The sequence below is a fragment of the Quercus robur genome, chromosome 6, assembly GCF_932294415.1.
Source record: "Quercus robur chromosome 6, dhQueRobu3.1, whole genome shotgun sequence".
NCBI lineage: Eukaryota > Viridiplantae > Streptophyta > Magnoliopsida > Fagales > Fagaceae > Quercus > Quercus robur.
The window spans coordinates 25770495-25909388 of NC_065539.1; the positions used below are offsets into that span (position 1 = coordinate 25770495).

Below are 138894 nucleotides of genomic sequence, written 5' to 3' on the forward strand. Positions count from 1 at the left end.
ATAATCTAATATAATCCTTTACATACTTTGGTCATCCTCATGCCATACTCCATTATCATCAGTGAGGCCATTGATAAAGTTTCTTTACTTATGGTTAGAGGCTTTTTGGTGAAAGAAAGAGGTGTTCCGGTCACCATTAGTGATCCGCATGTGCTTTGCTTGTTGGTGCCACATGGTGTTTTTAGCATCGAGCCAACAATTAAAAGCTTTACGGACCTCCTGTATATGCTCAAAATTATGCAGTGGATTTTGTTCAAGGTCTTGGAGCTCTTTTTCCAACCGTGCTATTTGGCGTCCAACATGGCCAAACTCATTTTTGTTCCAGGAGGATAGTCATGCTTTGCAACTATCAAGACAGTTTGTGATTTGGGAGCCATTTGGTTTGTATAATCCTTCCAACCATGCTTCCTAGACCATTTCAGCACATCTTGGATCCTGGAGCCACATTGCTTCAAAGTGAAAAGGACGGCGATGTGGAGAATGATGTGGTCTGATTGTGGGTAGATACACCGCAAGCATGGAGTGGTCGGAAGTGGACATGGATATATGATGGATAGAAGCTCCTCGAAACAATGATTTCCATGTAGGGGTGGCAAGTGCTCGATCTAACCGAATATGAATACATCATTAATAGTAGGGGTGTCCAGATCCGATCGTGACCCACCGGACTGACCAACCCGCCCGATCTCCACTTGAGTTCAGCCCGAATCGACGCTCCCGTCGGTCTGTTTCGGGTTTCCGCACCCAAGGCCCAACGCGGTGGGTCGAGTGGCGGGTTTTCTTCTCCAAAACCCGAGCCACCCGACCCGATGAAGGTTATATACAAATCCAGAGAAATCACACTCAAATTCGAGGAGATCCAGCGAGTTCTCAACCATTTTTGGTAAGATTTAGCTAGATCCGGCCATTCCCAGTAGATTTTAGCGATTTTGGTGCAGATTTCGGCAATTTTGATGCAAATATGGTGAGTTTTTACATTTTCCGGAGATGATTTGTAGATTTTGGCGATATTTTGTAGCTCTGGCAATAACCCGATCTCCACTCGAACAGACCCGATCTCCACCCGAACCCAAAACTGACCCGACCGATTGACGCTGGCAGTCGGTTTCGGGTCACTCTTCTGTCCACCCGACTCTGGCTGGTCAGGTTCGGGCTGGGTCGAAAATCGACCCTGCCCGACTCGTGGACACCCCTAATTAGTAGGGTGGTTTCGAGACCAGGTGAAAGGTGATCCAATGTAGCCCAAGTCAACAAAGCCACAATGATGAATTATAGTGCGAAAGCGGTCCATCTGGCGAGTTGGTCTCAAACTTCCTCCGCTTCGTTATAGTCCCTTATGCACAGCAATGGGAGATTGTTGGAGTGTTTAAGTGACTCAAGCAGCTTCCATGTTTCCTTTCACTTGCTTATATTGGGATGACCATAGAAGCCGATGAGCTGCCACTTCGTACCTGTGTTAGTACAAACCACATTGGCGTCAATGAACCAACGAGAAAAGTTTTTGATGTGAACCTAGGTTTTGGGTTTCCACAGGAGTGCTAAACCACCGCTAAGACCCTCACTTGAAACCACAAGGCCTTGGTTGTAATCCCAATTCTGCTTCTTGTTGTGGAGTTGTTAGGTGGTGAGTTTGGTCTCCATTAAGAAGACACCGATGGAAGCTTTTTTATTCATGACTCTCTTAAGTGCGTTAACTGTTTAGAGGTTCCCAAGCCCCCGACATTTCCAACTCAAGATACTCATTGCTCCCGACAGTGTTGCAAAGCAGCTATCGTTGATCCCAAATTGTCTGCCATGAGCTTGCCCAAGGTTTTTGTTTCTTCATCCAGTAAACGTTGCTTCTTGTCAATGAAGACACCACCCTGTGTTTCATACATATGTGCTTTACGTTTTGGGCCCAAAATTGGTCCAATAGCTTTAGTAATATCCATTGTATGGCTTGGTGGCCCAAGTCTTTTCCACGTGCCAAGTTTTGGGCCCACCTGGCTATTTGTATTGGAGTGTGTGGAGTTGCTGGCCTTGATGTGTATATCTAACATGTGTGGCTCAGTTTAGGTATGGGGAATATTCTGTTGAAGTGTTACCAAAGCATCTGAGACTTCCTTTTGTGAAGTGGATGACATTGGGGGTCGTTAAAGGAAATATTCTGAGTATCAGTGATGATTGATTATGCCAGTTGTATGTGTTGAGGTTGGGAGTTTGACTTTAGAAAGTTTTTCAAACTATGGTCAATATCCACGATATGCGTATGGAAAAGATTTGGGTCTAACAAAATTTCCCTATTTGTCGGTGTGGGTTTGTGGGCAGTTACTAGAGTCACGACTAACTTTGATGATGATGTTGGTGGCGTTGTGGTTGGCGGAGAAGTCGGTTTTGTGGACAGTGAAGGTGTTGGGCGGCGGTTCGGGGGTGGTGCCGAAGTTGGTGTAGACTTAGTTTTCACAGACTATGGCTATTGAAGGTTGGTTGTGCTGGCCTGCAACCAAGGACCATATTGTTGCTCATCCTTGTTCAGAGTGCACCCATTGTTTGTCCATAGTTTGCAGTCTTTCTTGTCATGATTTATGAGCCCACACCAATAGCAAAAAATGGGCATTCGTTCGTATTGGAAAGAGATCCAAAGTGGGTTTAAGTCACCCATGTTTATGAATTGGCTGCAACAAAGAGGTTGGTTGATATCAATATTAGCCCGAACTCTGATATATTGTCCATGGCATTCTCTATTTGGTGGGGCGTCAACTTGCTTAACATTGCCCAATGATTGTCCTATAGCTTCAACATTTGCTTTGTTCATACAGTTGATAGGAAGGTTGTGAATCTATATCCAGAAGAAGGCTCTATCGAACTTGGCATTGTCTATAGACTTCTTGATAGTGGGTTTATATAGATGAATTAGATATTTGTCAAATGACCAAGGTTGTTGGGAAAGGATTTTATGTGTGTCGGCCTCCTCGAAGAAGATGATCAAAACTGTGTTGGAGTCGAGATCATGGATTTCGAAATCTTGTACTAAGCGCCACATGCTCTTGAGGGTTCTTGATAGGGCTTCAGTGTTAACTTTACATTTGGTGAAGAGTTTTGCTACAAGAACTTTGCTATTGTTCTTGACATCAGGAGCCAAGGTGACCATTTGACTCTCTTTTGTATTGAGCGATAAATGGGCACATTTTCCAGTAAGGTCATTCGTGGAGCACAGTGTGGGGGAGGGAAGGAGGAAGGATGAAGTGGGGTAAGAAGAGAAGGACAGAGGTCCACTGATGTGGGGGAAAGGTGGCTTATACTAGGATAGGCATTTGGGCTTTCATCGTTGCAAGCTTTCTACGAGAGAGAGCTAACAAGAGAAAAAAAGTTATGTTTGTTGTAGAATGATATTTTATAACCCACTTGATACACCTATATAGATAATGTCTACTGTTTTAGAGTAATGATGCAAATAGTCCTATTTATAGACTCATAGGGCCTACTCAAGATTAATAAGAATTATAAATTTATAACCCATTTATTTACGTAAATATTATACCTATTATGTCATGGTGGGAGTCTCTAGAATTAAATATTAGAGTTAGATGTAAGACACTAATCTAGGAATGAAAAATGTTTCTCTCTAGGAATGAAAAAGGTTTCTCTCTCCAAACTAGTTTGGAGAAAAACCCTTCAAACTTCGCCGATATGTTTTTATTAGGGGTAAATTTTGAAAATCTAACCGTTGGATTGCATATTCTTATTATATCCTTCATGCTTGCAAAATTTTAAGAAGAACAAAGATCAATAGCTATGTTATCTATCAAATGTTTATATTTCAAATTTTTGTAATCTAAAATTATGTACAAAAAAAAAAGGTTAATGAATGAATAGTAAATAATATTTGATTTGAATGAAATTTGACATGCGTGTTAAAAACATAAATTATATAAAATCTAACGGTTAGATTTTCAAAAATTTACATCTAATAAAAATATATAGGAAGAGTTTGAAAAGTTTTTTTCCAAACTAGTTTGAAGAGACACCTTGTCCTTTAGGAATGACAATGGGGCGAGGTGGGGCTGAAAAATGGAAGTCTTCTCCCTCACTTTGCATGGTTTTATCTTGCTCTATCCTCACCCCTCCTCACATGACAGTTTAAATTGTCTTACTCGATCCCCACCTCTTGGGGCCTCAATTTGCAAAAATCTACTTTGTGTTAATTCGTCTTACACCATTTTTTCTGTTCCTTTTCCCTCTTCCACCCATTTTTCTATCATATGTGCCATAGACGCCGCTATCGTTAAACGTAGCGAGGCGCAATTTAGGTCACGGCAGACAGATTCAGTAGCTCCTCCCTCCCGTTTGGCTCCATCCCAATTTGCTCCATCCACATTCGCTCCCTCCTCTTCTTCGAGCAATGTGTCACTAGGGGACATCATGGCGTAGCTGCAACACATGGACGCTCGCCTTGATACACTCTCTACAAAGCTGTATCAGGTGAACGACCATGTCGGTCGTATCGCACGGCGGTAGGCGACTATGGGCGGTTTTGCTCCTGAGGCTTCTCCTCCACCTCCTCCATGGCTTCTGATTCTGATTCTGAGGATAAGGATGAGGATGATGATGGTGGTGATGACGATGATGCTTCTGATGATAATGATGAAGATGTTAACTCTACCGATAAGATGTCTACTTGACACTCTTACCCTTTGTTACTCGTGACAAAAAGGGGGAGTAGTTTTGGTATATAAGAGTAGTCATACTTAGGGGGAGAGTTAGTATAGGATATTTTTGTTAGGGGGAGTATTGATATCTTGAGGGATGTAATGAGGATTTTATGTATCTTTTCTTTTCTTTCTTTTATAGATACATTGTTCTTGTACTTTAGGTCTTGTGACCATTATTGACATACATTGTACTTTTTCTTCTTTTTATGTGGATGTATATTTTTCTTTCACCTACCCCTTACATGTGTTGTTTCTTTTCTCTGTTTATGCACATGCTTCTTATTACTTGTATGCAATCTATTATTTCTATTTCACACAAAGATGCCTTAATGAGTTTTGTTTAAAGTGTTTCAGAAATACAAGTTGTCAAAGTCTACTTACCATAAACTCTCTTCTTGCAAAGTTTTTCAAGAGTTTGTGTTAGGATATATTTTATTGTAGGCAAAAGTGCACTTTTAGTCCCTACATTTTGGGTCTATTCTCAATTTGGTCTCTAAATTGATTTAGCTCCTAGGTCAGTCCCTGATTTTTAAAAATCGTTTAAAATAGTCCTTGCCATCAACACAGTGACAGAAAATGCTGAGGTGGCAAACGGAATGCACTGTTTGCTGACATGGCTAATAAAATAATAATAAAAAAATATTTAACATTTTTTAAATGCCATGTCAGCATTTTCTGAATTAAAAAAAGCCATGTCAGTTTAATTAAAAAAATAAAAATAATTTATATTTTTCAATTTCAATTTAATTCAAACTAAATTAAAAAAAAAAAAAAAACTTTTAAATTTGATTTTATTATTATTGTAGGTACCAAGAATTTTTGCCTTTGGCTTTGGCTATTTGGCTTGATTGCCTTGCCTTTGCCTTGGCTTGAATTCTTAATCCCACATTAGAAAGATGACTTCCCTCTTTCTACCTTATAAGGCATGAACCAATGAGAAAGAGTACCACTAGTTTGGTTAAGAGAATTCAAGCCAAGGCAAAGGCAAGACAATCAAGCCAAATAGCCAAAGCCAAAGGCAAAAATTCTTAGTACCTACAATTATTATTATTATTATAGCTTTCATTATTTTTTAGCTAAGAACACAAGAACTTGTTCTTCATGTTATTCCCAAATCCAAGAACAATCAAACCTAGAACAATGCAATATTTCATACAAAATCCCTATCCTCCACCGAAACCTCCAAAACATGAAAAATTCATCAAACCCAAACCAAAACCAACATGAGAAAACCAACCCAGAAAAATCATCAAACCTGCAACCCAGAACTTCATCAAACAACACGCCATTGATCAACAACACCAAATCCGCCATCAACAACACCAAATCCGCCGTCAACAAACCCAAATCCACCATCAACAACACCGAATCCACCTAGTCGAAGCCCAGTCCGAGTCACGGTCCACTAAATAGTACAAAAACAACCACCGATCTCCACTTCGATCAAACCCAGAAAAACCCAGCCCTCTCCAACAAAAATGACCACCCCGAACAAACCTAGAAAAACCCAGCCCTCTCCAACCAAACCCAGCCATCTCCATCTCCATCTCCAACCAAACCCATAATCCAAGACCTATAGATTACCGATCTCCACCTCCATTACCGACCAACCCACGAAAAACTAGAAAAACCTGAAGATTAGAGAGTCAAGTTTAGAGAGAGAAAGAGGGATTGAAAGCTTGAACAAAGAAAGATACAAACACATATACGCACCAAGAGACAGAGAAAGAGAGGATCTGGAAAAAAAAAAAGAAGAAGATATAGACACAATCACTCAAACACTCACCATATTTATTTATTAAGTTATTTTTATTTTGATTTTGATTTTTTTGGTTTATCTTAAAAGAAAGAAGAAAATGAAATAGATACAAACACAACACAGACACGCCAGCCTAAAATGAGAAGGGGTGTTAACTTAATGTTTGTTTGTTAAGAAAGTTCAAGAAAAATTGAAACTATAAATTGTTTTCTCAATATTTAAAATTGAAAAAAGGTTTTTCTTTTTTTTGAATTTTTTCAGTTTAATTTTTTTTTATTAATTAAAATGCTGACTTGTCATTTTGAAAAGCAAAATAAATTTTTTAATATTATTTTATTTGCCACGTCAGCGATTAACATGCCATGTATGCACTCCGTTTGCCACCTTAGCATCTTCTGTCATTGGGTTGATGGCAGAGACTATTTTAAAAACGATTTTTAAAAATCAAGGACTGATCTAGGAGCTAAATCAATTTATGGACAAAATTGAGAATAGGCCCAAAATGTAGGGACCAAAATTGCATTTTCGCCTATATTGTATTCAACAAGTGAATATGAGTTGAGTGATTTATGACTTCTCTCATATGTTCATTTGTTTGATATGGTTTTGTCACGGATTGCCAAATGGGGAGATTGTTAGGACATATGTGATTCACTTTTTAGGAACATATGTCACTATTTTATGTAATTGACTAATTCTTAGACAAAACGCATTTTACTTGTATTTGGATAGATCTAGAATGTGTTTAATACTTCAAGAAACTGTGTTTCAAGATCAAGTGTCGAAGACATGCAAGTCTATCCAAGATTCAAGCTAAAGAAGTGTTGTTCATTAAAGCTCGACAGCTAGCTATCTATCGAGCTTAAAGAGTTGTTCCAACCCCATGACTCGACAGTTGCTCGATAGCATCTCGACAGACAGGTATCTGTTAAGCTTTATGAAAAACAGAATTCCAATTCTATTTTGAATCAAATCTGGTTGTATGTGTTTGGACTTTCTTTTCTCACAACCCTAGACATATAAAAGGATTATTTTTAGAGTCGTCAAAGTATTCACAAGTTGCACAAGTGTTGAGCAAAGTTTTTTCAAGCAAATTGTGACCGGAGACAAAGTTTTTCCCTAGTTCATCTCTTCTGAAGAAGTTGCTATGTATGTGCACCGTAGGGTTTTGTGATCAAGCATCTTCTTGATCTTCATCGTGTGGATGAATTAAAGAACTTTGCAACTAACAACCTTCTCTAGTTGGTGATTAAAGTCGTGTACTGGGATCCGCGCAATTGGTTAGTCACGTACTTGGGAGCCGTGCATCAAAAGGAGAAATTGTCATTACAGAACAAGTCCAATTGGGTATTGGGATAAGGGTTCAACTGTAGGTTGGTATAAGGTATTGGGATTCCTTTACTTGAAACCGTTTGTTGTGATAATAGTGGAATTTCGAGAGTGGTGACCTGAAAATCACCCGATGAGGTTTTTGCAGTTAGGTTTTCCCCATTTGTAAATATATCACCGTGTCAAATTTATTTTCCGTTGCATACTTAGTTTATTGGTGATTTGTTTGTGTTACCACGCGTTTGCATGTTAATTAACTTAATTAATTCACTTGGTTAAATTAATTGGTTAATTTATCACAAGAGGTCAATTCGTTTTTGGCCTATCAAAGATAGTTTATGATCTGGGAGCCATTTGGTTTGTATAATCCTTCCAACCATGCTTCCTAGACCATTTCAGCACATCTTGGATCTCGGAGCCACATTGCTTCAAAGCGAAAAGGACGACGATGTGGAGACTGATGTGGTCTGATTGTGGGTAGATACACCGCAAGCATGGAGTGGTCGGAAGTGGACATGGAGTGGTGTTTTCAGCATCGAGCCAACAATTAAGAGCTTTACGGACCTCCTATATATGCTTAAAATTATGCAATGGATTTTGTTCAAGGACTTGGAGCTCTTTTTCCAACCATGCTATTTGGCGTCCAACATGGCCAAACTCATTTATGTTCTAGGAAGATAGTCGTGCTTTGCAACTGTCAAAACAGTTTGTGATCTGGGAGCCATTTGGTTTGTATTATCCTTCCAACCATGCTTCCTAGACCATTTCAGCACATCTTGGATCTCGGAGCCACATTGCTTCAAAGTGAAAAGGACGGCGATGTGGAGAATGATGTGGTTTGATTGTGGGTAGATTCACCGCAAGCATGGACTGGTCGGAAGTGGACATGGATATATGGTGGATAGAAGCTCCTTGAAACAATGATTTCTATGCAGGGGTGGCAAGTGCTCAGTCTAATCGAATATGAATACGGCCATTAGTAGGGTGGTTTCGAGACTAGGTGAAAGGTGATCCAGTGTAGCCTAAGTCAACAAAGCCATAGTGATGAATTATAGTGTGAAAGCGGTCCATTTGGCGAGTTGGTCTCAAACTTCCTCCGCTTTTCTCGGACCGGTTGATAATTTCGTTATAGTCCCCTATACACAGCCATGGTAGATTGTTGGAGTGTCTAAGTGACTCAAGCAGCTTCCATGTTTCTTTTCACTTGCTTGTATTGGGATGACCATAGAAGCTAGTGAGCCACCACTTTGTACTTGTGTTAGTACAAACTACATTGGCATCAATGAACCAACGAGAAATTTTTTTGATGTGTACCTAGGTTTTGGGTTTCCACAGGAGTGCTAAACCACTGCTAAGACCTTCACTTGAAATCACAAGGCCTTGGTTGTAATCCCAATTCTGCTTCATGTTGTTAAGTTGTTCGATGTTGAGTTTGGTCTCCATTAAGAAGACACCAATGGAAGCTTTTTTATTCATGACTCTCTTAAGAGCATTAACTGTTTAGAGGTTCCCAAGCCCCCGACAGTTCCAACTCAAGATACTCATTGCTCCCGACGGTGCTGCAAAGCAGCTTCCGCCGATCCCAAATTGTCTGCCATGAGCTTGCCCAAGGTTTTTATTTCTTCATCCAGTAAACGTTGCTTCTTGTCAATGAAGACACCACCCTGTGTTTCATACACATGTGCTTTACGTTTTGGGCCCAAAATTGGTCCACTAGCTTTAGTAATATCCATTGCATGGTTTGGTGGCCAAGTCTTTTCCACGTGCCAAGCTTTGGGCCCACTTGGCTGTCTTTATTGGAGTGTGTGGAGTTGCTGGCCTTGATGTGTATATCTAACAGGTGTGGCTCAGTTTAGGTATGGGGAATATTCTGCTGAAGTGTTGCCAAAGAATCTAAGGTTTCCTTTTGTGAAGTGGTTGACATTGGGGGGCTGTTAAAGGAAATATTCTAAGTATCAGTGATGATTGATTGTGCTAGCTGTATGTGTTGAGGTTGGGAGTCTGAGTTTGGAAAGTTTTTCAAACTATGGTTAATATTTGCGATAAGTGTACGAAAAAGATTTGGGTCTAACAAAATTTCCTTATTTGTCGATATGGGTTTGTGGCCAGTTGTTGGAGTCATGGCTAACTTTGATGATGATGTTGGCGGCATTGTGGTTAGCGGAGAAGTCGGTTTTGTGGACGGTGAGGGTGTTGGGCAGCAGTTCGAGGGTGGTGCCGAAGTTGGTGTAGACTTAGTTTTCACAACCTGTGGCTGTTAAAGGTTGGTTGTGCTGGCTCGCAACCAAGGACCATATTGTTGCTCACCCTTGTTCAGAGTGCATCCACTGTTTGTCCATAGTTTTCAGTCTTTCTTGTCATGATTTATGAGCCCACACCAATAGCAAAAAATGGGCATTCGTTCGTATTGGAAAGAGATCCAAAGTGGGTCTAAGTCACCCATGTTTATGAATTGGCTGCGACAAAGAGGTTGGTTGATATCAATATTAGCCCAAACTCTGATATATCGTCCGCGGCATTCTCCGTTTGGTGGGGTGTCAACTTGCTTAACATTGCCCAACGATTGTCCTATAGCTTCAACATTTGCTTTGTTCATACGGTTGATGGGAAGGTTGTGAATCTATATCCAGAAGGAGGCTCTATCGAACTTGGCATCATCTATAGACTCCTCCACAATGGGTTTATATAGACGAATCAGATATTTGTCAAATGATCAAGGTTGCTGGGAAAGGATTTTATGTGTGTCGGCCTCCTTGGAGAAGATGATCAGAATCGTGTTGGAGTCGAGATCACGAATTTTGAAATCTTGTACTAAGCGCCACATGCTCTTGAGGGTTCTTGATAGGGCTTCAACGTTAACTCTACATTTGGTGAAGAGTTTTGCTACAAGAACTTTGCTATTGTTCTTGACATCAGAAGCCAAGGTGACCATTTGACTCTCTTTTGTATTGGGCGATAAACGGGCACATTTTCCAATATGGTTATCCATGGAGCACATTGTGGGAGAGGGGAGGAGGAAGGATGAAGTGGGGTAAGAAGAGAAGGACAGAGTTCCACCGGTGTAGGGTAAAGGTGGCCTATACTAGGATAGGCGTTTGGGTTTTCATCGTCACAAGCTTTCTACAAGAGAGAGCTAACGAGAGAAAAAAAAAGCTATGTTTATTGTAGAATGATGTTTTATAACCCACTTGATACATCTATAGATAATGTATATTGTTTTAGAGTAATGATGTAAATAGTCCTATTTATAGACTCATAGGGCCTACTCAAGATTTATGAGAATTATAAATTTATAACCCATTTATTTACGTAAATATTATACCTATTATGTCATGGTGGGAGTCTCTATTAGAGTTAGATGTAAGACACTAATCTAGGAATGGAAAAGGTTTCTCTCTCCAAACTAGTTTGGAGAGAAATCCTTCAAACTTCGCCGATATGTTTTTATTAGGGGTAAATTTTGAAAATCTAACTGTTGGATTGCATATTCTTATTATATCCTTCATGCTTGCAAAATTTTAAGAAGATAAAAAATCAATAGCTATGTTATCTATCAAATGTTTATATTTCAAATTTTTGTAATCTAAAATTATGTACAAAAAATAAATTTATTGATTGAATAGTAAATAACATTTGATTTGAATGAAATTTGACATGTGTGTTAAAGACATAAATTATATAAAATCTAACGGTTAGATTTTCAAAAATTTACATCTAATAAAACTATATAGGAAGAGTTTGAAGAGTTTTTTTTCCAAACTAATTTGAAGAGAAACCTTGTCCTTTAGGAATGGCAATGGGGCGAGGTGGGGCTGAAAAATGGAAGTCTTCACCCTCACTTCGCATGGTTTTGTCTTGCCCTATCCTCACCCCTCCTCACATGACAGTTTAAATTGTCTTACCCGATCGCCACCTCTTGGGGCCTCACTTTGCAAAAATCTACTTTGTGTTAATTCGCCTTGCCCCACACATGTGTTAATATATATATATATATATATATATATATATTATAAAATTTGTTTCAATAATATAACTATACTTAAAATTATAAATAAATTTATCACATCAAATGGAACTAATTTTTAACAACGATTGAATTGCCCAAAGTGTTGAACAAACAATATTACAACAAAAACAAAAAGTCTTAATATCCATGCATTTAGATACTTAGTAATACCACACAAAAAATATTAATACAAAACAAGTCTTTAACATTAATATTCTAATACATAACAATATAATCCAAACATCAAATGTATAACATAATAAAAAATTAGTGTGAAGCGGGGAGGGGTGAGGTGGGGCTAAAAAGCCTAAATTCACCCTTGTCCTGCCCTGGAATGTGGGGAAAAATCTTACTCCACTATCTTGTTTGGAGAGGGGGGGGGGTGTTTGGGCGAAATTGCCATCCTTGACTAATTATCCATTAAAAATTTGAAACTCCTACCTGTCATTTAGAAGCAAAATTTAATACAAATAAATTGCATAATAATAAGTAACAATTTATTTAAAATTAATATTAAAATACACCAACAATTTATTATTCAACTTAATTATTTTTGTTGGAATATTATTTAACTAAACTAGTATGTAGCCCCGTGCTACCGCACGAAAATGGATATATTATTAATCATGAGTTTATTCATGTTTAAAAGGTTCAGTTAAGTCTAAATTCATATTATTAACCAGAAAATTTCATTAACAAAACTTAGCAGTATATATATTTTACACAGAAAGATGAACCTTAGTGACAATGTTTAGCCAAAAGATCCATTTACGCTTTTGAATCTTCAATCTCTATTGGTGATTGAAATTTTCGCAACTTAAAAAATTTAAAAAAAAAAAAACCCTCAGAGTTTCTCATTTTATAGTTTTACGATGGGTCATTTTGTAACATGATGGACATTTGTGTGAAGAAAAAACCTCTGAAGTTCCATGGCTGATAAAAGAAATTCTCTCCAATCTCTTTTTATAGAGAGAGGGGTTTGTGCGTGTTTTTATACATCCTTCATAGTCGTATTATCACGAAGCAGGTCCAATGGATTTAGATTGGTACTACCGATTCCCAAAGTATGAGTGTTTAATGTGTTATTAATTTCATCTCATTGGTTTCTGCACATGACAGCAAAATTAAAAATAATTAGATTGTACACGTGTATAGTAAAATTGGACTCCAATTTTAGATTCTAATTGAACAATTGGAATGATAATATAAGATAGTAACAACAATAGGAAAATTCAAATAAAATTTCGAATTAAATTGTAACAATCTAAATAAAAAATTACAGTAGAAAGACAGGGTGGAGTGATCCACTCCAAGAAGGCGACCAAACTTGCGTAAATATAGAATAATAAATCTCTCTCCGAAAAATTTATATTGTTTATAACCTTTACATTCACTGAACATTTTAAAAACATAGTGACTCACATCTGCCATCCAGACATCTACAGCTGGGTCCTCTCCAATTTGCGTGAGATTCCATTGATCACTAAGTTCATTTGCAGCCTGTAAAAAGTATCATCCATCAGTCCACAACAGTGCTTTCTTCATTGTTATAGGTGCCAAACCTGAATAAAAAGCTAAATATAAGAATAGTGAATTTTAGGCATAATGTGCATCTAATAACATATTAGTAATTTATAACAAATGTAAAGATGCAAACTTTGTAAGTGAATAGTAAACAAAACTCAGTGTCAGAACCAAGAAGAAAGCACTTTAATCCGAAACTCAGTGCAAATGTAAAGATGCAAACTTTGTAAGTAATTTATAACAAAGATGCAAACTCTGGCTTTGCTATCTTTTTGGAAATTATGCAATGTACCCAAACCAAGTTCTTATCACCGATATTAATCTCTTTGGTTTTCACGTTTGACTACAAAATCAAGAAAAAACTTAATTAGCACAGTAACTCACTTGACCCGATACATAGAAGTGGTTTTAATGAGAATGAGCCCACATACATTTAGCCACATGATGCAAAATTCAACTTCAATTTCAGATTCTAGACACATGGTACAAAATTAGAGTTCTAATTTGGAATTCAATTTCATACTCTCTCTGCTTCACCTATTATTTTATATATAGACTAAATGAAGTTATAGATTTGAGTGACTCTAAAAAAAATATGAAAAAAAGGTTATGGAATGAAAGGATAGTAGTTTATTATGGCTTGAACACGAGGTTGTGAGTCATGCATATTGAAGGCGATTCTTATTCCATTATTGACAATGGGTAAAATTAATATATCTTGAATGCCAGCTACTGTAATTTATGATAGTTATTAATGGCAGTGTTAGTGGTCGTGACATGATATGGGTGGACAACGGATGTATATAGTTTTTTTTTTTAAGGAAATGCATATATATATATATGTATATATTTATATATTAATCTTCTCCATACTAAGTAAAAAAAAAAAAAAAAATCTTCTCCATACATTTTAGGGTTAATTTATCATGTAGTTAAAACTTTTATACCATAATAAATTTGTTTAATTTATTGAGGAAAACAAAAAAATTAGAAGAAAAAGAAGATAAGTATTGAGGGGGGGAGGGAGACAGAAAGTAAAGCAGAGGTAGTTGGTAGTAGTGGGATGGGTTAGGTAGAAAGCAGTAGGTCATCAAGTTGACTTCAGAATCCAACGCTACGCTACCTTCTTCTTCTTCCTTCGTCAATTCCACGTGGGTCCTCCTCTCTCTCTCTCTCTCTCCTACGCCGTTTGAAATTTGAAAATTGAAAATTGAAAATTGTTACCCGGACCTAGTCCAAATACAATCCCATGCCATGAGTGACTCACACACTACTCCCTACTACGGTACTATTTATTTATTGAATGAAGGAATATATAATAACAATACATACAAATGCTTAATAGTAATATTATATTTAATTTAATTACTCCTACTAGTATTATTATTATTGAGAGAGATTTTTGTATCTCTTCTACTTTCTTTTTCTTTCTTCCAGGAAACTTCCTTTGAAAAACGAAAACCTATTTAAACCTCTCTCTCTCTCTCTCTCTCTCTCTCTCTCTCTCTTAATTAATAAACTCTACTACCCGCTCACGTTTCTTCCAATTATATATATATTTATACAAATAACGCCAGTAGTAGTGTCCAGTTTTTTTTATTTGATTTGATTTGATTTTATTATTATTATTATTATTATTATTTATTGGTTAGGTCAAAGAAAGCATGCATGAAGAATTGAAGATGGACCATGTTGAAAGTTTCTTTCTGTTCAACAGTATTATTTATAAACGCAAAGGTTGTTTTTCAGAGCTTTTGATTTGAGATAGCAGAGATGAAGGCGGAGGAGAAGAAGGAAGGGGTAGAAGTAGAAGTAGAAGTGGGCATTGAGATGAAGGCGATGGAGGCTTTGGGTAAAGGGTTCGATTTAACGAGTGATTTTAGGCTTAAGTTTGCCAAAGGGACTCAAAGGTTGGTAGTGGTGGATGAGTTTAACAACAGAGACATTCTCATTCCTGCTGGTCCCACCATTCCTGCTGTTCCTCTCGATATTCGTTGTGATAAAGGGGATCGACTTCGCTTCAAGTCCGATGTTCTTCAATTCAATCAGGTTCCCCCTTTTCTTATTCTTCATTTTTTTACTTTACTATCAAACCCCCCCCCCCCTTTTTTTATTTATTTTTTCTTAATTCTATATTTTCTGTAGGAGCCTTTTATGATTTTTATTTTTTTATATACACCCTTATATTTATACACTTTGCCTATTGATGAATCAAAGCTTCTTAATGTAATGATGTCAAATAGAATGTGATACGGAAAAGAGATTTAGCAGTAGATTTTGGTAGATGATGTTGAGTAGGCAGTCTAAAATGGTGTCAAGTAACAAGTAGTATCCAATCCTAAGAATTCTTGATTTGTCAAGCTATTATGGACTTTATCTGCAGTGAAATTTCTGGACTTCCTCTTTCAAATTGAACCTAAAGATATGAAATTCAGGTTTCATACAAATGGAAGCTTTTAATAGGACTTGATGAACTAGGTTGTAGATACTTCTAGGGATTTTCTGGTTTGATGCAATATACTGCAAACTGAAGAAGTTGTGGTAAAGGTTTTTGCTGAAGATAAAAATGTTTTCATGTGCTCGTAATAAGAAAGATACATGAAGCCATCTTTGGTGCACAGATATCGACCTCAGGTGGAACTTATTGTAGAAGATTAAATGTTTTGAACAAATTACAGACTGTGATTAATCATAGGAGCTTCTAATGAACTTTCAGCTGCAGAATAGAAAGTTGGATGAAATCCAAATCCCCAATAACTTTTTCAACAAATATGGGTATTAGGTATGTGTTATTAGTAGTCGTTTTATGGAGAATTGCCTGGGATTGTAAGATTTGGTAAAATGAGGAAAGCTTCATTCTTCACAATCATGGTTTGGGTTTGACTTTGATAGGAAAAGAGATTTTTATCCGAAGCATGTAGGGAGGTAATGACTAATGTGGTTGCATTTCTAATATCTTTACAAGTCTCATGCTTCCAAACGGGTTATTTGGAGATATTGTAGGCTTGTAGTAAGATGTGACATTGGTAAGGTGATGGTGGGAAGGAAATTCATTGGGTAAGTTGACAGCAAAAACCTTACAGGGAGAGAATATAAGATTTTTATTGCTTTATTCTAGTGCTTCCAGTTAAACACGAATGGAGGCTTCTTTCATTGATAGAATCTATAAAAATTTGAAATGCTTGTTTCCTGGTGAAGAATGCTAATGGAAGAGCTAAACCAGTGGTCTGGCAATGTCCATTGTTATTGGTACATCATAACTCCTAGCTTTTGATTAAAATCTAATGACTAATGAAAGTGAGAAAGATAATAACCTTACAAATTTGCAGAAGTTGGATTTAATAAGGATGATCTCTAATTATTGTGAAGCTTAAAGACATACCTACATTAGAGCCCAGAAAAACCTGCAATTTTCCTTTTGGTTTCTAACCACTTCTAGCCATCAAGATTCAATCTTTTTAAGCCCAATAAGCCCTTGCAACCTCTAAAACCTAATCCCTCATACCTTTTCGATCCTTTGGCCACTAAAATCTATCAAGAGAAGAAAGTAACCTAAAAGCCCTGTTGGTGCTGTCCTAGGTCATAAGGTCTCGATAAAACAACTTGACCCAAACTAAGTAGGCTATGTTTCTTGTAAAATTGAAAGAAAGAAGAGATTTTCCATGTGTACAGTACATGTCGATAGATGCTGGAAATTGTAGAGATGCCCGACAGTTAAAACTTATTAAACCTAATCTAATGCCAATAAACATAAATTTAAGACTTCCTGCTAACTGAAAAAGCCAACAGACTGCATTTATTAGATTGGACAAAAAAATTTTGTACCCTATTTTAAAGATGATTTGAAGTCAACCAATGAGCCTCTTGTATTCTGTGTCACTAAAAGCTGAAAGATATTGTATAAAGAACAATAAAAGAGTTAACTGCCTCTAGTTTTGAATTAGTATTGAAATGATTTCTCTGATTTTTTTTTTCTTTTAATAAGCGAAGGGTTTAAAATTGATTTTTTATTATCCAACAATAGGCAGGCTGTGATGTCTATTGTATTGCATCATTTATTGTATGACACAGTCAGTATGAAATGTCTGTGATATTTGTGTACATGATATATATCATTTTCCATGTGTTATCTTACCTTGAATCCAATGCAAATTGATATTATTTTATCATGACATCAGGCACAAATCTCAATATATGAATAACTTCATAATTTAAACATAAATTTGTATGGTAAGATGAAGGGTCCAGAAAACATTTCCTTGGTTTAAGATTTTCTTAAGAGAATGTTATAACCGGAGGCTACAAAGTAAAGAGTGAAAATGATAGTGCTAGATATATTTGGCTAATTTTGTACAAACTAAAATGATAATGCTAGAAAGATATGGCCGCTGTTTTTCAAATCAACCTGTCTTGCTGTTTGCTCATTTATTTATTTGACTTTGAAGCTGTGCCATTTTAAATTTGATATGACTGATCATATACATTTGGTTGCAAAATGTTATCACAGTAGTTACTGGCTGCTTATGGCATTTAATGTGAATATAATCTCTGGATCTAATGTGTCTTAGATTTTGATTAATTTTATAATTTGCTTGTAACTTTAAAAATATGACGAGATTTTGGGTGCCAGTGAGTTTTAATTTATATGATTTCGTGAAAATAATCTGAATTTTAAGCCTTATTTATGGCTAAGTTTCTACATGTTTCATTTCATTCTTTTTTTTTTGCAGATGTCTGAGTTGCTTAATCAGAAATCTTCAATACAAGGGAAAATTCCCTCAGGCTATCTTAATGCTATTTTTGAGTTAAGTGGCGACTGGTATCATGATGCTGCAGATACCAAATATCTTGCCTTTGATGGCTACTTCATCTCATTGTATTATCTGCATCTAACAGCATCTCCATTACTACTGCAAGATGACGTAAAGAAGTCTGTTCCATCTCGTTGGGATCCAGCTTCATTGTCTAGGTGGTTTTTCCAATCTTCAGTTCTATATAATTATCATTTGACACTAAAAACCTCTCATTTTGTATTAGAAATTGCACATATGATATGATGAAAAGCATTCACACACATGCATATGCACAAACTCTCTCTCTCTCTCTCTCGCGCGCGCACACACACACACACAGGTTTCTTTCATAAATGCTGAAGGTCAGGGTTGTAACTAGATTATCCCTTTAAGGATCCCACTTCAGTAGGACTGGCTTTGGGCAATTCCATTCTGATACCTGGGAACTCAGTAATATCATCTGACATAGGAAAAATTTAAGAAAATCTTGTCTACTTTTATTTGTGGTGGGCCTAGGGTTAGGGGAATTTGTTGATTTAAGGTTTAGGAATCCTTTTTATTATAAGTAATTTAAGGTGTTAGATATAGAAGAAACGCTGAGGCTTTGTAGAATTAATTAGAGTTTGAAGGGTTTGTGGCTATTTTGTAGGAGAATATGTGGTGTTAGGGTTTGATAAGAGGAAGGAAAAAGTTTAAATTTGGGTTGCAAAGGAGGAGGAAAACAGTGAATTTCTTTTAAATTTAATTTTTTTTAGGGACTGAACATTACCTTGAAAAGTACCTGTGAAAGAAGAAAAAGATCAAATGCTAAGGATACAAGTCTTTCATAAACCAAAAGACCCAATTTTCTATTCATTAACTCTCTTAATTGTTTTAATATTGTTGGAATAATGGTTAAATGATGAAATTCATTATTTGCCAAAGACTTAAGTTTTTGGGACATATGGGAGTTTATTATGGTATCATGGTCCATTGTCTTGAGTACCTTATTTCCACTCTACCTCCCATTTAAAAATTAAAAAATAGCCATGTGTTGGGCCCACACTTATTGAGGGATAGTTTGGCCCTCACATGAGGTGGAGTATTTGCATAATAGTTATTAAATTTATTATTTCCTAACAACTTAATTTTTGGACAAGCGGCAATTTATCAAGTATATTGAGACTCTTTCTTGTACTAGTAACATAAGATTCCTAATTTGATTACTAAACTTAAAACCTAATAAGGTAAATATTTTAGATGCACTTCAATTTCCAAAATACCTTTAATTCACTGAAATTGCATGTATTAGTTACTAAAATAAAAACCTAATAAGGTAAATATTTTAGACGCAAGCCAATGACCAAAATACCCTTAATTTGCAAGAATTGCAGAAATTATAGTTATGCCCATAATTATTAAAATAACAGTAACTTCTAAGTAAAAACACGAATTAAATTTTTTTTTTTTACCTCGAACATATATAACTAGATCTTTAAAATCATATGATGCATGCTTCAATTGAATTTCATACATTGATTTCATAAAATAAATCTTTAATGGACAAACTTGCAAAGTGGGGAAAAATTAATCTTCATTGGTATCATTCTCCCTCAGTTGGGAAAAAACTTGACCTCGAGTTTGAAGTTGTTTTAAGTATAGGAATTCTTGAGCTTGAGACTTACACCACCTCTTCGATCATTGTTAGAAGCATTATGCACAAAGAATCTTTCGTTTCTGTCATATCATTAAATTTATATGTAATCACAAATCAATGATTACAAGAGTCTTGAAAATAAGTCCATCCTTCATTTTGACTTGTATATTCAACTGTGTACTCATCTTGTCTCCAAGTTGAAGTAGGTTGAATTCTCGGATCTTCATTCAAGATAAAATTTGATACATGTAAAACTAATAATTATGGGATGTAGAAGAGTCTAGGAAGAAGAATATATTGATCCTCTTTTTTTGGTAGCTGAATACATTTTAGAAACATTTTCTTGATGCAGTTTGTTGCTCCTAAAGAATGAAAATCCTGATCACATTGGTTTTGACTGCCTAAGAAAACCACTGCATACTTGAAATCCTTTACTTATTTTGAATCGTGATTCTTTTTTAGCCCTCCTTTTGGTTTTTCAGGGCATCTTTTATGTCTGTAAGTTAAAGTTATGAAAAGTTATCATTTTGTTGAAATAACTAGTGCTTACATGTGGCAAATTCTATTTTTATTTTTGGTAAATTTGTTTAATGATTATGTTTTGTTGCCAACATACGGAAAACCCATGATTTTAGTTATAAATACTCTTTATTAATACTAAATATGCCACTTGAGGGAAAAAAAAAAGGTAAGAATCTTTAAACCTGTTTTTTAGCAGTAAAGGTTAAGGGGACTACACTCCCAGTGGATTGAACCTGTACTCTCCCTGTTGGGGAGAAATGAATGTACCATTAGAACAACATGGTTTGGTGTCAATTCAACAACTCTTAGAGATGGCATTGCAAAATCTATTGTTGGACTGGATTTCTATAGGAAAAAACTGCTTGGCAATCATAGCATAGTAGTGTCAGTGAAACCTCCTCAAGCTAACTTTGACTACTTCTTGCGTTCTCGAGATCTCATATTTCCTATTTCCCTAGAATTTTTATTTTTATTTTTTAAAATATCAGACACCTGATCTGCATATTTGACCCTAGAGAGCTCTTCCTAAACCCAAGCTGACTTTTGTGAAATTTATGGTTCTATAGGAAAACCAAACAAAGAAGAAATTAAGAACATATATATTGATAAATTTCCATTAATTGCAAAAGTAAAAGCTGATAGGAAATGGTGAATTTAATTACTTAATTATTATTCTAATACTCCCCCAAATGTGTGGCTTAGACTCTCCTTCAATAACTAGAGCTCAATATGTGGAGTTTTTAATTTTTTAATGGGAGGTAGAGTGAAGACAGAGTTCAAACTCAAGACCACCTGCTCTGATATCATGGTAAATTACCACTTGTCCCATAGAACATAAGCTAATAGGAAAAGGTGAATATATTGACTTAACCATTATTCAAAAAGTTATAATTTCATTGGCCATAGGATGTACTTCATCTCCAAATATGGGAGTTCACAAATGGCATGTATTTTAATGAAACAAAATATACGTAAAAATCTTCCTAAAATTCCCTAAGGTGGACTACGAAAGGTCATTTTTTTTTTTTAAGTGGGTTCAAATTCAAGAGTAATATGAGAAGTTAAATTGATAAATGCTTCAATTTTAAGAAACTTCCATATGTTTTGGGATAGCCTGAAAAGGAAACAACCCCATCTATTTTATTAGGACAGTGGGAGTATTTTTATATCTCATCAAGATTCCTTTGAACAAATTCTAGTACTTAAGATTTCCATGCTCCTGCTTAGCTATAAATATTTCCTCATACTATTCAAGAAGTCAGATGTTTTCCTTCATAAAAATTTTCATGTTGTGTATCCTCAAATCTTCTTTATTATATGTGAAATCATGACAGTAGCACAAGCACAAATGAGGGGTTCTATGCATTAACCAAAGTCATGGCGGTGAAGATATTATTGTTCCAGTTCCACTGTTCAAACTCTTTATGTTTCTCAAATGAGGGGACTTACATGATAAACTTTTACATATTCTTAGCACAATCACATTTTGTTTGGAGCTAAATGGTCGTACTTAGGGCACAAAACTCCAACTTTTACGGGTTTGGTAGAGGTGATTAGTAGGCAGCCTTACAACCAATTTTATTTTGAAAAGGCTGATTCCCATACTCGAACTTGCAACCTGTTGCTTTTGGTGCATTTGTCATCACACCAAAGCTCAACCTCTAATTTGACCTAATTGGTAAAAAAGGAAAATTAAAGGTAATAAAAAACTAAGGATCCCCCTCTCCCTTGTTTTAGGAAGAAGCCATTTTTTTGTTGTCCTCTAATTTGGGAAAATGTGTTAAGTTGAGCTGAAGGGGAAAAACTGGAAAACAGAATATGATAAAGACGTTTTAGCCCAGCTTTCAGTGTTAGTTGGACTTTACCTGTTTGGATATTCTTTTCTTTCTATTACTTTTACCTGTTTTTGTATCTGTGTTGGGGAAAGGTGGAGGTGTGGGGGAGAGAATGGAATCTGAGTATTCCAAATGTCAGGCTGACTAGTCTGTGAGATATTTTTGTTGGTCCTCAAATCATGTGGGACATTGGGTCATGCTTGACCTTGGGTTGCTGTCTTATATGGACACTGATCAATTTTATTAGGCAGATTCATCCAGACATATGGGACACACATAATAGTAGGAATGGCTGTTGGAGGTCAAGATTTAGTTTGTGTTAAGCAGAAGCCTTCATCAACAATTCCTCCTGCTGATCTAAGAAGACATTTGGAAGATCTTGGAGATTTTCTATTTTCAGATGGAAGCCCTTCACTAATGCAGATGAAAACAAGAGATGGCAAACAGAAAGTATTGTGCTTCATCTTGTTATTTCATGTTGTAAATTTATAGAATATACTGTATATGATTAATGAATGTGAATTAATGCTCTAGGTTCCTGAGCTTTTTAATCGTGTATTACAATCAAACACAATGCAGTTGACCAGTATTTCAGAAACATCAAGCAAGGATGTAAGCCAACAACTCAAGAAAATCTAGTATATATTATGGATAAAAATTATGGGCAATGGATATATTATATTTTTTATTTTAAACTTGGAACAGGGCCTCAGTATTGTTTGTTCGAAAAGGGGAGGGGATGTGTTCGTGCACGGTCACTCCAATTGGCTCCAGACTGTGCCTGCTAAACCTGAAGCAATCCTGTTCAAGTTTGTTCCTATTACTTCTCTTCTGACTGGGATTTCAGGCAGTGGTTATCTTAGTCATGCAATCAACTTGTATCTTCGCTGTAAGTGCTCTAGTTCAAGCCAATGGAATAGAAATAAATATTAAGTTCCATGGATTTTCACCATCCATTGCCCACTTAAAATTGTTACATAACTCACTTGTGATTGTTTCTAGTTGAAATTTCTGTTTCAATAGTTAAAAATGTATATTGGCTGGGTGATGCAGGATCTTTTAGAATTCAGCACTATACTAGGTTTTTTAATGAGTTTTGGGTAAGGATTGATGTTTAATGGTTTTAGGTTAGAAAAGAATGAATATTGATGGCTGTTTTGGGGCTGAAACAGAGAATAAAACAGTAAATAAGAAAGATAAAACACTGGGCAATCACACCTAGGTCTTCCTAAGTCATCACACTTAGGAAGGAGAAGGCAATCACACTGTCAAGGCTTAAATAAGCTGCTGGAATTTTATTAATCAATCACTAATGAATTAACATTGACTACAATGGAGCATAGAGGCTATTGTTAATCCCTTAGAAGGACAATTAATAAAAAAGACTTAATAGCTCCCAAACCAAAAAGGAGGACTCGAAACATAAAGTAAGACTCATGGGCCTTTGGTACAGCCAAGGACAGCATGTTCCAGATTTCTATAAATTACCAAATTACCCTTATTCTAAAATTAGAGTAAGCAAGGTCCCAAGAGAGTGCCCCATCATCCGAAACATCCCAAATTAAGGCTTGAGCACTAGAACCAGCTTTTCCTCGCCTCTTAAAGGTCTTCAAAGTGGGCTGCCACTTATGTTCCCCATCACTGGTACTGCCAGAGAATGTATACAAAATTTGAGAACTTCTATAACATCTTGATGGGAAGATAGAAACTCAACCGTACTGGCAAAAGGGAAAGAAGGAAAAAAAATGTTATTAGCTTATATTGTTATGTCAAAGAATATTGACAAGAGATTGTTACAATGATAAGAGACAAGATTGGCTTGTCTTCCCCAGAGGACTGACTTTTGGTTGATGTCTAAAATCCACCTGGATATTATGAATGAGTAGAATTCATTCCAGTATGGCTTTGTAAAGTGTCATAGTACCTTTTCTTTGTTGAGTTCCTAATTACATTTTTCCATCTCCTCACTATCTTTGTATTGAAATATTATGTAATAGTAGAGCTTTGACTTGTTGTAAATCATTAAGTGGAGCTTTGATTCACTCATTCTCTTTTCAGACAAGCCCTCTCCAGAGGATTTACAGCACTTCTTGGAGTTTCAAGTTCCCAGGCAATGGGCACCTATGTTTTGTGAGCTGCCTCTTGGGCATCAACGGAGAAAGGCTTCTTGCCCTCTCCTGCAGTTTAGTTTCCTGGGTCCTAAGATTTATGTCAGCTCTACCCAGGTACTGTCTCTCACCCTATATATATGTTTGTCCATCAGCACATGTGCCCTTGTTCTGTCAGACTCTTTTTCCGACATTTATATGGGTTAGTCAGTTATTAGGTCTTGAATTTTTCTTAAAATTAATCCACATAATGTTCAATACAATTTGGAAACAAAGGAGATACATAGAGCTTAAAAGCAAAACTTTTTCTTTTTCTAGATGAAATTTTTGTTCATTCTTATTTTACAAATTATAGGTTTTTATTAGAGTAAGAGAGATGCATACACACACGCACACGCACACGCACACGCACACGCACACGGTTTTGATGTTGCTAATGAGTCATAGATTTCTTGTGCTGCATAATATCTAGAGATGACCTAGGGGTCATATGGATGCAAAACCTCTTTAAATATCATGTATTTCAATTTTGGGCTGTTGCTGATGAGATTAGTTATAGACTTCTTTCATTTCCTAATTTTCCTGTAACAAGTCCTAGCCTGGCTATAGCTTTTTGATGAGTGACTTTCTTGTCATTAATCCCTTCCTTTCATTTATTTTTTATAAGTAAAATAACTTCATCAGAAAAAAGGAGACATGAAAGATGGAAATTACCATAAAAAATCCTAAAATATATACTCTCTCTCTCTCTCCAAATTGTCCATATTACAAACAAAGGAAGAACCTTCCAAATTTTTTATATTCTCATGACAACCAAAGTTTTTGAGTCAACTTTCTAGCAGCTGAATCAGAATCTATGGCATCACTCAAGAGATGCCAAATATGGAAAACTCAAACAACCAAATTTTTCTTGCCATTTAACAATGTGGTAAAAGATGATCAGCATTTTATGTTCTTTTGTTTAAATAAAATTGATGTGAGTACAAACCACATGCTTCTTGGATTGTAGTTAGTAAATTAAATTCTAGGGTTTGCACGGACTTGGGTATGCACATCAGATGCAGTTTATGTCCGACTATGGGATTCGTTTATATTTAAGAGATATTTAGCATGTTCTTGAAAGCCATAACCTTACTCATGTCTTGTTGTGTAGATATAGATAGGTGAAGCAGAGGGTCTAAGTAAATAAAGGCCTTATAAGTTAATTGAGCTTGACTCTCTTCCATGAATTGTTATAATGCCACCAGCCCTTATGGTAATTCTTTTATAATTAAAATTTTGAACAATGTATTAGTGATTTGTCCCATGAGTTAGCTATGAGTTATGCATGTTTCCTGAATACTACCTCAACATTTTGGTTTATTCATAGCTGAAAAAAAAAAAAAACAAAAAATGTTGAAGGACAGGACCATAACCAAGCTATCCCTCCCTGGACCCAAATTTGGTGGGACCAGCACTTGGTACTGATCCTATACTTGTGAGAACAAATAGGGTTGCCCACTATGGGCCAGGCTTGGGAGCAAGCAACTAGCCTCAAGACCTAGTGTAGAGAACAGAGGATCTCCTGTTAGTGTTACTGACAATAGGATGTCTAAATTCTTTAGGTCTCTAATGAGGTTCACTTTTACGCTACTTCTATTCTACTGTGGCTCATTAACAGTGGGATTACTATTTGTATGAGCTGAGCAATATAAAATTGCATTTGTTTTGGTACATTATAAGTGGGGGAGGGGGAATTCAAACTAGGATGTCTCCATGGGAAAATATTAGGAAATGTCATTTGACCTAAAAGTCATTGGCATAAAATAGTGGTCGTTAATTATGGTGTTTTTAAGTTTATAGGTATATTTTCAATACCATTTCAGGTTTCAACTGGAAAAAAACCGGTGGTTGGCCTGCGCTTGTACTTAGAAGGAAAGAAAAGCAACCAGTTGGCATTACATTTGCAGCATCTCTCAAGCCTTCCAAATACGATGACCCTTTCATCGGATACGATAACCACAAACAAGCCATTTCTGTGGCGAGGCTCTGATGATCATGAGCTTAGTGACCAATTCCTAGAACCAGTCAAATGGAAGAGATTCTCAAATGTGTGCACAGCAGTGGTTAAGTATGATCCAAACTGGCTGCAGGGAGATTTAAGTGGTGTTTATATTGTGACTGGTGCTCAGCTTCTTAGTAAAGGGCAGTGGCCCAAAACAGTACTTCACCTACGTCTTCTTTATATGCACTTACCTAATTGCTCCATCCGCAAGACAGAGTGGGCTGCTGCACCTGAAGGTTCTCGCAAGTCAAATTTCCTCACGAATCTGAGCACAACATTTACATTCACTCAGCGGACCGTTACTAATACACAACAGCAGACTCCTAATGCACTTAACTCTGGTGTATATCCGAATGGCCCACCAATACCAGTTCATTCTACAAAGCTACTTAAATATGTGGAAACAGCTGAGGTGGTGCGAGGACCCCATGATGCTCCAGGGCATTGGTTGGTAACAGCTGCTAAGCTAGTGACCCAGGGTGGGAAGATTGGTTTGCATGTAAAGTTTGCTCTATTAGACTATTGGTGAATTATAGTTATCATTGTACAGATAGAGGGAAAGTTGAATTGTCATTGGTTTTATTGGTTGATTTGTCGATCAAAGAAATTTTGGAACTGAATATAACAGTTAGAATTGCTATAACATGTCATTGTACAGAAAGTTACACCAGAGTGGCTATTATGTTGGTTGATTTCGACGATTTTGTATTCTATTAGTCAGTTCAGCTTTTGATTTTTATAGTTGTATCGGCATTGTAAATTTGTAATGTTGGCATCTTCCAGATAGTCATGCGCGTGCATGGATATTTTACTTGCTATATTTTTGGAGGCTCCTTTATTTTGAAATAAATGGATTGAGTTTTATTATGTGATCAATAATTTACATAAATGTAAATGGTTATAATTAAGATTTTTTTTAATCGCAGATGACATGACAAAATCTGATCATTTTCATTTGATAATGAATATATAAAATAAAATGTTAAGATAATTATGATAAAATCAAACAACATTGAAGTGGCAACAGCTCTCGAATGCCAAACAAGCTATACGCCTTGTTCAGGTCCTTGGGGGTTTTGTTTTTGTTTTTGTTTTTTCAGGTCAATAGGTCATGTGAAGTGAAGGTGGGCATTGTGGAACTGTATGGCATGCTTTTAGTACGTCAGAGTATGTCATGCAAGAAAGAAAAACTTGTATTCAACATCGTCTTTGATCCTTGATTAGGACACTAATACAAGCTCCTTTAAATGTTTGACATCACAATCTAAAGCTTGTTGCCTTCCCTAAAAAGTGAATATTAAAATGCTAGAGGGTATTTTTAAGTAACCCCTTAGCTCTGGCTTGTTTTAGAAAAAAAAGTATCTTATGAGATTGATTTATAGAGGACTCCTCGATCCTCTCATACACACTTGTAGGACCCACTATTGTGAGAGATAGTTCATAAACCACTCTCATACGATAAATTTTTTTTCTCCATCTCTCTCTGTAATTGTTACTTTTTTATATATAACTAGCTTGTAACTTCATGCATATGTATGGATACACTTAAAGATATACAATAAAATGCATATTATAATTCTTATATATATATATATATATATATATGTGGGGGCTATGGCCCAAAGTAACGAGTTGGGCATTGGGCCTGTCCGAGAACGCTAGCCCGTCCGAGGAGGCAACGTGGCTTAGGTGATCCATGTTAAGCCTTATCACAGGAAACAAAGAGAAAAGGTCCGAGGAGGAATTCCTCCTCGAACACTGAAAATCCAAAGTGGAGGTATGTCCAAGCCATTGAAGTGCATCCCCTAAATAAGTGAAAAGGAAGAAAACACAAAATATCTAAGCAAAAGTTGCCACCACCACATTAAATGCACTACAACTACTTTTCTGGCCGCATTAATGTGGAGAAGACCCCTGAACAGTGTTACCTTGGCTACCACAACTCACAAAAGACTGAAAGAGGTGTGTGATGGGATAGGTGCTCAAGTAGAGGCTTGGATGATCAACAAGTGTAAAGCCCAGATGATAAGGAAGAGCGTATATAACGTATAGAAGCCCCCATAAGGAAAGAGGGAGAGAGGGAGGAGAGAATACTATAGCGTGTAAAAGAATCCTAAAGTAGTGATCTATATTCATAAATGAAATTCTGTGTCTTCTCGGACCGGAGGTTATTTCATCATAACAGCTTTTGTTCTTGTTTGTGTGTTACTTAATCTCATGCTAACCTCTACTTAACTTATCCAAATCTAGTTCTTTGACCCCTACTCTACAAATTTCATTGCTTTTTGAGCCAGGATTCCATACAGTGCGGGCCTGGGTTCCAAATTTTTGTCCTTACAATTGGCGTCGTCTGTGGGAAGAACTTGAGTATTAGTAAGTACGACGGTTAAGCATGGCAGGATCAAGTCCAGACCAAGAAAATCCACGCCAAGCTGACCCTCAGCAGACAGAACCTATTGGGCCTCAGTGGCAAAATAATCCTCCCTACCCTGAGCAAAATCTAGGCAATGGAAGGAACCGAGAAGGAAGCGTACATACTACTCAGACGAGCCAAAGCCACTCCCAAGTAGACAGTTGCATATCCCAAAGGCGAAACAACTATCAGGCCATGCAGCGAGAGATAGACGACTTGAAAAAGAAGTTGCACCGTGCACAGCAAAAGCGGTCCCCTTCTAGCTCAGACACATCCTCTAATGAGGAAGAGGATGTCAGTTACAGGCGGAGATCAAGAACTCCCCCAAGTGAAACCTTTTCCTATGAGAATGAGCAGCGCCCTGAACGAAGACATCAGAGCCCATCTAGTAAGGGTTTGGGTAATGATGCCATGAACAAAGTACTGGATCAGATCTCTAGATCACACTTCGCGCATAGAATAGAAGGGGCTAAACTACCACGGCGTTTCCATCAACTTACGTTTACCATTCACAATGGCCGAACAGACCCTGTGGAGCATGTGAACCAGTTTAACCAAAGAATGGCTATCCATTCTCGAAATGAGGGTCTGATGTGCAAAGTTTTTCCATCTAGCCTGAGACCCGTGGCGATGAGATGGTTTAACAGCTTGAAGACGAACTCCATAGATTCCTATAAGCAGCTCACTCAAGTTTTTTGCTCTTGCTTTATTATGAACAGCAGGGTCCCTCGGCCCCTGAGTTCGTTATTATCATTGTCTATACACGAAGGGAAAAACTTAAAGGCGTATTCGGATAGGTATTGGGAGATGTATAACGAGATGGATGAAAACCATGATGAAGTCGCCATCAGCACGTTTAAAAGTGGTCTCCCCACTGAGCACAGTTTAAGGAAGTCTCTAACTGGTAAACCCGTTACCAGCGTTCGCCAACTGATAGACAGGATTGACAAATACAAAAGGGTGGAAGAGGACCAGCTACAAGGGAAAGGAAATGAGAAGATCATCCCTCATAAAGGGAATGATTACAGGTCGGAACGATATAACAGTAACTAGCCGAGAAGGGATTTTTCGAGACAAGTTGGACAAACCAACATGCAAGTGGTTAATGCCATATTCAGAGAGCCGGTGCAACAGGTTCTGGAGAAAGTAAAAAATGAGCCTTTCTTCAAATGGCTGAGTAAAATGGCCGGAGACTCCTTAAAGCGCAATCAGAACCTGTATTGTCATTATCATCAAGACCACGGGCATACCACTGAGGATTGTAGGAATCTATTGAATCACCTGGATCAGTTAGTCCGAGAAGGAAAATTACGCCACCTCCTACACCCTTCCAGCGGTCATCTGGGCCAGGCAGTTCAAGAGACCTCCCATAGGGACGATACATGTCACGATACATGTCATCCTCGCCGCTCCGGGAAGGACCGGCTCTTTTCTTTCCAAGGTGCTGTCTGTAGCTCGGCTCTCCCCTGAGGATGGTGAGAAGGAGTCCAAAAGATCCAAAAAGGGAAACTCACCTGTGCTGGGGTTCTCGATCGAGGATAAGATTGGAACCATCCAACCTCATGACGATGCTTCAATAGTTATGCTAAGGATTGGAGGGTTCGACGTGAAGAGAGTACTGGTAAACCCGGGCAGTGTTGTGGAAGTGATGTACCCTGATCTGTACAAGGGGCTAAACCTAAAGCTCGAGGACTTAGTGACTCTCCTCTTGTAAGTTTCGAAGGGAAGACTATCATACCAAAAGGGCAGATCAGATTACCCATACAGAACAGATCAGAGGTGGTGGAGGTGGATTTTATCGTGGTCAACGCCTACTCACCCTACACGGCCATAGTAGCCAGACCTTGGCTCCATGCCCTGGGAGCCGTTTCTTCTACACTTCACCAAAAGGTAAAATACCCGTTGGGGGGCTAAGTGGAAGAGATTGGGGGAGATCAAGCCATGGCTAGGCAATGCATGGTGGCCGCCATCTCACGCCAGTCCAGTGCAGAATCCTCGGCATCTGTGAAAAAGGACTTATAGCAATCAACCACCTCGACAGCACCAGTCGGTGAATTAGCCGAGGAGATAAAATGTGAGAGTTTAGAAAGGTTTGCTGTTGATAATAATCCAGAAAGATTTTTCCAAGTCGGCTCAGAATTACCTCTTCAAGAAAAAGGGGAACTGATCGGGTTTCTAAGAAGGAATGTTGACATATTTGCATGGGACGCCTACGATGCCCTGGGGGTTGACCCTAACCTCATTTGCCACTACCTAAATGTTAACCCATCTTCTGTTCCAAAGAAGCAGCCACCCCGGCGCCTGTCGAAAGAGCATGTCGACGCTGTTAGGGATGAAGTGATGAAGCTGAAAAAGGCAGGGGTTATCAAAGAAGTCCTTTACCCCGAGTGGTTGGCAAATACAGTGGTGGTAAGAAAGAAGACGGTGAAGTGGCGAGTATGCGTAGACTTCATAGACTTAAACAAGGCCTACCCGAAAGACCCGTTCCCGTTGCCTCGGATAGATCAGTTGGTAGATGCAACTGTAGGCCACCCCCGAATGAGCTTCCTGGATGCCTTCCAGGGTTATCATCAAATACCACTGGCTCTAGAAGATCAAGAGAAAACAACGTTCATGACACCTGTCGGAAACTACCACTATAAGGTGATGCCTTTCGGTTTAAAGAATGTAGGGTCAACCTACCAAAGGTTGATGATCAGAATGTTCGAACCACAACTAGGCAAGGCTATTGAAGTCTACATAGACGATATGGTAGTAAAAAGTAAAGTGGTGTCCGAGCACCTAAGAAACCTTGAAGTCATTTTTGGCATCTTAAGAGAGCACAAGCTGCGCCTCAATGTTTCTAAGTGTTCATTTGACGTCGGGTCTGGTAAATTTCTGGGCTATATGGTAACTCTCAAGGGAATAGAGGTAAGCCTGGACCACATCAGAGCGATTAATAGCTTACAAGCTCATCGGAACCTAAAAAAAGTACAGAAACTCACTAGAATGATCGCAGCATTAAATTGGTTCATTTCCCGATTTGCAGACCGATGCCAACCTTTCTACCTCTTGATGAACAAGTGAAAAGGATTTGAATGGTCCGAAGATTGTGCCTTGGCCTTTCTGCAACTTAAAGAATACCTATCACGGCCACCTATCATGTCTAGCCGTGAGGCCGACGAAGTTCTGTTCGCATACATAGCAGTGGCCTCTCACACTGTAAGCTTGGTATTAATACGGGTTGATAATGGCATACAGCGACCAGTGTACTATGTAAGTAGATCATTACATGAAGTTGAAGTGCACTACTTACCATTGGAAAAGGCAATTCTTGCGGTAGTGCATGCCACGCGAAAACTTCCCCACTACTTTCAGGCACACACGGTCATTGTCCTGACTCAACTTCCCCTCCGGTTGGTGCTCCGGAGCGCCGATTACATAGGAAGAATCACCATGTGGAGCAAGCTTCTAAGGGCTTTCGATATTAAGTACATGCCTCGGACCTCTGTCAAGGGCCAAGTCCTCGTGAATCTAGTTGCTGAATTTGCTGAACCGTCTATAGAAGCAGTAGCGGAGGAGGAAAACATGGATGAAAAATCGGTTGGCACAATCTCTGCACAAGGAGCCTCGTGATGGAAGGTCTACGTTGATGGCGCGGCAAACCAAAAAGGATCTGGGGTAGGGCTAGTTCTAATATCGCCCGAGAGGATTACCATTGAAAAGTCATTAAGACTAAGGTTCTCGACTACAAACAATGAAGTCGAGTATGAGGCTTTGCTGCAAGGAATGGTCATGGTCATGGTGCAAAAAATGGTCGGAAAGGCAATAGAAGTGTTCTCGGACTCCAGACTGGTCGTAGGCCAGGTGAGGGGTGAGTTGGAGGCTAGAGATGCGAGAATGCAGGAATACCTTGGTCAAGTTAAACGCCTGCAATCAGACTTTGAATTTTTCAACTTGACGCATGTCTCTAGAAGCGGGAACACACATGCGGATTCGTTGGCCACTCTTGCCACGTCCTCGACGCAAGATCTACCACAAATGATCCTTGTTGAGGATGTATGCAAGACAGATACAATCAAAAAGGATATAGTTCGGATCTATCAAGTCATAGTGAATCCGAGCTGGATGGATCCCATAGTGAGTTTCCTCAAAGATGATGTGTTGCTCGAAGAAAAATTGGAGGCCGAGAAGATACGGAGGAAGGCTCCTCGATTTTGGTTGTCAGAGGACCACAAGCTATACAAGCGCTTTTACTCGGGGCCATATTTATTATGCGTACACCCAGAGGCATCAGAATCATTGCTCGAAGAATTGCATGAGGGAAATTGTGGGAGCCACACGGGAGGAAGATCGCTAGCACACAGAGCACTCACCCAAGGGTACTGGTGGCCGAGCATGCAGAAAGAGGCCCAAGAATATGCAAAGAAATGCGATCAATGCCAGAGATTCGCCCCAAATATCCACCAACCGGGGGGAGTCCTTAACCCGCTCTCCAGTCCTTGGCCGTTCGCTCAATGGGGTTTGGATATTGTCAGCTCTTTCCCGAAAGCAGCAGGGAACAAGCGATACTTAATAGTCGGCACAGATTACTTCACCAAATGGGTTGAGGCTGAGCCTTTAACCAACATCAGAGACATGGATGCAAAGAAGTTCATTTGGAAAAACATCATCACACACTTCGGAACTCCTCGCACCCTCATCTCGGACAACGACCTTCAATTTGATAGTAAAGCCTTCAGGAAATACTGCTGTGACTTTGGAATCACAAACCGATATTCCACTCCAGCCTACACCCAAGGAAACGGACAAGCCAAAGCTGTGAATAAGGTCATAGTGAACGGGCTGAAGAAGAGATTGGATGATGCAAAAGGAAGATGGGTGGAAGAACTACCACACGTCCTATGGACCTACTGAACCACGCCGCGATGGTCAACGAGAGAAACTCCTTTTTCGATGACTTATGGGGCCGAGGCTGTGCTCCTCCTAGAAACTAGCTTCCCAACGTTGAAATCCGGCACTTTTACCCCCAAGAAATAATGACGAGTTACTAGGGAGAAGTCTAGACTTAGCCGGGGAGAAAAGAGAAAAAGCAATGATCCAATTGGCCTATTACCACCAAAAGTTAAAGCAGGGGTACGATACGAATGTAAAACTAAGGCCACTAGGGTGATGAGAAAAATCTTTGGCAACGCCAAGAACCCTTCCTGGGGTAAGTTGGGACCCAACTGGGAAGGACCATATCGCATCACCTCAGTGGCAGGAATAGGTGCTTATTATCTAGAAGACCTAGACAAGAAAACTGTACTTCGCCCATGGAATGTAAATAATCTAAGAAGATATTATTATTAATGAAAACAGCTATGCTTGTATTATATCCCGTGATCATCGCGCATTTGTCGGCTCACTTCTCTCTATCAAAGTTTTAAACAGAATCCAAGTCTTGCATGGCTCCTCGGACCACAGACTTAGGGGAAATTAACAACTTATGGCATCTATCCAAGTTTTAAACAGAACCTAAGTCCTGCATGGCTCCTCGGACCATAGACTTAGGGGAAATTAACAACTTATGACACCTATCCAAGTTTTAAACAGAACCTAAGTCCTGCATGACTCCTCGAACCACAGACTTAGGGGAAATTAACAACTTATGGCACCTATCCAAGTTTTAAACAGAACCTAAGTCCTGCATGGCTCCTCGGACCACAGACTTAGGGGAAATTAACAACTTATGGCATCTATCCAAGTTTCAAACAGAACTTAAGTCCTGCATGGCTCCTCGGACCACAAACTTAGGGGAAATTAACAACTTATGGCACCTATTCAAGTTTTAAACAGAACCTAAGTCTTGCATGGCTCCTCGGACCACAGACTTAGGAGAAAATTAACAACTTAGGACTTCTATGCAGTTCTAAGGTATGTTCACAGTCTTGCATAATAGCATTTATTGTTCAAAGTTCATTACACAGTTCTGTTTCTTCTCATTTGTTAATATTGGTAGGGTTGTTGCAAACATCAACTAAAAAAGAAAAACAGTCACCTTGACTCGGAACAATATAATAAAATTCCATCAACATCAATCATAAAGATAAAAAAATGAGAGAAAATGCATTTGTATTGATAACCAAGAATAATACAATAAGAGGTCTTTGCAAAAGAACAAAATGCAATACAACTTCCGTCCGAAATTAAAAAAAAAAAAATAATAATAATAACAATAATAAGAACCCTAGGAGCTAAGCCTCAGCAAGAGGATTTTCTTTTTGCTCTGGCTGAGGAGGTGGAACATCCTTGACTTTAGGACCTGCCCCATGATCCTCAGCCTTAGTGATTGTCTCCTTAGTGAGATCCTTGGCCCTGGAGGAGGTTTTCTTTCCCTTACCCTTGCCTTTACCTTTCTCTTCCTCCACATCCTCAACCTGGACGGCGACCTGATCAGAGCCCCCGGTAATTTCAGTTAAGGGGATGGCATCAGGAACAACCGTAGGCTGCTCGGAAGCTTCAGTGGCATCGACGAGGATCTCCTAGATCTCTGGAGGGAAGAAGACATTCTCTGACAATCTCAAGGCAGAGTCTGCAGGGATCCCTGCAGCATTAAGAGCCTGAGCCCATGAAATACTGCAGTAATCTCTGCATACTTCTGGCAGCTCCTCAGAAAGCCTTGCCTTAGTCTCCTCCACTCCAAGCTGGTAAGCAGCCCTTTTTTCGGCCTCGGCTGCTTCCTTGACTAGCTGAGCTTCTTCCTTGGCAACCTGGGCCTCTTCTTTGTCTTTCTGCAACACGGCTTTGAGATCCAATACGGCTTGCTTTTCAGTAGCAAGGTTGGTCTCAGTCACGTACAGTTTCTAGCGTTGATCTTCAGCTTGTTTTTCGACAGTCTTCAAGCCAGCCTCAACACTCTTACGACCTGACTCAGCCTCCTTGAGCTTCTCAGATAGCTCATAGTGCTCCTGCTTGAGGACTCTTAGAGCCTTCTCCACCTCAGCACGAGAGAAGGCTTCAACATCAGCTAACTTACGATTGTCGCGGCACCACTCGTCGGCCACAAATACTTGCTGAGTAATCTGCCCAAGAAGTGACAATATGACAAGTTAAAATATGATATGATCTAATGATCTTACCGATGAAAGGATAAATTGCCTTACCATCGCAAGATCCCTCTTCAGGGATAGGAAGAGTTCAGGTTATGAGAATCGCCTGTAAGCCTCCATGTCCTTGGGAAGGAGCACGGGCTGCTCTAGGGCTTCAGCAATATAACCCGCCCGGCCCCTATTGTACTCTCGAATTGAAGCATTATAGGGAATGGCTGCTCCGTCCACTTCGAGTCGGGGGCTCCAAGTGCGCGGAGGCATGCGCACTTCAGCCCGTTCCGTCTCTTCCGAGTCATTTTTTGTTGTTTACCGCCCTGGTGAGGACCCACCTCGCCTTCCTCGAGGGACTCAACCGGCCTTTTCTTCTTCAGATTGGGATTAACTTTCAAGCCGAGATCGGCAGGGATTTGCGGAGCAGCAGGAGGAAGGACAGAGGTCTGGGACTTGGTAGGCACCTTCGATGATTGCCCCTTGCCTTGGGAGGCCATCAGCTCTCGCAAACTTTTTCCTTTGTTGGAGGCCATGTTGTCCACCTCCTCGTCTAAAGAGTCGTCTGAGCAGGCAATAACAAGAGGGGCGCCAATCACGGAGTTCCTATCCTGTTCTCCCTCAACGTCTGAAAGCTTGATCAGTGGAGCTTTTGGAATATCCTCCTCAAAGTAAAACTCGTCTATCTCCTCCTCAAGAGAAAGACGGGATGATTCGGTCTCTTCTCCAACACGCGCTGCAACTTCGGGATTATCTTGTGGAAGTGGTTGTGCAGTTGGCTAAGGATTCTGAATTCCAGGCAAAACAACCGGCTTAAGATCGTCCCGAGCCAAAAACTTTGGTTTCGACACGTCGATCCTAGCCAACCTTGGACTACCAGCTCTTATGGATTGGCCGATGTCTAGGAAAGCGCGGGACAAGGGTTAATAACTCAAAATCAGATGAGCCGCACGAAATTGTCCGTCCTCGTTAACGTAGATCTCTGACCTCAAAAGATAGTTCAAGGCCTGAATGTTTACGTGGCTCAACCGAGGAGCGACGTGTGCTCTATCTGCAAAACAGCCGAGAAGGAAATTGTAGTTAACTTACAAATTTTGAATCTTCAATCAAAGGAAAATAAAACTAAAGGGCTAAACTCCCTTCCCAGGGGATTGATCCTAAAGGCACCGCACCTGGATCTCCTACCCGAGGTGGACAATGAAGACCATCGCTCCACTCTCCCGAGGCAATAAGGAAGTCATCCTTCATACTCTTATTGGATTTAGGAAGACAGGAGATTAGCCTAACGATCTCGGACCGAGATTTAAGGTAGTACCCCGCTTTGTCAAGATGGTGGCACTCGTATATGTGAACTACGTCATGCCATGTAAGACCTAAACCCATCCGCTCGTTCAAAACATCTATGCTGCTCAAGACCCTAAACAGGTTGGGAGCGCACTAATGCGGTGTCAACCTATGGTTACGCAAATAATCCCGGGTAATCCTACGCATGGGAAGCGTCATTCCTCCTTCTATAAAAGCAATCATGGGAATGTCGACTTGACCCACTTCCCTATTGGTCAGAACTCGTTCTGGAGGACAGTACTCCAAAACCACCCCTTGCGGAATGCAGTACTTTGGCCTAAAGGCCTCCATGGCAGCCGGAGTATCTACTAGACACTTGAATCTACCCATCTAGGCGAACTTGTGGGCTGAGGAGGAAGGCCGAGGTGAAAATTGGGGTTATGAGGAGGAAGGAGAACTTACGAGTATCCTTACAACAATCTCTGAAGCTCTCAAAGATTTCCTCAGGAAAAGGTTTTTCACTGAGGTAGTCGCGGAAATTCGAGGGCCTGGAACGTTAATGAGGAATTGGGCGTTGGAATTCTCTGGCGTTCTTGAGTGTTAATAGAAAAGAAAAGCGGAAAGAGTTTCCTCAAGGCCTTATATAGCAAGAGAGAAAAGGGAAGGTTACTCCCACTTAAAATTCTAGAAAGAATGCTAGTCGTTAGATCTGAGTTTCGCCGCTGGATGGAGGAGACACAAAGCCGCCTGGAGTAATAAGTCGTGCCTCGTAACTTATAACGCATCAAAAGCAACTGTCTCCACACGTGCGAACCGGAAACTAATTGGTCTTATCCCTTAAAAAGTCAAAACCTCGCTTTTCTCCTCGGAAGGAGACAAAAACCGGAGTTTTGAGGGGCTATTGTGGGGGCTATGGCCCAAAGTAACGAGTTAGGCCTTGGGCCCATCCGAGACTGCCAGCCCGTCCGAGGAGGCAACGTGGCTTAGGCGATCCATGTTAAGCCTTATCACGGGAAACAAAGAGAAAAGGTCCGAGGAGAAATTCCTCCTCGAACACTGAAAATCCGAAGCGGAGGTATGTCCAAGCCACTGAAGCGCATCCTTTAAATACGTGAAAAGGAAGAAAACACAAAATATCTAAGCAAAAGCTGCCACCACCACATTAAATGCACTACAACTACTTTCCTAGCCGTATTAATGTGGAGAAGACCCCTGAACAGTGATACCTTGGCTACTACAACTCACAAAGGACTAAAAGAGGTGTGTGATGGGATAGGTGCTCAAGTGGAAGCTTGGATGATTAACAAGTGTAAAGCTCAGATGATAAGGAAGAGCCTCTATAACGTATAGAAGCCCCCATAAGGAAAGAGGGAGAGAGGGAGGAGAGAATACTGTAGCGTGCAAAAGAATCCTAAAGTAGTGATCTATATTCATAAATGAAATTCTGTGTCTCCTCGGACCAGAGTTTATTTCATCATAACAGCTTTTGTTCTTGTCTGTGTGTTACTTAATCTCATGCTAACCTCTACTTAACTTATCCAAATCTAGTTCTTTGACCCCTACTCTACAAATTTCATTGCTTTGAGCTTTTTGAGCCAGGATTCCATACAGTGCGGGCCTGGGTTCCAAATTTTTGTCCTTACAATCAATATATATATATATATATAATTTAAATACTATTGATAGTAATTTTTATATTTTGTTAACACTTTAAAAAATTTTGTAAGGATATTATTAGATATAAAATGTAAATTGTTTATTTTAAAAAAAAATTATTGTGAAGTACTTTTTTTTTTTTTTTTTTTTTTTTTTAGGATTAATTTATTGTAAACTCTTTGATTTTTGTATTTAATAACTCATTTGGATGAATATTTATGATGTAGTCCCATTTGATTCTAAAACTAAAAAATAAAACTCTTTAAGAATAAATAATTTATGACACACAAATTTGGAACTCTAATTTGGAATTCTAATTTGAGTTTCTCTCTGCTTCACCTATTATATATATATATATATATATATATATATATATATATATATATCAATTAATATATCACCATTGGAGTATGTCACTGACATCTCCTTGAAGGGATGTTGATCCACTGGGTTTTACACCAGAAGATGCGCCCTCATGCATTTTAAAAGGTCGTCCCGCTGGGAACCTTTTGCTTTGGGAATAGTCCTGTGCAAGAGCTTTTCCCTTGTTTTTCTTTTCCATGATAATCCACTTACTAGTGGTATAAATATGAATATTATTATTATCCCACTTATTAGTGGTATTTATCCACGCCTCATTATCCGATTCCTGCAAAGAATCATTAATATTGTTAGGATAATGGATAGTTTTTAACATTTTGGTGTTATGAAAACTACCTTTAAAATCATCAGAATTCATTATCAGTTCTTGAACAAGGTCATTCATGGGAGAGTCTTTCTTATAAGATAGATTATCAATATCAATTTCAAACTTTGAAGCAAATTTGAATTTTACTTTCTGTCCAAATGGATCAGTAGTAATTCCATCATGTTCAACAAGAAAGGGATACAAAGAGTTAATAAATGGCAAACCAAGAATCACTTTATCAGTCATATTTTTGACAAGAACAGAAGGAATCTTGAAACAAACATTATCATGGCACACCTGAGCATTATTCAATTCATACTTAATTTTCATTTGAGAACCATTAGCAGAAACCAATCTTTCAGTAGATTTCTCAAAATATTTTGAGGGAATTAATCCTTCTTGGATACAGTTCATATCTGCACCAGAATCAATCATAGCAATAACAGTGAAATGATAATCAGGAGAAACAACAATTTTAACTTTTGTAAACCATTTTGGAGGAAATAATTTATTAACAAAAGCAAGTTGGGGATTAGTGAAAGTATCAGGAGTACCTTTATCAGAAAGAAGAGTCTGTTGACTGGAATCATTTCCATCACTGTGCTCATTTTGTTCGTTACTGGATTTATTAAGATCTTTATCAAGTTTTAGCATTGTCAATTCTTGTTTGAGATTATGGTTATCACTTTTCATGCTTTTAAATTCATGTTTTAATTCATTTATCTCTTGTTTAACAATATGAATTTCATTTTGGAGATCATTAACAGTTAGTTCTTTAGATTTCTTTTTATTAAATCTTTCCAAAGTTTCTTCAAAACTTATGGTTGATTTTGGTTTTTTACCAATTTCATCTCTTATCAAGTTTTTCTTAAACCTATCCAAATATTCTTTCTGGAGTTCAAGGTTTTGAATTTGATTTATTAGCTGGATTATCAATTTTTCATCTTCTTCACTCTTGGTGAGAGCATTAATAACATTGCAACAGGAATCTCTACAACCAATTTTAATATTAGGAGAATCAGAAGAATCATCAGCAGATTGATAGCAAGAATCAGATGAAGAAGAAAAATCATCTTCCAAAGAATCAGACGGGGTGTTTGATTCAAGGATTCTGAATAATTCTTCTTGCACATTATCATCAATGTTTAACATGTTGAACTTGTTTTTTAACTTACCAGGTTTTTCTTTACAGTCTTTACTAAAGTGTCCAGGTTTACCACAGTTAAAGCATTTACCTTTACTTGGTCTTTGTTTAACATGTTTTTTAGAAACATTTTTCTTCTTAGCATAGAAATCATTAGGTTTAATAAAGTTATTTCTGTATTTTTTATGGCTTTTATCATGTTTTTTACTTTTTTGCCTAGAATGAGCAATAGGAGGCAGACCATATTGTTCACAGAAATTTCCCATTTCATATTTAGCTTTTCTTTTATTCTTTAATTGGTGTTTTAAGAATTTTTCATCATTGCACATATTAATACCAAGTTTTTTAATAGTACTAAAAATATCACCATAAGTTAAATTATCATAATCAATAGAATCATTTTTTCCCATTAATTCTTGTTTTACCTTATGAGCAAAGATAGGAGGCAGACCGTCAATAAACTTTTCTTTCCAATAAGGCTTATGGCAATCTTTCCGGAGCATCACCCTGGAAGTAAAAACATCTTGATACCATCTGTAATCAGACATAGTTGGACAACTCAAATTATTTAGATAATCAGAAACACGGGATGAAATATTGGATGGAGTACCAACAAAATGTTTGAGAATGGTATAGATCAAGGTATTAATACCATCAGGAATACCACGACCAATACTTTCATCAAAAATAGGCAAACCTTCTTCATTCTTTTTAACAGCATGTTTAATAGACTCTTTGGATTCTTCAGTGATGTATGAATCCCACCATCCACGAAGAGTACCAGAAAAACCAGTAAGAAGCAAGTTAACAATTTCAGGTTGATCAAGATCATGGTTGTTTTGATAAGCAATACCAACCATAGACATGTGACTCATTTTATTAATGATTTCCTGTTCAGACAAACCATCAATATTCCATTCATAGAGCTTATCAGCAGAGACAGAAAACTGTGTTTGAAAAGATATTTCTTCAAACTGCATATCAGGAGGAGTAGGTTTTGGATACCAATTTTTTGTAAAAGACACGGGTTTGGAGTTCCCAACAAATCTTTTAATTTCTGGGAAATCATCATCAAAGATTCTTTTTGCAGGAACAGAAGAAACAGAAGAAACAGTATCAGAATCTGTATTTTCTTCAGAAACAATTTCTTTTTTGGAAATAGTTCAAGCAATTGGAGTACTTGTAGAAGTACTAGTACCCTCAGTTTTAATCTTTAGATTAGAAAGCATTTTGTCAACAATTTCAAGAGTCTTAGACTGAGAAGTTTTAAACATAACTTTTTCTCTTTGACTGGGTAAATCAATCAAAGGTTTCTCAGTTTTAACAGGAACAGGTTTTTCAGATACAGAAACAGATTTTTCAACAAATTTTTCTTCAATACGGTCAAGCTGTTGACCAATAATATGCAAAGATTGATTAGTAAAATTGTTTTGTTCAATAAGGCAAACAATAGGAGTTTGATCATCAGCAATTTTGAAAGGAGAGGCCTTCACAAAATATATTACTACCTCAGCAGCGTGTCCACTTACCCGAAAGGGTATTAATGCTTCTGTTCTCATGTGTTTAAGAGATGCTAGATTTAAGATTTTTAAAGATAGCATTCTTGGAATGATCACTGCTTCTTTGTATGATGGTCCTGTTTATTTTAACTGTTATCCTGATCTTACTCTTGCTTTGGATGATCCTAATATTGTTAAAGCTTTAACTTTGAATATTGCTTCATCTGGATATCACATGGAAGAGGGTAGTAAGCCTTTTGCTTTGATCTATCGCATTTATTACAAACTAATGGGTACTCAAATGAATCCTTGTGCTATAGTGCCTAGAGAACCTTCAGGTAAAACCATGTTAATTCAATGTTCAACTCCTGATGCTAAAATCCAAGTTCCAAAAATGATTTAATGGCAAGATGTTAAACTTCCTAAGGATTGGTTGTTAGAACAAGAAACCCCTCCTGCTAAACCCATTTTTGATGAGCTTGATCTCACCCATATTCAACAATATCTTGATGGTACTGTTAAAATAAGTTTTCAAAACAATCCACCTTTGAGGATCAACGAAGGAAGACATTCCTTTGCTGGATCTGAAAGTATTTCAAAAAGAGATCGCGAGATCAATGAATTTTTGAAAAAGAATTTGGAAACATCCTCTGATTTAAAGCTAAAAGGTATTTCAAGTGGTAAATCCCAATTTAGCTCTGTTTACTATTCAACTAAACCTGAAACTTCCACTCCATTTAGTAAAACTGCTAATGAAGATGAGGAAGATACTGTTTCTGTTACTCCATCTGATTTTGATTCTCCTATTGAAACTCCTCCTGTTTACCAAAATCAATTAAGAGTTTTGACTGTTTTAAATGATGATTTTGAAATTGATTGGGATTCTTTGTACAATGAGTTTATGCTTTCTTCAAACAAAACCAAGAGAAAATATTTCCAAGATAATTTTGCTCAGGCTGATAAAGACCGTGTTAAAAGAAAATGGTTGGAAATGATGAATCAATTGAAAAAACATATTTTGTTTTTTGATTTTCTTGAAAACCATTATGTTCCAAATAATGAGGTTTCAAAACAACATTTGAATGTGATAAAGAAATCAAATTTTGTTAAGATTGATAAAACCATTGTTAGGTCTAGTCATCCTCCTCTTGATTCAATTTTGATAACTACAAAAAAAGATGAAGTGACAAAAGAGGAAGTGAAGGCCTCTCCTTTCAAAATTGCTGATGATCAAACTCCTATTGTTAGCCTTATTGAACAAAACAATTTTACTAATCAATCTTTGCATATTATTGGTCAACAGCTTGACCGTATTGAAGAAAAATTTGTTGAAAAATCTGTTTCTGTTTCTGAAAAACCTGTTCCTGTTAAAACTGAGAAACCTTTGATTGATTTACCCAGTCAAAGAGAAAAAGTTATGTTTAAAACTTCTCAGTCTAAGACTCTTGAAATTGTTGACAAAATGCTTTCTAATCTAAAGATTAAAACTGAGGGTACTAGTACTTCTACAAGTACTCCAATTGCTCGAACTATTTCCAAAAAAGAAATTGTTTCTGAAGAAAATACAGATTCTGATATTGTTTCTTCTGTTTCTTCTGTTCCTGCAAAAAGAATCTTTGATGATGATTTCCTAGAAATTAAAAGATTTGTTGGGAACTCCAAACCCGTGTCTTTTACAAAAAATTGGTATCCAAAACCTACTCCTCCTGATATGCAGTTTGAAGAAAGATATTTTCAAACACAGTTTTCTGTCTCTGCTGATAAGCTCTATGAATGGAATATTGATGGTTTGTCTGAACAGGAAATCATTAATAAAATGAGTCACATGTCTATGGTTGGTATTGCTTATCAAAACAACCATGATCTTGATCAACCTGAAATTGTTAACTTGCTTCTTACTGGTTTTTCTGGTACTCTTCGTGGATGGTGGGATTCATACATCACTGAAGAATCCAAAGAGTCTATTAAACATGCTGTTAAAAAGAATGAAGAAGGTTTGCCTATTTTTGATGAAAGTATTGGTCGTGGTATTCCTGATGGTGTTAATACCTTGATCTATACCATTCTCAAACATTTTGTTGGTACTCCATCCAATATTTCATCCCGTGTTTTTGATTATCTAAATAATTTGAGTTGTCCAACTATGTCTGATTACAGATGGTATCAAGATGTTTTTACTTCCAGGGTGATGCTCCGGAAAGATTGCCATAAGCCTTATTGGAAAGAAAAGTTTGGACACGCTGCTGAAGAGAAGGAGACAGAAGCACAGTAATATTGTAAATGGAAATAATGTAAAGAACTTGAATGTAAATAGCTTGAAAATAAATAACTTGAATGTAAGAACAATAATAAGGCGGTAGAACCAGCCAAGCAGTATATATCAAAATAATTCAAAGTAAATAAGAACAATAGTTCAAAATAAATGAAAGCAATTTAAAACCATCCGGTATAACGGTAATCCGTCCAAGGTGGTGGTAGCAACAAGTAAAGTAATGAACATAGAACTGAAAATACTTCTTATTGAAAGTAGGATAAACACTTACAGTAGTAGTGGTGAATACAAGATTTCAACAGTTACAAAGCTTGAACTAGTCCTAGTTACAAGGTTTGTAGGATTACAAGGCTTGTAGTGAACAAGGATGAACAAGGTTGTAAACAAGGTAGTAGTAGTAGGGTGAGTTCTCTCTCTAAGAAGGCTAGTTCTAAGGGAAGAGAAATAAGAAGTAAACTTGACTTGAGAAGCCCTGAAATATAAGGGACAACCCCCCTTAAATAGGCAGAATTTCAGAGTGAACAATGTCATGAACAGTAAAAGTGAACAGTAATCTATGAACAGTGATCTGTGAACAGTAATCTGTGAACAGTAATCAGTGAACAGTAATCTGTGAATAGTTTTTTTTCCACTTTTTGAAATAAAAACTTCTGAACTTTTGTCATTTATTTGGTCAACATGTCAGGAGAAGCATGGCAAAAGGCAAAAGGAGAAGCATGCATGCCACCACCAAGTACGTAGATGCTCCTTTCTTTTCTAAAAAGACTTCAAAGGTGACATCTTGTGTTGGTAAAAAGGAAGCCTTTGTCAGAGCACCATCAGAGCACCATCTCATCTCTACCATCATGGCCTGTGCCTTTCAAACTATTTTGAATATTGAAATAGATCTGGCCGTTGTGCAGGCTAGACAAATAGTGGCCGTTGTGCAGGCTAGACAAATAGGGGAATCAAAATCTTCCGCAAAATCTGGAGTATCATGAATTAGTTCCGGATTTTCCGCAACATATTTGTGAAGGACAATAAAATATTTTGGCTGTTGTACTTACGAGTTACGAGCCGTTTGAGAGAACAATTTTAGCTTTGAAAAACTGCTTACTTCTCTAGGAATTGCCAACTAGATGCATGCCCTCCAAAAGTGAAAAGGAAAGCATAACCATGCACGCGGTGAGGCATGCAACTGGATGCCCCGGACATAATGATATGTGATGATGCAATTCAGAAAGCACCAATGGCTTCATGAAATAATTCAGCTACTTGCCAAGTGCTAACCATAATAATGTCTGGTCAAGGGTCACTAAGAAAATGAGCAAAAAGATAGAATATTTTGAGAAGCTGATGAAAGAAAAGAACATGCATGTGGGGGCTCTGGGAAACCAAACTTAAGCAAATAATTGTTTAGATTCTCTCCCAAAGCTTTGGCTAATGACGAAGGTTGTGGTACCAAATGTGTTCAACCTGTTATGTCCCAAGGCCACATGGAAGATAATTATGCAGCTGCCAGTAGTTGATGAAGTTTGAATTTGATTGAATTTGAATAATAAATTAGCAGAAGTAGATTGGGTTGTTTTTGTTTCAAATTTGTACTTGATAGGAGTTAGTTCCTAATTATTAGTGTAGTTATCTCATTATGTGTATTATTTATGTATTGTGAAGGAATGAATGGAACTAAAGTAGAAAATTAACCAAAAATTATTAGTCATCTTGAACTGAATCAGTGTACTGAGCTTTAATTGGACTAATTGTATAGAAATCTGAGTCACTATAGCATTATACTAATCCAAAACCTAGCACGACCCCAGCCTCTTATTATATGTATGCCATAGTGCTTATAATCCAAAAGCTAATTAGTGTTGCATATTTTGAGTTATATACTGCCGCCTATACACTTCAACTAAAATTGTGTTTTAAAAATGCAATTTTAGTTATAATCATGAAAACACGATTTCAATAGTTGTCCCATACATACAATATGTAACTATTACCACTCAAGTCTAAAAGATCCCGTTTAAAGTTCATTTTACTGAGTGTAAAAAAAGGAGAGAAAACTCATGATCCATGGAATAGAAAATGTTGGAAAACCTTTAACAAAAAGTCAGAAAGGAAAAACCATGTGGAAAAAATGGCCAAGTTAGAGGCACCATGTGGAAAAATGGCCAACTCAGAGGCAACTCCGCCTAAGATAATAACTTTGGTAAACAATGGTGGGATAATATTTTCCAGAAAATATATTATCACTATATATATAAATAATATGTGGATGGGTATATCATGTTCATGGCATGTACAATTAATTTTCAAGAGATCTTGCTGATAAAATGGTAGACATGCAAGTGTCAAAATCTCATGCTTAAAAAGCAACCAGAGAGCAGAGATCGTTTGGTGCTCCGTCCTCAAGAGTCAAGACATATCATTCATTCAGAATTTTCATTGAATGAGCAAATCCAATTAGGATCATATCAGTTTATAACGGCAATGGTCAACGATGCAGCACTAGCATTATTTAATGGTAAAATTGTATATCCTGGATTTAATATAACAAGATTTTATCAATTTCACTTAAAAAGAGAATTTTTCACTGTTAAAATTTTAGTTTTTGAATATGTAATTACACCATATATATTTTTAGATTTGAAATATTATTTAACGTGAACAATGAAATTGATCCATTTTAAATGAAGAAGCATTAAGATCTAGGGTAAAAAATGCCACTTAAATTAAAAATATAAATGACGTGACGCTGCACACCTTAAATAATATTTGAAATATGAAATGGATAATTTTCAAATAAAGTATATCTTTTTTGCATAATGCTTGATTCTTTTTTGCATAATGCTTGATAGTGTTCTGTAGTGTAAACATCAATTCAACTTGTTGAGTAATTCACCCTCAAAAAAACTTGTTAGAGTAATAATTAAAGCAAACTATAAATTAGTTATATAATTTCACACGTAGATGCGATACCAAAATCATATTGAATTAATTAGTAAATATTTCGTCACTGACCGCCACAGCTGCCATATATTCCATACTACCAAACACACTCATGCTCTTTAACTACCATGATGATTTTGATGATTAGTTTTGCCAACAACTAATTGAAGCCCCAGTGGCAGTGTTTGATTGGAATTGGATGGTTTAACGGATTGGTAATTTCTGGTTTAGACCAAGATTTCTGTTGACAGAACAACTATGAATTATTAAGTGACCAACGGTCTAACTAAAAACCATCCTGTCCATCTCATTCATCATAAACCAGAGGGGTCATATTGCTAGACTAATGATTATCACACCGTTCATGTACACAGATCGAAAATACGATTTTACAATTTCACAGTTATTATAACTGAAATCAGATTTTCTTAGAATATGTGCAACAATAATTAACCAAATTGCTACTTGTGAGATAGAATTTATTACAAATTAAAAAAATAACTGGTATGTAAGTTTCAGTTAATTTTTTTTTTTTTTTTGAAAAACAAGTTCAATTAATTTAATCGATAAAGTCTTTAATAATTCTAAAAAATGTCATTAGATTTCAGGGACATTAGTCTATTCAATACATAACGAGGAAAAGACCATATATGGTCCCATCTGATAACATCTTTTCTCTACACCTTCTTTTCGTGTTCTGAGTCGATTGGGTCATATTAAAACCGTTTGGACCACCAGCAAATTGACCTGCCTTTTGGCACTTTGCTTTAGAAAGCGTAAAAGCAGAAGTTAAAAGTTAGATCTATTGGATTCGGATTACACCCCCTAATAAATATTTGTTAGATTAAAATTTTGAACATTTTTTTTTAAATATTTTATCTTTATTCTTATATCAAATTTTGTCACAATAAATGTTATTTACCATTTGATTTAAAAATTTTATTTTACATAGTATTTTTTTTTTTTTTTGAAACTCAATAGTGTTTTTTTAAAACAATAAAATTTAAACATTTAATAGATGACAATGTAATTAATATATAATTATTATCTTAAAATTTTGTAAAAATCTAATGATTAGATTTTCAAATATTAAAAATGCTTAATAAAAAAGTTATGTAATTCAATGAAAATATGTAATAAAAAGTTATAGATTGATGTAACATTGAAAGAGTTACACTATGTATAACTTGACGGTCCATTTAAAAAAGACATCTACTATATTTGAGACAAATGGAATTGAAATCAGACTCCTACTACAGAAAAATCCCAAAAAAAAAAAAAAAAAAAGTAAAAATAATAGAGAGGAGAAGATAAGCAGAACACGACGATAAGGATGAGCAGGAAGAGGAAGCATGACATGTACAGTGGTATAGTTCAATGGAAGTAAGACATGGATGCCCCATTTGCCATTTGTACAAGATACAACATACCAGACGAAGAAAATCACTCTAAACTAAAGTGATCACTTGAAGCACTACCAAGCCAATGCCAGTAAAATATCAGATTAGACCTTAAGAGGGTTTTGGCCAATTCTTTTGAATTTCGAAGTAGTAACACACGTCCAAATAGCATTTTCCATCGTCATCAACAAACTGAGACAAAATCAACAGAGCTAAATTAATGCAGAGTATTTTTTTTATTTGTTCTTAATTTTTAATTCTGAAATTAGTTTGTTTACTTTGATTACCTTGGTTCTTGCAGAATAAGTGCCTCTTGCAAAAATGCCAGAAGGGGTGGTTTCTTCTTCCATTTCACACGTATAAGGCTCCTGCTGAGGACTAAAAGTTCCCAACATTCTCTTTGAATTGTCCACTGTAAATGAATTTCATGACTAACATATGTAAGAGAATGGATGCAAAAGTTTTAGAGTGTCAAATGATGTGAATGGTAATTAATGAAAAACTTTGCTTGTATACCTTTCATACCGGTCTTCCACACAACGTTAGTGTATTTGAGGCCCAAGACAATATTGTTGGAGACGGTGAAGCTAAATTTGAGGCGGTACTGACTTCCTTCCTTGAGGGTGAAGAGAACCCTTTTAGAATTGTTACCAAATGGAATTGGCAAAATGAGATCTGGTCGCCCCGGGCATAGTATTGTGAGGCTTTGCATCTTCACTTCTGGTTCTTTACTCTCTGATTCAATAATAGAAAGCAGATATCTTAGTTTCAAAACATTTGAGAGCTGAAATGAGTATGCAGAATGGCTAACAATTTAAGCTGCTTAGTAAAACGTTTGGAAGAAAGAAATATGGCAGTTAACATGAGTAGCTTAGCCTGAACTTACTCTAAAATTTACCCAAAAGGCTAAAAGGAAAGCTGGTTTGAAATAATAAGAGTCTTAATTAATTTATGTTAACCCAAGACAGAGATATACCTCCGACAGCAGAGAGATCAACACTTCCAAGAAGTTTTTCCTTCCATTTCCTCAAACTTTCGTCATCCTTCAGAAGACAAAAAAATAAGAGCAATTAAACAACACACGCATAAAAAAAAAAAAGACAAAAACCAAACTTAAAAAAGAAAAAAGGAAAATCATATATACTTTATCTTTTTCTAGCTGCTCCTTGAGAGAAAATTGAGGACCAAGGTCCAATTCCTTGTTAGATTTCAACTTTGCATCTTCCTCTTCCTCTGGCTCATCATCATCTTCGTGATCATTTCCATGGCCATCATCACTATGTGGGAGCCGGCTTGGTTCACCACCAACCTTGTTGTTCTTGTTATTCCTGAGCTCTTCTTCTTCCATTTGAGGATTGAAGGTAACGTCCTTGGTTGCAGAAATAGCAGCTCCCACAGCAGCCGACATATTTTTTTCCTCAAATAAACTTTCCCCAAAAGACAAAATGGGTAAGAGTTCGTGGTGAAGAAGAAGAAGAACGGAGCTTTTGTTGAAAGTTGTTTTGTAGCACTTCCAACTTTGTGCCAAATTTAGAGGACCAAATAATACTAAAATTGGGTGCTTTTTTCTATATCCTTGGGAAGAGCTGGAGGTTGACAGGAATTATGGTTGACGTTGGATTTGAGAGAGAGAGAACCTTAAAGTAAAGAAAATTAAAAGCAGTTGGAATACATGGGGTTGATATTATAAAGTAGGAGAAAAGAAACCGCTAAAGTTGGAGCAGGTGCAGGTGAGTGATCTGTCAGGTTTTTCAATTTCGCGGTTCATCCAGCTTTTTCTTTGCCAATTCTTCCATGAGACATATAACTTGTACATTTATGAATTACATCACTTATTATACTACATGAGAACACAAGTAGTATTCGGTGAAAAGTAATTCAATTCCCACCAGATACGTGCTTTAGCTGTGGGCCTCTTGTGATTCCCTGTCTAATGACTTGCATGTGCATGTAGACTTTTTTTTATTTTTTTTACCTCTTGGTAAGTAATGTTTTTGACAAAGGTTGTGCAAAAGATCCTCTTCTTCCTCGTAAAGTATCAAAATAAAATTTAGCTATCACATTGTGATGCGATTGGAACGTCACATTTATACATCATATTCAGGTTATAAAAGTTCATAAATAGACTGTAAATAAAGGATAAACGGTAGAAGTGGATTTTAGTTATCTCAAATTCTCAATTGGTTAAATTCCTTATCATCAAATAAGTGGCTTAGATTTAAATCTTGTCTATATCAAAATCTAATTGGTGTCTTGGTTTGATGAAAAAGAGCATCTATCATAAAGCAAATGTCATATTTTCAAATCTATTGTGTGTTAAGTATGTTAGAATTGTTACAAAGTAACGCTGGGCACAAAATAATTTTCACATTTTTTACAATTGCTGACATAACATGTTGTGCTTGGAGTAACATCATTTTCACATGATTCTACTATTTACATCACTTTTATTATGTACCAATTATAACAAGCCACGTCAACAATATATTATGAAAAAAAAAATTTGAAAAATATCTTGTGCCTATATTTATTGCATCCCATAAAAACAATTATACGTCTAGATCGATACACAAAAAATTTCTTAAGTGGTGGGTTATGATTTGTGTATAACAAAAGTAACGTCGGTAGCGACCTCCTGTGAAAGTGATATTGCAATTAAGGCTGTGTTTGGCAACATGTAAAATAATTTCCGATTGTAGAAAATATTTTACGAAAAGGAAAATATTTTCATTTGTTTGGTTGTGTTCTAGGAAATATGCCGGAAAAGTATTTTTGGTGTTTGGTTCTCCAATGTAAAACATTTTCTAGAGAAAATGTCAAAAAATACCTATAATACAATTGGATTATAATTTTCAATGGTTTGATTGATCAAATCAATGGATCAATTATAATTTTCAATTTTTGACATACAAAAACATATCAATTGCAACCAAGAACAAATCATTGTTATTACCTCAACCAAATCATGAAAAAAAAAAATAGTACTACACTATAAATGGGAACAACCCTATAAAAACCTAGATCACTATTAGAGAATGTGGGTCTTGAGTGAAAAGAAAGGAGGAAAATGGGTTGGTAGAGGAAAATGGGTTGGTAGAGGAAAATGGATGGGTCAGTAGAGGTAGGTCTGGGAGAAGGATGGATCGGTGGAGGTGGAAGAAAATTGATGGGTGGTGGAGGTGGGTCGGGGGAGGAAGAGGGATGGATCAATGGTGTGGAGGTGGATCAGTGGAGGAAAATGGATGGGTCGGTGGATGACGATCTGCCCAAACTACCTTCATTGGTGGCGGGGCTTGCATGCACGACGGCGGGGCTGTGGGTCGGGGACGACGATCTGAGCTTCACTGATGGGGTTGTGGGTCGCAGATGATGATCTAGTCTTCACCGAAGGCCAATCTCTCCATCCTTCGGGTTGGGCTTGGTGTGACTCGTGTGTGATAGAGAGTGAGAGTGAGGAGAACAAAAATTTTTAGGAGGAGTGTAAATGGTTTGAAGGTAAAATCAGTCAGTAAAATATTTTACATGTGTGGGTGGGTTATTTTACGGTCAAATACATTAATTTTCAATTTGACTTTATTTTCTTGAGTTGCCAATCACCATCACTGGTGTAAAACGTTTTCCAATTTTTCTTTACACCCAAAACAAACATAGCCTAAGCTAATCACAAGTTGCCACCTCCGAGAAGAAGGTTGAGAAAATTGCTATATATGTAGCATTGTTGTAAAGCAATCCACATATCTCTTTTTAGATGTCCCAGTTTGTTAAGTTATGATTTTTTACATAACATTTGTGTTGGCTTTATTCCATGACAATAAGTGTTGTATTTGCATTAATTTATTTCCTTGTATTTTGTGAGATTTATTGTAATGGGTTTAGTATTAAGTTGGTGAAGATTCAAGAAGTTGATCTCATGAGTTGTCTCACTAGTGGTTCAACCCGCAAAAGTCATATGAGAAGCACATGTTGGAAGTTGAAGAGTCAAGTGTCAGGCTGTATTTCGTGAGTCACTTCGCGACTTAGGTCAAGTCGTGAGTGACCTGCGAAACTCTCTGCATGGAGGATTTTAAGTGTGACCTTTCATCTTCTTTACCCTACTATATATACCCTCATTACCCACAAAATTATAAGGAGGCTATTCAATAGAAAACCCTAAAGAGGTTCCTACAACACACCCACCATTATAGAGAGAGCTACTCATCCTTAAGTGAGAATTCCTTTGTAGTCTCTTCTCTTTTTCCTCTCCCATTGTTATACTTTGAGAGGAGATTTGTACCCAAACACAACCCACACTTATTCAGAGTGTAGAGAGTGTTTTAAAGGTTGGGAAGCATTTAGGATTTTCCATAAGAAGTCGGTGAGGCTTGACGGATACAATCGGACGGTATTGCGGGACCCGAATAACTAATGAAGACAAGACTCCGAGAAGTCCGTTGGTAGCTAGAGCTTGGAGGGCTCAAGTACATTAGGTAGATTAGGCTTGGAGATTCTCTTTGATATTCGTGTACTCCAACTTATTCACTAGTGGATTGATTTTGACTTGGAGGGTCACGAAGAGGTTTTTCGCTGAGTTCTTCAGTTTCCTCTTCGATAACACATTGCCATGTTATCTTGTATTTGCATATCTCTTCCCTTACTCTTTAAACTACATTTATTGCTTATTGTACTTGCTTATGGTTTAGAGTAGTGTTCTGGTTTATTGCGCTTGTTTTACTCTTGTTCTGCACTTAGATAAGTTAGAGTAAAAGCAATTAAGTCGTAATTTAAAATTGGGGGTCTAATTTTCTAAACAAGTATTAGTATTTTCACACACTAATTGAGCTTTCAATTGGTATCAGAGTGGGTACACTTATTTTGGTTTAATTCCATAAGTATGATCCTTGACTCTTTATGTTTATTGCCATGGATAGTACTTTGTGTGCTTTTTTGCATGTTTTGGATGTTGTTGATTGTAATATGCCACATGTTTGTGAAAATGCATCAATGAGTGTTTATCCTCATGCTTGTGATGACATGTTACATGACTCTTTGGGTGTTGTTAAAATTCCAAATGTCAAACTCTTGAAGAAAAAGTCAAAGAAATTTTATGAGGTTTTGAGCAAGTTCATTGGTGAAAATGATGATTTGATTGTTAAGCTCAATGAATCCAATAAATTGGTTGAGAAATATAAGGAACTTGCTGAAAATTCTTTTAAAAAGATGAAAGAGTTTGAATGTGGACTTGGATGCTGAACTTGTTTTGTTTAACAAACTTGTTGATGATCTTAAGTGTGAAAATGAATCTCTTAAGATGCATGCCAAGTGTTTGATTGCTAAATCTATTACTAAAAAGGAAGATGTTATTTGTTGCAATCATGTCATGGAACTCGATTTTGTGCCTATTGTGAATTCTACCTCTAAAGACAAATCAGTGTACATTCCTCTACACAAAAGAAATCAAAAAGTGGAGAGGAAGGCTCTTAAGCCAAAGCCTTCTTTTAGGTCTCATTCTAGGGATTTGAATGGATCTAAGTTTGTTCCCACTTGCCACCATTGCGGTGTGATTGGTCATATAAGACCTCAATGTTCCATGTTGAAAAGAGAACAAAATCATGTTGCTAGATCCCTCCCTAAAAGGCCTAGGTGACCTAAATACATTATATGTCACCATTGTGGTGCTTTTAGTCATCTAAGACCACATTGCTCTAAGTTTCAAGCTCTAAAAAGAATTAAAAGAAAAGAGAAACTTGAGCTTATTGGAAGTTGTGCTAAGAAAGCTAAATCGGATTTGATTGATAATGGTAAGTTGTTGAAGCGTGTGGTTAATGCTCTTACCACCTTGTCTATGTGCATCTCTGGTTCTCATCCTTCCAACCCTCGTCTCACTTCTCATGAGACACTCATTCCAAACAATTGTTTCGTTTGGATGAGAAAGGGTTCCTATGATTAAGATTATGCTTTTTTGGTCCTTAATCTAATTCTTTTGATCTTTGTAGGACTCTTCATGCATTAGATGCTATATCCTCATGCATTTTTGCATTATGCATCTATTAATATGCATTGTTTTTGTTCTTGATCTTAATTTTATGTTTTTTTTTTTTGTGTGTGTAAAAATCTAAAACCACATAAAAGATGAAAAATTTAAAAAGTTTGATCGTATATGTTTAAGAACATATCACTTGTAGAGTTTGGTCTAGTATCTATGTACTAATGGTGTAGTGCATTTACGAGCTTTGCTTGTTATGTATGCACATTTTAAGTGTGAGTGAAATCTAGAATTCTATGTTTGATTGCTGTAAATAGATGTTCAAGCTTGTCATGAATATCTAACCAATAGTCTTGTTTGATCTTGATACATGCGTACTCCTCCATTTAGAATTGCTCTTGACCTCCATATATGTACCTGTTGTTGTTGTTAAAGATTCTTCATGAAGCCTTGAATTGAACCCCCCTCTATCTCTTGTAAAAGATCACCAATCATACTAACAAGTAACCAAAATCTCTCTGTATATTTATATAATTTTTGTTGTTTGTTTTCACTTAGATTTGATCCATTCATCCCTTTAATTGATCGTGTTTATTGTTTAGTCACTTTAGTGTTTTCCAATTGGTTATACATAGATCAAAACATTAGAATTACAATTTCCATTTATTAGGCTTTCGTAGGTATGGTTTTTATGGTTTTTATGTGTACACTACATATATCAGTTGCTATTAAAAAACCACAAATCGTGGCCAAGGACAGCAATATCGGCAGCGAGAAAGACCGGAGCAATTGGACAACGAAGTCTGGTGAGCCATAGCCTTTCTCTCCTCTCAGCCTTTCTCTATCAGTTACTGTTGTGATTTATTTTTTCTTTAATAATAAGAGTTAATGCCTAAATCACTAATTTCTAGGGAGTAATAATGACATTACTATGAGTGTTTTTTGACCCTTAGATCTAATAGTAATCAATGGTTCAAAAAAAGTGTAACTCTTGTGAAGTTACACCAGGTGTAACTTGAACCCATCTCATATATATATATATATATATATATATATATATATATTATAATTTTTTTTTTTTTAAGAATGTTTATGAATCAATTACATGAATGTTATATTCTTGGGTTATGATTGAAATGTAATTTAATGAACCAAACACCTTAATGTCACATTAAGGTAATATGATTACATGAATAAAAGATTATAATAATGTAACATTACACTTTGATGTAACATCAAGCAAACTAAATGCCCCTATATATAAAGAGATTCACTGCAATTTCCCAATATTTTTATCTTTCACATGAGATTTTTAATATAAAAAACGAATGTATAGGATAAGGACTCACCTTATTAGACCTGTGGTTAATAGACATGTGGTTTGTTCGATTTGGCCCTTAAAAAATGGGAACTTCAGATCGCGTTGATCATGTTATGTAAACAAAAATGTAGATGGAGGGACTGAATTTTCCCGTTTTGGAAATTTTGGAGATCTAACCTATAAAAAAATTTTAAATTTGAGGAATAAAAATCATAGTTACACAAAATTTCAAGGACAAAAATTATAATTTATTATTTTTCCTATGTTTTAAGTTTTTGTGGTGTTCTTCTTGTATGTGTATTTTTTTTTTCGAGAATCTTGTGTATTTTTGAGTGCCCCGGTTGTGAGCTAAAAGAACAAAAGCTAGTGCGGAGTGCCCAATTTTGAATATGCAGATTCCCAAAGAGAAACTCGTAACACCTCCGCTATCATGAGTTTTGGGGGGGAGAAAATGAAACATTAGTATTGTGAAACACTGTCACGTCCAAAAACATTATTTGTGGTTGTGGAAGTTATTTTGCCAAGCATTTCAATGAAAAATGAACTGAAAAGAAGGCATTTATGTGTTTCCATGCAACAACAGATATTCCCACTCTTATCTCTTTTAGACTTTTTAAGCAAAAAAGCTGTGTGTTTACATCTTCGGAACTTGTACACATCTGAGTTATCAGCACCAAGCATACAAAAGCCACACTTCGTACACATCTGAGCTATCAGCACCAAGCATACAAAATCCACACTTCCACTGAGTTGCTCAAGATCGCAAATACAACTGTGTTCTAGTGCACATATATGGATAAGTGTTCCAAACGGCAGCTATCATTTACATTGGCAAAGATCAATAGTGCCTGATCTCAAAGTGCCACTTTAAAAGCGAGCACTGAGTCTGGAAAAGAGACGCTTTTACTGAGGTTGTGGCCGTGTCTGGACAATGTAGATATCTTTGCCAACAACACATCCTTCCACATCCTGCGGACAGCCAAACTTCTGTTCAAGGAAAAACCCGACTGCACAAAGGCGCTGACCAAGCTGCCTACGGTAAATTGGATCAACCGTCAATGGCTTTTTGCTGTAGTCTACAGTCAAATGGCTAACTTCCCCATCAGCAGGACCTGCACCCAGTATGAGAAGCTCCTCACTGAAATTCGCAAATGCCAGCGTTTGCACCAGGCCATCAAACTTCCCAGAGGATAGACGCCATGGTGTTCCACGGGTACCTGAGGCCAGAGTTTCACCAAGGCCTGAAGCAATCTCAGCCTCAACAGAACTATGATCATGGTCTGTTGGGCTAAGTGTGTGGAGTACAAAGGATAGGTCTGGTGAAAGCATTTCTTGCACCAGAACTGCCATAGTAGTTTCATTCTGAGGCACACCAGCAGTTCTTCGGCTTAGAACTGCTCTCCGAGTGTATAACGAAGCCCATACTCGGCTAACAGCATTTCCAAAAACTGTTGGATTTGAAGGACAAACATTGGGAATTGAGTCATAAAGTCCAGCAGCTGACATTCCAGCCAAGTCCTCAACATTGGCACTTGAACGAACAATTAAGCGCACATTGCCTGGAAATATTCTCCCTATGCTATCAATGATGTCTTTTGGGGGTTTTAGGGATGAGATCAGTTCCTGTAATTTCCAGCAGAGTTTGTCAAGTTCACCACCTTCCAGTTTAGCTGTTTCAATCTGTTCTAGGAGAGACCTGAATGTTTCAACAGATTTGCTTTGCTCTAATGCCAATTCCATTGACCCAAAAGGTATCACTGCCCCTGCTGGGACATGAAATGAAGCCGGCACCCCTTGATCACTGTATACTGTTTTTAAAAAAAGAAATCCATGAGAAGCTTAGCAAAACATTAGAGACAAGAAATTAACCAAAATTTTCTATTAATGAGAATCAATAACTAGTCCTCCATTTTATGAAATAGTGTGCCCAGCAATTTTTTCTCTAGCTATGCTCTAATGCCGCTTGTTGAAATTATATTTTTAAGGTTTCATGTAACTCTATTTAGCAAACCAGTCAAGGTAGTGTCCATAACATTGGCTTCAAATAATGTTGTGGTAGCAAGCTGTCAAGGTGCAAGATCCAGACATTATGGATGGGCACCTATTAAAATCTTAGTGGTTCTAATGTGGTATATAAAACAGATCATGATCAAGTAAGGTCATGGTTCTAGTGTGGTCTACATTACATTTAGAGGTAATTATAAATCAATACACAAAACTTTGAGCACAACTAATGGTATAGGAATTCAGCCAAAAAAATAAAAAATTACTAATGATATTGATATAGGAGCATTTCTTTTTGCATATTCTTTGAAATAACATTGAAGTTTCTATTGCTAATGGTCATATGGCTTAGTGTCACTTCCTCCCCCATCTATGATGTGCACGCAACAACAAGAGATTGAAATGAATTTTTTTTTCTCTCTGGATATATGATGTCCATGTACGACTAAATTCCCCATGGAAATTTCACATATTATATAATGTGCCCATGCAATGGTTCTGATATCATGGGTTAATAGGAAGTACAGGTAATGGCATTATTCTCCATAATTCAATAAGCATGATGAACAGAAGTTAAGCCATCAACATTAGATCAAGTTTTGGGGAAAAACAGACAAAGTATATCATGTTTTAAAATGCAACTTTGAGGCCATGACTACTTTCCAAGAGTACATGATATTCTAAACATTATGTATAAATAATTACAACTGAATATCATGTTTTCCGCATTGAATGTAGCTATCAAGGGATTATACATACATGATGGTTCTGCAAATCCACATGAACATATCATTTAAGGATCTGGCTTCCCTCCCATTTAAAAGTCTCCCATTCTCTCTCATTTTAATACTGATGAACAACACATGGCAAATACACAATCTAAAGGTTACAAAGAAGGCATGCCAAATAAAATTCTCTCCTAATTTGTCTCTTTCTGCACTTCCCAACAAGCCTTTCTCCTCTTCTTAGCCTCTCTCTCCTTCCCCATTACCAACGCTGCCTAAGCTTCAGAGGCATCGAAATCAAAGCTTGCCAGAGAAGAAGGGGCAAAACGGGACACTGGGTTAGGAAATTAAAAAGAGTGAAAGATCCTTGAGGCTTTATGGGAAACCAAGCAAGCTATACTGTGCGAGGGAGGTAGGTATGTAGTCATTGTTGTCCTTAACTCCACCTTCTCTTGGACTGCACAACACTCAGGTCCTTGTCCAACATGCCATGAATGATATAAATTGCCCAAGCACAGACTCACATCTTTTCCATTTTGGGTTTCTTTGCGCTTTTTTTTTTTTTTTTTTTTTATTATTATTTTTATAATTTCTTTAATCTGATCAAACTGTATTTTTTATTGCTTTTCAGGTTGTGGAATTTTTTGATTTTGTGAAATCTTTTGAATTGTTTTTTCAATTAGATGTTAATGTTATGACCAATTCTGTGGTAACATTGACAGTGGGTATTATTAATTATTCTCTCTATCATTGATTAATAAGAGCATTGACCCCTTCTTCTCCGGAAAGCTCTGATCTTGGCACCTTTGATCAGGTGATGACAGTGATTTTGGGGGAGAGAGAGAGAGATGCAAATAAGCGGGGGAAGTCTTGTTGTAGAGAGAAAGAAAGAACGAAATTAGAAGAAATAAATGTATTTGACATGGATTTGTTTTTACCCTTGGATTGTGTATTTGCCATATGTTCATCAGTATTAAAATGGGAGAGAATGGGCGGCTTTTAAATGGGAGGTGAGCCGGACCCATCATTTGATTTCCTGTTAACTAAGATAAGCTTGCAATCCAGAAGTACCTCAACAAAATTTTACAAAATTAGCATCACCATAAACCAATCAATAAATAGTTCAAAAAGGAGACAAATTAAGTAAATAGTTTGAAAACAAGGAGACAACTATAATGCTCATATTATGGCCATTAGGAAGGATAAATTTTCATAAGACACTCATGTTGTTAAGGATTTTCTTCTAGGGAGAAAAAGAGAAAAGATGCAATCCTGACACCACATATGTTACCTTTCTCAGAAACAGCTGATAAAGAAGCTAAGCGACCACAAGCGGCTGCCTTTGCACCTGAATTCTGTGCATCTGCATCAGCAAGCAGTAAAACTCCTCCAGTAAAAGAACCCTGGATAAAGATACAGCTATTATCACTTCATCAAAGCATCTGACATTTTGAGTTGAGGAATCCAGAATAATAAATAAACAATATCACACCTGATTGGAGTCAGGGGCCTTGACAGCAGACCAGGAAGGCTCATGAGGTACTGGGGATTCAACCCTGGGTGAACCATTACCTGCTAGAGCTTTCCCAGCAAAATCGCTAATGCTATTATTTGGTGTAGATGGAAATAGGTTAACACCAGTTGAGGATGCTTCTAACCTGTAAAATTCCACAAATGCAGAAACAAAAAGAAAAAGTACAATCATGAAATCACATGATGCAGCTCATCAATAACAGTGGAATTTCAAAAACTTATAGATTAATTCAACAAAAATACTAATTTTAGATAAAAAAGAAAGATTCCAGACAAATAACCTCACAGATTTTCCAGTAAATTTTTTTATATCAGCAACTTTCTCATCATCTTCACATGTCACGAAGACAACCTTCTCCTATAATTACCAATAAAAAAAAATTTATCAACATATTTTCATTCAACATCTTGTAAGAAATATGACATGCTTAGTGAGAAGAGACTTGCTTGTCGGGCCCTAACACCAAGATGAGATAAGTGAGGAAGCTCTTGCAGAAGTATAACTCCTACTATGTTGCTCCCAGCAGCCGTTACCTGGTAGATATTCAACTGTAAGTTTAAATGTCTACACCCTTGATGCTATGTATTATGATGTGATGATATACAAAAAATAAGTGTTAGTGAGATATAGCATTTTTAAACCTCCTCATCTCCATCAGCTTTGTTGACAACAAGAATAACAGGTCCTTCAACTGAAGATGGTAATGAACCAGGTACAATGCTTTCAACCTGAAGTCAAGTATTCCAGTGTTAATGGGTAACAGTGTCATGAACTATTGGCCAGGGTACAGAGCAAAATGACAGGCAACAAGCTGACTTAAGCATCTTAAGAGAGTTTATAGCACCAGACATGCACACACACATATATATATAACAAGAAATAATAGCTTCATCAGTTTGTGTGAAGCAAATAATTTGAAATAAAATGGCCATGATTCAAGCAAATTGGATTTGGAGAAAGCTTCTGACCATGTACATTGATAGTTTATATTATACATGTAGAGCAGTCCGATTTTGGAAGAATGGAGGTGGATATATTTTTGTAAATATATTTTATATTATACATGTAGAGCGGTCCGATTTGGGAAGAATGGAGATGGATTTCTTTTTGTTTATCTACAATTCACTTTTCAATTTTAGTTAGACATAAGTCTATCTGGTTTATTTGTGAGTTTGAAGGGTTTATGGCAGGGGATCCTTTCTCCTGTTATTTTTGTTATTGTTATGGAAGCACTTACTAAAATGTTAATAAAGGGGAAGGGGGCATTGGGGTTCCATCATGAGAAATGTTGACACTGATTCATTGGTGGTTACTCATCTACTATTTGTTGATCAGACCTTAATATTTTGGGTAGATCCAAACCAGATTTTCTTCTTAAAATGTGGGTTTTATTTTGAAGCTATCTTCGGACAAAAGGTTGAGACCAAGTAGAGGCATCACAAGTGAGTTTTCTATCACTATAGGCTTGCATCGAGGATCAACATTAAATCCGTATCTCTTTACACTAGTCATGGATGAGCTCACTAGATTGATTCAAGTGAAAGTCCCTTGGTGTATCCCATTCCCAAATGATATAGTTTTAGTAGATGAAACTTGATGTTGAGCTAGTGTCAAGTTAGAAATTTGAAGAGATACTTTAGAATCTAAGGTTTTCAGCTAAGTAGAACCTAAAGCAAAGTAAATGGAATATAAATTAAATAAAAATAGAAATAAAGATAAAGGGGTTGTAAGACTTGATGGTCCATAGATACCAAAGAGTGAGTGCTTTTGATCTTTTGGATCAATAATTCATAAGGATGGAGAGATTGAAAAGGATGAGAATCAAAGGGTAAGAACTGGGTGGATAAAGTGGAAAAGCCTATCAGAAATATTGTTTAAATGTAGAATACCTATTAAGTAATAGGTATAATTCTATACGACTGTTATAAGACTAGTTATACTTCATGGTACAAAATGTTGGGCTATTAAGAAACATGTTTATAAAATGAGTATAGATGAAATGAAAATGTTAAGATAGATAAGTAGAAATACAGGGAAAGTTAGTATTCAATGAGGAAATTTTATTAAAGACAAGGGTGGTCCCTATTAATAAAAAGATGATCACTTAAGATGTGTTATGAGGGTAGTATAAATAACAGATAGTATTAGGGTTAATAAGTTTTTTACCCTAAGCCAAATCTCTGGTTTACATGGTATCAAAGTAAGTAATCCTGAATTCGAATTAGATCTCCACTCTTATCTCCCATTTAGAAAGTTATAATTCTCACATGTTAGGCCTCAATTATTAAGGGGAAATCAGGGCCCATGCATGAGGGGGGAAATGGATAAGTGATTATCATTGACTTTTATGTGTAATCTCCATCATAAATATGGATTCCATTGTAATGTACTATCAAGAAATATATATGAGAAAACGTAGCCCTTTGTGCTCGTCCCGTGGATGTAGGCCAAGGGGCCAAACCACGTAATTCCCTTGTGTTCTTGTTCTCTCTTTCTTTGCTTCCACCTTCTCTACAATATTCTCTATTTCATTTTGATTTTAGCAGACAGAAATTTCTTTAAAGGCCTATTCTCTATTTCATTTTGACTTTAGCAGACAGAAATTTCTTTAAAGGCCTATTCAATTGCTTTATAGCCTATATAGGGTAAAGACGCAATTTACTGCAAACTAATGTTCCCAGAACAAGAACATCCCAACTCTGAGAACCAAGTGTGTTTCTAACAGCTTTTAAATGAAGGGTACAGACCTCAAAAAGTTTTACAAGTTGCAAGTTAGAACAAAAATCAACCAAATCAGAGGCAATTTGAACATCAACCTTGAAATTTCTTTCTTTACTTTATTTATTTTTTCTTTTTTCTTTTTTTTGGGGGGGGGGGGGGGGGGGGTGTTTAGGGGAGGCCTGGACAACCTAGTATTTGATGCTATTTCAATCAAGGAAATTGAGGTTACCTGAACTAATGTTCCCAGAGCAGCTCCTGGAACAAGAACATCCCAACCTTGAGAACCAACTGTGCTTCTAACAGCTTTTAAAAGAAGGGTACATAGTTTTGAAACCTGAAAAATTACACTACAGATGACATTGCCAGTAGAAGTTAGAGAAGAATACTAGTTAGATAATCAATTCATTAATCATAAGGTCTAGAAAACTAACATTAGATAAATCTGCAAACCGTATTAGCCTACAGATAAATAGAATTTTTTTCCAAAATATTTAAAACAAAGTTGTCATACCCAGCACGAATCTCAGCTTCAGCATATGTCCTTACACTGTTCTCAGGGATTCCAAAAGCTTTTCCTAGCATCTGCAAGTGCCATGAGATAATGTTATGAACTTCAGGTCACTTCATTTTGAAGTTTAGCATCACTTACTGAGATGGTTTTGCCATTTTTTTTTTCTCAAATTGTGGTAATTTAGCATCACAAAACATTAAAAAGAATTACCTCTGCAGTTCATAATTCTAACACACAAGAAAAATAGTATTTTACAAAGTCATCATCCAAGAAGACCCATATGCAGGTTTTGAATCTTTAATAATACAATACATAGATATTTTCAACCTAAAAGAAAAGCAAATTCTTTTCTTTTTCCTTTCTTACCTGGACTTTTTGAGGGAATATTTGAAGAAGCGTTTCAGAATATTCTTCAGTTAGCCTCCTGGCTCTATCAAGAGTAGCTTTAAGCCTTAATGCCCAGATCATCTTGCCATCTTCACTTCCTTTATTATTCATTTTTTTTTGGGGGGGGGGGGGGGGAGAAGAGACCCAGGTTATGAATTTTGATGCAAGCCTAAATATTGTATTATATTAATCATACAATAAAGAACTAAAGCAAAATGAAGATGATGGCACCTTCCCTTTCAGAGAGACCTCTCTCTCTCCAGGCAAGAAGTTCATTTTCAATGGCAGCAGATTCCTCTGGCTTCCAACCAGATAATCCTAACTGATGAATGCCAACAACAAGTGCACCAAGAGGATCATTCCAAGAGTTTATATTCCCAGCTTCCACACTCTTTGCCAGCCAATGAGCCCCTCCCACAGTTTCAAGCACATTGAGGAATCTATTCAAATCAATGAGTGTCAGCAAGGCTTTTAATCCAGGAAGTATTGATTAACAAAGATAAGATAATAAATTTTTTGTGACAATTTATAGTGATATAGTACATGGGTTTTAATTACTACTCCAGTCATGGCATTCCTTTGCCAGCTTAAACACTTGATGCACATGTATCTGTGTTTATATGTCTCATATTCTGACCAAATATATTTTAACTGTATTTAAATTTCAAATTAATATGAAACAATCAAAGAACAACATTGATGAAACTAAAAATGACAAACGGTATTTTTAAACAGTTTCCAAAATTTTACAGTAAGGGTCTGTCTGATCGTATATTTTAAAAGCAATTTTCAGTCATTTAAAAATAAAAATATAAAAATAGAAAGGTAACCATCATTCAGCATACTCTTGAAGTAAATAAATACAAACTCTATTGTAATAATCTTAAAAGATGTCCAACACATGTTGACAGAGACTATCTTGACAAGTTTCCAACATGCCAAATGGTTCAAAGGAATAGTGTTTCAGATTTATTGGAATGAATAACATGCCATTATAAACATTAAAAAAATGTGCTTATGTCCTCCATAACAAGAAATCCCAGAATTCTACATACCTGCTTAAAAGAACAAATGAATAGTCCTCTAACCCGATCTCACACAGTCGCCACTGTCCTCCCAAGAGAAAGAGAGAGAACGGTAAAATTTCAACATAGCTAAATGCTGCAACAAAGAAAAATGATCTCACCACCTCACCTTTTGACGCATAGCTATCGCAGCATCAGGGGCATCATTTCTAAGACCGCTTTCAAGACTCTTTACAATTATTTCTCTGAGAGCATTCAAAGATTGCATGGTTTTGAATAACAGGTCAATGGCAATGTTTTCTGAAGAACTACTTGCTTCAACAGCATCCAAATTCTGAAAAATAAATAAATAAATAAATAAAATTTGCCACTTAAGATCAGATGCCAAAAAACTATAACTAATTAACCCTTAACAAAATGGATATATTGATATAAAATCAGCTCAAAAATAAAGGTAGGAGTTGTTTTTGGGAGGGGGTGGGGGAGATCAGACAAGTACTATTAAGTAGAAAAAGTGGAAAGCACAACTTTGTGCTTGCTTTGATGACCATTGCTCATGATTTCTTCTTTTTACTCTTTTCTTTTTTTTTCCTGTTTTTTCTTTTTTCTTTTTTGTGGTTCAGAACTGATGACTTTGTAGAATAGTAAATCAGATTGCTATAGTTACATATATAAGCAGAAAGATCATCTTCCCTTGGTCTTGTCTCCCCTGCTAGAATGTTTCTGGAGAGACTTCTCAGAAACATAAGTAACAGAGCAAGCATGAATGCATAAAAAGATCCAAAAATCCAAATTAAAATCTTATTTAAACCTAGAATACTTATGACTAGACATTCAAAACAATATAAGCTGTGCTTCAATTGCACTTCACACGTTGGTGCTACAAATGAAGATTTCTAAGTTGACAAAACTGAAAATCGTTCTACATATAGCAACTTGACTCTTATCCTTGGCTGCATCAGCTATTGAGTTTACAATCAAGATGTAGTTATGTAGCAACACCTTGTATGTTCAGATTCACATCTCAGTTTCTGGCTATAAAAATACATGACCTCAACAGATGAAAATTAAGAAGATCTAAAAATGAAGATCCACCTTTTTGCACTCCAAAAACAACGTCAGAGCAGGAAGGCCACGCTCATCCATTGATTCACTGATTGATTCTAGTTGTTCGGTGAGGCTGCAAAAAGCTCAGTCATAAATGGATGACTAACCAACCAATTTAGAATGTTGCAATTACATTCAAAGCACAAACTTTATATTGGAGTACTCTCCAGCTCAAAAATTTTGAACTTGGAAGTTGGGACAAGTCATATAATTATACCAAAGTAAACTGTTCATATATTATAAGTAAATTAGGTTAGGTGAGTTTTGGTCTGGGGATGCAGAACTAATATTCAAAACTGTTGTAAATGTGTCATGAAAGCTTTCGGGCAATGGGAGGTGTATATAATTTAATGTGAACTTTTAACTTCATATCAAACCTTCCAGCATTGAAGAAATCTTTGAGTTCTTTATGAAAAATTTTGAACTGCTCCACAAACGCTTCATTATATTCTCCAGGGTTTTGGGTAATTCTTGCAAGCATAGCTTCTGTAGCAACCAAATCTTCTGGGCCCGCATTACGGTGAAGCTTGTTTTGTATTGTGTGCTTTATTTCTTGCTGGAATTTGAAAAATAAAAAACCAATAGAATTAGCAGATCATATTATTACAAAGAAAATCCATGCAAGCTCAGCAAAGAATAACCTTGAGGTCATGAGGGATATCATTCCGATGAGCAATATCTCTAATACGAGTTAGAGGAACAGATGCAGTAAATTCTGCCTTAAAAGAAGGCAGACATGGATGAATCTTGCGGATAACAAGTACTTCCTGAACAACAGAAGAAAAGCCATTAACTGAGAGAGACAAAAGAAGCATAAACATAAAACAAATAAATATGTATCATGCATCTTTTGAAATAGCAAGGCATTTGTTAAGCAGCCTACTAGATAAAGGTCATTATTCCTCTTCTTCTTCTTCTTCTTTTTTTTTTGTGGGGGGGGGGGGGGGGGGGGTGGTGAAGGGGGGTCACAAAAATGAATTTAGAAATACTTTGGGCTTATCCTACAGCACTTCATTCTAAATAATGGATTCCCAAGCCAATGAAGTCCTAGCACAGTGATCAATGACTAAAGGCATAAGCAGTTTTAGGGTGGGCAACACATCTAAGAAACATATTTTCCTGACTATAATTGAGATTTGAAACAGCTTTTGTTTCCTTGTTCTGAGCCCTTGTATGTCTGAGCTCCAGGATTGATGTGTAAAGCAAGAACTGCTGAAGCTTTTTAAGCAACTATACATGGTATTCTTAAGTCAAATTAGAAGGAAAGTACCTCTATCAACTTTTTTATAACATGGAATTTATTGAAAACAACAGACCAAGTTCTTCAGATATCAAATTGCTGAAATTCAAGGCCCCCACATCAAGCACATATAACCATGAACTGACTCTCCCTAGACTTGTTGACTTATTTTGTTGCTAAAGAAGATCAAGGTTCATGGGCGGCACTAAGGGGGGAAAAAAGTCATCACACCGCTTATAAAGATGAACTTCATCTTAACTTCAAGTGAGCCAGCATTCAGAAATGGGGAGGCAAGTGAGCCCGTTTAGATGTTAAATGAAGGCAATTGTAACTAAGAAAGATAAAGTTGCAAGATCAAATATCAATTCCTTTTTTAATATTATCCAACTCAACATTATACTTAACATAAATATTGAACTTAATGGAACACTTGTGAGATGAGAAGAAAAAGACTTGAATGTTGCAGTTTAAGACATCCAAAAAGATTGAGAGTTCTAGTATGTGCATCACAGATCAGTATCTACAATAATAACGGCATACCAACCTTTACCAATTGACACATATAAGAGTGTAGTAAACTACAAAGAGAAATCATTATTCCATATCCATGTCAAATAAAATGGTAGAACACCTGAGGTGAAATATTTTTCCCACAAGAAACTCGTTCCAATTCACGAAATATAAGCCTGGATATCTCAGCATGCCTGTTTGGCCGGTGATGACCTCCATCTTCAAAGCAAGGAATTTGCCCTATGTTTATCCACTGCATAAGAAGAAGATATAAGAAAAGCATGCAAGTATTAACTTGAAGATAGAAGCAGAACCAAAGTATCAGAGATAACCTTCAGATATATGGCTGAATATATGAGAGCCTCCAACCGATCATCAGTTTGTAAACTTTCAACTAATAGCTCACATACAACTTCAAGCTTCATCAATAAAAGGGAAAGCAAGCAAGAATAAAAAGAGATGTTATTTCATGAAGTTAAGCAAAGAATTGGACAATAAACTCCCTCTATCACCTATTAAATAAAAATAAAATACTCCCTCTGTCACCTAATGAGTTTCCTGTTTTGACAAACACGAAGAGAGAGAGCAAAAATTCTGATGACAACTCACACTCTTGATGGTATCTTTTTGAAATTACCCTTTTTAAATGCTCTAACAGTTGAAAGGTAGACACATTGTTTGGTTTTAATTTTATGATTAAGGGCAATGTGGAAAATAAAATCATTAGTGCTTTGGACATTCATTTTAACACAAATCAAAAAGGACAACGTTGATTATGGGACTACTGAAGTAAAACATTATTTTTTAGATTATTGGTTAAAATGATTTCCTAACATCTTAATTTTTTTGGGACAAGTGGTAATTTATCATGATATTAGAATAAGTAATCCTAAGTTTGGAGTTTTTCTCCACTCTACCTCCCATTTTAAAAGTTGAAAGTTTACGTGTTGGGCCCTACTTATTGAGGAGTCTGGACCCACATGTGAGGGAAGTGTGAGAATATTGGTTAATGGATTAAATTCATCCTTTCCTAACAGCTCATACAGTTATGCTCCAGCAGCTCTGATAAAATAAGGCTGGTATCCCTACAGGTCCAAGGGCTTTCCCAGCACCTATTTGACTCACTGCCTCAGCAACTTCCCCTTCTGTAAATGGCCTAAGAACTGCTTCTGTTCAAAGGTAAGCATAGGGATAGGGAGCCCCTGCAACACAAAACCAAGGTTCTGCCATTCCCTTCTATCAGGTGGGGAAAAAATAGCTTGAAATTTCCTCAAGAATTCCTCTTGAATCTTAGCTGCATCCTCCAACCATATGCCCTCACTGGATAATACTATTCTATTATATACCACAAACAACACAACTGAGCAACAATAACAATAGGGGATACCCTATAATAGGGCATTGCCCAATCAAGATTGATAGGAAATCATATATTCTTATCTACTTGAATCGGTTTCTCTAACAAGTTAAACTATTCATGTTGTTATATATAATTTATAACAACATGAAAATAGGAGTTAGGTACTTCTTTCCACTTCAATACTAACATAATCTAAATTGCGTTTGGATTAGATTAGATGACATGAACACCACAACTGAGCAAACAACAACAACAACAATAGGGATGCTGTATAATAGGGAATTGCCACTCTCTCAAATCTTCCTACTTACTTTCTTTCTTTATTCCCTATTCCTGCTTCAGTGGCCAACCGAATTGCTAGACTTCAGTGGGACTTTTTGTGGGGTGGCCTAGGAGATGAGCCCAAATTTCATCTGGTTGATTGGTCTACGGTGTGTACTCCACTTACTTCAGGTGGGTTGGGGATTAGGAACCTGAGAACTTTCAATGTAGCTTTATTAGGGAAGTGGTTATGGAGATTTGGGCAAGAAAGGGATGCTTTATGGCGTCAAGTGATAGAGGTGAAGTATGGTTGTAATTGGGGTGGTTGGTGTTCTAGCTCTTCCTCTGCTCCACATGGAGTCAGTTTGTGGAAAAATATTAGAAGGGGGTGACACTCTTTATCTTGGTTTATTCTGTATGAAATTGGAGATGGATCAAAAGTGCAATTTTGGCTAGATAGTTGGTGTGGATCTTCTTCTCTCGCTGACCACTATCTTGAATTATTTAGGATTTGTCATAGAAAAGAGGCAAGTGTGGCGGATCTTATGAGGTACACCAATGGAGTCCTCCATTGGGAGATACATTTTTGTAGGGATGTGCATAATAGGGAATTGGAAGCTTTCAAGAGCTTCATCAATACCATTTATAGCACTCCTGTAAAGGGGATCGGGGAGGATAAGAGATGTTGGCTGCCTTGTAAGAGTAAGGGGTTCACGGTTAGTGCATACTCTAGTTCGCCATAGTGAGCAGTTTTTCCCTTGAAAAAGCATTTAGAAGCAGAAGATTCCCTCTAGAGTGGCTTTCTTTGTATGGACCGCTGCCTTGGGGAAATGTCTAACAATTGACAATTTAAGGAAAAGAAAGGTTTGCATTTTGGATTGGTGTTACGTGTGCAAGTGTAATTGTGAAACTGTTGACCATCTATTCCTTCATTGCCTGGTTGCTTTGGAGTTGTGGGATATGTTGTTTGGTTTATTTGGAGTTTATTAGGTTATGCCAATGTCTATTGTTGGGCTATTTGCTTGCTGGCAAGGTCGATTTGGTCACCATCGTAATGGAGATATATGGATGGTTGTTCCTCATTGTTTGATGTGGTGTATTTGGAAGGAGAGAAATAGTAGGTGTTTTGAAGACAATAAGCGTTCCATCCCTGACCTCAAGCTTCTATTTTTTAGAACTTTATTGGACTGGTTCTCTGTGTGGAGAAACCATCCTTTTTTGTCTATTTTGGATTTACTTGATTTTTGTAATGTTCATTTTTGATATGTTCACCCCTGTATACTCCCTGTGTACTTGGGTGTCTCTCTCTTTTTAATATCAATGAATCTTTATTACTTATCAAAAAATATATATATATATATATTCTTTCCTACTTTACTAGATTTCCCTAACAACTTAAAATTATTCAATAGATTAAGGATGTTATATCTAAAGTTATAACAACCTGAAAAATAGTCATTCAGTGCTTCTTTCCAATTTTTTACCTGTGTTTGTGCATATGTGTGTATACACATGCACAATGTTATTCACCATTCAAGCATTTGTTAAGATATCAAGTTATCAACCATTTGGTTCTACTAATTAATACAAAATGTAAAAGATTTTCCATCTTTATGGTTTGTAGATCTATATGAATGATTTGGATCAATAAATAACCTAACCAAAGTAAATGAAAACAGATGATGTCCCATCAACCTTTATTGGGTGCCACCCAATAATTATTTATCTCATACTAATGATAGAGCAGCACAACAACCATGCAATATATAGACATTATACATGCCTTTTATTTGTATTATATTGATGTCCAACTGAAAAATTATTAGGCACTCCCGAAGTAAAGTGGCATGATACTCCCTCCGCTCACATGAATGGCGGATCCCCCATAAATTTTATTACTAGGACTCACTATTATGTGAGAGGACGGAGTACCGTGTTGTACTCTCAAAGTACTGAATAATCACTCTGTCAATATAGCCTACAAATTAATAACTGAAGGCATTATAAATAGTTATTTATATTCTAGAAACTACTGCTGCTAACACTGAGATCAATTTTGCAAACAAAACAGCTAAATACCAAAAAGACAACATACATAAAGAAACAAATAATATGTGGAATGTAACATATAGCTATTATAAAAAATTCCCATCAATCTAAATGTAGGAAGAAGCACTATCAATAGCAGTACCTTTTTCCGCCAATTCCTTGCACTTCGATCACCTTCAACTAACTTGAGAGCCAAGCCTTCAAGACCAGAAGTGTCCCATCTTCTATCTGATTCCCGATTTCGATGCTCATTCGATTGCATGAAAGACGCAGATTTCCCCTGCCATTGCCCGACAAACGGACTCGCCTTCACTTCCAAAGGACTAGCAGCAGTAGTAATAGCAGACCCATTATCACCAAAATCCACTTCCTCCTTCTCCTCATTTTCCCCAAAGCTCAAAGGCAGTAACTCCACAGCCTCCCCTGTTTCATTCCATTTACAAACCATCCCAAAACTCCCTCCCTTAGGCAACTTCACGACACGGTTATCCCCACTTTCCCACACCACACTCTTGCCCTTGCCAACAATCACAAACTTAAACTCCACAGACTCTCCTCCTTGCAATTCCAACTGGCATACCCATCCATTTTCCGTCCAATTCAGCACAACATTCTTCTTCCAAGATCCCAATTCTTTGGCTGATCCCAAAATCACAACATGCTCTCCAAATTTAACTTGGTGATCCAGCCTAACATTCAACCGTACCTTCCCATGTCCTGGCTTAGACTTCATCTTCTTTTTATTCTTTTTCTTCTCCTCCTCTCTGCCAAAAATCGAACATGAAAAATGTATAATTCTGGGTTTTTTTTTTTTTTTTTTTTTTTTTTTATAAGTTTATCTTATTATTCTAATTCTAGTGATCTTCAATCAGATTCAAGTAAGCTTTCATGTTGTGCTCTTTGATTTAGTTTAATCAAGTTCCTAGTTGTTAATCATAATTACTTAGTTCGATCGATCCAATTTACTTTGTAGTAATTGTGTTCATTTCAATCACTAAAAAATAAATTTATAATCACAGTGACAGCAACCAAACAGAGAAGTAAAAGATGAAGAACCTGGCGGTTTGGGTAGACGAAACGCCACAGACGATGATTGGAGAAGAGCGTTTCGAAACGTCCATGTTGAGAGGGAGAGAAATTCGGGAACTGCAGAAAGAGAAATTGGAAAGGAAGTGGAAGTGGGAATGGAATTGCTTGCGAGGAAGATCACTTCGTGAGGAAGAAAAAGAAAAATGCAAGGGAACACGCAAAGAATCCATTGCTAAGCTGTAGACTAGAACTAGAACTAGAAGAAGAGAGGTGAGTTTGAGTTTGAGTTTGAGTTTGAGTTTGGGGAGCAACTTGTACTCGAAGGAGAAGGACAAGCACTGAAGCCTGCTGGAGAGTGAAGATTTGATAGTGGATCGCGGTGGGGCGTGTATACGCCACGTGTACGAAGGGAAGTTTTTTATTTATTTTTTAATATCATTTGTCGTAACTCGTAAACGATCATTCTACGGATCTGAGACTGTGTTCGCTAATAATATCTCGCCTACGTATGAGCATCTATCGAAGCATTCACTCACTGACTGTCCACTTAAAAATCTCTACAGCCGACTATGTTTTTAATAATAAATCTCTCCGTCTTTTCTTCCGACTCATCAAATGCCACTTTTTTCGATTAAGAAAACAAAAGAAACAATTAAAATAGAAGGTATGAACTACGGACATGACCATACATCAACAGTCAATAGTCAAGAACTGACTACAAAAATTGAACATGTTAATCAGGGATGCTCTAGATACCAATTCAATGAAATTACAACATGTCCAACAAAGTAAGGCTACACAGAGTCACAGACTCAACGAGAATCAAGCCAATTGTTAAGAATATAAAGTGAGAGAAAGAGAGAGATATTGAATATGTAGGATATTATGTATATTCTATGTGTATAATATTGTATAATAGAGAGTCCTATATAGGTATAGTATGTGTAAAGTAAAGTAATATGAGTATACTGTAAATATTGTATACTAGGCTAAGTCTGATAGGTTAGGCTAGACTAAGCTATATACTAACATTTTCCCTCAAACTCGAGGTGGCAAGAAGAAAGCCAACTAGAGTTTAGATATAAGATCTCAAAGACGACTAAGCGAGTGAGTCTTAGTGAAGATATTAGCTAATTAGTCGGCAGAGGAGACGGAGTACAACTAGAGATTGTCTTTCTTGAGATGATGGCGAGTGATGTGGCAATTGATCTCAATGTGCTTGGTGCATTCATGGAAGACATCATTATGAGCAATGTAGATAGCACTGAAATTATCATAATAGAGGGAAGTGTTAGTGGGTTGCGAAGCATCCATATCAGTCAATAGCCATCGAAGCCAGACAAGTTCAACAGTAGTGTTAGCAAGGGCACAGTACAACCTCGATACTAGAATGGAAAACCACGTCTTACTTCTTGCTATGCCAGGAGACAAGAAAAATGCCCAACAAGAAGCAAAAACCTGTGATGGAATACCAGCCAATCAGATCACCTGCCCAATCTGCATCAAAATAATTATGGAGCTTGAGAGAAGACCAAGAGGAGTTGTTGATATCGTCTTCACGCGTTAAAACAAAGACTAAAAAAATTGAAAAATGTGCAAAATCATGAATTTCAAAGCCAAAAAGAGTAAAAATAAGTACAAAATGTTTGAATAGTGAATCAAAAAGTCACAATGATTGAAAAATCCATTTTACAGCAATTAAGACCAAAACCCTAACCGGGTATGGTAAAAAAATTGACTTTTTAATCTAACCGTTTGATCATGTTGAATTTCAGACAATCTTGTAGAGTATATTTTTCCCTTCAAAATGATAGTTTACGGGCCAAAATCAGAGTTAAAACGGATGAAATATCACCAAAATACTAAAAACCCTTATAAAAACTTCACTGTTTTTTTTTTTTTTTTAAGGAAAATTGGTAGTTTTTGCCCGACTTTGCATAATAAACTATACCAATTGGGCAAGAACTAGAACAAGCAGTTTGGACCATCTTGAAGAACAACTAATTTTCATCAAAAGGGATTGACGATATCTACTTTGGATTGGAAGATATGAATTTTTCAAGAAAAAATGTCACAGGATTTTTTTACTTTTGTGTCACCTTCCTACTGTAGCTCCAAATCAAGCAAGGCTAGGATTGTTGGAAACTAGACATACAGAGCTTTCAATGCATATAAAAGTTGAAGAAAACGGGGCTTGGAATGTCCTCCAAACAGCAGCGTGAAGATCAGGACAGAAATTAGAAAAAGAAGAAAAAGGCTAATGAGGTGGCAAAAGTGGGATGCTAGCACTAGTGTATCCTATTACACTAATGCTAGCCTTCCATTTTCCTCATTCCCCTATAAATACCCCCCTCCCCCCCCCCCCCCCCCCCCCCCCCCCCAATTTTTGAGAAAAATCATGGAGAAAAATAGGAAGTAGGTAGAGAAAATAATGAAATAGAGAGAAAAAAGTGAGAAAAATTAGAAAATAGTAAGAAAGTTCTGGAAAAATACCTTTAGAAATTCAACAACCAAAAAAAGTTTCTCTCTCCTCTCTCTCCATAGGAAACCCACACAAAAAAAATGCTCCATCCATTTTTGTTGTAATTTTTGTGGGTAAGGCTATAGGGATGGGTTAGTTTCTTAACAACTACACACATCACACCCTTTTTATTATATTGTAATCATCATTCTCCATATGTATAAAATCTTTCTTTTATCTTGCTTCTTGTTCATATTTGCTTTACTTTCTATGCTCTTGTATATATTGTGTATATATCTATCTCTTTATTTCAATGTTCATATTATTGTTGTTGATTTATATTGTTGTGTTTGTTTCCCTAGATGGGTATTGGACCATCTCCTAGGCTATGTATGGGAAGTACCCTTTAGAGGAAGAAATCTCAGCTCACCTAGGCATCTAGAAAATTTACTGTTATTGTCTTTTAATTTTATGTCATCCCATTTACTTTCAAGCAATCCCCATCCCCTTTTAATTTATTTTCATCTCATTTAATTTCTTGCACATCCCCTCTACCCTTTTATTTTATTGCACTATACACACACACACACACACACACACACACACTATACCTAGACACCTAAATAAATAAATAAAAGATATTATATCATCTCTCTTAAATGGTTTTTAAACCTTCATTAGAGCAAAATATGGATATGTCTCATAAGAATGGTGATGACTTAGACTCTTGTATGAGCAATGGACAATTTGGTCCGATATGACCAACAACACTACAGTGGTGATGTGTGGGTACAAACTCAAATATACCTTGCGACCTAGGAGGGTTCTAGAGATGGGTTTTATAACCTAAGATTCATCTAAAGGTTTTATGATTCCTTTTAAATGGAGGAATAAGTTAGAAGGCTTAGTTGGTATAGATTTAGAATTGGGCTCTACATCAAGCTAGGTACTAGACACTTTTCTAGTTTGGCATTAGAATCAACTAGCTCTTCTTCCAAGTCATTGACCTTTACCTTAAGGGACTGATTCTTAGATTTGAATTTGTCTACCAACTCTTTAATCTCTTTAAATTTAACTGTTAAGTCCTCCTTGATATTTTCAATCTCATTTTAATTTTTTTTAAGGATTGTTAAGCAATTTTCTTATATTTTTCAATTAACTTGTTAGATTCATCAAGTTTAGTCTCAAATCTTTTTGACTTTATATCATAGTAATACATTTCCTATTAATCTTATTATAGGCTTCTTTAAGGTCAACACTTTATCCAATTTATCATGGTCACTCTTAGGGGAGTCACCGCTCTTATAAGAGGCTACAAAAGCCTACTTTTTACCACTGGAGTCTCTCCTAGATTTAGACTTATCTATGACAAGAGGGGTCAATGATCAACTTAGTGATTAATACCTAAACTAGAGTTAACCCGCTCTAATACTAATTAAGAAGTTATAGTTTAGACCTCATCGGTTGTTATTATCAAATTTTAGTCAATTTATTAAATTTAACCAGTTATGAATTATGATAGTTAATGGATTTTTGTTAAAAACCACACCAACAAATCACCATAATATAAAGTGTGGAAAATATAAAGAATATAATGATTTGTTGACAATGTGAAAAACCTATGGTTAACACCAAAGGAAAAAACACACTGAGGTTTTACGATCAACCTCAAGACAAAATCTTTTATCAGTTTTATGGGTCCGTGAACAATGTACGGGACCCATAAATTTCATTTTTCAGTAACTTTTTCATTAAAAATGGGTCCCACGGTACTATTTACATATTTAAAAATTATTTTACTATAGTGTTTTCAGTTTTCAATTTCAGCAAAATAAGTTCTATCTAAACAGATCCTAAATCGCATAACAAAACTCTTTTTAATATCTTCATTTTTAACATTAAAAGGCAACTGTGCTTAATTAAATAAAATGTGAAAATTAAATCACACAGTAAAACTCTTTTTTAATATCTTCATTTTAGACGTGAAAAAGCCAACGGTGACTTTATTTTTATTATTGCTACCTGTCGTATGTCCTTACGCACGGCAGCAGTTCCATAATTGTAGCAGTGGGTGGTTGGATTTTGAAGTTTCAAAATTCAGAAAATAAATAAATAAAGCCACTCAAATTCAATCGACGAGTTCAAATACAGGGGGCAGAGAGAAGAAACACATTCATTCATTCATTCTGCAGCTAAAACTAATTAATAATAGTTGTTGAAGAAAGATGGCCTCCGCAGGAATTGGAAGGATAAGGCTGGGTTCACAGGGACTGGAAGTGTCAGCGCAAGGTTTAGGATGCATGGGCATGTCCGGTTGGTATGGCCCTCCAAAGCCCGAACAAGACATGATCTCTCTCATTCATCATGCCATCCACACTGGTGTCACCTTCCTCGATACTTCTGACATGTATGGCCCCTTCTTCAACGAAATCCTCCTTGGAAAGGTAATTATTAATACTCTCTCTCTCTCACTTTCTTTTCTTTACTGTTACCATTGCTTTCTTACAGGCTTTGAAGGGAGGGCTAAGAGAGAAGGTAGAATTGGCAACAAAGTTCGGTGTTACGGTTGTGGATGGGAAGAGAGTGATCCGTGGTGATCCAGCTTATGTGAGAGAGGCTTGTGAGGCCAGCTTGAAGCGCCTTGATGTTCACTCTATTGATCTCTATTACCAGCATCGCATAGACACCCGTGTTCCCATTGAAGTCACGGTTAGTTTAAGTTAATTCTTACCTCCTCAATTAGCATTATATATATTCACAGTCACATATACATATATATATATATTTGTGGAAGATACTTATAACTCCCACATGTTTACGTTAATATATATTAATTGTTCATTCCAACACAACGAGGAACGTTGGACTTAAAACCTTGAGATTTGAGACCATCCTTGCCATTTATGGAGCATTGATACTTTAATTAAAAACGGGAAGGTATTCATTTAGCCCAAACTATTTAATTGGGATTTTTTTTTTTTTTAAGTCTAACTCTGTTGATTTGTAAAATTGGTTTAATTGGACTTTATTATACAAGAATTAGTGGAAACAGAGAATTTGCATTTGATTCAGGATTGACCTCACAATGTTAGGAGTAGAGAAATCCATTCTTGTCATGCATTTATATGATATTTAGCTTATTGTCTTTGTATATCATTTAATTTCTTGATACTTTTTTGAACAGCTTGTTCTGAATCTGTTTTGAGTCCTATCCAATGTTAATCTTTCGATTTATTTTCTTTTGATAAATTCTCTTTTACTGTATATTTGGAATGGATGATATGGGAGGAGAGACGAGGGGAAAATGGCCGGAATATTCTATGAGGGGAGGAGAAAAGTAGGCGGAATGTTTTTCCCCTCTCCTCTACTCTCCCACATCTCCCACCATCCAAACGTAGGGTTAGAGTCTAAGAGTCATATCATATATATCCTTGAAATACGATATTAAGATCATTTGACTGAAGATCCAAATTGTGAGGAATCTCTTTCAGAAAAAAAAGAAAAAAGAAAAATCATTTTCACTCTCATCTTGGAATACTACTCCCCCATGCATATTACTCTAAGCCTTTTACTTGCTACCTTCTAAACAGGAAATGCTACATGGATTTCCTTCACCACTCTGTACTTGTGGAGGTGGAAACATTTAAAATTATCTTCTTGCCTCTTTGATTACTTCATTTTCTCACTTGACTCTATGACTAGTTCATTTTGTAAGGGCTGAAAACTTATGTTACTCTTCCATGATGGTTTTACAGCAATGAATGAATATCTTGGTATGACTTTGTTGTCATAAGGGATATAACATCAATTACTTTGTGGGCCAAAAGCAAACCAATTAAGGCTCACCTCATTTGTTTTACTTCAATCAATTCATCAAAATGAGGCAACCAAAGTTTCAAACATTTTTTTTTTTTTAAGAAACAAAAAACTCAATTGAACTGAATAAAGAATAAAATTAATGAGGGTTCCTCTTTCTCTCTCTGATTATGTAATGAGGAATGAGGCTACAAGAAATCATTTTCACCCTCTTCATATTTATATTTCCACATCCAAAATGTTTTGGACTGCATCCTAGGCAAATTCCAGATTAATCAATTTTCAGAATATATTTTTGAAATTTAGGATGTGCATGGGACATGTCTGATTTCATTTCTAATATATACTGGATTTAGGATTTCCAAAATATATTCTTGAAATTTAGGATAGTCTATGAATTCTATGCAAAGTGAAGCCATCATCTAAGTAACTACCATCATTCAGTTCTTTTATGATTATTTATGAAATATGTGAAAAATGGAACTACCATTTGTTAAAGATCATGTACTCATGAGCCTATATTGTCCTGCTTTTCTTGATAAGTTAAACTGTAATGCTTGTCAAATAATGACTGGCGAGCCTTGTAATTCACCATTCTTGTATTCTAAATTAGTCTAAGTACATAGAAAAAGGCTGTTGTTTGTAGAATGGTTATGTTACAGCTATCTTTTTTTATGCTAACTTAGCGGTTACATTCGTTGCCACTATTGTACCTTAATTAGTGTCCCATTATGCATCTTTGAAGAAGCTTGCTGTTGAGCTTCCCCTAATTCTTCTCTTCTATATATTATAAGGTTGGGGAACTCAAGAAACTTGTTGAAGAGGGTAAAATCAAGTACATAGGTCTATCTGAGGCCTCTGCCTCAACAATTAGAAGAGCACATGCGGTTCATCCCATAACTGCTGTGCAGCTAGAGTGGTCTTTGTGGTCTAGGGATGTGGAGGAAGAAATAATTCCTACTTGCAGGTGAGGTGTCAATTACAATTGCATATTAAGGTATTGAATAATTAAGATTCAAAATTTAATTTTGTCCTCATTGTGCAGGGAACTGGGCATTGGGATTGTTTCATACAGTCCTCTAGGACGGGGATTCTTTACTTCAGGGCCTAAGGTTGTTGAAAATCTGACGGACAATGATGTTCGTAAGGTTTGTGAATCTACCACAACTGTTGAGCTTCAAATTCAATTGAGTATACAATAAGAATGACACCTTTATAGCATCATCAGTGATATATATGAATATTCCAAGATTTTATTTCCTTGCAAGAAACCATTGGCTTAGATAATTATTCAGTTTGCTTTCCTGTTTCTCTTAACCATACAGTAGTCATCATTCTATCTAAAACTTGACTTATGCCCAAAATTTTCTTCTGTGGTAATAATATCCAAATAGAAATAGTCCTAATTTTTCTTAACAAATGATTTTCTATGCCTAAATATTGGCTGAAATCTTTGTAGTGCAAATATCTCGTGTTCATTATGTATTTGCATAACCCTAGCTCACCTCAATTTCTCATGTCACCCATCAGAATATTTGGTTCCTTTCTTCGATGTTTTCATCTCCTCCTAACTCATTACACCTGAAATAAAAAGATATTGCCAGGAGTTGAATATTTTCCTATCAACTCCTTTTGGTTTTACAGAAAGCTTGTTTTCATGAAATGGATATAGATTAATTGATTCCTGCTATTTTGTTGATCATAAGAGATGTAATTAAGTATTTTCTGTAACCTACATAAGTTGTCTATGGTCATTTATGAAAGTTTGGAGGCTGGACTCTGCTGGTTTGATCACATCAGTCGTTTTAATATATATTTGCACATACTTCAATGGCACATCATGCTAATGACCTGAACAAAGTAAGCATAGCCTGCCTCAATTGACAGGCATATGGTAGCATGGATGCCTGGAGACTTGAAGAATGAGGCTATAGCCATAGAAATTGTTTGAGGTGTATGTTCATCGTTGCTTTTATGCACAACACTACTTCCTTCAAATTATCTGCAGTGACATCAGTCTTTATAAATATGTAGTGTTATAGTGATTTTCATTTATTATGCAGTGAACTCAGAATTTAAATGATATATGTATGCAATGCTTGCAGTTTTTACCCAGGTTCCAACCTGAAAATCTGGAGCATAACAAGACCATATTTGAGCGTGTTAATGAAATAGCAACGAGGAAGGGATGCACCACATCACAGCTAGCATTGGCCTGGGTTCATCACCAAGGGAAGGACGTGTGTCCCATACCAGGAACCACCAAGATTCAAAACTTCAACCAGAACATTGGAGCACTGTCTGTCAGACTAACACCAGAAGAAATTGCTGAAATTGAATCATTTGCTTCCGAGAATGACGTTAAGGGTGACAGATATGCAGAAGGCGCTTCAACTTGGAAGATTTCTGAAACTCCACCACTTTCTTCATGGAAAGCTTTGTAAGCACTGCACAAGCCTTTCATTCTGTCTCAGTACCACTTGGAAACCTCATGGATTTTTTCAATGTCATTGATGAAGTGTGTTGAGCATTTGACTGCTCAGAAAATAAGTATCTCCTTCCTAAACTATAGGGGCCTTTATTGTGTACACCTAAACTTCGAAATTTTGTTATCATCACCCTAATTCAGTGCTCAGGAGTCAATTGTGGAATTTTTATTGTTTAGGGTGGATAGATTCCGACTAAACTCTTAATTGGGACCTCAATTCAGTTCTTGGGATGGATATTATAAATTAATCTCAAATTATGGTGTGGAATGCAAATTTGGAAGTGGGCATATTGTAAATGATTCATAATTTTGGGTTAATAGTTATAATTAACCCATTTATTATGTTCAATTTCATGAAATTAGTAGATAAATATTTGGTTCATGCTTCACTATTCAGATCTTGTATGGAAAATTTTATTGCTGTAGTCTTGTAGAGAATGTTTGCAAAAGTAAGCTTAAAGTTTGACATGAATTAAAAGAATGCACTTACCCTCTGTTTGTTTTGCTGTAAAATGATTTCACAAATATTTTTAGGTATTTTGCATGACATGTAAATTTTTTTAAATGCCAATTACCAAAACCGGTGGTTCAGCTATTGGAATCATAGGTTCGATGATCGGACATTATCGGCACTCCAATCATGGATCAGCGGCTATGGTAGCCTAGCCCTGTGGACTGGCAACCAAACCACCAGATTGAGGGGGGAGGGGCTGTGTGTTAATTTAAAATGTTTTACTAAGTTTTTATGGTAAAATTTTTACAATATTTTGTAAGGGATTTGAAAATCAATAGTATTTTCAAAGTTTAAAAATTTTTACAATGAAACAAATATGATAAAATGTTGAAAATATTTTTCTATAAAAATTTTACCGCGAAATAAACCGAGGATAGTTATTTACTATTAGCCTTAGGCACGAACTCGTTATGCACATGGTTAATAACTAGTGTATTTATTTTTAATTCTAGTTGGTAATAATTTTTTATTTATTTAAAATAAGTAACTATGTAATAATTATAGAGTTGAAAATTTTACTAGTTATAAATATGTATAAAATTAAGGTATACTTGATATATCTTTCAATTTAACTATATATTTTACCCCTTTTTTTTAATTCCAAATTGTCATGGTCTTTAAACCATTTGCTAAAATACTTTTGCATGCATAATTTATTATTATTTTTGACGATCAATTTTAACTAAACTATATATAAGGGTAGGTATGACAATAGTAAAAGTGGAAACCAAATACTCCTACTCCTATTAAGGTTTTTTTTTTTTTTTTTTTTTAGGTGAGTTAATGTGGTGCAAAAGATGAAGGGTCTAATCTAAATAAATCATCAAAAACTCAATAAACACAAAAAAGGAAAAAAAAAAAAAGAAAGAAAAAAAGAAAGGGTAAACTCATGTGTATATCCAAAAGAAATCAAAAATAAAAGAATAAAAGAGAGAAATAGAGTATAATTTGAATCCATATATATATATATATATATATATATATGTAATTGTAATTTTTTTTTTAATTGTACCGTGCATATGCACGGGTTATACACTAGAATATATTAATAGCCAAAACTAAGAAAAAATCTAATTAAATTCTAAATTTGAGTCTAATTTTGTGCCACGTATCTCATTTAATTTTTAAATTTGTGTGTCAAATGAATTATTAGGTACAAAAATCAAAGCGTTTAAATTTAATTAGATTCTAAATTGAACTTTAATTGGAGTTTTTTTTTTTTTTTGAAGGGTAATTGGAGTTCAATTTTGCTGAATCAAATATATATATATATATATATATATATATATATATATGTGTGTGTGTGTGTGTGTGTGTGTGTAGGGATGGCAATGGGGCGGGACGGGGCCGAAGGATGGGATCTTCGCCCCCGCCCCACATGCATTTTTCTTGCCCCATCCCCGCCTCGCCCTGCATGACGGGGAAAATTTCTTGCCCCATCCCCGCCCCTTAAGGCCCCACGAAGACCCGCGAAGCCCTACCCTACACCGTTAAACTTTATTTCTTGTTAATTTTCCCTACAACTATTACCATTTTTTCAAATAAAATTACATGTTTCAATAATAAAAATATACTTGAAATTATAAATAAATTTATTCTATCAAATCAAACTAATTTTTAGCAAATACTAAATAATATTATCTAAATGTTTAACAAGATAATATCACAACAAAAATCTCATAGTATGACACAATAAAATAATCCAAACTCCTAATACATAACAAAATAAAAATTGCCTAGTTCTTCAAAAAGAATCTCCACTTAAATAAAATAAGATGATGATATTTTTGTTTAAATAGTAGGGTTTTAGGATATAAAAAATTACCTTTTAACCCTTATTAATGCGGGGCGGGGCGGGGCGGGGTGGGTCTAAAAAGTGTAAACCCATCCCCGCCCTGCCCCGCCCCGCAGTGCGGGTCTAAAATCTCGCCCCATCCCCACCCCACCACCTTTGCGGGGCGGGGAAAACCCGCACGGGACGAAGCGGGGAGGGGCGGGTCAAGTGGGGCAGGGCAAAATTGCCATCCCTATGTGTGTGTGCAATTGTGATTATTTTTTAATGTACCTGTGCATATGCACAAGATTACACACTAGTATAAATAATAGATTATTCCTACATTATTCTATTATATCAATACGGCACTGTTGACTCATGTAATTGGTAAACATTAGGAAAAAATTGCAAATTACACTCCTAAAGTTTGGGAGTGTTTTTAGAATTTGCAATTTACCTTAAACATTATACACAATGTTAAGCCAAATTTTATTAAAATAATACAAGCGTGAACCCTTTTAATGGAAAAATAATAGTATTCAATAAGGACTTAGTTCCGGTCAATGCCATTACTGTTAGTGTGTATTTTGAATTAAGGACCCTATACGGCAATCAGCTGCATCTAGGAATGTAATACACCTCCAAAAAGGAAAATCAAAGACTTAAATTTTTTATTTTCATACCAAAAATATGTGTCCTAGTATCTTCCCTTATCTAACCCTAACTACCCTAAAGAATAATAAATCCATAGTTCTAATTGGCAGGCAGAATTCTTAGAGGCTCTTCTCTCTCATTGGAGGATAGGTTCTAGAAAGTCACTAGAAAACAACCAATTTTCATCAAAATAATTTATTTAGCAACCCAAAAAAAAAAAAAAAAAAATCAAGCATTTTTAGACCAAACCAATAACTCAAAACAGTTGGTCTACAATAATGTATGTGGTTAGAAAGGAAAGCCTTGCATTATATTTGATCTTACAATAGGGTCAAACCAGCCAAAATGATACTTCCAGAATTAATCATGACAACATGAACATAGTGCCATGCCCATTAGGCTTTCCTACCACATAACCCTCCATGTGAAAGTCTAAAAATGAACATTTTAACAACTAAAGGTCCAAATTTGGCTATATTCATAAGACTTTCTTAAAATCAAATTAATCATAAACAGTCATGACACCAATTTAGTGATGCAAATTCTCACCCTCTAAAAATAAATTCAGAACCAAATCTTCCTTTGTATGACCTAAAACCCAGATTAAGAAAATCAAATAAAAAGAGAGAGAGATTGAGGAACAAATCTTTTAAACTTTAATCAACCGATCCTAGTCGTTTACTTTCCGAGGATGAGAATGTGATGTGAAAGTGGGCTCGAATCATGACCATGAAGAGGAGATGCTATTGGGAAAAATTTGCTGAAAAGCATCTTTTTGGAAAAATATTAGCAAAAAAGTATGTGGAGGAAACATTTTAGTTAGTTAGATTTTTTTTTTTTTAAATGGAACTCGAGTTTTTGAAACTCGAGTTCCAAGTTTTTTCACACGGAACTCGAGTTTGAGAAACTCGAGTTCTGTACAAATGGAACTCGAGTTTCTTAGACTCAAGTTCTACCTCTTTCTTTTTTTTTTTTTCTTTTTTTTTTTTTTTGGTCCATGTCAGACTTTATCTAAAAGGAAATGGGTTGGAAATCGAGTTTGTTAAACTCGATTTTCAAAAACAGTCCAACTAACTAAAATGTTTAATTCGCATGCTCTGTAGCAAAAAATTTTCTAAAATTCTACCATTTGGCAAATTTTGCCGATGGTGTTGGGTTGTTTGAAGAGAGAGTTTTTCTTTTTAAAAAAAAGACAGACGGGAGCAAATAAAAGTCAGATTAGGGTTGGATTGGCAAGGCTTGAAATCAGTTTGAATTTTGGGAAGAAATTTTCATTTAGGCAGGTCTAAAAAATTCAAGTCTCTCATTCAAATTTGTCACCAAAAGTAAGAATAGTGCTACAATCACATGAAGTTTCATAATTTTTGCCACAATTCGCCATGTGACAAGTTGTGAGTAGTAGATATGTGTCCTCATTTAGACTTATCATCACACTTTTACCACTCACAACTCACCACATGAGGGATTATGACAAAAATTGTGCAATTTTATGTGATCCTAGCATTACTCCTAAAAGTAAACTATACAAGACATGGCTCGGCTACCAACTTTTAGCATTTTAAATAGATGGCAAAATCTTATTAGATGGGAGGATAATATCACATCATCACCTAATAATTTCTCAAAAGAGTGGATTCTAATTAGCTTAATTACTAAAGTCTTTGATAGTTGAATAAGAGATTTAAAGTTCAATTTCCGCATATACCAAAAACCAATTGGTGTCTTGGTCTGATAATAAAGAGTTATTATTAGGAGTGTGTATAATATGTTGAAACTCTCAAAAAATAAAAATAAAAATAAATCTAAAAAGTGTGACCTTACATGATGGTCATGGCGCTTTATCGCCGCTTATTATGATTTCATGGTAGGTAATTAATAATGGCTTCTTAGTTCTTACGAGTAGTTTTATTGACACCTAGTTGTTTTTATTTTTTATGAAAAAGATATAAACGTCTAATCAAATTAATGACACTTTAGAATTAAATTGGAATTGCATTGAAAGATTTTAGACTAATTAAGGACATGATTGTCACCCTTTAAACTCTAAGTTAGGTTTGGCAATGGGGCAGGACAGGGTCGAAGTTGAAGGATGGGGTCTTTGTCCTCACTCCACATAGTTTTGTCTTACCCTATTCTCGCCCCATCTCACATGATGGGAAAAACTTTCTCACCCCATTCTCGTCACTTGGGGCCTCGCGATGCTCTGCCCCATCCTGTAAAACTCTATTTTTTGTTAATTTGCCCTACAATTAATACCATTTTTTTTAATGAAACCTATTTCATTAATAAAAATATATTTGAAATTACAACTAAATTTATCCCATCAAATCAAATCAATTTGTAGAAAAAAAAATTGAATAATATATCCAAGTGTTTAACAAGACAATCACAAAAAAAATAAAAAAAAATCTCATAGTATAACACATAACAAAATAAAGGCAGCGAACTACATTGGATAGAACAAAATAAGCTAATAATGATATATTGATTTAAATAGTAGAGTTTTAGGATATGAAAAATTTACAATTATAACCCCTTAGCAACACGGGACGGGGTGGGGACGGGGAGGGACAGGACGGGGTGGGGTGGGTCTAAAAAGTCTAAACTCATCCCCGCCCCCGCCCCTAAAATCTTGCCTCATCTCCGCCCCACCACCTTTGTAGGGCAGGGAAAACCCGCATGGGGCGAAGCGGGGAGGGATAGATTAAGCAGGGCGGGGCAAAATTGTCATCCTTACTTTCTAAGTATCAATTTGAAATATAAAATAAAAGGGTAATTACAATAAACCTACATATAGTTAGGTTTATTTTCACTTTGCCTACTCGTGGTTCAAAACTTGACACTTTATTTATGTAAGGTCATTTTTGTTAGGGGCTCCGTAACCCACCTCTTTAAAAACAAGAGTAAATATATATTTTTACTTTCCTTTTATGTCTCTCTTCTACTAAAATTATAACAAAAGAAAAAAGAAAAAGAAAAAATAAGATCTAAAAGTTAGTATTTTTTAAAAATTAACAACAAACATAATCTCTTCTCCCCACAACCCATTTATCACCATAATGCCCCTTACATACAACCGCATTTGCTTTAAAAAAAATTGGATCTAATGGTGGTTTGCATCCCCCTTCATCTCGATCATTTGAATGCATTCTTCTCTAGAAACATCTATAAAATATTAAAATATGTTACTAAACCACTAGTCGCCTACAAAGATCTCTCGGTCCTATTTGAATAGCCATACTATTTAATTGTTGGAAAAATGGTTTATTAACGTCGTGGACACTTTCTTAAAACCATTATGGTTTGAATGAAAAATTGATTTTGTAAGTCGGTCCAAGTGAGGTGGGCTTAGTTTAAACACTAGCCTTGATCAGTTTTGTATCAACTATTCTGCATTCATTTGGTCAGTGAGTTTTACTCTATTTTTCTTGTACATTCTCACACACAAATTTATGCATATATTATTTATTAATCTTGTTCACAAAATCACAAAAGTAAATTATTTGCGAATAATTTCCAACAATCTTAAGAAATTTTTTTTGTTTTCTTAATTTGTTTTTGTGATTTTCGTTAAATGAATTTTGTGGTTTTATAGTTAGTAGTTACTGTCACAGAACAGTTTTTGTGAACAAACCTAGTAGTGTGAAATCGCATTGATTCTCACTGTTACCGTTTTGCGAATTGCATGTGTTGGTTGACTTTCTGTAAGGGTTTTCATTTATCTTTTGCTTCAATTCATTGATATTTATAATCGTGTTTTATATTATATATATATATCTATATTATTACCGTGGAAAGTTTTTGTGTGTGCACTATATTAATTTTGAGAAGTTATTTTGTGATTGAATTGGGATAATTCTTTTAAGTTCTAATACTAGTTGTTCGCGATGCGCATAAGTAAAATTGCGTAAAGGGAGATTTGTTTCAGACGATAATACTTTCAAAAATTAACTGCTTGCATATATCATTTGGAATATATGAAGAAATAGCTATAACTGTTTGCACCGTTTGATATTCTTTTTCAAAGTTCTCTTTTAGTTTTAGATTACTTGTTTTTAGTTGAAAATAGGAAATTAGTTTGGTGTGTTCTATAAACTTCGGTTTCTATGTGTTTAAAATTTGTTGAATTTTGAGGATTTATTTTAACAGATCGAAATGTCTACCGAAGGTGTTAATGTGGTGAATCCCGTTGCAGCGCTAGTCGCTATTCCTATTTCTGTTCCCATTAAACATGGAGAAAAGTCAGAAAGATTCAATGGAAATGAGTTTAAAAGATGGCAACAAAATATGCAATTTTATCTATCAATAGTGAATTGCCCTAGGGGAAAAAACATAACTCTTGAAAGACAGATAAATACCCTTTAAACAACATTTGTTAACTTTCACTTTTTAAAATCCTAAAAATAACTCTTGAAAGATAGAGAGTGGTGCTTTCTTACTTTTTAACTAAAAAAAGATTAGTAATTATTAGTGATAAGGAGTATAGCATCTAGGTCAAATCTTCTGGATAATTTTTGTATCCTCATACTTTTTTTCTCTCATGGAAGTTTCTTTATGAGGCCTTGTGCTGTCAAATGTGGAACTAACGTAGACATACGTGCTTACACAGCAGTTCGAAAACCTACAGTCAGGGATGGAGCCACTCATTGGCCCCCTAATTCTAAGTCCTTGCTCCGTTTCTACTTGTAGTTGTCAGCGGGTGGCAGAGGCAGAGCTAGAAATTTTCCTTTGGATGGGATGGCCAAGACTAAACGATCATGTGTGTGTGTGACCCACTCATCGCTACACAAATGAATTTTCAAACATCAACTTCAACATTTGCTTCTCCAAATGTCAAACACAAAGACAAATCTGTTAATTTTGGCATGTGTATGAGATTTTTCAAATAAGATTAGTGGTATCATATATTGGACAACGAAGATTTATGCATCTAATCTAGCACTAAATGTGTTTGTCATACCAAATCTTACTTAAATTTGGTTGTTTTAGTACGTTAGTATGAAATACTAAATAAAAATAATGAATATAGACTATCGATTGGATTAATAAATAAAAGGAAGAAAAAAAATCGCCATCCATAATATAAATAAATAGAAATGGAGGTAAAATAGAAATGAAAAAGGAAAAAAAGAAATGGAGGAGTTGAGAGATTAAGGAACACTTTCACTGTGAGTGATGAGGTAGGTGAAAAATACAAATTGAAAAGGTCAAGTAAGTTACAGCCCAATAGTAGAACTTATAAAAGTTGGGCTTGTGTAATAACGTGACGTGTTAGGGGAGGAGAGATGGAGCGAGAGACTAATAAAAGGTCAATATAGTTGAATGAATTTAAATGAAACAAGGAGACCAAAATTCATTTATTGCGCATAAAAAAAAAAAAAAAAATTCATTTATTGAAGGGGCCAACTCTGACTAAAATTCTTTAGGGCCTGTTGGCGGGTAGTTAAAGACTTGTAGCTAGTATTGTACTGTTTCAGCGACTGCTTTTTCAATAATGCAGACTCAGTCTACCAGGAGAACACAGCTCTCTTCTACTTCTTTATATATTCGGACCACAACCAAGTGTATTTCAATTACTGAACTTGGTTTATGCAAGTGGTAGTACGTAGTAGCTATTGCCTATTTGTTGAAGAAAGAAATGGCAGTAAGTGTGAAGAGGATAAAGCTGGGTTCACAGGGACTGGAGGTTTCAGCACAGGGTCTGGGCTGCATGGGAATGTCCACCTATGGTCCTCCAAAGCCCGATGATTGATGAAGACACGATCACTCTCATCCACCTCGCCGTTGACAATGGAGTCACCTTCCTTGACACCTCCAACATCTACGGCCCCTTCACCAATGAAATACTCCTCGGAAAGGTAGTACTACTCTACTCTACTACTCACAAATGGGTCACTCTGTCTTTGGTATTCTTAGTTTTCATTTTCAATTAGTCACAAAAAATTTTACACAAAATTTTACAATTGCTGTAGTAATAAGTTGATATTAGTAAATAAAAAAGAATGTTAATTGTGAGTTTAGATGAGAACTAATAAAAATTTACCAACTCAACCCTTTATTAAAAATGTTATGAAAATGGTTGTATACATAATAGTATTATGGATTTTGCTAATGTGTACTTTAAAGGCACACAATAATTAATCATTTTTAAAAAAAAATTTCTCAGAAATTGAAAAAGTATTGACAATATTTTCAATTTCTGAGAAAATATTTTCAAAAATAGATGGCTTAGGGCACACAATAATTAATCATATGTGAGATGGGAAGTATGAAGTCTGTGGCTACTAAGTTCGGCATTAGATTTGCGGATGGGAAGTATGAAGTCTGTGGCGATCCAGCATATGTGAGAGCAGCTTGTGAAGACAGCTCGAAGCGCCTTGATATCAATTGTATTGATCTATATTACCAGCACCGTATTGACAACCGCGTTCCCATTGAAGTCACGGTTAGTATGGCTTAATATATACACAACATGCTTGCAATATAAATTTTACTCCCACAACTATATCTAAGCTTTGTTGTCATATGAATATAATTGTAATTACTTTGAGAGCTAAAAGCTAACCAATTTAGGAGCTCCTCATTTGCTTTTTGGTTGTACTTCAATCAGTGCAATAGAGGGAATCAATGTAATGAGTTTTATTTGTTTTGATGAATTGATCTTGTTAAATCATTGTCTTTATGGACGTAATTTCATGACAAATGTTATGTTTTTTTATTATCTCTTTTTTATGTATTCTTTGAGATTAATTATATTTAGGGTAAAATGTACTTAGGCATAGTCAAACATGGTCAAAGCTGCATTCTGCAACTTGTTCATGACCTGCACAGCTTGCGAGTTACGTGTGGCAGCCAAAGTTGGAAGCTTTGTTAAAATGTTTATCGCAACCAGTTCGTGACCTAGACAAGCTAGTCATGAACAACATGTCGATAGAACTTCTTAACCTGCTGTCTTGTCTTCCAACTTTATCAAATAAGCCAAGAAACACACCCTACACATGCTAGACGTGGGAATCAGTTGTTGCTAAGTATATGATGATGTGCTAAAATTGTCAGTGAGTTATAAGCTCTAAGTCGCTCCAATGGGTACCTGTGGAATAAGAACAAATGGACCAAACAAAAAGTATCAGTGTTGTACCGGCTAAAAACCATCCGAAAGTCAAGTTACCGAATGAGAAATCTCTAAGAACTGTATAGTGAGAGAGCTAGAGAGAGTTTCTGCATACCTGAGAAAAGAGGAGGTCTGGTGTTTATATAGTGATGAGTGGCAAATTGGGATCCCTTCCTAGTAGGGGAGATTTGATACCTAGGGTTTCCAAGATTTTAGGGTATATTTCCTTATGAGGGAGATACGGATCAGTAGTGGGCTTTTGTGCGTGTTACGCAAGATATTTCCTTATATGAGTAATCGTGAGGATCACGACGCTGGATCCGTCGGCTTTCTCTTCCATTAGTCTAGGGTCATCTACTGCTTCAATAAGGGCTTTGTTAGTTAGTGCAAGGGTCGCACCCATCGGTCCCTGGAGAGAGAGAGAGACCTGTCACTTAAAGAGTCCGTCCGTTTCTGTAGAGCCAACAACTCTACAGGGTCGTCAGCTTACATAGGCATTTGTTTGATTAAAAACATCCCTATCAGTGTGTGTATATATATATATATATATATATTGAGAGTCATTTTAAAAATCACATCCATTCGTTGCGTTGAGAAGAGAGATAGAGCCTTAGAGTCATCCTTCACTCTTCTTCTCCATTTCTCTCACTATTGTTACAATAACCTTGAGAGAAATTTATAACCTTCACCTCCTTCATCAAATACAGAGTGTTGTGCGTTGTTTAAGGGAATGTAAACCATTGGAGCTTAGTTCAAATCCAAATCTTCTTGGTGCATGGCTTTTTGCTGGTGGTTCAACGGTGGCATTTTGAAGAAAGAGCTCAGTCAAGTCGGTTACTAGCAGAAGCTTGGAGGACTTGTGTACTTAGGAGGATATGGGCCTGGAGAGTTCATAGTCTTTTATGTACTGAAACTATTCTTACCAGTGGAGATTACAACTGCAGAGCCGGCGGAGAAGTTTTTCATCGGATGCTTTGGTTTCCTTTTCGAAAACACTTCTTGATACATTCGTGTGGTTTGCCATTTATCATTCTGCTTATTTCATGTTGCTTATATTTATGCCTTAGCTTGATTATACGCATGCAATATGAAATTCGGCTATTCATGTAAACTTGGCTTTAATCCTAGATTCCTAGTTTAGGACTAATTAAGTATTTAGTTGTAAAAATAGATTATGGGTTCTAAATAAGTGCTAGGTTGTTAGCATCTAGAGAATTTCAAAACCAAATGAAGGATATGATGGCTAATAGATTTAGCTTCATGCTTGACTCTAAGTGATAACCATTATTCAATTCTTTATAGTAATTAGTTACAGGTAGGGCTGTCCACGGGTCGGTCCGGGTCGGGTTTGTGCCTAACCCGGAACCGACCCGATCACTTCGGGTCTCCTAAACATGGACCCGCCGCCGACCCGCCGACGCAACGGTTCGGGTGGTCGAACGTCAGAATTTTCCGGTCGGTTTCCGGTCGGACTCGGATTGTGAGAATCGCGCCGGATTTTTGCCAAAATCTGCTTATTTTTGCTGGATCTGTCCGGATTTCGAAGAGAGCTTGGCTGATCTCAACGAGCTTAGGCCGATCTCGAAGAGATCTTGGCAGATCTCAACGAGATCAGGCCCGATCTCGAAGAGATCCGGCGAGATCTCGAAGAGATCAGGCCAGATCTCGAAGAGATCAGGCCAGATCTCAACGACATCAGGCCCGATCTGAAGAGATCCGGCAAGATCTCAAAGAGATCAGGCCAGATATCGACGAGATCTCGCCGGATCTCGACAGATCGGACAAAATCATACCGGCGAAAGACCTTAATCGACGGAGAAAGTTTTTCCGGTGTGTTTTCCGGTCGGGTCGGTTGAAATCGGTTTTCCATGCTTTAATCTGTCAACCGACCCGCCGGACTCGGATTTTGGGATCGGGGATCCGTCGCCGACCGTCACCGGCGTCGGGTCAGCCGGTTCTCGGGCCGGATCGGACAGGTTGGGCGGGTGGGTCGGGTACCGGGTCTGGTTGGACACCCCTAGTTACAGGGTGATTGAATAAAAAACAGGAAACTTGTACCTATCATTTATATTATTATTTAACCATGATCCCACGCTGTCATGCTTGTGAGGCTTTTGAGATAATGATATGCAAGTGTTAAAATTCGGCATATATTGTAATTTAAGTAGTCTAATTACATATCAAATATACTGTTATTGCTGCTTGATTATTTTGCACCTATCCTTCGTAGCGAGCTTAGTTGCCACGTACATTTGTTGCCACTATTGTTTTGTTGCTTTATGTCACCCAATCTGCATGTTTTATAATCTTGCTATTGAGCATCCTCTAATTGTTTTCTCCTATATATTACAAAGATTGGAGAACTCAAGAAACTGGTTGAAGAGGGCAAAATCAAGTACATAGGTCTATCCGAGGCCTCTGCTTCGACAATCAGAAGGGCACACGTGGTTCATCCATAACAGCTGTGCAGCTAGAGTGGTCTTTGTGGGCTAGAGACGTGGAGGAAGAAATAATTCCCACTTGCAAGTGAGGTTTCAATTACAGCTGCTTTAGTTTTAAGTAAAGAATAATTGAGAACCAAAACTTTAATTTGTCCAACTAATTGTGCAGGGAACTAGGCATTGGGATTGTAGCATACAGTCCTCTAGGACGAGGATTCTTTTCATCTGGATCTAAGTTTGTTGAAAATCTGTCGGATAATGACTACCGAAAGGTTTGTAATTGTAGCTCCACAACCCAAATGTTAATTTTCAAAAAGAGATGCACAAATGCATTGAGATTAACAGTTTTATAGCATCATCATTGCATTTATGAATATTGCGAGCTCACTTGGCTCACAGGGTGATTGACCTTGCAAAGGTCAATCTATACTATACGCTTTCCATATTTCTTATAATGAACTAATATAGTAGTCAACATTCTATTCAAAAGTTGACTTGAGCCCAACATTTTCTTTAATAGATGCAGTATGTATCCGAGTAATCTAATTTATCTGATCAAATGATTTTTGTAGCCAAAATGTTTTGCTGAAATCTTCACAATACTGCAGACTTCAAGTATTCATTGTAAATTTGTTAGTGTAGCCCAGCTACCTCATTTTTCATACAGCCAATCAGAACATTTGGTTCCTTTCAATAATGGTTTTTTTTTTAATCGCTTTGTAGATCAGTTTTTCTAAAATAGAAGAAATTTCTGGCTGCTGATTTTCCCATCAACTCCTTTTCATTTTACAGGAAACTATTTTTATGTAATGGTTATGGTCTAATTTGTTTGCTGCTATTTTGTTGTTGCTCAAAAGAGAGTAGAATTATGTTAAACTGTATATTCATCATTGCCTTTATGATTTACACTACCTTAAGATTAATTATAGTGATTTAAGTCTTGATGCTATAAGTATTTTATAGTGTACGATTATCATCAGCTCTATGAATGAGTGACTCTGTCTCCATGAAATTTTCCTCGGTTTAATGATTTCAATCTTAATGCTGATTTATGTATTCCCACTGCTTGCAGTCCCTACCCAGGTTCCAACCCGAAAATTTGGAGCATAACAAAATCATATTTGAGCGTGTTAATGAAATGGCAACAAGGAAGGGCTGCACCCCATCGCAGCTAGCGCTGGCCTGGGTTCATCACCAAGGGAAGGACGTGTCCCATACCTGGAACCACCAAGATTGAAAACTTCAACCAAAACATTGGAGCTCTGTCTGTCAAACTGACACCAGAAGAAATGGCTGAACTTGAATTGTTTGCTTCGGAGGATATTGTGAAGGGTGAAAGATATAATAATGACATTACAACTTGGAAGGATTCTGAAACTCCGCCACTTTCTTCATAGAAAGCTGCATAAACACAAGTCTTTTGCTTTGTATCAATAAGGACAGTGAGTTTCATGGACTACTGTTAATTGAAGTGTGTTGAGTTTAGTCGAGTTCTTGAATCTTGATTGCTTAAAGAAACAGTGGGTTCTGCTGACAATATAGGACAGAATCTCCAATTTAAATATTGTAATTTATTAATTTTGGTATTTAATTTGTAATTTTCATTATTTTAGGTTTAAGGTTATTATTTTCTTGTTTTTAGGTGCTTTTAATAATTTTTTAGATCAAATTTGGTTCTTGTTATGGTTAAGTATCAATTAGGAGTTATTTTAGAATATATTCTCTTGTCTGTCAAGTTTTACGGGACCTTTAATAGGCTCCTAAGTCTATACACGTTTTTTAACAATTATTCAATCAATAAAATTCAGACTTTTGTCTTTCTATTTTCTGGTGGATTCCATAACTTTTCTCCTTGTCGATTCAAGGGCCCTTGTGGATTCAAGGAACCCTCATGGATTCGAGATTATTTTCAGAAACAAACGTGCTTTGTTTCTTATTTTCTAGAGGTAGGCTTTGCTTCTTGACTTTTCCGCATCCCGCATCAGTTGGTATCAGAGCCTTGACTTATCCTGGTTTGGTGTCTGACGTATGAGACAGTAGCAATTCCGGTGACAGACAACTTAGCAAGTATTACGTGACGTATAGCTATCACTCACAAATATCTTTGCTAAAATGCCGTCGTTGGAGCATGGAAACAATAGGCATAACTATTGCGGAGACATAACTCATGAGCAACTTATTGATAAGCAAATTTCATATAGACCTTATAAAAGAATTGCAAGTTTTAATGGTTATTTTTATAAAGAAGATTTTCTTGATTAGTTACTTAGGGTCTGTTTGGATATAGCTTATTTTTGCTGAAACTAAAAACTGAAATTGAAAATACTGTAGCGAAATCATTTTTAAATATGTAAATAGTGTTGTAGGACTCATTTTTAATAAAAAAGTTGCTGAAAAGTGTAATTTGTGGGACCCGTGAACAGTGCATGGGTACACTATTCACAGTTGACTTGTCAACAATTGTGGGCTGAACAAAAAAAAAAAAAAAAAAAAAAAAAAGAAAAAAAAAAAAAGAGAGAAAAACCCAATTTACAAAATGCAAACACCAAATTAATTTGAATCCAAACGGGTACTTAATCTAGAGGATCTATTTGACTTTAAGAGTTTTTATTATGAGAGAAAAGTTGGACTTGTTTTGTATAAACTTAGTGAGCATGCTTTATGTTGGTGGGAACGAGTACAATTTGATAGAATCCGACAAGGTAAAGACAAAATCCGTTCATGGACAAGGATGAAAAGATGTTTGCTATCAAATTTTATCCTTTGGATTGTAAAGAAATCTTGTCGTATACAATACAAGATTATTATTGGCCAAGAAGTTCACACTTGAATTATTTTAAAGAGCCATATATTCCACCACTAAGAGAAGAATTACATGTTGAAGAAAATACTTTTCTTGAAGAATATGTAGAAGTCAAAGAAGAAAATATAGATATTTTTGAGGAAATTAGTGAAGGCCTTGTTATGGAAGAAGAACCTAAAATCAAGATTGTGGAGGAGATTAATGAAGACCCTATTATAGAGAAAAAAAACTTAGGTCGAGATAATAAAAACCATTAAAGAAGAAATTATAGAGGAAGTTGTCAACGATCTCGATGAAGTCAAGTTAGATGATTGCAACGTTCAAGCTCCTATTATTTTGGTGGGAGACATCGAAATAAAGTTTATTGATTTTATTAGGGTGGAAAGATTTGATTTGATTATTGACTATTATTTGGTGAATATTGTTAATTGCATGAAGATCAAGGGACAAGAAGTTCAAGTTGCTCAATTGATGGCTTTCAAGTTTGGCAAAAAGACAAAGAAGATAAAGTATTTAAAGTATTTGTTCTCTTGGCATGGAAGATTTCAGATTTTAAAGATGAACTCGAGGACGAGTTTGTTTCAAGTGGAAGGGTTTGATGTAGGACAAAATCTACAATTTATATATTATAATTTATTAATTTTGGTATTTAATTTGTAATTTTCGTTATTTTAGGTTTAGGGTTATTATTTTCTCGTTTTTAGGTGCTTTTAATGCTTTCTAAGTCAAATTTGGTTCATGTTATGATTGAGTATCAATTAAGAGTTATTTTAGAATATTTTTTTTTATCTGTAAAGTTTTACAGAGCCCTTTTGTCTTTCTATTTTTTGGTGGATTCCAAACTCTTTCTTCTTGTGGATTCAAATAACTTCCATGGATTTGAGGTTATTTTCAGAAACAAACGTGTTTTGTTTCTTGTTTTTTAGAGGTAGACGTGTTATGCTTCTTGATGGTTCTACATCCCGCATCAGCTGAAAAGTTTTTTTATTTTTTTTTATTTTTTTATTTTGGTCAGTAAAGTCGAAATGTTATAAAATCAGAACCTAAAATGTCTTTGCATAAACACGCAATATGGCTAAATTTAAACCCACCTCACCTCCTGCAAACACTTGCAAAGTTGGCAGATCGACCTTACCAAGTGCCAAACTGCCAAACAATATAGCCTATGGTGCCTTGGTTTGAATCGAGTTGGCTTTTGCGCAAGCTTTTTGAACTTTTATAACACATGGAGGTTATTTATTATGGAACCGCTGTACGATCATTTGTGGCATCTATAGCCCTCAAACTGGCTGACAAATGTTAGTGATGATATACTAAGATATAACAAAATCACACAAAATTAAAAATTGAAGCAAAACAAAATTTGGATATACATAATATAGAAAAAATTACACAATATAAATTGGACTGAGGCATGACACTTGCTTTCTTTAAGGAGATTCAAACCCTCGATTGACAAAGCTTTTTATCCATGCAAACCTTCTCTAACTTGTCTTCTCCTGGATACAACATCCCAACAATATTGTATGACCTAAACAACTTCTGCACAAGGTGTTGAAATGTTGAGTCTGTAAACAAATTTTCAAATTCATATTCAATTTAATATAAGTTTAGACTTTTGTCTCTTTATTTTTTGGTAGATTCCAAACTATCTTTTCTTGTGGATTTAGGACAAAATGGGCTTCTTCCCTTTTTGGGCAAATTAATCAACCTTTTGCCCTTCTTCCCAAACTAAATAGGGAAATACCCCTCTTTTGAAAATCGATTTAAGCCCTATAGTGACGTTTTCAAGGACCTATAGTGACGTTTATAAAGACCTATAGTGGCGTTTTGTAACTTGATATCCATGAAATCGAGTTATAGGCAATAAAATTGCCTATAACTCGATTTTATGGATATCAAGTTATAAAACGTCACTATAGGTTCTTAAAATGTCACTGTAGGTCCTTAAAAACGTCACTATAAGACTCCAGAATTTTTTTTTTTAACTCGATTTTGAGAAACTCGATTTTAAAAAGATGGAGATTTCCCTATTTAGTTTGGGAAGAATAGCAAAAGGCTAATTAATTTGTCCAAAAAGGGCAAAAGCCCATTTTGTCCTGTGGATTTAAGTAACCCTTGTGAATTCAAAAAGCTCTTGTAGATTGGAGGTTATTTTTTAGAAGTAAACGTATTTTATTTCTTATTATTTTCTAGACATAGACATATTCAGCTTCTTGATGCTTTTGTACCTACATCAATTGAGAGTTGAGTTTAGGTTTTGAAGTAAAAGATCCTTTAGATTGTGCTCTATATTGTGTGCATGGGATGGATGCTAAAGAGGAAAAGAAAAGGTCTTTCTCTAGGTTTTTATTATTATTATTTTTAATTCTATTTGGTTTTTTTATTCAATAATATGGTTTAGGGTTTTTATTTGATGGTTATGATAGGAAGAAAATATTTGATTGCTGATGTTTTTGTTGAAAATTCCAAAAAAAAAACAACCAATTGAATAGGAAAAAGCTAATAGGTAAAAATTCTCCATTTTTCTTTGGTTTGCCGCGCGGTAGTTGGAACTTGGAATAGCAAATCCACATGATTTCCTGACATGGCCCTTACCTGATGTGATCTTTGTGGCCCAAGATCTTGGTATCCTGCCACGTGGAAAGCAGCTGTCATATTCCAAATGTTTGATTAGTATCTATTTGGCATCAACTTTTTTTTTTTTTTTTTTAATTGAAATTGTATTAAAATATACTTATACTTTAAAAAAGTGTTTAAAAAAACAGTAAGCTTTTAAAAAGATGTACTAAAAGGGAAAAGCTGTAAAAAAGGTTGTGGGCAAAAGGACTAACTTGAGCCCAGCACTAGGGAGGAGAGGGCTCTTGTGTGGGGTCCAATTGTCCCTATTTTCACATTACTAGTTTTGATAAACGTGCAAGGCACGTGAAAAACACTAGAACACTATCAAAGAATGCTCATAGTAATTCTATCATGGGTTGCTTTAATTAAAAGCAAAATTGATCTTAAACATTTACAATGAGAAACAAAAATCTATTAGCAACAATTATTTTAAAGAGCATTCTATTATGCAATGCTAAAAGCAAAATCTTGAGTCTACAATTTGTATTTTTAGATGAGAGCCATCCATTATATCTCTACCAGCACAAATTGTTCAGCCACTACATTTCAAAGAAATATAAACAAATATAAGTTAATTATCCATAAATGTAAGACGTAAAAGGAACCTAAATGACAATGACATTTTGCCTTTGTCTTATTTATTAAAAAAATATATTTTACCATCGTCTCATAAAAGTAATATATGATCATTTTCTCAATATTCATTTGGAATCTGCAATATAAAAATCTACAACAATAACAAAGCCTTAATTCCAAATTTTGGAATCAATTGTGGATCCTCAAAAAATTAGTTAGGGTTAGCTATGAAGATAAACTATCAAACAATGTTCATATTGCTAAACAAAAATTAAAGGTAGATGTGTCATCCTGATCAAGATCAATTAAGGTAGTGTCTAATTTTATGAAGAAACCTAAGAGTTTCTCCAACACATTCTCAATGAGCATCCATTTTTACATGCACAAAGTCCAAATTTTTAGCACAAGAGAACCATTTTCACAAATAAAATAAATTAGCGTCCCAAAAAAAAAGTTTCAAAATATTCAGATCTATTACCAAATCCATGGTTACCTTCAACATAGCCACCAATACTTCAGCCTTGTCCCCATCACTTCCTCCCCAAAGCTCTCTATCACACTCTAATTAAGTTTCTATCAACACAGAAATACTCATAGATCAGAATCCACTAAAGAGCTTAAAGATTACTTATCCAAGTTAATTTTTGAGTATAACATTTTATTGAATTTTGGGGTCTTGGGGAAAAAGAATTGAACCATGTTGTGCTTGGCATTGAGCTCTTTGGTAACACTCGTATTCAATATTTTTAATCAGCTCAACTTCTAATGACCAAACTATTAAAAATAATAATAATTCATATTATTCTCAAGATTCAGTAAAACATGAAGGCATATTTTTTTATATAAGTAACGTGAAGGCATATTTTTATTCATGAATCATGCGCACAAAATTTAAATTACAATAGCAAGATTAAAATTTGAAAAATCAACTCAAAGATACATAAATCACAAAGATTCGGAGAGAGTGAACCCATGAAAAGAAAACCCAAAATTATAGTATGGAGAATGCTATCTCCTAAAAATCAATACCCAAATAGTAATGTTAACCTTCAAAGATCTTTCAATACCCAACACATTCTTGAAAAAGGCATCAACCATAGATTCATAGGGATAATGACACAAATATTCAAAAATATTGTAAGAGAACCAAAAAAAAAAATCCATGCAAGAGAAATATTTGAAACAAGAATTACCTAGATTGTGAGGAATTTTGGAGGCTTTTGATGTTTTCTTTGAAACTGTAAAGCAACAACAACAGAGTATAGAGACTAAGAATCAATACCCATAGAGCAATGAAACTTTAAATCACGAAAAGGAAAAAAAAAAGAAAAAAGATTTAAGCCCCAAATAAGTTACAAAATTTCAAACTTTTCCCTTTCTCTAAAGAAGTGTGGCCGCTTGAGTTGAGAGCAGGTGGCAGAGCCAGAAATTTTGGTTTGGAGGGGTCAAGTTGTGATGCTAATATATTAGTTAAAGACAAACCTCTACACACACGTATATATAAATTAATTTACTAAAAGAATTTATCATCTTCTAAATTTTAATGAGTATATAAAAGTCATGTATTTCTTCTATTAGATATGTACAAAAATTTATCATTTTCTACATTGTTTAATTTGTTAAACCTCTTAAATTATATGATTTTAATATAATTTCTCTTTCTCTTAATAGCACCATTAAAATAACTCAAAATTTGAGGAGACCAACTTCAATTTTTACATGCTACATTTTTTAAAATGTAAATAATATACATACTATAAATTAATTTTTTAAAATTTTGGAGGGGCCTTGGGCCCACCCCCCTTTGTATGCGGCTCCGCCACTAGTTGAGAGCCCATGTAAACCTTATCTCGAGAGCTCTTCATCTGTAAACAAAATATAGTCCCTCTCTCACTCTATATCTCTATCTTCACCAGCAAATCATGCTTTTAGCTCCGATTGAAATCAAAATCAAGCAAAACCAACTTGCTCATTCACAACATATCCACAAACACAAAACAGATCTAACCGAATCAAACCAAAAAATAAATAAAACTAAACAAAATTAACATAAGCAAGAAATTATATATACCCCTCTTATACAAAACAACTCACATATTTTGTTGCACGTACAATTAAAAATAACAAAAAAGCTTATTTGAACATTTATACAAACACTTCATAGACACTCGTTAATGTACCTTGAATTTTCAAATCACAGGCAAGAGGAGTTGGTCTAAACAGTTTTCCCTTCTTCATTATCTTTTTCCCTCATCTTCAATCTAAAAATCAGAAGATTCATAATTTCCAAATACTCATATTTTTACAAAATCCATAAAACTCTGAACTGTAGAGGGCAGTCAAATTATAATTTTTTAAGAGAGAGTTCAGTAAAAAATTGAGAAGAAGGTGCTTAGCTCAAAAATCAAAATGATGTAAGATAAGCAAAAAGCCCAAAATCCATCAGCAGTCCACAATTTAATGTTTAGCTCTTTTAACTGCAAAACCAAAAGGAAAAAGCATGCAAGCCCAAGAGAACATCACGAACAAAGAAAAAAATAAATTAACTTAAAAAATAAAAACTCATTCAAACATTTTCACAAACAAAACATATACACTCATTGAGAAGAAATATAAATTTAATATAGTCGAAATTCAGAAATGTAGATTTGTAAGGAATTAATTAAATTAAAGATTCATGGAGAGATATTACTAAGAAATTGAACATTGTAGATATTAATTAAGTCATTCTTCTGAAGTAATGCTGTTTTTTTTTTTTTTTTTTTTTTTTCCAAAAAAAAAAAAAAATTGTAGCTAATAGGTGTAGTAATATAACTTAAATGAAAAAAAAAAAAAAAAAGATTAGATGAAGATGAAGATTTTGGATTTGTGATCAAATTAAGAAGAAATAGATTAAGAAAAGAATTTGGATTGTAATTAAATTAATATTTTTATCAACTTAGAAATTATAGTAGAAGAAGATAAGAAAAAAAAATTATATCTATTTTTTTTGTGTAGTAATTTGGTATTTTTTTATTGATTCATTTTAGCATTCTTAAATAGTTTTAGTTTAACTCAATTTCTCTTGGATTTAAACTTAATTTGTGGAGGTGTGAAAAATAATCACCTTAATTCAATCATATATCACGTTGTTTTTTTTTTTTTTTTTTTTAATCCAGAAGAAGATATGAAAAAATATCTATAAATATTGCTGCAATTTAAGATGTATTAGACCTCTTTAATTGCAAGTTGAAACCTTATACATTGTTTTTTTGGGAAACAAACATCTCAATGCCCAATCCATAGAAGCAAGTGTTTGGATTACACTACATTGCAACCTTTGACAAAAAGTCTAAAGTTAATCTAATTTTATTTCAATTCAAATACATAATCCTTAAAGGAAACTGCACGAAGACATATTAAGAACAACAAATGTAATTCAACTGTAATCAAATTAAGATTTGTATCATGTGAGGCAACTTTATCTCCAACATATTTAATTATATCTTTCCCAATTCTAAAATCTCTCACAACTCCACGTTAACAAAAAAAGAAAAAGTAAAAATTACATGAATTATAAAAGAAGTAGTTGATATGAAAACACAACTGCTACTTTATTCCAAAAAAAAAAAAAAAAAGGTTGATAAGAACAAAATTTAAGATATATTTTATCAACTTAGAAATTATATGAGAAGAAAAATTTTATATATTTTTAAAATCTAAAAATCTAAAAAATTTATGTAATATAGTGAAGCCACTTAGAACAACCACGGTGTCTAAGCCCAACTTTTATTATATAGTATATAATATGATATATATATATATATATATATATATATATATATATATATTTATATATGTGGAGTTTAAATCCTAAAATATATTCCACTATGTGTGCCACCGATTAAAAGAGATTAGCTGGTAGCTTTAAAGTTGAATGGACACCACCCTATACACAAAGTTCTCAAGTGTATGTAGGGAAAAAGGTTTCAAGTCGAGAGATTATCCAAACGAATTAATACACCCTCATAGACCCAATCTCTCGAAGCTTATTACCACAATAACAATACCACTACAGCACTAGTCTATGTCTATCAGTACTTGTACTAGTGCCATGCCATCCCACACCGTTGCTCAGTACCTAGGGATGGCAATTTTTGCCCGACCCGCGGATACCCGGCCCGGCCCGACCCTAATGGGTCGTGTTTTACCTGATCCGATTAGAAATAGGGTCGGGTATGGGTTTTTTTAAAAAAAAACCCGAAACAGGTCCGGGTTTTATTAAAAAACTCAGACCCGACTCGAGACCTGACTCATATAAAAATCTGGTACCCAAAATTACAAAAATACCCTAATATATATATACCTATAATCTAACCCTAACTAATTCCTCATTTCTTCACTCTTCAATCTTCAGCTGCCTCCCTCCCTCACCTCAGTCTGATCTGCAGTCCCTCTCCCTCATTTCTGCACTTTGCAATTGCAGTCCGATCAGCTCAGTCTGATCACGCCTCCCTCCGACAGTCCCTCAATCCGATCACGCCTCACGCCTCACGCCTCACGCCTTACTCCGACAGTCCCTCAGTCCCTCACGCCTCACGCCTCAAAAAAAGGACCGACCCTCCCTCTCCCTCAGCTCAATCACTCCGACCCTCCCTCTCCCTCAGCGCAGTCCCTCACTCCCACACTCCGACAGGACCGACACTCCCTCATGCCTCCCTCCCTCAGTTCGACCCTCCCTCACTCACACACTCCCTCAGTTAGTCAGTCACTGAGTCCATGACTTGAACGGCAAAAATAAATCTAGGCTTGAATGTAAGAAAAAATAAATTTGGGCTTAATTTTTTTTTTTTTTTTGGTTGGGCCACGAATTGGGCCCAATCCCTAAACGGGGCCCGGTTGGGGTGGATTCGGGTCTCGGGAAAAAACCTGGTACCCTAAACGGGCCGGGTTCGGGCCACGGATCTTACCCGCGGGTCGGATCCGGGTATGAAAAAACCTGACCCGAACCCGACCCGTTGCCATTCCTATCAGCACCAAACAACAAACTCCCAAAGGGCCACCCATTTGATAAGATACCCTACTTGTTTACGAAATCAACGTTTTTTTCAAAGATGAAGTGCAACCACAGGTTAAAGTCACTCTCATTTCTTGGCCTCATCAGATTGCCGTCAATAGATCTTATATTTGCTGTGGGGAATTGCCCACAGCGAAACCCAAAATCTCAAATGAGAAGAATTTACCCACACCACAACTTAAAAAAAAAAAAAATTACGGATGTGAAGATTGATTAATTAAACAGAATAGTGCTTCTTTGTGGAGAAAAAGTGAGCAAAGGGAAAGTTGTCAGTGACAGTGACTTGAGGCATTAACTTTGATTAAGGTTAGGCTTGCTTTTTCCGTTAGTTTGTTTGAGAAAAAAAATAATAGACGCGTCTAGTGGTACATGGAGATGGAGTGGAGCATATTTATTTAGTGGATTTGGACTCCACTGTTTAGTCCATGTCCATATTCAAGGACTAGTGAATTAATCTGGGTTCACTTCTTAGCTACTAGTGTAGTGTGTCTAACCCAAAATCATCAACTCTCAAATGGCCCTTTTGAGTTTTGACTGTGGTAGTTATTGTTTTACTATTTTTATTTATTTATTTTTTGCTCTAAAAATTTCAACTAACGTTCGTCCTACTCGATAATTACCACAGTGGTCAGCGTCCTAAATTTGGCTAAGATCAGGTATTTGTAAATTGTAATGTACTAATGTGGTTGTCACAAGTCACAACATTCTTAAATTAGCATGTCAAAATCGAAGATTGTTGTGGGTTCAGGTGTGAGTAAACATGCTAATTTAAGATTGTAAAAATTTTAAATGAGAGATAGCTAGCATGCTAGTTTTAAAAAATATTGTGAAATTGTTGTGAGAGTTTGTATTTGATTGCTGATCAACTAGTAGTAGTAGTTGAAGAAAAAGCAAAGCAAAAAAATGGCTGAAAGAGTGGAGAGGATAAAGCTGGGTTCACAGGGACTGGAGGTTTCGGCACAAGGTCTGGGCTGCATGGGCATGTCCTCTTTGTATGGTCCTCCAAAGCCCGAACAAGACATGATCCGTCTCATCCATCATGCCATCGACAGTGGTGTCACCTTTCTCGATACTTCCGATGTCTACGGCCCTTTCACCAACGAAATCCTCATTGGAAAGGTACTACTCGATCATGAGTCATGAGTCATGACTAAAATGGCTATCTCTCTGTCGTTACTTTATTTATTGAGTGGTGCAGGCTATGAAGGGAGGGGTAAGAGAGAAGGTGGAATTGGCAACAAAGTTTGGTATTAGCTTTCCGGATGAGAAGATGGAAATCCGTGGCGATCCAGCGTATGTGAGAGCAGCTTGTGAGGCTAGTTTGAAGCGCCTTGATATCGATTGTATTGATCTCTACTACCAGCACCGTATCGACAACAGCCTTCCCATTGAAGTCACGGTTAGTTAAATTTTTTTCTTAAACCCCTTTTCTATTAAGTATTAGTTATCAGACTCATAATCATATCAGATGATTTCCAATGATTATTAAGTATAAATTTTATAAGGTACTTGATTGGGGTTGCATAGAATCACTTGGTTCTTTATTTATTTATAATGAAGTTGCTCTTGTGCTAGGCATTCTTGACTCAAAATTAAGAACAGTGTATATATGTTTAAAATGCTTCACATTCCATACATCAAATGAAATGCCAAGGAGGGTTGCCATTGGCTCACCCATCACAGATATGTGATGGCTATAACATGAATATACAAGTGACTCCCACAACTATATACATCTTAATGTATTGTGACTTCCACACAAAACCTTGAGAAGAGACTAGGCCTTTTTTTTTGGAAGGGAATATAGATTTCATTGCAACAGAGAATGAAATTACAAGAGAGTAGAACCTGCTGTGCAGGAATTTTAGAGCAGCAAGTCTGCTTGTACAATTGATTCTAAAAAAGAGGGAGTAACCCCTTTCCACAACTGATGAGAACCATTCCTACGGGCAAAGTGAGCAAGCTCATGAGCTGCATAACCACTTCCATTGATTTTGTATAACCACTTCTATAAATAGGGGAGGGACTATTTAGTTCAAATTATCTAATTGTTTGTAAGCGTTATTGTTCAATCTTTGTTCCCAAATTCTTGTGTTCGTTGTTCCTTTTGAAGTTCTTTCTAGCTTATGAGGGTCACTCCATTTCAAGATAAGTTAATGTAGTCAAGCGACTCAAGCCTAAGGTGAGCCAATTGTTTATGGCATCAGATAAGGCTTGGCTTATTAGTTGCAATGTCATGATTTGTCACTATCAATATCCTTATTTTAGACTGTTTATGTTTCTCTTATTGGATCCAACTCATGATCTTTACTAGCATATATTTCATTAATTATAGTGTGGTTTTTTTTTTTTTTTTTGGACTTGCTCTTTTGGTATGTGAATTTTTGTAGTTTGGATTTTAATGGACAAGTGTTGGTTGAAATAGAGTTTATGCATTCAATTCAGGAATAGAACCAAAAAATTTTGGATGTAGGTAATTTGCCTTTTATCATGCATTTCTATATGAAATTTAGCCTATTATCTTTTATATTGTTTATTATCCTATAATTAATGAACAACATGATGAGAAGAATATGTTTAAATTCCACTTAAAGTCAGAGTCGATTTTGTCTTCTGATTTTAATAAACCCCCTTTAGAGTCATATCCTGCTACACTGAAATGCCATATAAAGATGTGACTAATGATACAAGTTGTAAAGAACGTCTTTCAGGAAAAGAGTGGGATATTTAGCCACACTTTGTTACATTCTCCTTTTTGTAGTCTACTCTCTCAAGAACACTACTGTAAGCCTTTTTACTTTCTTATTTCTAAACATGAAACTCGTGTGGAATTCCTTCCCTATTCTAACTTGTGCCAAAAAATTAGAAGTTTGTTCTCACAAGCCTCTTTGCTAACTTCGTTTCAGAAGAAATAAAAAATTCTTTCTCTTCCATGATAGTTTAGAATATTGGATGAAATTCTAGGAATAACTTTTTTGTCATATGGATGACAACAATACAAACCAAGTTATGAACTCCTCATTTCTCCTTGATTATACTTCAATCAATTCAACTGAGTGAGGGAATCAAACTAATGAGTTTTATTTGTTCTAATTGATTGAACCGAATAAAGGATCAAATTAATGCGGGGAATCAACTAACTCTTGGATGTTTCGATGAACTCATTTTCACTTTTCTATAAAATAGCTTTCAAACAACTTCACCCCATTCCCCCATTTTTATCAATGTCTCCACATGCCTAAGGTTTTGAACTGCATCCTTGGCAAATTCGAAAAAACAATATTCCAAATTCATTTTTAAATTTAATATATATTTTGAAACTTTACTTTCCTTTGGGGGAGAGAGAGAGACGAAGTCATCTTGTTTTACTTGTGCCCCCTTTGAAGGAGAAATGAGCATTGTTTGAAGGCGTCATATTTTAACACATGATGACTATCAATATGCATATTTAAATTAAGCTTCATGCTTTACTGTAGGTGATCACCATTGTTCAATTATTTTGTAATTATTTATGAGATTATTGAATTAAGGAAACTACCATTTCCGTAAGATAATGTAACCATGAACCTATTCTATCATGACTGTCAGATAATGATTAGCAAATATGGTAATTTGGCATTTATTGTGTTCTGAGTATTCTAATTACATATCAATATACTGTTGCTGCAGCTTGGTTATCTTGAAGCTATCTTTTTCTTACATTTGCTGTTACATTTGAGTAGTTGTTACATTTGCTGCCACTATTGTTTCTTCATGTGTCCCATTATGCATCTTTTGAAATCTTGCTGTTGAGCATTCTCTTATTCTTTTCTCCTTTATGTTATAAGATTGGAGAACTCAAGAAATTAGTTGAAGAGGGTAAAATCAAGTACATTGGTCTATCTGAGGCCTCTGCTTCAACAATCAGAAGGGCACATGCAGTTCATCCCATAACAGCTGTGCAGTTAGAGTGGTCTTTGTGGTCTAGAGATGTGGAGGAAGAAATAATTCCTACTTGCAGGTGAGGTGTTAATTACTGTTGCATTTTAAGGTATAGAAGAGTTGAGGTATAAAATTTAATTTTGTTCTCCTAATTGTTCAGGGAACTAGGCATTGGGATTGTGGCATACAGTCCTCTAGGACGAGGGTTCTTTTCGTCTGGGTCTAAGGTTCTTGAAAATTCTACAGAAAATGACTTCCGGAAGGTTTGTAGATCCACCACTTAATTGTTGAGCTTCAAAATGAGATAAACATGCATTTAGATTCACAGTTTTATTGCTTCATCAGTGCATTCATCAATAGGTTCTTGAAAATTTTAGGAATAATGACTTCCGAAAGGTTTGCAGATCCACCACTCAAATTTTGAGCTTTGAAATGAGATAAACATGCATTTAGATTCACAGTTTTATTGCATCATCAGTGCATTCATCAATATTGAAGATTTTATCTCCTCAGTTGGCTTGGTGATTGACCTTGCAGAGACCTATATGCTTTCCCTTATTCTCTTTAATGAACTAACACCACATGTAAAAGTTGACTTGTGGTCAACATTTTCTTTAATGGTTATATACAGGTTATCTAATTTATCTAAGCAAATATCTTCAATGCCTAAATATTTTGCTGATATCTTCACGGTTCAAATGTCAAGTGTTCATTGCATATTGGTTAGTGTAGCTTACATCGTTGCTCATATAGCCAAATCAGAATATTTGGTTCCTCTCTATTATAGGTTTTTTTAACCTCTTTCTAGATTAGTTTTCTTGAAATAGAAAAAAATGTTAGGTGTTGATTTTCCCGTCAACTCAGAAAACTGTTTTTATGTAATGATTAAGGACTAATTGTTAGCTGCTGTTTTGTTAATGCTCCAAAGAACTTGATTAATCATTTTTAGAATCTATGTAACTCATCCATGAAAGAAGTAATACACTTTTTGGAGGCTGTAACACTAGAAAGATGCTGATTTTAATATATGCCAATACTTCTGTGACACATCTTACTGACTGAACTGATTAAAGCATGACATATCTAGATTTCTATTGTTATTTGCCTACCTCAGTTTATGTAATCTGTACTGTCTTCTGGTATCTTTTATTATCATGAAAATTAAGCTAGGGAATAGCATTTGCGGATGCCTACAGACCTGAATAGCTGTCTTATCGAATTATGTTAAACTGTATTTTCATCATTGCCTTTATAAATTATATACTTTTTAAAAATTATTTTTATTGATACAAATCTTGTTGCTGATAAGTATTTTATAATGTATGTCTATCATTGGCTTTATGAATGAGTAGGGGCCCTAATTTCATGAAACTATCCTTTTTTGTTGACTAATTCGGTCGTGATGCTAATATTTTTAGTTACTGCTTGCAGTTCCTACCCAGGTTCCAACCTGAAAATCTGGAGCATAACAAAACCATATTTGAGCGTGTTAATGAAATGGCAGCAAGGAAGGGCTGCACCCCATCGCAGCTAGCTCTGGCTTGGGTTCATCACCATGGGAAGGATGTGTGTCCCATACCTGGAACCACCAAGATTGAAAACTTCAACCAAAATATTGGAGCTTTATCTGTGAAACTGACGCCAGAAGAAATGGCTGAACTTGAATCATTTGCTTCTGAGGATGTTGTGAAGGGTGAAAGATATCATAATGACGTTCCAACTTGGAAGGATTCTGAAACTCCGCCACTTTCTTCATGGAAAGCTGCATAAACACAATTCTTTTGTTGTGTGTCAATAAGTACGGTGAGTTTCATGGAGTTCTGTCAATTGAAGTGTGTTTGAGTTTGTGTTGAGTTCTTGACAGCTTAAAGAATAAGTCCGTTCTCCTGGGGGTGGGCCTAAATGCAAGTCTTTTGTTGTGTGCCACTGGGCATCTTATCATGTTTGATCTTGTGAAAATCAGAACCTAAAATGTGTCAATAATTTTTAGAAGGGTGTCCCACCATCACCTTTCTATCAACCACAACTCGCCACATGGGCGAATTGTGGCACAAGTTGTGACTTTTGGTGTGGCTCCAAACTTTTTCCTGTCTAATTAGATCAGTAGAGATTGATGCAATGTCAGATAGATTGATGCGATGGTGAGATTCCAACCCTTCAGTATATCTCTATCATTGCCCATCAACAAAGCTTTGAATCCCTTCCATCACTGCCATTCAGGAGCTCTGTTACCACCATGAAACCTTGATTTATTATTATTACTAGCCTCTGAGCACGCGCGTGAGGCTCTTCTATTTTTTGGGTAAGGATTAAATTAGAGCATTTATTATAATTTGGAATTATTATATTTTTCAATCACAAAAAAAAACCTAGGGGTGTGATGAGTGTCATGCGTGGAGAAATAATTTTTCAATCACAATAATTTTTCATCACAAAAAAATCTAGGGGTGTGATTGAAATCCAAAAGTTTGGGAAACCAGATTTATTCATCACAATGACGTGTAATCCAGGATGGGAAGAAATCCAAAATGAGCTTTTACCCGCACAAACCGCACAAGATCGTCCAGACTTGCTTGCAAGAGTTTTCAAATCAAAATTTGAAGAATTGAAAGATGATATTGTGGTTAAAGGGGTTCTCGGAAGAGTTATTGTATATGTGCAAGTCTTTGAGTTCCAAAAAAGGGGTTTACCACATGCACATATGCTTATAATTCTCGATGAAGATGATAAATTGCATAATCCAGAGGATTACGATCGAGTTGTTAAAGCAGAAATACCGTGTAAGGAGGAACAACCTCAGTTACATAAAACTGTACTGAAACATATGATACATGGTCCTTGCGGAGTACAAAATCCAAGATCACCATGTATGAAAAATGGGCGATGTAAAAAAGGATACCCAAAGCCTTTCTCGCCAGAAACCTACCAAGACAATGACTCATATCCTGTTTACAAACGATATGATACTAATAATCCCGTGCCATTAAATGATCATTGCAGGATTATGGTAGACAATACTTGGGTTGTTCCATATAATCCTTGGTTACTGCTAAAATATAATTGTCATATTAATGTTGAAATATGTTGCAGTATCAAGAGTGTAAAGTACTTATACAAATATGTGTATAAAGGCCCAGATCGTGTCTCTATGGAAGTTAGACCAGGCCCAAATTATGATGAGGTCCAACAGTACGTTGATGCAAGATGGGTATGTGCTCCAGAGGCATGTTGGAAGATATTTTCTTTCCCTATGTATCGAATGTACCCTGCCGTTTTTCGTTTGCAAATTCATCTTCCAGATAGACAACAGGTACATTTTAGACCACATGAACCAATTGCTAATGTTTTGGAGCGAAGTAAAAAGACAATGCTCACTGAATTTTTTTATATGAATACGATTGATCATGATGCACGAAATTATCTATATAGAGAGTTCCCTGAGCATTATTGTTGGGATTATAAAAACAAAACATGGACACAAAGAAGATCTCATAAAAAAGTAGTGGGCAGGGTATATACTGTTTCACCATTTGATGGAGAGAAGTTCAATTTGCGTGTTCTTCTTAATCATGTCAAGGGGCCAACAGGATTTGACGATTTATTGACTGTGAATGGGATAACCTATCCAACTTTTAAACAAGCAGCTGAACATAGGGGTTTACTAGAGAATGATAACAGCATACGACAATGTCTACTTAAGGCAAGAGACATTCGAATGCCGTCAGCTTTAAGAAGATTGCTCGCAACAATATTGGTATTTTGTTTACCAATTGGAGTAAGAGAATTGTGGAATGAGTTCTATCCATATATGATAGAAGATTACCCATCAATATCTGTTACAACAGAGACACGTCGTACAAATAAACTTCTCAATGATTTAGAGGTATTACTCTTGCAACATGGAAAGCATATTACAGAGTATGATTTGCCGATTTTAACTGGAGAATGTGACAATGATTCAACTATACCAAGACTTATACAAGATGAGCTAACTATTCCTAATATAGATGAAGAATTCACTTTAATTGAGAAGTTGAATAACGACCAGAGACTTGCATATGAGACAATCATGACAGTTATTGATCGTAACGAAAGCATGATATTCTTCATCGATGGGCCAGGGGGAACTGGAAAAACATTTTTGTATCACACAATATTGGCAGCCTTGAGAAAAGCTGGTCACATTGCAATTGCCACAGCTACATCTGGCATAGCAGCAACATTACTCCCTGGTGGAAGAACAGCGCATTCCAGGTTTAAGATTCCTTTAACTCTAGATGCTTCATCTACTTGCTCAATAAGTAAACAATCAGACTTAGCTGAGCTTATTAGACGTGCCACCATAATAATTTGGGATGAAGCCCCAATGGTAAATTGACGTGCACTCGAATCTTTAGATAGAACATTTAGAGATATTATGGAAGTAAATTTACCTTTTGGTGGGAAGGTGCTAATTTTGGGTGGAGATTTTCGTCAAGTGCTTCCGGTTGTTCCAAAGGGTACAAAGGCAAAAATGATTGATGCATGCATAGTCAAGTCCCCATTATGGAAAGATGTCAAAGTATTACATTTGAAGCAGAATATGAGGTCTAGCAATGATGAAGAGTTTGCTGAGTACATACAACACATTGGTGATGGGAATGAACCATATATAATTGATGATTTGATTAAACTACCCCCTTCAATGGCAATGCAATGGGAGGGTCAGCATTCTATATACAACTTGATTGATCAAGTTTTTCCAAATTTACAAGACCATGTCAATGATGCAAGGTATAGGGTTGATAGGGCTTTGCTAACACTTATAAATGATGATGTTGAACAACTTAATGCAAAGATAATTTCTCAGTTTCCAGGAGATGAGTTTACATTACATTCTTTTGATGAGGTTGAAGGAGATACACAACATCTATATCAACAAGAATTCCTAAATTCTATATCTCCAGGGGGTTTACCACCACATATATTAAGGCTAAAAAAGGGTGCTCCAATTATGTTGTTGCGCAATATAGATCCAAAAGCCGGATTATGTAATGGTACAAGATTGATATGCCGTGAATGTTTTAACAACGTAATTGATGCTGAAATTTTGACTGGACAATATGTGGGTACACGCATTTTTTTGCCAAGAATCCCTTTAAAGACAACAGAAAATGTACACTTTGCATTTGTAATGATCAGACGACAATTTCCTGTACGTTTAAGCTTTGCACTTACAATAAACAAAGCGCAAGGTCAGACAATTCCAACTGTTGGAATTTATCTTCCTGATCATGTTTTTAGTCATGGCCAATTATATGTGGCATTGTCAAGGGGAGTCTCCCAATTCACCACAAAACTATTGGTGCAAAAAGGCAGAATACCTGAGGAGGAAGGTGTTCACACAAGAAATATTGTGTATAAAGATGTTTTGTTCCCTTCATCATAGGTATTAATTAACAATTGAAAAGAACTGTCTTACATATAGATTTATTTTAATAATTTACAAATTTTAAAGGTTATGCTATCTTCATTTTAATATTTCACTCTTTGAAGTTTTTTATGTATACAATTAATTGGTAACAGGAAGAATGCCTAACTCAAATGTGAGGATTGAGTCCACTATGCTAAATAATGGAGTGCATGCTGTTCCTACTGCTCATTGGGAGAAGTGGAAGGATGATCAGTCAATATCGAACATGGAGGCCATTGATAACAAGGTATATTTCTTTCTAATGATATCAATAATCAGCATCCTTTCTATTGTTTTATCAAAAATAATATTAAAAATGTCATGTTGCGAATGGGTTAGGTTCGAAAATTGCAAATTTATTCACCTGGTTGGGGATTCACTGTTCGAGCTGACAAGAAAGAGCTTTGGAGAGAAGTGAAACGAGTTTTAGAGTCACAAGAATTGGAAAGGTTTGTTATGCTATTTTTAAAAATAGGAAAATAACTAATTGATAATTTTAATATACAAACATTTTTTTTCCTTCATTTTGAAGGACCAAGAACAAAGACAAACAACAAATCGCTGTCAATAGCAATGAAGTTTCCAACATCCATAAGAATAAAGACAAAGGAAAAATGAAGGACGATGTGATCTCTAACACTCATGCCAACAGAGACAAACGGAGAATGAAAATCAAGGACAATGTGGTTTCCAACATCAAAGAGCAAAAAAAGATACGAACAAAAAAAATCAAGGACGATGCAATCTTCAACACCAAAAACAGTAAAGACAAACAGAAAATGAGAGTCAAGGACGATGCAATAATAAAGCAGGTACAAAACATTACCACGTCTACTTAAAAAAAAAAAATTATATAGTTTTTAAATTAATTTTTTTTAAAATTTTGGTAATTAAATGATAGTTCTTCAAGTCCCAAGCTGAAGTAGATCATTTCACATACATGGAGCTATGCAATATCATCCAAAGGTCAGTTCAAATATTTCATTTTACAAGTTTATGCATGATATTTATAGTGCTTATCATTATTATGTACGTTTTAAAGTCTCTATTAATAACACAAACTAACACATTTTGTATCATAGGTTCATGGCAAATGCTGCTGGAAAGCAATTAGAATGTGAAACAAATAGCATTGCTCCACCAACTTCTCCACCGTAGTCGTCATAATATTAATAAGTTCACCTATTCCATGTTTCAGATGTAGTGCATTATTTTACAGTTTTATCATAATTGCTTTTGGCAAGGTCATCACATGTATTTTGTAAGTAGTCTTATTGTTACAGTTTTATTATGCATTTTCAATATATGCACTATTTATAAGATTTATTTAGAGGATCTTTTTTTTCCTCCCCCTAAAGGTTAATACTAAATTATTGCATTATCTCCCAATCAATAATACGTTGATTACTGCATAATTTTTTTTTTGGGCAAAAATGGATAATAATTACGGAATACTAGCCTCTGAGCACGCGCTCAGAGGCTCTTCTATTTTTTGGATAAGGATTAAATTAGAGCATTTATTATAATTTGGAATTATTATATTTTTCAATCACAAAAAAAAAACCTAGGGGTGTGATGAGTGTCATGTGTGGAGAAATAATTTTTCAATCACACCCCTAGATTTTTTTGTGATGAAAAATTATTGTGATTGAAAAATTATTTCTCCACGCATGACACTCATCACACCCCTAGGTTTTTTTTTTGTGATTGAAAAATATAATAATTCCAAATTATAATAAATGCTCTAATTTAATCCTTACCCAAAAAATAGAAGAGCCTCTGAGCACGCGCGTGAGCTCATATTAACCTGTACTACAAGTACATAGCATATTTTCTAACCTTTTATCAAAAAGAAGTAAAGAGAGCTTATTATTGAACAAAACGGAAGATACCAGAACCTTGATTATCTTAAATATGCTATTTAATGCTATTGGACAAATATTTACTTCTTACATGCTTGAAAGCAGGTTAACATTCTACTTAAGAGGAATTTCCAATACGCTAAGGCTGGCAGCATGTTTAACCCATTAATCAAATACAAAGAACCATCTGGTAGAAAACTACAACTAATACCCATGGACCAAAAGACACTGAGAATCACTGGAAAGTTTTCTACAATTTTATCAAACACTTTTACTCAACCATTATTTAATTCTAATCCATAAACTCATATTTTTCCCAACATTTTTAAAGCACCAAAAAAAAAAAAAAAAAAAAAAACCCTTGCAATTTACATATATATATATATATATACTCATCTGCGAATTTTGCAAGCATGGAAATCCAATGAAAGTTATTAATTTAATAGTGCAACATTGAAAAAAGTTACACCAAGTGAGCTTATATATCTTACATATGTTGGTAAGTCAAAAGCCCAAAATCCTTACAAATAAATAAATTTCGTCACAGCTCAGAATAAATCAGATAACAAAACTCAAAACACATAAATTAACGCAGCGTTTGGCAGCACAGAATGGGAATATGAATTGTGATAAGAAGTCAATAAAAAGATTTAAAGACACTAAGAACCATTGGAAAGTTCTCTTAGTGGCAAAACCCATAATACCCAACTACAATAACAATCAAATAAAAAAACCCATACCTGAAATATGAAATTGTTGAGAGGGAAGAGCAGTGAGAGAGGCAATGTGGTGAGTGAGAGTGAGAGGTGTGAGAGTTAGTGAGGCTGAGTGTGGACTGTGAGAGTTGAGGATGCTCTATTTTTGGGTGAAAGTTTAGTGAGGCTAAGTGTGGACTGAATAATATAGTCCCAGGAACGCGTTAGTTATTATATACTATATGTTTTTGAGTGTGGACAGAACGGGTTAGTAAAATAGTTCCACCAGAACTCGAGTCTTATAGACTCGAGTTCTGTTCAAAATTTATTTAGAATGAGCTTTGCTGAAGTAAATCTTGAGTCTTATAGACTTGGTTTGTGTCAGGCAAAACTCGAGTCTCTAAGACTCGAGATCTGTTGAAAGTTTGTTAATTCCTCTAATCCAATCTCGAGTCTTATAGACTCGGTTTGTGCCAAGCAAAACTCGAGTCTTAAAGACTCGAGATCTGCGTGGCAATTTTTGCCACCTCAGCTGTTCAGAACAAATGCAAAGCTACTTTGTAACAGTCGGTTTTTAAGTTGAATCTCGAGTTTCAAAAACTCGAGATGTTAGTTTTCTTAATTCTTTCAAAACATTCCTAACTTACTATTTTGAATGGCTGAAGACATCTGTTATGCACAATACCTCCAGGCTCACATCTCACAGGACTCATGAGTTTATTTACATACTTTGTCATCCATGTATCTCAATGTAAGTATGGAATTAGAAAGTACTACATCACCTTATACATGGGTTATCATTTACTCTACACTTCTCATCATATTAGCACGTGAAATGGATTAAATCAAGAATAGATATTAGTACATAAACTGACAACAAGAAGTCATATAGAATCTACAAGTAAATCAGGTCTTAAAGAGGTGAAAGAAGAAACAAGGGGGAAATGACATAAAGGACTCTAGAGAGGGAAATTAGGATATTGTATGAGTTGCCTCCTTGGATAGTTCACTAAAGGAAGCTATGGATTGTTGTGAGAAACTGCCGAATGTACGTGATAAAAGCTTGAAAGTGCACGCATTAAAATGATGCATCAAGTCCTATTGCTAATATCCCTAAAGCATCAAGTTCTGTTGCTAATATCTCTATAGAAAGGATTGCTTCACAAAACAATAGTGCTAACTATATTATATGTGGGTCTTCTTTATTTGGATAAATTTCCTGTTTGTTGATATGAATTCCCCAAATTTTGTTAGGATGGCTTCTACCGGTCAGGTTTGGCTTCTACATGACTTGTGCTGTCAAATTGAGAGATGAGGGGAAGGAAAACAGATCAAAATTGATATTCATCCATCAAAGGAGAAAGGGATTAAGAAAAAAAATTTAAAAGTTAGAGCAACTACAAAGTTACTTTATTCAGGTTGTATCTCTCACAATCTTGATTTGAGTTTCTAGATTACAGGTGCAACAAATTCAAGCACACACAGAAGGAGCAAATGATTTTGTGAGTATATAATAATTTCATCTGGTATGAATAACAATAAAAATCAATAACTTCATTTCAATAGATTCATTGCTATATTGTAGGAATGAGAAGCAAAAGGGAATTTAACTTATGTTAATTTAGGAATTTTGGTGATGCAGAAACACATATTGATAAGGGGCATTATTGAAAATTGAGGGTCTAGTGATGTACAAATAATTTGCATTTTATATTTTCATGTAGCCTCTCATCATCAGAAGGTTGGGTTGTCTTAACATGCTTAGCTCTTATGTTTGAGCGTAAAGCAAAGTTAGGAGCATTCAGGTTCTGTTTTGATTTAGATAACTACACTTTTGCTCAAACTGGTTAGAAGTGTGCTTAGACTTTCCATTTTATCTTCTATATGTTTCTAAAGGTAAGGAATCCATCTTTTTTTAATGTAGCACTCACCATTTGTTATTTCTCATAGCCTCGATAGGATGCTTGATAATTACCTGATAAAAACTCCATTTGCTAACATATAGTGGATTCAATAATTGTTTCATTAATAGGTGAAGTAAAATGCAATATTCCACTGTCATGTAAAGAACCAACATCAAAATGCACCCATTTCTTTAAAGATAAAGCACTTTTGAAATATAATCTTACAAAGAATGTGAAGTAAAAATGCGCACATAAAGAAAGATGATCAGGTGATTTTAGGAAGGGACAAGTGAAATAACACTAAACAAATGAAAAAAAAGGAAAGTTCTGCATCTTTCTTCAGCATGATCTCCAAACCTTGGCAGTGTGTTTTGCTGATGCAAATATGCACAACTTCACACTTTTTCCAAGGTATGGATTTTAATTCTTTTGCTCGATGGATTTAATTTTATAGGTTTGTTCAATTTAAGTTTATCTGATTTTTGCACATGTTATTTCAATTTCATTATGTGATTGTGTCAGTTAGTTTGGTTTTATTGTGTTATTTCATATCCAAACTCTCTGTGTTTTCCTTTTCTTTTTCAATTTCTATTTATTTTTTCCTTTAAGTTTTATTTTGTAGTCATGGTTGGAAAGTTAGAATGGTTATATAAGGTGTTCTACTTGTTACCTAGAAAACAATGATTTACTAGGTTTTAATCTTCTACACCTATAATCTTATCTAATGGAAACTTTGAAGACACATATATGCCTTTTGCCTTTTGTTATCTTGTTCTTTTTTATTCCTTTTCTCATGTATAAGGGGGTTCATTAAGAACTAAGTAAGCTAAACATCACAGCTAGATAAGATAATGAAGGAAGTACGAATAACAAAATCTTCATTGTGAATGGTTGCAAGTGTTTGATGAAAAGCTTCAATAGCAGCATATGACATCTCACATTGCAAAAATTTAACTATCATGACAATGTCATAGCAAAACTTAGTTGCTTATCGTTAGAAGTTGATATTTGTTATCATTTTTAAAAATTGTTAGTCAATAGATATTGCTTTTAACAAAGGGGTTCTATGAGACTATCATGGTAAAATAAATATTCATTTGTTAATTTGCTACTCTTTAAGTATTTATGTAATCAATATTCTTACAAAGGAGAATAGTATTGTATGACACTTTTTTCGTACTTGATTTTCATACTTTTTCAAATAGAATTTCTATCTTAATTTTTTCACTCAATGGGCAACACGTGCCTTGCATGTGCCACCCTAACTAGTGTCATCTTAAAAAGTTGTAAAATAATTATGAAATTTAATGTATTTGATTATTTGTAGAATTGTTGATTGATGTTAGGCAAAATACTAGTGGGCTAAGTCCAGCATCCTGCAAAGACGGACGCTCAGTTGGGTTGAGGGTGAGTTTGGTTCAGCTTTTTGTAAAAGTGCATAATGAAAAAGTGGAGATTTCAAAAAGTGCATTTTCAAAAAGCTGAGTGTTTGGTAAAAACTGTTAAAAAGTACTTTTTGAAAAAACTGAGTGTTTGACTAACATTTATAAAAATGGCAGTTTGAGGAATAAATTACCAAAAAAGACAATGTATATATATAAGGGAGTTTATTTCATACTTTTTATTTTTTATTTTTTATGTGAGTTTGGTTCATACTTAAATCAATTTTTCTCTTTCTAAAAAGATTATTTTTTTCTCACCAATATTAGCTAATAATAACCTATCACTTAAAATTTATTGTGAAAGTATTGTGAAAATATTGTGATAAAAATTGATACTGATTTTAATTTTAACGTGTTATTAAAATTATTTTTTCCTCTTTCTAAATTTTTTTTTTCCTCACTAATATTAGCTAATAATAACCTATCACTTAAGATTTATTGTTAAAATATGTGATAAAAATTGATACTGATTTTAATTTTAACGTACTATTAAAATTATTTTTTTCTCACCAATATTAACTAATAATAATCTACTATTTAAGATTTATTGTAAAAATATTGTGATAAAAATTGATACTGATTTTAATTTGAACGTGCTATTAAAATTATTTTTTTCTCTTTCTAAAAAAATTATTTTTTCACACTAATATTAGCTAATAATAACATACCACTTAAAATTTATTGTGAAAGTATTGTAAAAATATTGTGATTCTATTTTTTTTTTCCTTTTTTTCCCTCTTTTTTTATCCTCTACACACGTACTGCATTTCTTTTCTTTTTCTTTTTTTCTCCTTCTTTTCCCTTTGTTTTTTTTCCTCCACACACATTCCCTTCCACTTTTCTTTTTTAACTTCTTTCCTCTTTTGCAATCTACCACTTCCTCCAAACTCAGAACACTCTAGCTCTCCTTCTTCCCTTTTTTTTTTTTTTTTGGTTCTCCTTTTCTCTTAGCACTTCCTTTCTCCCTTTACTAAAAATTATACCCTTACTTTTTTCTTTTTTTTCCTTTACTCTTTTTTTGCTCTTTGTTTTTCCCAGAACATTCCACAGACTCAATAGAGCTCTCCTTCAATCATTCTTCCTTTTTCTTTTTTTTCTTTTTTTTTCCTTTTCTCTTAGCACATCGTCTGTAACACCCATGCAAGGGATTGATTTTTTTTTTTTTTTCCTTAGCTGATTTGAGAATTTGTTATAGATTTTTTTGTGTTTGGATTTGCAAATTTGTTATTGAGGGGGCAGAGTAGAGAGATGAGATGAGAGGAATGAGGACCGCGTGAGAATTGAAACCATTTATCAAGGGTAATTTGGTATTTTTCTGCAGAGCCCAACGGATACCATTCAAACGCGCATTTGACTTTTTGTTTATGGACCTCCAGAGGTCCATAACTGTCTTGCGCGTTTATGCCTTCATCCAAAACGCAACTTTTATATAAAAGTTGCGTTTCTGCTTTACCAAACACATATTTCCATCCAGCTTTTAGAGAAATGCGCGTTTCAGCCCCTAAAATCTGAAACAAACGGGCACTGAGAATAGCATCACATTGGCACTAGGCTACCACCCTTTAAAGGAATAAAATTGTGCACTGACCATCAGCTATAATTTTTGGTGCAGTAGATAAGTGCTTAGTCCTAACAATTGGTATTGTAAGTATTTGGTCATAACAATTGATAGTACTTGAAACCAACATTTGACTTAAAGCAAGCAACTTTTAATTTACACATTGATTAGATCCTTCTATACCATACAAAAACAAACTAACAAAGTTGTGGCTGCGAACAAAAGCAACGTTGGTCCTTTGTTCTTTCTAGGATGTTGATGAGTTTAGTTTCATTGGATTAACTTATTTTGCTTAAAAATAAAGATATAAAGTAAATAAATCGGAGAAGAAATTCAGCACAGCACAATGACTACTCCCATGGTTGATACTTCATAAATAACATTACATCACTTTTTTTTTTTTAATTAACTCTACACTCTTATACAAACGGGATCAAATATGCAAGCAATAGCTATCAACAAGGATAGAATATCTTATAGTTCAATTGGTTAGCACTTTTTAATGTTTCTGACTGATGTATCTAGAATTCAAATTCTCACTCTCTCCAAACTATTAGATTATCAAAAAAAATAAAGGTGGAATGTCAGTTGGGTTATTAGCATATTCGCAAGTCAAGTAGTTAATTTTATTTGTGAAATAAATCTCTATGAATTTAATTTTGCACAGTTAGAAACTTATAATAGATTTTCGTCTTCCATCTAGTAATCCTTTGAAATTATATTTGTGTTCCCAAAGACAAAAGAGGATGAATGACTATGTCTATATTAAACTCACGTATAGAAGACAAAATGGCATGCAAAACTGTGTTAAAATGTGAAAACTGCATTGAGTCAATTATCTTGGTTCTACCAAAACAGTAAGTGTGGAAAACTCAGGTGCGAACTCTTTCCCCAAAGAAGAAAGTGGAAAATCTGTGAAAAAGGCCATCATCTAATCATATCTATCAGCAATTCGGACATGGGCCTTACTTAACTTTAAAAGAAAGTTACAGGCCACACTCAATCCCATCAAGAGAAGTCTTGGACTAAGCTTTTGCCCTTCCTTAATCAACTCCAAGAGGGCCTTGTGATTTCGAACTTACCTACTCACTACATCAGCATCACTGTTTGTTAAAAAAAAAAATACATACTGTATATAATTGCTGTGTGAACCCAAAAGGTTTGAAAGATTGAAGTTAAAAACTGTGGTGGTGCGTGCATCATGAGTATATGAAAAGGTTGCTTTAATAATGGCGAAGAGTGGAGAGCAAGCACTTTGTGGTCCACACGTTTTTCTTTCGGTGCTGAGTGCCAATGGGGGGTTTTCTTCCCTGCTTTGAAATTTGAATCATTGATGCAAGTTGGGAAACTAAGGGGCTGTTTGGCTTCACTTTTTTTATCACTTAATTTTTCACATCCGTTTGGTATTATCACCTAATTTCCATCACTCAATATTTTTTACACTATTTGTGGGTCCATACTTGTCAGCCGGTGAAGCTTTTTTTTTTTTTTTTTTTTTTTTTTTCAGTACCCAAACTCACCAAAGCTTAAAAAAAAAAAAAAAAAAAAAAAAAAAAAAAAAAAAAAACCGAACTGAAGACCAAACAAGTGAAAAAAAAAAAAAAAAAAAAAAAAAAAAAAACCCAGAACTGAAGACCGAACAAGTAAAAAAAAAAAAAAAGTCAAAAGGTGGTCAAAAGTTGCGGTTGTAGATCTCCCTATGTGTGTTTATTTACGGAAATGCTATTGAGTTATGGAAACTGAAAACAGCCAAAATGTGTTTTCAGTTTCCATAACCCATAACTTAAAAATCAGAGAATTGAGTGATGGAAACAGAGTTATGAAAACAAAGTTATCGTTTGCCAAACAACATTTTTGTTATGGGTCCCATCATTTTTGAGTTATGAGTTATGAAAACTGAGAATTGAGTTTTCAAAATTTGCAATCCAAATAGCCTCTAAATTATTACTCTCATCGATCGAAGCACTCAAAAAGTAGGGTCTTTTCTTTTATTCCACCTGAATAGTTCATTCCACTATCACACATTGTTCTAGTTTTACTCTTACCTTCTAGTTCTCAATTCTCACAAGATTAGCATTCATTCAATTCTCACTAATAAGAAATGGCCAAAGGAGCCTTGTTCGGCATTGCTAAGGGAATCATCGAGATAGCGGGCAAGATTTAATTTTATTTTTCTTTAGAATCCGCAATTCAATTTTTTTTTTCTGGCATGGATTTTTATGAGGTTGACGTGACATTTTTAAATAGCAATTAAATTATTTTATTAGTCACTTAAGTTTTAAGTATGTCAACTGTGCAATCCGTTAGTCATGTAAACATTATTTTTAGTAAGTTAATTATAGGGACTAAATTGATTGTAACCCCAAAATATAGGGATCAAAATTGTGTTTTTGCCAAATATTAAAACTTAGGTGTGATATTTTTTTATGATTACATATTATGATTAGAGAAATATCATTTTTATTTCAATCTAATTTTATAACTGTGAATAATAATTTATGATAGGTAAGAGGTCTATTTAGCATGCCAAATTTATTAACCTTTGGAAAGAACTAATACCTATGTCTTTCTCTTTATAAAGTTTAGTTTTGTTATTCAGTGAAAAAAATAAGCAGATTCTAATAATGATAGATACTCACCTTTTGAATGCAATTTTGGTTTCTCTTTTCATTTTCTGATGTTAAGCGATTGAATTTTTACTGTTTTTCTGAATAAAGTGGTTGAATTTAATGATGCATGAAGTTCTATTGCTAATGTCTCTGTAGAAAGGATTTCTTTACAAAAAAATAATGCTAACTATATTATTTATTCTGTCATAGCAACACCAACAATTAAAATATTTTTGGATCTCTAGTTTTATAATATTTGATAATTAGTGTTATGAAACAAATGCCAAAGATTTTTTTTTTTTTTTTTGTTCTTTTTCTTTCCCAAGCAACCTATAATATAAAAATTGATAGTGAGAAAAATATAGTAGTTTGCTTTTTCGATAACATATAGGAACATTTTCCATTTTATTGGAATTTATCAAATGATTTAAAAAATCGAGTTGTGTTTTCAAAGAAGACCAAGCTACTAGAAAAAATTGCGTGTCATTATTATTATGATTTGGATTTGAAGATATAACAGCAAGTTTGGTGCTTACATATAAAAATGGATTTCAAGCAGCAAAATTCCTATACAATGAGCTAATTCCAGCAGCATGGTTGCAAGATTTAATTCTCCTTGCAATATTACCTCGATATCACCCTGAGCCAAATTTTAATCTGTTTAAACAATAGTTGAAGCACATTAAATACACCATCCCATCAACTCAATTTGAGAAACAAAGATGCAATTTATCAAAAAGAAGAAAATGATGTCTGTTTTTTTCTTTAGTAAAAATTGCTATTAACATAACGAAATTTAATGAAAATTTGATATTTGCAGTTTTGCACTAAAAACAATGAAAAATACACATTGTGATGTCAACCAAAATGGACCGAGTACGACCAAAATAGACTGCATAAGAGTGAATAGAACAGAATGGACCGATTAGGACGAAAGTGGACCAAATATGACCTAAATGGACGGAATAGGAGCAAAATAGACCGAATAAGACCGAGTGGACTGAGTAGGACCGAATGGACCGAGTATGACCAAAATGGACCGACTAGGACCATAGTATACTGTATAGGACCAAAATGGACCGAATGGACTGAGTATGACCAAATCGACTGCATGGACCGAAAAAGACCAAGGTGGATGGAATGAACCAAGTAGACCAAAATGGACTGAGTAGGACCAAACGGAATAAATAGGACTGAATGGAATGAATAGGACCGAATGGACCGCGTAGGACTAAAATGGACTGAAGTGGATTCAATAGGATTAAATAAGACCAAAGTAGATATTATGGACCAAATAAGACCGAATTGGAGCAAAGTGGACCGAAGAGAACAAAAGTGTACTGAATAGGACCGAATAAGACCAAAGTAGACAGAATGTACTGAATAGGACCAAATAACTCCAAAGTTGACAGAATGGACAGATTAGGACTAAAATGGACTGAGTAAGACCAAAGTGGATAGAATGAACCAAATAGAACAAAAATGGACTGAATAAGACCGAGGTGGACAAAACGGACCGAATATGACCGAATAGAATTGAAGTGGACCGAATATTACCAAAGTGGACCGATATGACCGAATATGACCAAAGTGGACCAAATGGACCAAGGTGAACCAAATAGGACCGATTAGGACCCAATTTTTTTTTTAAAAAAAAAAAGTTTATAAACATTAATCTTTTAGACAGCTAGATTACTTTTATAAGTATTTCCTTAGAAATTTAAAAAATATTATCAAAGGGTTTGAATTGTATTGCATTTTTTTTATACCTATGCTGCTCCTTTTATATATGTGTGTGTGTGTGACTCTAGTGCAATATAATAAAATGTAAAAAGTTAATCTATAGCTTACTTTTTTAATATTTTGAAACTAATCTTTTGAAAAAAAAGACCACTTAACTTTGTCAATTGTCTTTTGTAGGGATATGGGGCCCAAATTTATATATTGGGCCTTGGGCCTTGTCCGAGGAGGCTTAAACGGTCCAAGGATGGATCAATAGCATGAAAGACATAAGACTGTGAGCTTCACAAACAAATTATGACTGTAGAGGCTGAGGGAGTTGGTTCGAGGAGGAATATCTCCACGGCTAAACGAGACAAAGGTCAAGATATGTGTCCTATCATCTAGGATAACGTGATAAGGATATGCACTGTGAATGTACAGAATAGAAGGGAGTTGAGAAATATCTAAGAGAAAGCTGCTACCAACGCATTGAATGCTCTACAGCTAATTCTTTTGCCGCATTAATGAGAAAGTGATGTTTGAACAGTAACTTTAAGCCTTACAGGTACTACCCAAAGACTTCTTGAAGGTGCTGATGGGATGGGGATCATTACCAACGATCTGATCTGCATGTGAATGGTGGAGATGGAAGGTGAAGGTAGTATAAAATAGAGGAGACACCCTGAGAGAAGAAGGGGAAGGAACAGAGAGAAAAACACTGTAGCAATCAAGAACTAAATTTGTAATCTAATTTAAAGAGAAATATATAAGAACAAGCCTCCTCAGATTGTGCCAAGGACCTTTTTTCTTAGAGAAACCAGTCTATCTTCATTTTCTTATCATAATTCCATTTCACTTGTTGTCCAACTCACTAAAGCCTAGTTTTCCAAATCAATCTCTACAAATTCATTGTATTGGGCTTTTTGGGCCTGAACTCATTCATCGTTTGGGCCAAGGACTCAAATTGTGTCTTTACATCTTCTATGTAAAATTTTAGTTCTATAGTAAATTTGTTAGGAAAAAAAAGATTTCTATCTACATAATTTTGTGAATTTCACAACTTTCATATGACGAAATATTTTGTTAATGCTTATGAAATGCTTGAATCTACAAAGATACCCTTAGAAATGAGAGAGAGAGAGAAAAAAAAGCTAGTAATAATCAATAATTGCATCAACCCATAACAACAACTTTAATAAACTTTATTGGAAATATTCACCAATAAATCATAAAGAAGTACCATTAGGAGATTTTGGGTGACATTCATCACAACCTAAACAAATTATATATTTTCAATCATTTTCTAAAAAAATTCTATGTTATACATTAAAAACCATTTGTTGTTTGTCTATATCTATAAAAAAAAAAAAAAAAAAAAAAAAATCATTATATTTCATTGCTTAACACCATTTTCAATATTTTTGTTGCTAAAATAAGCAAGTATACCAATATTTAGAGAAATATATGGTGTAATCAAACAAATGAGGATTATTTATTGCAATTTTAACAATTTATAATCACATGCAAAACATGAAAATAAACGGGAAAAAGAATCAAAATGATTTCTAATGATGAAAAATATAGAAACCAATAGTTTTTTTTTTTTAACATAAAATCATATGAGGATTTTTATTAATTCATTAATATGTAGCAATTTCGAGCATAAAATTTAACTTGAAATCTCATATTAATTCAATATCTTATTCTATCAAAAGTCACAACAGAAAAAAAAAAAAAAAAAAAAAATGAACATTGGGAAATTGCATATTAATTCAATATCTTATTCTATAAAAAGTACAACAGAAAAAATTAGACCCTTTCTTTACATATAGTTTTTTAAATAGTACCAATCCATGAAAAGGGAAAGGAACACCTTATATTAAAATATATATATATATATATATATATATATATATATATATATATATATATACAATAACCCAAACTCCAATTGGAAAAAAAAAAAAAAAAAAAAAAAAAAAAAAAAAGGTTGGGTTTTTTTTTTGGGGGGGGGGGGGGGTGTTGTTAAATACTTTAAAAATATTTTGTTAAATACTCTAAAAAAATTCTATGAACATATACATTAGATACACTTTGAGTTATGTATGACATTAGAACAATATGAAAAAAAAAAAAAAAAAAAAAAAAAAAACTCATTTACATATATATATTTTTAATCTAGGGGCCATAATTAGCTTAATTTTATACATATAAATTTTTTCTATTGAAAATATTGGAGGGACCTCCTCTGCCAATGAGTATAATAATTGTGGAGTCAAAAGATATATTCTATTTATTTATAAGCCGTTGAAAAAATTCTCAAGTTTTTTTTTTTTTTATTATTTGTATTTTTTATCCTGTTAAGAGGGAAAAATGTTTCACCATTCACCAAACTCTCCATCTATAATATTTAATTTCAGATTTTTTTTTCTCGAGAAGTTTTTTTTTTGAGAAAATTTTGAGAAGAATTCGAATGCTTGGAAGTGGGGAAAAAAAGTAAGAAGAAAGAATAGGTTTAGTGAACATTTTATTGATGTCCCATATTTATAGTATTTTAAAATATTAGATATTTTACCACTGCGTACTCTTGGTGCGATGGTCACTCCCCAAGTATAAGTACTTGTAAGGTGTTGGGGGATAAGAACTGGAGTTCAAGTTTTCAAGAAGGAGTTTCATGCACATATACATTTAGATTAGACTAGAGTAGAATTTCTATCTTATATAATATAATATAATATATATATATATATATACATATATTAATATATATATCTTATACTTTAAATCATAGTTACATTTTTCACACAATTAATAAAATAAATTCGACTTACTTTTTTTTTTTTTTTAGAGGAATTGAACTAGCTTCTTTAATTTATAGATGGTAATCATAAGTTGTTAAAATTTGGGTCATAATAATTTGCATATGATATAGATTGAACTCAATTATATATATCTTTCTTCTCAATACACACACACACACACACACACATATATATATATATATATGTGTGGAATTATGCAATCAACCAGAACCTGCTAGATAGGGAATTCTTTGTAAAATGGTGGGATAGTTTCAGAATCAATGATATTATCCCCAAAATCCACAAAGACTTTCCTCCTCCAGTTTAGAGAGCCATTGCTCATAGTACAAGATCATCGTCCAGCCTAGACTCCGTCCAAATTGCTGGAAAATCTAGTAAGGAATTAAAAGATCTTGCTCAGCAATTGCTCCTCCAATCAGAACAGTTAGAGTTAGAAGAAAAGAACTCTCTTGCCTCTTCAGAAGCCTCATGTAATCGTGTTCCAATTGACCCATTCCAGGATTCCCAAGATCCTTATGATAATTATAACTTGGACAGCAATTAAGTGAACACAGAACAAGCTCTAGGATGCTCCAGAACAGCTCCAGAAGCCCCAAGATAGCTCAAGAACCACCTTTGCAAATCCGGTTACTATTCTAGAACAGTACCCACACTAGCAAAGTTGCAGACAAGACACTATTCATCCACAATACCAGAACACTGTGCATGATCACTATTCCAGAAAAGTAAGGGGACAAGTTACTATTCATGAATAGTACCAGTCACTGTTCATCAAATAGTACCTCGACAGAATCATCCAGTTTACTGTTTGCTTTTGGTGGAAAAGAAATTCACACAGAGTAAAAGTAATTCACCTTCTATGATTCTAGCAATCTCCTGAAGAATCCAAGGCTTCCTCCAGCTCTATAAGGAACCCTTAGGCTCAGTCTTCAGCAGGTTCAGTTTTCACACTACCTCAGAGATCCAATTGCAAGAACCAATTCATCTCAACCCTCAGAACCCCTCTCTTTACTTTGTAAACGAATGGCCCCTTTTTATTTTTTAGTTTGCACTTACAATGCCAGAGTTATGGCTTTCACATTTGTAACCTATTTATGCTTCCGCACCGAGACTACCCAGAACGGCACTCTCCCCCTCTGTCCATTGTAACTTCCCCCCTTTTGGAGAGATTAGCAGTCTCTAAGAAGTTTCTGTCTCCAGGACCCTTAACCTTATTAGTGCCAAAACCCAACACCTTAAGTACCTTAGTAATGAACTGAGTTACAAAAGGATTGATGAGCAATTAGCTTGCAAAAGCTACAAAGACGAGATCAGAAAGTTTGAAGAAAAACTTAAGCAGGAAGTTTGCTCTGATCTTCCCACAACATTTTGGCATTACTTTTGGTGGAAAAGAAATTCACCCAGAGTAAAAGTAATTCACCTTCCGTGATTCTAGCAATCTCCTGAAGAATCCAAAGCTTGCTCCAGCTATATAAGGAACCCTCAGGCTCAATCTTCAGCGGATGTTTCTTTTCATAGACCCTGTGACTGCTTCCAAAGTACTCATCCCAGGTCGACTGGGTGAAGGCAACATCAATGTGATCGACGTCCTCAGCATAAACTGGGAAATGGGTGGTGACCAATATTTTGAAATGCTCGAACCATCGGTCACGTGAGTATGTTATCTCTAACAAATATTATTTTGTTTTACATCTATTTTTTGATAGCATTACCATTCCCATACATGACATTCTTCATCTATTATTTCATCTTAGTTAGTGTTTACTGTTCTTTCTTTTGGTGGTAGGCTGAGCCTCTCGATCATTCTTTCTATTTATTATACTGTGATTACCTGTTCAAGCTAATCAATTGTTTCCCAGTTACCAGCTTTTTCTTATCTCTGTCTTTTAGCCCAAAATTTGTTGCAGATGTGTACTATTGAGATGTCTCAGTCCAGATCTGTGTTGTTTGTAGCCCAGTAAGTCTAAATACTAGAGTTGAGTTTTGAACCTGTGTCCAAACAGTAATTCCTGCCAAGCTAGGAGAGCGTTAGGGTATGAGCGAAGGGGTTCATGTACATCAACATAGGGATAAGTGGCAGTAAGAGGTTACAATGTTCACGAGAGACGGCGTCAGTCCCATTGAGAACACCCTGTTTCAGATCTAAGGTTAGATCTAGAAATTGGAAGATAAAGGTAGTCTAGGTTGTAATTGATTTCTTAGGCTTTTAATCCAGAATGATGCATAGGATGTTTAGAAGGAGTGTCTCATCCACCAGCATTAGATCTTGCAGTACATCCCTCCCTGAGATTCCACAAGATGATGGAATGATCAACTCGGAGTCGTACCAGCTTTCAGATCTAGATCAGAAGTTAGGAGATTGGAACATACCAAAAATACCCACAAACCAGGTCTATAAGTCATCATCGTGGTCCTTGAAAAAGACTTTCAAAACAGACTACCATGTTAAGACTATAGAGCAATTTTATAGCATTAACAAGGAGTATGAAACATGCTACTTGTTATCCTCTGCAGCAGTGAAAGCTCACAGGAAAGAAGATCATAAATTCCTCCATATTGGTTTAGTCCAAGTAGGAGTAAAACCATTGATCAGAGAAGGGTTGAACAATTCAATCCTTATGGCCCTTAGAGATACTCATCATCTTAGGTTTAATGATAGCCTTTTAGGTACCATGGAATCCATTTTAAGTGGTGGACCAATTCATTTCAACTGTTTCCCCAATTTCACTGCAGCCCTTGATAACCCTCACATCTTGAAGGTCCTCACCCTCAACATTAAGAAACATGGAACTCTTATGTTGAAAGGAACTAGACAGTTAGCCCTTATATACAAAGTGTATTATAAGTGCATCAGAACAAACATGTCTGTTCAAGCCATTGACAAAAGAAAGTTTGGTGAAACTACCCTCATCCAAACCCCAGATGTTAGATCCACAGTTCAGGTACCTAGAACCCTGAAATTGTCAGAAATAACCTTCCCAGAAAAATGGACTCTAGATAATGAGAATTATCATCTATAGATCCAAAACCCAGATAGGAACCCAGATCTAGATTTTGTCCAGCAGTTAGCCGATGGAACGGTTAGACTTAGCTTTGACCAATCTAGGTTTAGAACACCCTTAGAATATGATGAATCCATGTCTAGATCCCCGATAGATCTACACCAGGAACCAAGGTTTAGATCCTCATTAGATCTACGCCAACCCTTTAGACAGCCACCTATCTTCCTTAGAGATAGACCTGTATCCCAGTGTAGCTCGTCCAAAAATCGAGCACCCTTTCCCACATCTAGGAGAGACCTAGGTCCAAAGTTTCAAGGTGTAAAAACCCATTCCCAGGTTAGTACCCCTTGTTACACAGCCAAGCAAGACTCAGTTGCTAATCAAGAAGATGATAGCACTAGTCTAGACAGTCAAAAACCTCCTTCACCATCAGGAACTGATATGAGAAATCCTTTTCAGCCAGAAATTGAAACTGATTATCAGCTCTTAGTGTTAAGGAAAGAGTTCACCCCTGATATGGATGCTCTAACCAAGGAATTTAATTCTAAAAGAAACAAAGTTAAAAGAGAAGCCTATAGAGCCAATCATACCAGAGAACAAAAAGAAGAAGTTTTGGAGAAGTGGAAAGCATTCATGAAAGAGGTATCCAATAATTATCCTTTCTTTGAATACTTTGAGAAACATTTTAAGTGGCATAAAAAGTCTTGTGTCATTACCAAAACTAATCAAAAGTTACTCCCCAACAAGGATGCTCCAAGCTCTAGCAAACTAGAAATTGTTAGGTCTAGTCATCCACCACAGGAAACACTTGTGAAGAAGGAACCAGTCACCTCTTCATCAGACATTACCTTAGCCAGTAATAATCCTAAGCTAAATGTCTTAGAAGCCTATGAATCCTCTAGTAGTTCTAGCAGAACCTCTTCAGGAAAAGAGAAAGAACAACTAGATGACCAGCTTCAAAGTTCATCCTCAACCATCCCCAAGAAATGGATATCCAAGTGCAGAGGAAAAGAAACCTCTAAGAATTTCCACAGAAAGAGGACAGCCTCCAAGCATTATAGAAAATAGAAGTTCAAGAATGATGATTTCTATAAGAAAGGAAATTCTAAGTCCATAGGAAACCTCAAACCTAAAGCAAAAGGAAAATGCTTTAAATGTGGAAAAAGGGGACATTTTCAGAAAGAATGTCTAGCTAGGGCCAAATCCCCTTCCTCTAGTAGTCCTGATGAACCCATACCATGCATGGATAGTCTTTGCAGGAACAAAACTATCAATGTTCTTTCTAAACAAGAAGAACTCCTCTTAGATCTCACAGAACAGATCAAAGACCCAGTTGAAAAAGCTCAAAGGCTTAGTAAATTCCACAAAACCCTAGTTAAGGAAGCTAGTACATCCAAATCTAGGATTCAGGAACCCCAAGTTGATTTGGAAAAAATCTACAATAGGTTTACCCAATCAAAGAAAGAAATTACTGTCCAAGATCTCTAAAAAGAGATTACAGATACCAAATCAGAAGTGAGAACCCTTAGGCAAGAGTTAACAATCCTTAAGGTAGATCACACCCTTATGGACCAAAGAGTCAAACAGTTAGAAAACACTTCTCATCAAGGCAATGAGGAAGGAACCTCATTACAGAACCCTTCTGATGAAGAAGCAGATGAAATAGTTAACCCTACAGCTGATATGGTACAGGAACCATCCAGTGAGACGTTCTTGCAAACCATCAGTAGAATTAACTTCTAGAAATGGCACTCCAAAGTCAGGATTGTCATTAGCAAAGATTTTGAATTTGAGGTAGTTGCCTTAATAGATTCAGGCGCTGACCTCAACTGCATTCAAGAAGGAATCATTCCCTCTGAATACTTCCAGAAAACCAAAGAAAGGTTAACTTCTACAAGTGGAGGTAAAATGCAGGTTGAATTCAAAATCCCAAAAGCACATGTTTGCCAAGACAATACGTGTTTCAAAACCACATTTGTTCTTGTCAAAAATATGACAGATAGGGTCATCCTAGGAAACCCTTTCATGTGTTTGTTATACCCATTCATCACGAATAGTGAAGGAATCACTACCCATCCGTTTGCCCAACCAGTCAAGTTTAAGTTTCTCAGAAGCCCAGAACCTAGAGAGATTAGCAGTCTCCAAGAAGTTTCTGTCTCCAAGACCTTTAACCTTATTAGTGCCAAAACCCAACACCTTAAGTACCTTAGTAATGAACTATGTTACAAAAGGATTGATGAGCAATTAGCTTGCAAAAGCTACAAAGACGAGATCAGAAAGTTTGAAGAAAAACTTAAGCAGGAAGTTTGCTCTGATCTTCCCATAGCATTTTGGCATAGAAAGAGACATGAAGTAGCCCTCCCATATGTCAAAGATTTCCATGAAAAGAACACCCCCACCAAAGCTCAACCTATCCAAATGAGTCAAAAACTTATGGATACTTGCAAAGTAGAAATAGAGGATCTTCTTAGAAAGGGAATCATCAGGAATTCTAGGTCACCATGGTCTTGTCCAGCCTTTTATGTTCAGAAAAACGCTGAGATTGAGAGAGGTGTCCCTAGACTTGTTATCAATTATAAGCCCTTTAACAAAGTCTTAGAATGGATTAGGTACCCTATTCCCAACAAAAGAGACTTAGTTAACAGGCTTAGCAAAGCAGTGGTCTTTAGTAAGTTTGACATGAAGAATGGTTTTTGGCAGATACAAATCAGAGAGTCTGATAGGTACAAGACAGCCTTTACCACACCCTTTGGCCATTACGAATGGAATGTAATGCCCTTTGTTCTTATGAATGCACCTTCTGAATTCCAAAACATCATGAATGAGATTTTTAATCCATTCTCCAGTCATGCCATTGTGTACAATGATGATGTACTCATTTTCTCAGAATCCCTGACTCAACATTGGAAGCATCTTAGAACATTCTTCCATACCATCAAACTCAATGGTCTTGTTGTTTCAGCCTCCAAAGATTAAACTTTTCCAAACTAGTGTTCGATTCTTAGGTTTTGATATAAGACATGGTGTCATCAAACCCATAGATAGAGCCATTCAGTTTGCAGATAACTTTCCAGATGAAATCCTAGAAAAAACCCAACTTCAGAGATTTCTAGGATCTCTCAATTACATTTCTGATTTCTATCAAAATCTTAGACAGCAATGCAAGCCTCTCTTTGATAGACTTCAGACCAATCCATCTCCTTGGACACCCACTCATACATTGGTTGTCCAACAAATCAAGAAATATGTCAAGACACTTCCTTGTCTAGGAATCCCCTCAGAAAATTCCTTCAAGGTCGTCTAGACAGATGCCTCTAACATAGGTTATGGCGGCATTCTTCTCCAGCGTGTTAGTCCCACCTCCCCAGAACAGATTGTCTGTTTCCATTTCGGAGTTTGGACTTCCACTCAATTAAATTATAGTATTATTAAAAAAGAAATTTTATCTATAGTACTATGCATTTCAAAATTTCAAAGTGATCTTTTGAATCAAAAGTTTTTAATAAGGATTGATTGTAAATCTGCAAAACATGTTTTAGAAAAAGATGTTCAAAATATAGCATCAAAACAGATTTTTGCACAAGGGCAAGCCATCCTTTCAATTTTTGATTTTGACATTGAATTCATAGCTGGAACTCAGAACAGTATCCCTGATTTCCTAACCCATGAATTTTTGCAGAATCCAATCCAAGATGTCTGGGAAGAAACCCGTACAACCCCAACCTCCAAAATTGCCTAAACAGCAAACCACTAGAAGCACTAGTCAGGCACAGAACCCTGGACCTTTAGTACCCTTTTCTTCTAGTCCAGTAAAGACCTTACCTGTGTCTCCATCCATTGTTGCCAACCATTATTTCTACCATTCCAAAACCAAATTACCAAAGGCCCCAAGGACAACACAGTTACAGTTCTGCTTTAGCTACTCCCCTTCCTAGGGCAGCAACCCCATATACAGTTGAAGAACCTTTTGGCCTAATAGTGCCCAGAATGCCTTCTTCTTCTCTTCCTCCTAGAACAGGAAGATCCTCTTACATCAGAAAGCCTTTTGTCCAGCACATCTCTTATATTGAGCCACACTTGGTTCACATTACAGAGCTGCTAGCATTAGCAATAGAAGTTTTGCCTTCAGAATGGCATTTCCTCCCCAAAAGCCTAGAGAAGAATATCAGATTCTACAAAGGCATTCTCACTTAAGAAAGGTTTGCCAAAGTAGAAAATATTATGGATAGGAAAAACCCTACAGAAGTCCTCTACCATAAATTCATAATTCAAAGTTTTGTAAGCTGCAAAGACTGGGGACATCCCTCCTCACTCAGAACTCTTACAGTACTCAAGGGATCAGAACCCCTGTACAATTATTATGATTATATGGATGCCTTCGAAAAGGTTTTGTTTTACTAGAACAAGAATTATGATCACTCATGGTTCATGCAGTTTGACAGGAAATTCTTCGGCCTAATTCCTTCGTGGTTCCTCAAGTGGTGGGAAATGTTTGGGTCAATTCCACAGAACTTACCCGGACCTCTTCAGGACGCATAGGGATATTTCAGTACCAGGTTTCAAGTAGACAGTCATACTTCCCAGTTTCCAGCAATTTTGCACATGACAGTTAAGTACAAAATTCACTATATATTTATAAATATTTTTGACGAGTTAGGCATGTGTTTATAAGGTCCTCTTTTTTGCCAATTATTTTTATTCCTCTCAATTTAAGGTTGATGCATTTATTTAATGAGTTTTTTTTTTTTTTTTTTGAATAAACTCAATAGTTTATAACAAGTAGTGGAGGATTTGAATTTTAGATATCTCAGTTAAAAACATCTAAAAGTAAAAAATGCTATTAACATAACAAAGTTTAATGAAAATTTTATATTTGCACTAAAAACTATGAAAAATATACATTGTGATGATAATACATAGAACACTTATATATTTGGTAAGGAAATCCTACATTCTTGTCTATGAGAAAAGTATGTATGACATAGTCACTTCAAGCAATCAATTTATTTGCGACTCCATTTTGTTTTACTTATTGCCCAACTTTTTTTGTTCATTTGGTTTGGTACAACTCTTTAAAAATTTATTGTATTTTTATACTGTTTCTATTTTAAACAAAATAAATCCTACACTTTCTTTCAATATAATAAATCATGTACTAAACGTACACAAAATTAAACTCATCCTTAAAAATAGATGGGTAAGATCCATGTTAGTTTTTGCTAGATAAGCATCTATATTGATGAGTAGGAAAACATCTAAGTTGGCCCAGTCCATCTCCAAGAATAAAGATAAAGATCCAAGCAAAAATAATGGCAATGGGCTACAAAGCCACATTATCCGCCTCTTTTGCGTCCATTGGATAGGACATGCATATTCAACAATACTACAATATACTAAAGGAAAAATCCAATGTGTTATTTATTTATTTTTGCTGGATTAAAAAATGAGGTTTTTGGTAAGGATTCATGGAACTCACCTCACGTGACCCAACCCATTATTAACATTGTGTATGTTCCTCCAATATAAGAATAAGTCCAAATCTTCTGTCCTACTTTTTCTGCTCCGCTTTATGCTCTACCAATAAAAACTTGCTATATGTTCACCTAACTAATTAAATACTACCATTATAAAGTCACAAGTGGTAGAAAAAAACAAGTTCTAAAACGTTATGTCATTTAGTAATGAGAGATTTTCCTATAGACTAGGATGACATGTTGCTGTGAGAGCCTTTAATTTTTGTGGAAAAAACAACGCGCTGTTTGTCTACATCTGTCTTTAATCTTCGTTTCTTGTACTGCTTTAACAAATTTCCAAAAAGGTTTACTAATGAGTAATGCATTTGAAAGTGAGACTTGCAGGTACGCAAGTGTGGGTTTTGCCGTTTTGGTTGAACCCAAGAATACTTTAAAAGTTTCTAATGGATATGGAAAATATTGGTAAGGTCCTACTGTAAAAATTAAAGGCATGATAGTAGAACACAAATAATCAATAAATATATAAGGTTTAGGGACATACCTCAAAAAATTATGAGTAAGCCCAAATAGATTACCAATAGCAACAAACATGTATGTGCACACTTGGCACACAACCTAAGCAGATACTCCTGTCCATGCTCCTCCTTTCATGACAGCTTTCAATGGGGCAACTACCATAATCTCTAGAAGAATGAGATCTATGGTTTTACTTTCATTTAACGTTAAGAGTGGAGAGAGGGCCTAGCCTTATGTACGGTAAATATTCATCCATTGTTTTTGATGTTTTTGATTGATATTAATATTTTTTGAAGTGTTCCATTTTCTTTTAACTATTTTATATTTTCCTTTTTTTTTTTTTGTACAACTAAATATTTTTTTCAAAATTTTCATTCTTTGAATTGGACCGAAGTTGATCGAATTAGACCAAAGTGGATAGAAATGGATCGAAGTGAACTGAAATGCTACGCTAATGTTGCTCAACATGAGTGTAAAAACAAATATATATATATATATATATATATACACATATATATTACTATTCAAATTTTAGATATTATATCCTTCAAAAAAAAAAACTTTAAAATATTTTGTATAGATATAATCATCACAATACAATTCCTGTTTGTCCTTCATTTTTGTTTTCCTTTCTACACTTCTTGGGCCAGCATTCTGTCTATTCTATTCGTGCCTCAATTCCTTTTAGGAATGAGTTAGGGGATTTGGACCACAACATTCTCTGGTTGGACAAACTTGTACTAAAGAGGTGAATTCAAGTTAGTTCAACTTGTAAAATTTTCTGATGGTTGAATAAGAGATTTAGAATTCAATTCCTGCCTACCCCAAAAACTGATTGGTATCTTAGTCTGATGATAAAGAGTTATCATCATGAGTGGATGTCTTTAATTGAAACTCTCTAAAAAAAAAAAAAAAAACTTGTACCCAAGAGAGGGTAGAAATATAAAACAAGAGTTAGAACGATTCATGGACTAGGTTTGTAGTACCATCAATCCACCTCAATTTAGCTTCTTTTCTTAAAAATGTATGACTTCGTACCTACACGTAGTAGTAAAAAAATAGAAGCAGCAAGAGCATTGATTTCCTCAACCAATTTGCTATATCTTTTACACAAATACTGCACTTCAAGTCCTCACTCTTCAACGGCCCCCCAGTGAGATTAATTTTCGTGCGATATCTAATATACCAGTTTTTAGTTGTGAAAAAACATATTAGCTACCACCAATATTTCTAACATTTTGTTGAATATTTCGATTGCATT

General features: G+C 35.6%; 7 protein-coding genes and 2 pseudogenes across 8 annotated transcripts; 6 read left to right on the forward strand and 3 right to left on the reverse strand.

Annotated features, from left to right (window-relative positions):
* Positions 1-14481: 14481 nt before the first annotated feature.
* Positions 14482-26978, forward strand: LOC126733378 (MACPF domain-containing protein At1g14780-like). Its single transcript, XM_050436651.1, has 8 exons — positions 14482-14594; positions 14962-15358; positions 18040-18278; positions 22347-22545; positions 22630-22707; positions 22801-22984; positions 24154-24320; positions 26069-26978. Exons 2-8 carry the CDS (start codon positions 15083-15085, stop codon positions 26774-26776), a joined length of 1851 nt encoding a protein of 616 aa, XP_050292608.1. The 5' UTR covers positions 14482-14594; positions 14962-15082; the 3' UTR covers positions 26777-26978.
* A 7897-nt stretch (positions 26979-34875) lies between these two features.
* LOC126690045 (uncharacterized) lies at positions 34876-37392 on the reverse strand. The gene is made up of 5 exons (XM_050385185.1): positions 37267-37392; positions 36060-36497; positions 35515-35703; positions 35188-35412; positions 34876-35070 (listed from the first exon to the last, which is right to left on the reverse strand). Exons 1-5 carry the CDS (start codon positions 37390-37392, stop codon positions 34876-34878), a joined length of 1173 nt encoding a protein of 390 aa, XP_050241142.1.
* Positions 37393-48503: 11111 nt separating this feature from the next.
* On the reverse strand, positions 48504-50390 carry LOC126733379 (rho GDP-dissociation inhibitor 1-like). Of its 2 annotated transcripts, none has more exons than XM_050436652.1 (5): positions 49737-50389; positions 49569-49635; positions 49109-49327; positions 48880-49004; positions 48504-48784 (listed from the first exon to the last, which is right to left on the reverse strand). In XM_050436652.1, the coding sequence occupies exons 1-5, from the start codon at positions 49998-50000 to the stop codon at positions 48704-48706; spliced, it is 756 nt and encodes a 251-aa protein (XP_050292609.1). In that variant the 5' UTR covers positions 50001-50389; the 3' UTR covers positions 48504-48703. The 2 variants fall into 2 exon arrangements, with proteins under 2 accessions (XP_050292609.1, XP_050292610.1); XM_050436653.1 differs by having other exon boundaries at positions 48667-48804; positions 49737-50390.
* A 6071-nt stretch (positions 50391-56461) lies between these two features.
* LOC126733380 (phosphoglucan, water dikinase, chloroplastic) lies at positions 56462-72655 on the reverse strand. The gene is made up of 19 exons (XM_050436655.1): positions 72366-72655; positions 71452-72073; positions 67972-68058; positions 67761-67892; positions 66531-66656; positions 66267-66445; positions 65878-65962; positions 64952-65116; positions 64813-64865; positions 63989-64197; positions 63737-63855; positions 63371-63441; positions 63089-63206; positions 60780-60866; positions 60585-60671; positions 60419-60495; positions 60097-60262; positions 59896-60007; positions 56462-57683 (listed from the first exon to the last, which is right to left on the reverse strand). The coding sequence occupies exons 1-19, from the start codon at positions 72566-72568 to the stop codon at positions 56779-56781; spliced, it is 3603 nt and encodes a 1200-aa protein (XP_050292612.1). The 5' UTR covers positions 72569-72655; the 3' UTR covers positions 56462-56778.
* A 4270-nt stretch (positions 72656-76925) lies between these two features.
* Positions 76926-81492, forward strand: LOC126733384 (probable aldo-keto reductase 2). Its single transcript, XM_050436684.1, has 5 exons — positions 76926-77243; positions 77308-77508; positions 79410-79582; positions 79661-79763; positions 80721-81492. Exons 1-5 carry the CDS (start codon positions 77025-77027, stop codon positions 81057-81059), a joined length of 1035 nt encoding a protein of 344 aa, XP_050292641.1. The 5' UTR covers positions 76926-77024; the 3' UTR covers positions 81060-81492.
* Positions 81493-89653: 8161 nt separating this feature from the next.
* On the forward strand, positions 89654-95234 carry LOC126733388 (probable aldo-keto reductase 2; annotated as a pseudogene).
* Positions 95235-105153: 9919 nt separating this feature from the next.
* Positions 105154-110712, forward strand: LOC126733386 (probable aldo-keto reductase 2). Its single transcript, XM_050436686.1, has 5 exons — positions 105154-105773; positions 105853-106053; positions 108482-108654; positions 108736-108838; positions 110007-110712. The coding sequence occupies exons 1-5, from the start codon at positions 105558-105560 to the stop codon at positions 110343-110345; spliced, it is 1032 nt and encodes a 343-aa protein (XP_050292643.1). The 5' UTR covers positions 105154-105557; the 3' UTR covers positions 110346-110712.
* Positions 110713-111069: 357 nt separating this feature from the next.
* Positions 111070-115185, forward strand: LOC126690046 (uncharacterized; annotated as a pseudogene).
* An 18024-nt stretch (positions 115186-133209) lies between these two features.
* On the forward strand, positions 133210-134619 carry LOC126690047 (uncharacterized). Its single transcript, XM_050385186.1, has 3 exons — positions 133210-133345; positions 133454-133546; positions 133643-134619. Exons 1-3 carry the CDS (start codon positions 133210-133212, stop codon positions 134617-134619), a joined length of 1206 nt encoding a protein of 401 aa, XP_050241143.1.
* Positions 134620-138894: the final 4275 nt, after the last annotated feature.

Bases quoted from the DNA above. Each gene is read 5' to 3' on its own strand.
- LOC126733378 (XM_050436651.1), top strand. From the start codon at position 15,083: ATGAAGGCGGAGGAGAAGAAGGAAGGGGTAGAAGTAGAAGTAGAAGTG. The intron at 22,546-22,629 runs GTATTGTGCTTC...TTAATGCTCTAG, and splicing joins CAAGAGATGGCAAACAGAAA to GTTCCTGAGCTTTTTAATCG. The intron at 22,708-22,800 runs GTAAGCCAACAA...AACTTGGAACAG, and splicing joins CAGAAACATCAAGCAAGGAT to GGCCTCAGTATTGTTTGTTC.
- LOC126690045 (XM_050385185.1), bottom strand. From the start codon at position 37,392: ATGGGTAGATTCAAGTGTCTAGTAGATACTCCGGCTGCCATGGAGGCC. The intron at 35,704-36,059 runs GTGGGTCCTCAC...CTTCTTGGGCAG, and splicing joins AGTCCCTCGAGGAAGGCGAG to ATTACTCAGCAAGTATTTGT. The intron at 35,413-35,514 runs GTCGAAAAACAA...GCCGTGTTGCAG, and splicing joins TTGAGGCTGGCTTGAAGACT to AAAGACAAAGAAGAGGCCCA.
- LOC126733379 (XM_050436652.1), bottom strand. From the start codon at position 50,000: ATGTCGGCTGCTGTGGGAGCTGCTATTTCTGCAACCAAGGACGTTACC. The intron at 49,636-49,736 runs GTATATATGATT...TGTCTTCTGAAG, and splicing joins AGCAGCTAGAAAAAGATAAA to GATGACGAAAGTTTGAGGAA. The intron at 49,328-49,568 runs GTATATCTCTGT...TTATTGAATCAG, and splicing joins TGATCTCTCTGCTGTCGGAG to AGAGTAAAGAACCAGAAGTG.
- LOC126733380 (XM_050436655.1), bottom strand. From the start codon at position 72,568: ATGGATTCTTTGCGTGTTCCCTTGCATTTTTCTTTTTCTTCCTCACGA. The intron at 66,446-66,530 runs GTTATTCTTTGC...TTCAAATTCCAG, and splicing joins ATATCCCTCATGACCTCAAG to CAAGAAATAAAGCACACAAT. The intron at 60,867-63,088 runs GTAACCTCAATT...ACTTGACTTCAG, and splicing joins CTCTGGGAACATTAGTTCAG to GTTGAAAGCATTGTACCTGG.
- LOC126733384 (XM_050436684.1), top strand. From the start codon at position 77,025: ATGGCCTCCGCAGGAATTGGAAGGATAAGGCTGGGTTCACAGGGACTG. The intron at 77,509-79,409 runs GTTAGTTTAAGT...ATATATTATAAG, and splicing joins GTGTTCCCATTGAAGTCACG to GTTGGGGAACTCAAGAAACT. The intron at 79,583-79,660 runs GTGAGGTGTCAA...CTCATTGTGCAG, and splicing joins GAAATAATTCCTACTTGCAG to GGAACTGGGCATTGGGATTG.
- LOC126733386 (XM_050436686.1), top strand. From the start codon at position 105,558: ATGGCTGAAAGAGTGGAGAGGATAAAGCTGGGTTCACAGGGACTGGAG. The intron at 108,655-108,735 runs GTGAGGTGTTAA...CTAATTGTTCAG, and splicing joins GAAATAATTCCTACTTGCAG to GGAACTAGGCATTGGGATTG. The intron at 108,839-110,006 runs GTTTGTAGATCC...TACTGCTTGCAG, and splicing joins CAGAAAATGACTTCCGGAAG to TTCCTACCCAGGTTCCAACC.
- LOC126690047 (XM_050385186.1), top strand. From the start codon at position 133,210: ATGGACCAAAGAGTCAAACAGTTAGAAAACACTTCTCATCAAGGCAAT. The intron at 133,346-133,453 runs GTGAGACGTTCT...TTGCCTTAATAG, and splicing joins TATGGTACAGGAACCATCCA to ATTCAGGCGCTGACCTCAAC. The intron at 133,547-133,642 runs GTAAAATGCAGG...AAAATATGACAG, and splicing joins GTTAACTTCTACAAGTGGAG to ATAGGGTCATCCTAGGAAAC.